This window comes from Cuculus canorus, chromosome 1 (assembly GCF_017976375.1).
Source record: "Cuculus canorus isolate bCucCan1 chromosome 1, bCucCan1.pri, whole genome shotgun sequence".
In the NCBI taxonomy this organism is placed as follows: domain Eukaryota; kingdom Metazoa; phylum Chordata; class Aves; order Cuculiformes; family Cuculidae; genus Cuculus; species Cuculus canorus.
The window spans coordinates 41,077,269-41,221,447 of record NC_071401.1 but is presented as its reverse complement, the minus strand read 5'-3'; the positions used below and the strand labels follow the sequence as shown (position 1 = coordinate 41,221,447).

At 35.5% G+C, this 144,179-nt stretch overlaps 1 long non-coding RNA gene across 1 annotated transcript; it reads right to left on the bottom strand.

The window, feature by feature from the left end:
* Positions 1-43,623: 43,623 nt before the first annotated feature.
* On the bottom strand, positions 43,624-89,225 carry LOC128850985 (uncharacterized). Its single transcript, XR_008448264.1, has 3 exons — positions 89,115-89,225; positions 85,560-85,654; positions 43,624-43,936 (listed from the first exon to the last, which is right to left on the bottom strand). It is a non-coding gene; the product is annotated as an uncharacterized LOC128850985 (long non-coding RNA).
* Positions 89,226-144,179: the final 54,954 nt, after the last annotated feature.

Sequence of the window (144,179 nt, the reverse complement as noted above, 5' to 3'; positions counted from 1 at the left end):
TTTTTGCATTGGTTTGGACTTAGGAAGAGCTAATATGTTCTCTGTCTGATGGCATTTTGCCATTTCTTAAATACATTTTCCACAAGGTGCCACCATCTAGTCCAGCCTCCAGCTTAAACTAGGATTATCACCAATACTCTATGATATCCGACCGTTGTCTGGCTCCAAGGGTGGAAGTGTCTCGAGTGCTGTATGTAACCTGCTGCACTAAGTTAATTGAGAAAATCCTTTCCCAGTCACCTGGGCCTTGGCCTGAAACTTCCAGTCTTCCTGCGCAATGGAGGGAATTTCCCTGACTTCCAAATATTTATTTCTGATAAAAATTAGCTCTCCTCATTGCCTTTTCCCTCCCTCCTGGTTAATTCCAGAGACATAGTCCTAATACTTATCTTCACAGCTTTGTTTTAAAGAATATAGATTGTGTAACAGCTTCTGCGGCCCAAATTGCTGTCTTTAAGCGCCACTTGTCACAATACCTTCCCTGATTGTGAGCAGTGGCTCAGAAGGAACACTGTCCCTGATGGTCTTTCCAGTCCCTGCGTTGCAAAGTTGTCATGCACATGGTTTAGAGACTTCCTGGAGAAAAGTGTGTGCTTTTCTCTGCAAGATGCCACAGGTCAGTAACAGTTTAGGATAGCTGCTTTGGACATTCGGCTGCTGCAATCTAGAATGTAAGAGAATTTAATAATGAGGATGTCAGTCAGTCGTAACAAACAAGCAACCTCATAGCCAGAAAACGAATACTTCTGCACAGTTGTTTGTTTGAACAGACTATTAAGCAACTATGCTTTTAGAGCAATTAGTTCTGATTTTGTTACAGAACAAAATAATGCCATTCAAAACTTTAAAAATTTCTAAACTTTCTCTCTTGAAAAGCAATTTAATGAAGGGTTGATACATGTGGTGTCTCTAAAGGATTAAATTGGCATTCAGATAAGAAAAACATTTTCAGTTCCTAGAAAAGCAGTTCAATATAAAAACAGACACTAATTTTACTGGTGCCATAAAATTTTGTAAATGGTAAAGGCCACCGTTGAACTTAGTGCTATTTTTCCAGATTCGAGCATAAATCTAGGAATCACACTGGATTCATATTATTATAAAGTTTGTTATAACTTAAATAATTGGAAAAAAACTATTAAAAAAATGTTAATGTCTGGAACTTTTGAAAAATATATTCAAAAGCAGTTCCTCCCAGGGAAAGTATCATCCCTGGATTGCTGCCAAGGTCAGTTCCAGTTTGGATTATCTGCTGTGCATGTGCCTGAAATTGAGTGTAGCCTTGTGCAGGGGTTGCTCTAACACGCACACTACTCTGCTCAAAAAAGAATGATTAGTCTGGAATCTGTGATCTTTGCTCTCAGAGTTCATCTGTGCATTGCTGAGTTGTGCACCTAACTGGGGCACATTTTTTGACTGAGACATACTATTTGTTGAGTTTTCCATTAAGTATTGGATAATAATTATGTAGAAAGAATTCTTTATATGAACAATTTGTATAGATATCTGGAAAACTGAGAGAAAGGTAAAAAAGTTGCCACTCAGGTTGCAAGACAAGTATTGTCTAAACATTCAGTGGCATTAAGACACAGAGAGTTCTGGTAATTCCTGAAAACGTTACCCTAAATAAGCCTACACCATGGTGCATATGACAATATATTCTGTTTGATTTGACTCCATGTGAATGAGTTTTGGCATGGAAACGATTAACCATACCAGGGCAGCTCTTAGTGTGAAGACCACATTAAAGTAACTACAATACTTGTGCACCCACCTCTAATCTTCAAGTTGTCACACTATAGTGAGTCAGGAGTACTAACACCCTCTGTGGTACTGCAGGGCATATGATAGATGTAAGTATTCAAGTAATCTCTGAAACTACTCCTGTAGTAAGTAAATGATTCACATTTTATATTTTAGCAAATAAAAATGATCCTTTTACAATTCTAACTCTAAGCATATTTGCATGAAGAGCAGGGTAGTGGACTTTAGAAAGTAACTGATGTTTTAGAAGAAAGTAAAATTGCATAACGGGAAAATATCATCAAGGATGTTCCATTTCAAATATCCTTCTTCATTCCTTAATAATTATTGTAAGGCAATTTGGGATTTACAGTGATAAAGTTGTGTTGTTTATTTTAAAAAATTTTCTTTATCTTTATAAAAGATGGGGAGTGAGATGATACATACATATATATTTTTCAGTAATAATTTAAAAATAAATAAATAGGTATGGAGGAGTCATTCATTAGTTGGTTTCCTTTTTGGGTTAATCACAATATTATCAATAATATATCAGAAATTGTGATTTTAGAGAAGAAATAATTCTGTACAAAATATTGTCGTGATAAATGCCTGCGCTTTCTCTTTTGAGTAGAGGAATATGCTCAGTAGGCATGGGTAGTGACATTCCCTGAAAGATAGTTGAAATTGATTGCTTTACTTTGGAAGAAGTGGAGAATCTTTCCTTACTTTCCTGCCAAAAGCAAAATTTGTAAGTATCTTCATATTGACGCGTTTGGGGTATATTCAGACCTTGCTTAAATGGACCTAAAAAAGGAGTTAGGTTAATGTAATGAATAAACTGAAGGTAGTTGTTGAATTAATGAGGTAGTTGTAAATTAATTAGCTCAGTAGTTAGACCATTTAAACTGGCTCTGAATTTAGACAATTTTGTTTAAAGAAATCTTAGAAATAAATTGAGTTCAAAATAAAAAGGCAAAATTACAAAACCAAGAATGTTAATAAATAAATAAATAAACAAATAAACAAACAAATAAACTTAACTTTGATGATAATAGATACCTATGGCAAGGGCAACATGTTTTCTTAATGATTGTCTTACTGGCATTGATTTTTGTTTAAGGATATCCTTTTTTTTTTCTTTTTTCTTTTTTAATTAGGGTTATTTATTTTCCACTCTCCATATTCTGCACGTTATCATTTCCACGATGAATCTGCTTGAGCTGATTCAGGATGTTTCTGAACGTAGTTAAAACATTCATTTTAAAAACAGGAGAGTAAAACTTTGTCTTTTACCCATTCAAAATGTTCCTTTGCCTTTTAACAAACCAAAGCAAATGTTTAAAGTAGGATATGTACATTCCCTCAGAGGGAAACAACAAAAAAGAACAACAGAAACTGAAGCACAAAGGAGAAAAACAATTTATGAATACATGCAAGAGCTTTTCCTTCTCGAAGTAAAATTCACAATATTTAAATGTGCCTTTCAGCATTAGTAGTAGACTAATTCCATTATCATATTTTATTAACCAGATCTTTTGTTCTATGTAGTTATACACTGTGTTTCCATGCTGTGTATTTTTTTTCCTGTGACCTAATTTGCGTAAAAGGAAACTCTTATAACTCCCGTGTTGTAATGAATAAAATGTTAATGAAGAACTACAGAGAAATCCCTTTTGCATTAGTTCCTTATTCCCAGGAACATCATCATAAATTTGTTTGCCTGGTTTTGACAATGGTAGTGATGTTCAAGCTGTGGAGAAGCAATAGTTACACTAAATGGTTCTGATGGAAAAGTTAAAGATATTCAAGGCACTGTCATCAGGGATGGACTATGGGAAGTTATCTTTTGGAAGAAGAACTGGATGGGTTTGGCCACAATCCAAGTATTTTTTTTAAAACATTTATTATCTGCATTGATAACTGCACTATGCGATGCTTGTTCAGAAAATGTAAGTTAAAAAAAGTGTTGTGACGAAAAGGTTTTTTTTTCAGTACTGCATATTGATTATATAGTTCAGTATTTTCTGTCAATGATACTATGGTAGAAGTATTAAATTTAAAGAATATAAATCACAGTATGTTTGCAGTGATTATAGAATACTTTTTAGTAACTGTATCATATTTAAGTCATTATAACTTACCAGGTGCTGTTAGCGTTTACAAACGTTAAGACTAGGTGGAATGTTAAATCATATAGAATGATGGAATTCCACTTAAATAATTCAGCTTTTATTGAGAAACAAAATATACACTAGTTATAAATTTTATTCTGACTAATCTGTCAGTATTTGTACAGATCTGAAAATATGAATGTTCATTATGAATTATATTAATTTACGGCCCCACTGTCTGACACTTCTGGATTTGCTTCAGAAAACTTTGCAACAGAAGCATACTCCAGTCCTAAGGCACTCATATCCCTAAATGTCATAGAATTTGTCATTTATTCTTCCCTGTAGATTAACAAACTCATTTTAGCACCAAGGTGTTCTTTCTTTAGAAAGATCTGACTTACAAATCATGTCACTTGCATTGCCAATATAATCATAAAAATACATTTGCAATTGTCTTATCACATTTTAAGATTGTCTTATTTGTAAACAATTAATCCTTCTGGTTTTCCAGGGCGGAGAATTATGGGCATTAAGATTAACATCTCAGACATATAAAAAAGCTTCTATCAGAAAAACTGGGTATAAAGCTCTATTGGTTGTTGTACAGTAACATTTAATGTTCCTTGTCTTAGTCTGTGCTAGATGAGAAGTGCTTTAAACATAATAAGCACAATAAGTGACAAAATAGATCAGCTTCCATGCAGCTGTTTGCCTGCTTCTGTTCTTCGTAGTACAGCATGACTTCAGTGGGTCATGGGTTTGCTTACTCAGCACAAGTGACTGATCCTGCTCCCGTAAAATAACATTGCTGTCTCTCTTCAGGAAAAATGGTGGGAAATTTTCAGTTTTTACTTATGTTCATGAATCTTTCTTTTCAATATGTGAGAATGAAACAATAAGTACACATCACGTCAGATGTGAAATGCAAATATATTTAAAATTTATAGTAAATTAAATATTAAAGTAATGATATTATTGTTATGCTCTCATACGTACTTTTAGCTACAGATGTTTTTAGAAGCAAATGATATTGCATGTTTTCTCACATTTTTCTGACAAATTCTTTCCTTAGATTGGAATCATAATACGTATAAAACAGGTGTTACAGGAAAATATGTAAAAAGAATTCTCTTCGTCTGCGTCTGAAATCCAAACACTCTTATTGATTCAGTGTCTGTTAAAAAGCCTGTGCTGGATCAAGAGAAATGTTCATAACACCAGTAAAGGAGAGTGGGTTTGACTGTGATGATATATATCCAAACTCTGTTTGTCAAGTCCTACCACTCCTCCTATAGGTCCTTAGATATTGACTTAATAAAAGTGCTTAGACTTCTTAGACTAATATGTTTGAATAAAAAATAATTCAGATTCTTAACTAATGATTTACATTGAGGTCAGCAAAAATAAGAAAGCTGCAAATGTAAAAATGGATTGATGCTTCGTCGCAGCAAAACTTACAGTCCTAAAGGCCTTAACTACCCTTTTTCTGTTTAAAATCATCCTAAAGACCCCAAGCACTGAAAAGCACTTCAGAAGCCTCCTGGGTTTTCTGTTGTGCTTCAGTTTATTCCCTGTTGATCTTCAGAGCTCAATATCTTGAGTTCAGCACTTGTTTCTTTTCCCTGCCTCATAGACTCAGCTTGAAAGATGTGTGTCAGAATGTGAGTTTGCCTTCCATGAAGTCAAGCAGCAATTTCTGTCAGTAATTTTCTATTGGAATATTCACTTGGATCTGGGGATTTACAGGTCCAATTAACTTCTTTATTTGGGGGATTCAGACCTTTACTTTGTGCCTCCGTAGGGATTGCCCTGTGTCCAGGCTGCTCTGGAATAGCTGACAGTTTAGCCATAAAGACAAAATGAAAGATTTTTTTAATTAAATATAAGAAGTCTGAAGGGGAAGAAGGATATTTTTTGTGTTGTGATCTAGTTTTCAAAAGCTGCAATGCAGCCGAGACTAGTAGTTCATGGTGTTTTGAGTACAGGTGGATTAAAACTTTCAGACCATTTTTTTAATTATCCATATTAATCCATGTTTGTTAAACAGGGAGAAAGGAGAGGAATGTCAAACGTGTCTACAACTTCTTGTGTTCTGATTGTGCTGGGGTCAGATGTGCAAAGGGAATTTCTACTTGGACATTAGGAAAAAAATTCTTCAGTGAGAGGATTGTTGGTTGCTAGAACAAGCCCCTCAAGGAAGTGATCATGGCACCAAGCCTATCAAAGTTCAAGAAGTGTGTGGGTGATGTTCTTAGTCATACGATTTAGTTTTAGGTAGTCCTGTGAGGAACAAGGAGTTGGACATTATGATCTTTATGGCTCCCTTCCAACTTGAGATGTGCTATGATTCTATGTTTCTATGATTCTACTACCCTATTCTGTAGCTGAAAAAAAGTAATACTGAATGCATAGAATTTTAGTTGGACTGATGTTATTGCTATGAAATAACTGAAGTGATGATACAGTAGTATTTTATTTGAAAAAGGGAAAAAACACAGTTAGTTTTCTTCATTTGAGTGAGCTAGAATAAACCTTCCATAATCTGAGACTTCACCTCCTTTTTCTGCTGTTGTGAGTACTGCCCATATACCTTACAGTGATAGAGATGCATCAACACATATTAAAAAAAGAAATAAATTACAATAGCATAAATTTATTTCTGATTAAATACAATGAAAGTACAGATAGTGCAATTGTGTGGAATGCTAATAGTTTTTTATCTATTCTGAAGTGACAGCAAAATATCATCATTATAGATATTTAAGCTGACAAATATATATTCATCAATGGAAAAGGAAATAATGATTAATAAGGAGTCATAAGACAGCATGGAAGATATAGTGAAGGGTTAGAAGTGATCGTTTTGTTACTGCTTTCTTTTTTGCCCTTAGAGGCATCAAAGCACATAAAGCCATTTATAAATTCTTCTGAAAATCATTTGGTACTTTGCTTCCATTCACCACTATTAGAAGAGTGTGTTAATTCTGATGGCTAAAATCTTTACCTAACTTTCAAAATAGCCTTGTGTGGTGGGTTGACCCTGGTTGCACATCAGCTGCCCACCAAGCTGCTCTATCATTACCCCATCTCGACTGGATAGGGGAGAGAAAAAATATAAAGAAAAGTTCATGGTTTGTAGTAAGGGCGCTGAGAGTCAATTCACCAATTACCACCATGGAAAAACGATCTTGACTCAAGGAAATTTATTTAATTTATTATCTATCAAATCAGAGTAGGATAACAAGAGAGAAACCCAGATGTCAAATCACCTTCCCCTCACTCTTTCCTTCTTTCTGGGCTCAACTTCTGTCTAAATTTTCACTACCTTCTTATGCCCCTGAGCAGCACAGGGGGACAAGGAATGGAAATTGTGGTCAATTCATCACAGTTTGTTACTGCTGTTCTTTCCTCCTCACTCTCTTCCCCTGCTCCAGCATGGGGTCCCTTCCACAGAAGACAGTCCTCTATTAATTTCTCCAATGTGAGTTCTTTGTACAGGTTACCATTCTTCACAAAGTACTCCAGCATGGGCTCTATCCTTGAGATGCAGTCCTTTAGGAACAGACTGCTCTGGTGTGGGTCCTCCACTGGGTCACAACTCCTGCCAGCAAAACTACTCCTGAATGGACTTCTCTCTTTCTATGGGTCATAGGTCCTGTCAGGAACCTGCTCTAGCACAGGCTCTCCACAGGGTCATAGCCTACTCTGGGGACATCTACCTGGTACAGCATGGGGTCCTCTGTGGGCTGACGATGGTTAAGTTCTCCACTGTTAACCTCCATGGGCTGCAGAGAAATCTCTGCTCCAGCACCTGGAGCACCTTCTCCCCATCTTTCTTCACTGACTTTGCTGTCTGCAGAGTTGTTTGTCTCACAAATTCTTACTCCTTTCTCCCAACTGCTGCTGTGCAAAAGGGTTTTCTTCCTACATTCTTAAATATGTTATTACGGAGGCTCTACCATCGTCACTGATGGGTTCAGCCTTGGCCGGTGGCAGGTCTGTCTTAGAGCCAGCTGGCATTGACTCTTGGACATAGGCAAAGGTTCTGCGGCTCCACTGCTACTAAAACTCTGCCATGCAAGCCCAAGACACCTTGTTTAAAATTCATGCATATTCACTAATTCTTGTGGTAACAACAGACTTTATCTTAAACAACTTCTCTCTCCCTCATTTTTGTGTCCATCTCTGTTAGCTTGCTTATATAAATTAGCGTATATATTTTTCTTTATCCAATTCATTATAATACACAAGCCAAACTTGGCATTTTTTTTGTAGTAGGTTTTTAGTTGGGCCAATTATAAATCAATTAATTTGCTTTTAGAGGAAAATTATATAAGTACTTAAGGGTCAAATAAGTATTCCAGACGAATCCTTGCTAGCATCATATATGGATAAATTATACTCTGTCTTTATTGGAAAGTGCTTTATTTTCAGCATCCTAATTTTAGTTAATACAACAAGATCTGTATGGTTATGTCTCGAGCATTAAAAATATCTACTTCAAGAAATTAATCCTTTTGTCCAGACTAAGGATTCAGGTCTAATCCATTCTAGACTGGATTTGGTGTGCCTGGGTAGAACACTCTTTAACATGCAGTGTATGTCTATTCATTTTTTTTATCTGTTGGGGGAGAGTGGCATAGTTTTAAAACTCAAATATAACATGGGGTGAGCTGAATTTGGTGATTTTATTCGGTTCCAGAGAAGAGTCTCTGGTGTTAGTTGAAAATATTTTTGCTCTTCCCTGTTCAGACTCTCACCTCTTTTTGAGACAAGATAACTATTTTATGCCAAATCATAAGCAATGCATTTTGTGATGCAGGTGAGCTTTATCGGCTGATGAACTTGCTGCTTATAGCAGTCATTCTTGCTATTAGTCTCTAAGTACTTTTAACACTTATTCCATTTCTTTTACTCCAATCTGATTTGTCATTATTTCTTGCCATATAATATTCTGATCCTATATCAGCAATATTTCCCAGCTTTATATCATTGACACATTTCATTAGGAAGCTCTTAGTTTATATTCCAATGAAATGTATGTCAAAGTATACGTCAGCCTATCTGCACCTTGGTATTTTAAAAGCTCATCACAGGGAGGATGTTCTGTTTCAAATGCTGTGCTGTCTCCTGTAGTACTTTGGGCTTGAAAATGTGACAGAGCCTCACAGGGACATTTACTGAGCTGGAATGTGTCCAGGTAGATTTGGCACAGTTACATACCCACCTTCAACATCATCAGTTAATCCTTTAATTCCATACTGCTCATCACTGTCACTTCTGTAAGCTGAGGTAATGCATTTGTCTTTGCGATATACTTAAGTTCTAAATAATTTCTCTGTGAGGTGACCACCTTTTTTGATTTCTTGCGTTTTGTTGTGCAATATTGGTTTGTTTTTTTCTTACAGAGGTTTAATTCAGTTTGCCTTTTAGTAATTCTTTTTATCCTTTTATATCTTGACTTCTGAAAAGATACATTCTTTGAAATCAGTTCTGTTTTCTATTCTTTGTAAGCTGTTCAAGGAGCCTTTAAATTTCCTTTCAAAGATGTTTTATCGTATGGTTATATCTAAAAACCTTGTCTGCAAAATTTTTCTCATGGTTTGGAGCTATCATCTCCTTTAAATCTTTTGCTGTTTTGCCTAGCTGATTTATAGTCCTCCAAGTTACTCTATCATTTTTGGAAATTAAGGTATTAATTATAGTTCTGAACTTATTCAATTTTGTTAGCAAAACTAATACCTGACTAACTACGAATACAAGATTTTATGGCTAGTTTTTCAAAATACCATCAATATGTGTTGGCTTAGTGATTACTGAAGAAATGATGGTTATCATCTCCAAATTATTTGAACCCTACTGCTGCTCATAACATGTATTCTACTTCTCACTTCAGACTTTCACTGTTCATTATACCATTAACATTTACATCTAGCTCAATACCTTTACATTTATTGCTTCCTGACATGGACGGGGATTTTTGATAGATGTGTTTCAGTTCTGCCTAATATTTCACCAACCTTTTGGTTTCACTATAACCAAGATGCTTCTGCTCATTTTGCTGCAATAATGTTTAAATAACAAGTATAGGAAAGATAGTGAAATGGATGTGAGCAGTAAGGCTGATATTTATGTTTAGAATTTGTAAATTTTATTCCTCTCTCTGAAAATGTGTTTAGTATCCTAGTTGTCTTCTTCATTTTACATTAACGTGCTATTGTTTTCCTACTTTTTTATCTGAGAAGAAATAAAATAAGCTTCTTCCTCATGAAAGCTTTTCAACTATAAGAACTTCCATGGAACTGTTATAGGATTTACTTTCTTTTTAACAGAAACTTTACTTTCAAAACCATCTGTGTGTTAGTTTAACCTTGGTACATATGCTTAGCTAGAGGCTAAGCATAGAAAAGTTCACTGTTAAATGACTCTTATTAATCAGTTTTAAATCTGATGAATAATAGTTTACAACCTCTTTGACATACTGTAGGGTCTGCAGCAAGTTTGGCCTAATGGTTTCACTTAATAAACACCTGATTAGCATTGTCTAACAGGTTTGGATTGCATGAAAAGAGTAAAATGGTCACATTCTGCCTAGTTAATTCCTCATTAGCAGCCTTATATTCACTGTGTCTGACAGACTGTATACCAGCTTTGACACAAGGTGACCTCTTGCATGGGCTCCGTTCATCACCTTCAGTCTGTCATAAATAGTGTTAGTATAAATGTCAATATGAATGTGCCATCACCAGAGATTTTTAAGAATTAGAATCCATCTAGTATCCTAAAGGTTATTTTTTTCAACTTTATCATTACAGACATAATGAAATTGCATTCAGTAACAGGTAAAAGTGTAAGGAGATAAAGCTGCTGTGAAATGTCTGGGTGGAGCCTTTTATTTAATGGATGATGTAAAAAGCTTAAAGTTTGAGGTATAAATATCATTTCAGAAAATAGGGAAAACGTATCCTAGCTTAAAAACACTTTGTACTTAAATTTTAAACAAATGTGAAAATATTTATTCAGTTAAAAGCTTTGGGGAAATCTTCACTACCATAATTTGGATAAATGTATTTTTAAAGTGTATTCCTTTTTTTTTTTTTTTAAACATGATTAGTGTTTGACAGCTCGTTCACTTTATTTCCTGCCAATGGAGGTTATCCAGAAGCTAATCACATCCAGTTCTGGTATGGAGACAAGAGGACAATTTTAACTTAAATGAGTGGAGAAGTAAAGCTATTCTCCAACATGAACTTATCTTAACTTCTTCCCTCCATGTAACAAAGCATAATATGATATCAGGAAGTGCAGTGGTCATAGAAGATTAGTTACCACCATGGGGCACACGTTATATCTCAAGGTATGAATTCAATTCTATGAATTGAAAGTCCTGTGAATATGGTGAATGAGAAAAGACCAGTACTGACTAAAAATTCTATCACACTTGATAAATTATTTCTGAACTAAATGTATGTGTTTCCAGAAATGTGGTGGTAGAATATACAGGTCAGCCTATTCTGCCTGCAGTGCAAAGCCCAACAGTTACGGTCAGTTCCTACAGAGATTTTTGTCAGCTGTTAAATTGGAAAAGACACAGTGTTCATCAGAAAAATCTGGTGGCAAAAGCGAACGCACAGGAAGTGGAAGAATGAGTTCTGAGATCTTCTTGGTCATCAAGCCCAGTCCCCAGAGGACACCCTTGCTGTCCATCTCATGGTGGTCTACTTTGCTGTCTTGAACAAGTGGAGACAACAAAGAGGGAACGAACAAAAGGAAAGTCGGTGTCTAAAATAGGGTGATGGAAGAGAGTCCTCTCAGAATTGGGGAAGGGGGGTGGTGGGGTGGAAAAAGCAATACAATTGAAAAGTCTAAATCAACATTTACTTACTCAAATATTCAGTTCCTCTGAATTCAATATTTTCATTCCTTCTTTAGATATATTCAGACTTTTATCCAAGAACACATTCAAACATATGTTCCTCTGTCTCATCTTTCTCAAATGTCTGCGAAGAAATATAGAACAGCTTTACATAAAATAGAATGGGGAAAAAATATCCCCAGTGCAGGAAGTGAAGATGAACACCATATCATCTTATAGGGATTTCCCTATGTTCTTTGAGGTACTGCGTGCTCCAGAAAAAAAAACCCTGGAGATTCAACACATATGATCATGCTGTCGAGACTTAGAATACACAATTTTATTTCAAAATAGTGATTGTTTCAGCCCCGAGGAATCTCAGTATCATCAATAATCTTCAGGAATTTAGTCTAACTAAGGAAGACAATGTCAAGAATGGTCACTAAATCCTGCTTATCTCTGTCCACATGATTATTTAAATTAATTTGATGGAGATTAATTATCTCAGTAAGGTGGATATCATGCCCAGTATGAATGATGAGTCCGCACAGCACTTTAACTTCAAGTTCATATTATTTCCTTTTGTTTTAATTATCCATACTATACCAGAAATACCGATGATTTCCTACTGGTAGGTCTAATATCAGAGTCAATACGTAAAAAAATAAAGAATCAGTTTTCACAAAAGATTTTGAAACAACACTTACCTAAGAATAATCACTGCTAGAACATATGCAATAGGGTAAGTCACTCAATTTAAATCTGGAATACAAATTTAAGTATGAGATATTGTCTTGGATGTCTGTTTTTTGATGCCACTTAAATTCCTACTTACACAGACAGAATTATAAGACAGGAAAATAAGTCCATTTATATGGAATCTAATTATTCTTCACAGTGCTGACCTTATAAATTAGCAATTACATGTGAGATTTATTACTATTTAGCAATTACTATGGAATGACCCAAAAACTCAAACAGAAATTCCTATAAATACTGTAAAAAATTCAGAACAAAATAATATGGGGCACCCAGGCATGTGTACCTTTAGAAGTACTTCTGAAGAAAACTTTCCTGCAGTGCTAGCAAGAATACAAAGAAAGTTGCTGTGCCTACAGAAACATTATTGTCGAACAAGCCTTATACTTTAAGCAATTGTTTCTGACAGGTCATAGTAATATAGAAAAGTCACTTGAGGCATAAGTTCATTTAGTCGTGTCCAGTTTATACACATCAAACAAGAAGCTGACCTACAAAAACTACATTTCAATAGAGCTTTGCTGATTTCTACTGGCTGAGGACCGGACTTGTGATTTTTAAAGCTGGTTTGTGATTATGTTTAGAAGTGACAGGGGTTAACTCAATGATGTAATTTTAAGGGCAAAGATTTGATTGGTCTATTAAAAAATTTGCATATTAAGGAGATGTGTTATTTGTCATAATTACTTTATCAGCTATCATAAACAGTGGAATCAAATGTCCTTTTTCATATACCATCTTACTGCTAATAAAGATATGAGGCTCACAATGCACTGTTGTTTGGACGGAGATGGAGCAATAGATTCTCATCATACTATCTCAGTATACCACCTATGCAAGTTGGTAAAAGAAGGTGATTCTATGCTCATCACCAAGAATTCACACTTGCTTAGAACCTAAACATTCGATTCAATGTTATTTTTATGGAACTGCTATGATTTTAGAAATTTTCAAGATACTTTTCTAATACCCCCAAAAAATCAGATGAAAAGCAATAAAAAGTAGTTTCCAAAAATGTAGGAATTTTAATATATATAGTATTAATATAATGCAGTATAATATTAAAAATCAATATATAATTTACAGTTTGTCATTTTAGTCTTGTGTTATATGTTTCTATTTCCCTTGTTCCCACACCAGTGGAGAAGACTAACTAAAAAAAAAAAAAGAACAAAGCATATATTCAGCCTAGGGTAAGAAGTTTCAAAATTATTTTGGAATGAATTTGGGAAGTTATTTTATTTTTTCATACTCTACATTTTCATGTTCTGCTAATCAATATGAGAAATTGCCATCATATTATTATACCTGCAAATAATTATATTCACAAGGAACTGTCACTACAAATGATAATATTTGCATAACTGATTAAATTATATGTATCTACACTAACAAGTCATGCAGATAGCAACGTTTTGCATTTACACTAAGACTAAATTGTACAATTTGTTCTGGGAATGCAGCTGCTTTTCTTATACTGAAGGGTATTTAAATATCTAGATACAGACAAATGTAAATCTTAAAATCATCTGCTAAAGTAAAATACAAAACCTTGACTATGGTCTAAAACTTACATCACTGACTGTTAATTGTATGAGGCAGAAAGACTTAAATTAACCTTTTTTTGTAAACTTCTTTAATATGATTTTCCTACAAAATATGATCATAAAGTTGTGTAATTTATAGTTAATAATATATGTCATTTGGATAATAATATTTTCTCTGATATATTTAAATGTGAATTTTGTACCCATATTTTATTTCTTAATATAAATTAATATAAATTATCTCGATAGAGCGGAATAATGCAAAACTAACTAAAATCTTTTATCCTGACACATTTAAGAATCAGATTTACATTGTTCATACATTTTGGCTTTCCTGAGATTCAGCTGCTGTATGTAAACATATTAATAAAAAGGGAAATCATAACAGTCTGTTATTTCTTCAATTCAGTGTGAACAGAATGGAGAGAATTTTTTAACAAATAGTGATGTGAACAAGATCACTGATATGAAGACTTTTTTTTCTTAACATTCCTGCTAAAAACTAAGTAGGAAAAAAACTTACGTAAAAAAAAAAAAATATTAACTCATTTTTTCCTCCTAACATTCCTTTACAACATTATTTTCATATTTTCATTAGCACATGTAGTTAAATTTATGTCCAGTCATTCCAGATTAGCCAAGGTACAAGTCTCTTGCATGCGCCTAGCTGTGTCATACTTTCTTCTTTTACATATCCACAGGGTATTCTTTTATGAGTTTTGAGTTTGAGTCTTGCTTTTCATTTCAGATTATTGGTTTGGTGTTGGTTTTTTTTAGTGTTGTTCTCTACTTATTTGAAGTTCCTCAAGTTTCTCTTAAAACTTCTTGCTTAAACCATATTCTTTAAACGCGGTATCTAACTAAACAGTAAGAATAGTTGCTGTTATAGCACCTATCAAAGACACTTTTAAGAGCATTTTTATTTCTTAATTACTTTTTTTGCTTATGTCTCAATGTTCTGTTAGAGTACAAGAATTAATTTGGTTTGTAAAATGCACAGTATTTTAAGTAGAATCATAGTATGCTTTGTTTTGGAAGGGACATTAAAGATCATCCAGTCCCAAGCCCCCCGTCATTAGCAGGGACACCTCCCACTGTACCATGCTGCCCAAGGTCCCATCCAACCTGTCCTTGAACACTCCCAGGGAGGGGCCATCGAAAACTTCTCTGGCCAACCTGTTCCAGTGTCTCGTCACCCTCGTCATGAAGAATTTCTTCCTAACGTCTAATCTAAATCTTCCCCCTTCCAATTTAAAGCCATTCCCCCTTGTCCTACACTACATTTCCTTGTAAAAAGTCCCTCCCCAGCTTTCCTGTAGGCCTTCCTTCAGGTATTGCAAAGCCACCCTAAGGTCCCTTTGGAGCCTTCTCTTCTCCAGGCTGAGCAACCCAAACTTTCTCAACCTGTCCTCATAGCAGAGGTGCTCCAGCCATCTGATCATCTTTGTCGCACTCCTCTGGACCCATTCCAACAGTTCTGTATCCTTCTTATTTTGAGGATTCCTCTACTGGATGGTTACCCTATCGTGGAATGCCACTAGGGTGGTCAGACAGGATTTTCCTTGGTGAAGCCATTCTGGTTGTCTTGAATCACCTCTATGTCCTCCACGTGCTTTAGCATAACTTCTAGGAGGATCTGTTCCATGATCTTCCCAGGCACAGAGGTGACGTTGACAGGTTGGTAGTTCCCAGGGTTGTCTTTTCTACCCTTTATAAATGGCAACAATTTTGCCCTTCTTCCAGTCACCACGGACATCTTCTGACTGCCGTGACTTTTCAAAGAGCTTTACACCCCTGATTCCCTTCTTGTTGTCCATTGACCCAGAAGGGGTGAGGAGAGCATTTGCAGTGAAGACTGAGGAAAAAATGTTGTTGCTTCCCTCAGCTTTCTCCTTGTCTGTTGACAGGAGGTCACCATTTTCATTCATCACTGGGAGTACAGTTTCTTTAACCTTCCTTTTCTGGTAGACAAACCTGTAGAAGCCATTCTTGTTACTCTTCACCTCCCTTGCCAAGTTCAGGTACAGCTGTGCCTCGACCTTCCTGATCCCATTCCTACACAACCAGGCAGCATACCTGTACTCTTCCTAGGTTACATGTCCGTGCCTGCATTGCCTGTACAGTTCCTTCTTGCTCTTCAGGGTGACCAGCAGGTCTCCACTCAGCCACACCGACTTCTTCACTCCACTGCCTGATGTCCTACATCTTTGGACTGAATGCTCTTGTGCTTTATAGAAAGCATCCTTAAATATTTGCCAAATGTGTTCGGCTCCCTTATCTCCAAGGACCGTATCACAACGGGTCATACTGACTAGCTTCTTGAACAGATGGAAGTTTGCTTTCCTGAAATTTAGGGTCCTGACTATAGTCCTTGCCTGTCATATATCCCTCAAGACCTTGAATGCTGCCAGTGCAGGATCACTGCAGCCCCAGCAGCTTCCAGTCTTGATGTCACTGATGAGCTCACTTGCACTGATGATCGTCGGGTCCAGTATCGCATCTCCTCAGGTAGAGGTGTCTATTACCTGGGTTAAGAAATTATCTTTGACACACTCTAAGAGTCCTCTGGATTGCTTACCAAGTAAATGGTAATCGTCCTGATGTTAAACTTCAACAACAGAATTATACATATCAATCTAGTGCTTAAAGAAAATATGAAATGCTGGTTTTACAAAATTTATGTCTTGTCAATTCCTAAGTAACAGCAGTAACTTACAGAGCAGAAATTCATTTTGAAGGTGTTAAAAACTTTTAGCCTTTTAATTTCCACATAGTACCATTATCATTGATTCATCAGTTTTGCTATAAATTATGGAATAAAATATGAAATATAATCAACATTTTAAGAAAGAGTATTCAAGTTCTTTTTGATACGATATCTTTTTTTTACCATGAAGTCTATAGTCATCCATCTTGAACCCAAAACATGTAGAAAGACATAGGTGGAAGTATATTAAATCTGACAAATGACCTCCCATGTGCAAAGGAGGAAATAAAGATTCATTCTTCGTGTTTGTGAGATCATTTTGATGAAGGGAAGGCTAATTGAGGATGACATATATTCTAAATCTAATTCAAATCAGCATCTTTACATGAAGACTCATCACATTTCCAATGGTACGCCTTACCATAAAACAGCTTAGTAAAGACATTCTGAATTCGATTCTGTATTTTTTTTTTAAATTCTTCATCAGAACTGACATTTTATTGGTAATGAGTTTTCAATCTTAGTATTAGTACAAACAAGATACTTGTGGTATTTCACATCTCTTACAAGAAATATTTCTCCTTAATATAATTAAATTTCTTTGTACTTTACAGGATTTCTTTCTGTAAAACAAATAATCTTGAAATCATTATAATGTTTAGCTATAATTTTTTTCTCTGGTGTTCAAGAAAAAATCATTTTTAAGAACAAATGCTATTATTATTTCTTTAAAAAGTGAGAAAGTTATATTAAGAACTTCAAAAAATCTTCTTTTCACTTCACTGTAAACTTAACTCTAGCTTAATAGTTCCGCTCCATCAGAAGACTCACATCTTCTTGTGCTATTAGTTTTGCTTTGTTAATGCTACAGATTATAGCTTGTGGATGTAATACATAGTATGAAAATTCATGACCGTTTCTCACAGAAAGATGAAATTGTATTTTGAAGACATTTATGAAATTATGATATAAAACTGTGTAACTTTGGAAGTGAGGGAGCAGGGAACAGGACAGAACATTTAGGAGATTTGCTACCACATGTATGGGTAATACTTCTCAACCTTTTTAATTAAATTTGCATGCAAGCATTTTTATGCAAGTAAGGGTGGTGTAAATATAGCTGAAAATAAGATACTTTTATTTATAATACTTAATTTTCACTCACAGAATGATCATTCAGCCTTCTCTCCACCATTAAAACAATGAAAATAACATTGGGTTTCTCTAGCATTGCACTGTTTTAGAGGTAGCCGACTACCTAAATATGGAAATTTTGCTATACTACTTGTGGAGTCTATTTCCTTGAAAATTCTAGCACTTTAAAACTGTTCGATAAATCTACCACTCATACACAGACAATAAAGCAGATAATAGAGCTTAGAAGCTTTGTCTTACCATTTCAGGCACTGCTCAGCACCACAGAAGAAGTACTACCTAAATATTAAAGGAAGATTGTTTTTCATGGACTCTTTAGCATTATGAGAGTTATATGTGACTGTAGCATTTCCAAAAGTATTCAGGAAAAAAAGACAAAATAGGAATGGGACAGACAAAAATAAAATAAAAAAATAAATAGGCAGTTATGCCTACACTTTGTCACCTGAGAATGATGACTCCAATGGGGCTGTTGCACAGAAAAAGGGACAACCAACCTTAGAGAAGCAAGAATATCCTCAAGCAAGAACTGGGAAGACTCCAGGAAGACGAGGGATTGTTGAAATATGGTATTGTAGGTTTGCTTGTGAAAAGATGAGGTCCATCTGATGGACGCATAGTAATTGCTATCAGATATTACTTCACACTGAAATCCTAATTCTATATATGTTATACGCCACAGGGAACATGTGAAGATCTGAGATGAAGATTTTGGAGCTGCAGCTAATTTTATTTTCTTTTTCACCTTTATTTGTTGTCTTATGGAGAGGTACTCAGCAGGAAATTAATTAATTAAATGAAATGAACTTTTATTTCCTGAAAATGGTAACAGAGCACAGATATATGTAAGTCAGATATGCATATCTAAAAAGAAGAAGACTTTTTTCCATATATGAACAGTAGCATTTGCTTAATAATCCTATTACTTGACTCCTGGATCTCATCTTGGCTTAGCCTCTGCAGTGCGCTTCCACTCATGCTGAACAAATTAAATGGAAAGAAATACCACTTAGTGGGTATTCATCTAACAACATGAAGAAATTTCAAATTACACCAGGGTAGTTCATTTGTGTAGATATTTTCCTATATAATCACTTACAACTTTTGTCACCTTCTCAATCTATTAATAGCAGCTTTGGATAAAAGTAGAGCAAAAGGACCAATATAACATATAACTTGGGCTCTGTTTCTTCTAATAACTGTATTCTTCCTTTAAGGCTTCATTTATTTTTGACAGAAACATTTATGTGGAATAATTACATCAAAAGGCAGGTGGTATACAGTGCTGTGTTTGGAAAGTAAAGAGCATTGTTTACTTGCTACCTAGAACATTTCCTGGGTTTAATAAAAACTTGTATCAACAGGCATCAGTATTAAATCTTTGTAATTTATTATTTAATTCAGGTATCATTGTAAACACAGCTTAACTAGCTAATACACGGAAACAATTCAAGCATAACTCCATAGCTAAGAGGTTAATCTAGAGATCATCACCCACATGAATTAAGATATTCCTGGACATTTTCAGTCAGGTTAGTTGTTGCTGTATTCTAGGATTCTAGTATCCTAAATGCAATAAAAAAGAACATAAATGTATAAACTAGCTGATCTAATACTCTGGATTTTTTATATAATGAAAAAATGCATATGTTTACCTGTAGAACAATAATTGAATTTATACAATGAAAATTAGCATCTTTATATACAAGTATATTAGAGAAGTGGTTTATTTTGGAACTTCAAAATAAAAAATAAGCAAATAAATAAAAGAATAAAAAGTGTTCAATATACCGCCCTGTTTCCCTCCAATGTTTTTTCCACAATATTCTATGTGCTTTTGTTGTCGTAATGGTAGGTAAAATCAGTAAAATGTTGAAACAAAGAATCTTCCCAAAAGATTCTAGTGGTAAGTAATCTGCCTGTTTTCAAATGTAGAAGGAATCAAAAAGGGAAGACCTTCTTACATTCACCTGAACAAAATATTAGCAACAAAATTCAATCTTAATGTAAGCAAGAAAATTTCCGTTTAGACTGACTTCATGTGAGACATGGCAGTACAAGAAGTAATTCCATATCTCCTGCACAATGTCATTAAGAGTATAGGAAGGAGTCAGGGAATGTAGAAAGGAGGAAATATTAACTGCTTCTTGAATTCTATCTGTAAAGCAGAAAACCAGAAATGTCATTTATGCAATTGAAATTTCTTCATCAATAACATTCCACTAGATTTACATACTACATATGAGTTCTCAGAAGAATGTTCAACACTGTCGAAAAGAAAAAAAAAGTTTAATAAATTAGTAAAATTTTAAAAAAAATATTTTTAAAATACAAAGTAAAATTTTATGGCTTTACTAGAGCCATCTGTGAAATCAGGATAATTAATGTCTGGTTTTTGCTGATATCTCAGTTTGAAAGACAATTTCTTGGTATTCAAATGGTCTCTTTGCCAAAGCACTAGTTTCTGGGTTAGGTACATTTTTAAGATACATTTTCTCACTACAGAGCAAATGAAACAAATCTGTTTCATTTATAAAAAGAAAAATGTTCCTTGCTACTTCCCAGTACGGCCCTTCCCCCTGTGATTTTTTCATATGTTAAAACCCTTTCTTGACATGTGTCATCATTTGCTTGGAAATGAACTTTGAGATCATCAAGTCCGACCGTACATGTCCACTACTCAACCATATCCCTGAGTATCTAATTTACCTGTCTTGTAAATATCTCCAAGTATAGTGACACAATTGCTTCCCTGTGAAGCCTGTTCCAGTGCCCAATGACCCTTTTGGTGAAGAAATTTTTCCTTGAACCTCTACTGGCACAACTTGAAGACATTTCCTCTCATTCTTTCATTAGTTACTTCGGAGAAGACAACACCCACCTCACTATAACCTCCTTTCAGGTAGCTATAGACAGTGATAAGGTCCTCCCTCAGCCTCCTTAGCTCTAGGCTAAACCACCCCAGCTCCCTCAGTCACCTCTCATAAGACTTGTTCTCCAGCCCCTTCACCATTTTCTTTGCTCTTCTCTGGATATGCTCAAACACCTTGATGTCCTTCTTGTATCAGGAGCCCCAAACTGAACACAGTATTTGAGCTATGCCCTCACCTATGCCACCCCTTCTCTGGTCCTGCTGGCCACACTGTTTATGACACAGGCCAAGATGCCATTGGCTTTCTTGGCCACTTGAGCACACTGCTGACTCATATTCAGTCCTTCTCTGCCAGGCAGCTTTCTAGCCACTCTTCCCCAAGCCTGTAGCACTGCTTGGGGTTATTGTGTCCCAAGTGTAGGACTTGGCACTTGGCCACGTTGAACCTCCTTCCGTTGGTCTCAGACCATCCATCAAGCCTACTAAGATTCCTCTGTAGAGCCTCCCTACCCTGAAGCAGATTGACACTTCCACCCAGCTTAGTATCATCTGTAAAATTTATTGAGGGTACATTCAATCCCTTAATCTAGATAATTGATAAAGATATTGAACAGAACTGGACACAGCACTGAGCCCTAGGGAACAACACTTGTGACTATCCTCCAGCTGGATTTACCTCCTTGTACCATGACTGGGCTCAGCCATCTCACCAGTTTTTATCCAGCAGAGGGTATGCTTGTCCCAACAACAGTCAACAGCAGCCAATTTCTTAAGTAGAATACTATGAGAAATGGTGTCAAAGGTTTTAATAAAATCCAGCTATGCTACATTCATAGCCATGTTGTCTGATCATGTGGTTGTCTTGCATGTGATGTGTGATAACACTCAAGATGACCTGCTCCATGACATTCTCTGGCATGAAGGTCAAACTGACAAGCCTGTAGTTTCCCAGATGATCCGTTGGTCCCTTCTTGCAAATGGGTGTAACCTTCAGTCAAATGGAACTTCCCCAGTCAACCAGGACTGCCAGTAGATGATGGAAAGGGGTTTGGCAAGCACCTCTGCCAGCTCCCTTAATACCCTTTTGTGGATCCCGTCCAACCCCATAGACCCCAACCCTCAGATGCCTGCCCCTTCTTCCAAAGTGTAATGAGTTTGGCAGGAGCTGGATATACAGCTCTGACTCTTGAAGCCAACCCAGGGAGTAATGCTTTAACTCATAGATACTCATAGCTTGCTGCATGAGGAATAATATAACTTATAAAACCCTATCTGTGCTTAGCGAGAAGGTAGTTTAGTCAAATTTCAGGAGATATTCTAATTTCCCCTGCAATGAAATATTAGGACAACTGTTTACAATTTAGCCACATCTAGCCTATTCTTTTCATAGTTTTCTTAGTCTCTTTCTTTACCTTTTGCTATTTTTAACTCTTGGTTTCCTTAATATTGTGCTACATTTATTTTTCACATCACTGCAAATAGAAATAATGCAGCTGAGAAGTGTTCTTTGAAAGCTCTTGTTTTTCTGACACCTAAATGTACAGGATTTTGTTTCAATTTTGTTACCTTTTCCTCCAAAAGTATGGATGCCCATGGTAAAGGCAAATATTGAAGGATTTGAAACTAATATTGCATAGTCACAATGAGATACAGGACGGATATATGACAAAGCATCATGGTTTAGCCCCAGCTCAACTGATTTCAGCAGCTAAAACTGAGCAGTTAATCTCCCAGTTCTCTTCCCGCCTGTCCCCAGTGAAAGGGGAAAGAGAAATGAGCAGAAGAGACTTATGGTTTAAAAATGAAAATTGCAGTTTTAATGAAATAATAATAACAATAATAATGAAAATAATAAGAAAATAATAAAATAGATACAAACATATGAAATCATGCCCTCACCCCTCAATGAATATACACCACCGCAAATGCTGCAGAACAGACACAAAGAAAAGGGTCCAAGGCTATGAGGGAACTGGGCTCAGGAACTGGATTCAGGACCGCATGGATCTGGAATTGGGGGCAAACAGACAGATACGTTCCTTACCGGATATTGGTCATTGAAGAAGTGAGCAAGACCTTTGTGATCTCTTGGTTTTATACTGACTGTGACTTATATGGGATGGAATACTTTGTTGGTCAGTTTAGGGCCACTTGTCCTGTCCACCGCAGCTTGCATGTAAGGCCTTTTTTTTGCCTCTTTGACTTAAGACATTTCACTAGCTTGAGGTTACTATAATCAATGGCCTTTCTACATCCCAGTGCCCCATGTTATCACTTCTGTGCAGAAACACTGTGTGAAAAACATGCAGTTAACTTCAGAAAATAGAGTTTCTTAGATGAGGCTTAGTCGAAGTAAAAATACTAATTCTACTTTAGCTTAAATCACAACACAATGTTAAGAATTAATTATTTTCTTGAAACTCATGCATTGCTGTATTTTTGAGAACTTTATTCATATTTCAAGTCTTTAGAACTAGGCTCAAAGATGCCAATAGTAAAGACTATAAAATGTAGGAAATAAAATTAGTAATGAAGTGTTTACCTAGCAATACAGTACATTTTTTTCCACCTGCAATCTAACAGAGCTGTTCTGAATAAAAAATAAATAGTTTTCATACTTCAAATATGCTTTTGCATGTGTGTGTGTAGCATTCCTCTTTTCTTCCACATGCTTGCCACCTACACGTCTGTCAGCATGCTCCAGGCAGAATTAAACCATAGGTCTTTCTTTAAATTGAACTCACAAACACATAAATGTGTTTTAATGTGATGCTTCACACAACATAAAAAAGGGTTATAACTAGTTCCTCCCATACAGACTGAAACAATATGAAAGAAATGGATTGCAGCAGTATAGAAGTGTTGCTATACTTCAGATGTGTGCGTTTCTTGCCGTAAGATTTTTGACTCCCACAGTTGTTACACAACATCAGGGCATTTAATGTCTTTCATCATTTTCTCATAGCTTTTGGTTTCATTACCCTCTCTCCACTTCTCTTTGGTCATTTTCTCATTAAAAACATCATTGAGCAAGTTTGTTATGCTCTTTCTGTAGTCTCACCCTTCTTTGCTTTTTATTATTTTTTTAGAAAGTGGGCAAAACACCAAAAAGCAAAAGCACAGAATTTTAGGTTGCATGAGTACAAATATTTTGCAGGTTTGCTTGTATTGTAGGAACAGCATTAATGAATGCCTGCTTCCTTTTTGCTGTTTTCTTTGGAGATTATGAGAAGATCGTGTGTACTTGACATCAGCTTTATCTGTTTGCACAAGATTAGAAACATATTAAGAAGGCTTGCAATATCAGGGAAAAAAATATGTTTCACATATTAATAGCATAGTATTTTATGTAGATAACAGAATGCTTCATTAAAATAAATTTTATTGAGTAATAGTTTTCATAGAATCATAGAACCATAGAATCATAGAATTACTTGAGTTGGTAGGGACTCACAGGAATCATTGATTCCAACTGCTGTTCCTGCATAGGACAACCCCAACACTCACATCATTTGTCTGAGGGCTTTGTCCAAATGCTTCTGGAATATTGTCAGGCTTGGTGCCATGACCACTTCCCTGGGGAGATGCTCCAGTGCTCCACCCACCCCCACTCACTGAGGCACCAGTATGGCACCATGTAGACAACAAGCTGGGTTCTGTTGCATGGAAAATGAGGCAAGGCACTGATGTCCAGTGACAGATTCTTGCTTGTGCTGTTTTGACCATATCTATTTTAATTTTCCAAAAGTATTCCATTTTTAAATTCCATGAAATGTCTTCCTGAATAAAAGAACTTATTATAGCACACTACAGCTGTATAGATCTAATAAAGTACTGAAGCACCACGTCCATTCTGTTTTGAACAAGATGGATAATTTTTTAAGCTACTACTTCTTTAAGTACAATTTTATCATAACTATTTATATTGTAGTGGCATTTAAAATGTGCTATGCACTGTGTAAACAATAAAACATTCACTTCTTATTTAATAACATACTCCGCCATCATTTCATGTGCAGGCCAGATCAATTGCAGTATATATTTTCACAGTACTATAGGGAATTATGTTACAGTATGCAAAGTGCTAATTTCCTAACATTGTAATTAAAGTTTCTGAGTGACAAACTTTGGAAATTAGATGTAAGTCTCCAGTGTTTAAGAATGTCTGAATCATTTGCCATCATGCTTGAGTACCTTTTCTCCTCAAAGTATTCACTAAACTAACTTGCGGGGCAAGGGAGGGAGGGAAATTACTTGCTTATATTTCTTGGCTTTTCCTTTGGTGACTTAGAAATCACACGTCTCAAAGGAAAAAACATCTGCTGCCCTCTCCTAAATTCTCTTGAAGGTAGAATGTCTACATGTGTTTTGAAGATGGAAAGAATTAGGAAAGAGCACTTTGAGAACAGGAAGTTTTTTTGACCTTTCTTTTCCTCCAAAATATTCATGAAAATCTTGCCAGCTACATTATTCCTAAGGTTTTTAAGGATTTTGGAATTTTAAAGTTGAATTTAAATGCCTTGAAAATGAATTTATTTATCTGGTCCGAACAGTTTTCAGTGTGATGAAGAGTTGAAGATTCCAGACAATCTTCTCTTTTTTTTTCTTTCTTTTTATCTTTCTTTTTTCTTTCTTTTTCTCTTTCTTTTTTTTTATTTCTTTTCATGTCAGATCCATAAGAACTAATAAGATGTTACATTACAAATATTGTTTGAAACCAGAATATTTATACTTACTCACAACAGAATTTTTGAACTTGATGACAATTTTATCAAAACTGTATTCTCAAAGGACAATTCAGATAATGTTCAAGGCCTCTCTATATAAAATGGTGACTGTCAGAAAAACATTATTTAGATGTCAATCAGCTAGGTCAGTTTTCTGATATCTAGGATATGCAGTGTGCTGACTAGGAAAGAAAATACTTTGTGTTAGTACTTTAGTACTTTTTATTCATGTAGGAAGTAAATTATCTTTGCACACTCCTGTTGTCATAGGCTTCAAAAATATTTATATTCTAGAACGAAAATATGGGCTGTAATTTTTGCAGTAGTATTACAAGCAAGAATTATTATTGCTAATACAGAGCTCTTCTATGTACTAAAAAGAGGTCAGAATATCTAGCATCTGTTTATAGACAGCAAAATTTATATCTGACTTGCAATGATTTATAAGGGTTAGAGGAAGAAGCTTCAGCAGCTGAACCTCCGTATGGCGATCCTGGCCAGGGTCCTGCTACTTAGGAGGCTATATGGTTTCTTTTGCAAAGCCATAGCAAATCCAAAATTCTTTTCTGTTTTAATAGTGCCTTAGACTTCAGCGTATGAAATATGTGTCACAATAAAAAGCTCTCTTAGGGAACCGAATTGCAAAAGAGAGATGTACTCAACCTCCAGGAACCAATAACCCAGAAGCTTTCTTGGAACTGATGATACCGAAGTGCAAACTTTCAGGACTACTTCTGTAAAGCAGAATCTTTAATCTTGTTTTCCTAAGTATTTTTCTTCATTAGAAATATGTTACGAATAGAGGCTATCCTGATACCAGACAAGCGTTATGTTTCACATTTTTATTGATTTATAGATTTTTCTTTTTTCTGAGTATAGACTGTCTTTAATGCTCTTAAAGATAAAAAGGGATGGGGAAAACGTTTCTTTACTGCTCTGTTCTTTTTTTTATGCCTGTTGTTTGAAGGAAGGAACTCAGAATACTGAATAAGGCACATACTTTAAAGAGACACTCTGATTTCCAGACTAAAAACTAGGTGTATATATACTCAGATGGACTTTCACCTCATTCTAACTTAGGTCAGCTCATTGTTATCCAGAAATGCTTTTAAGAGATAGGAGAATACCTAACTGCTTACCTGGGACAGATGTCCCTACAGTTTATGTTGGAAAGGAATATTTGCATGCATTTATCCTAGCTCACTAATTTTCTTCAAGTTTCTCTCTCTTTCTCCCATAAATTATACCTCCATTTCAGATATTAACCCCCCTCTCATCTCATTTCAACTCAAAACAATTATTCTTAAATTATATTTACTTTGAATGTTTTGCTTCTGAAGAAGATTTTGAGTACTCAGAACTTCTTCAAAGCTTCCGAAGAAGGTCTTGTGTACACCAAGTTTATAAAAATTTCTAGATCTGCTACTCCAAAAAGACTGATTGTCCCTACAAAATCTTGGTTCATTTGATATAATAAAATATATGGTAGGAACATAAAGAATAATGAATGATCATACTAATACTACCATCCAGCCTAGTGACTTGTTTCTAACAGTATGCAAAAGGATAACTAAGGAAGACAAACAGATTAAAACTATGAATAATGCTCTTCCTGAGGAGTAAACAAGCACATGTATAGTCTCCAATTTCACCGTCCTCAGCTATTGGCAGAAAATGAAACCCAAGTATTTTAAGAGTTAACATTTATTTTACCAGCATGAAAATAAAAAACTTAGATTTGAGGCATCATAAAGTTTTGGGATTATTTATAATAAATCATCAATAGCCTTAGGACTTTCCATGAAAATGCAAGAAACAAACATCAGACATTTATAATCTTTTCCCCGTTAAAGCCCTGGAACAACCTCTTAAACCTTTCTTAATCTTTAAAATCTCCTGGTAAGATTATCTCTGCTTGTTAGATGAATAATTCTCATGGTGTTTTACCTGAAGACAGTTGTATTGCCTAAGTGCTTTAACATTTAGCTTAATTTACAGTAAGTGTTCTATAAATTAAATTTCTTGATGTGCTTTTATCTGTTGTGAAGTTTTTGTCTTTCACATACTACTTATTTCTGATCTGGCTAAGAGAAAACTCATAATTTTCTCATAACACTAAGTTATATGAGGTTGGAATTTTGAGTCATAGCTCTTTCTTATGTTTCACATGGAGGAATTACATCGAGGTGAAAAGCTATGTTAAGTTACAAAACAGTAATGGTTTCAATTTAAAATACTTTCCTGTTTCATTACTTTTTACTCTTCAATGGATCTACAGAAGACTGGAAATGAAGTTGTAGAAACTGAGTGTTAACTTTATATATCATGATTTAGGATCTTGCCACATTTCCCTAAAGACCATCTGTATGAGAAAAAAACCCTAACAAATTAAAACCATACAGGCTGTACAATAAAATACATATATTTCATATTAAACAGTGGTTTTCACGAAAAGAATTTTCTTTTTTTCATTAGAGACTCTTATTTTGATCTTTTGGGACCTTATGAATGTGTTTTGTATGTTGTCATTCACTGCATTGTCATTCTGTCACTTGAAATACACAGCCAAGTGGTGTGTAACAGGTCTAATGCTACATTCATTTTCAAACATGTAACAGGAAAATACACGCTGATTACAAGATTAAGCAGTTGATGTTTCTGATTGGGTATAAAGTCCTAAATTATTCTAAATTCTACATAAGCAAAACCTAAAAGGAGTTTATTATCTTTCTGATTTTTTATTTTTATTTTTCATCAGAAATATGCAACGATGATTAATCTGAATTTGACATAAGCACAGGTTATCTTCTCTATTTTTTAAAAGAGAAAAATGCTATTTCTTTTCATGAGGCAGATATCTTAAATACAATACTTCCATCCTTGTCAATGTTTGTACAATACTTATACACAAATACAAAATGCATGTGCTTTGGATTACATATGCTAATTATTATTATTTTAGGTTTTGCTTTTAAACAACAAGAATTAAAAATACAGTCACATTGAGTAATAAAGTTTTAAATAAATAAAAAGAAAATACATCGTCATGAATGAACTAACAGAAAAAAAAGATTTTTTATATTTTTCTCTATATTTTCCCATACCAAGTATTACTTGTATTTTTTTTTTTATTTCAGGATTTGTCTTGACTCTTTTTAAGTCATCTTTTTGATTAATTTAATTCTTTGAGAAGAGTAACCCTAAACCCAAACCAACAAAGCATGTCCTTTCACAGAAAATGTCAACTTTATCCTATTTTTTAATATGTTACCAAAGCATTATTAATTATTTTTATATTGAATCACATCTAGAATGCCACAGAGTTTGCTGTGATCTTGCTGTTCCTCCAAGAATTGCTGCTGCACCAGCTGCAATTCAGAGACAGATTTTTGGCTAGGTTTTCATTTGTCCTAAATTCAGAAATCTCCAGTTAGACATTAGTATGTGAGCTCTTCCTTCTATCTGCTTTCCATATAGCTGCGTGCAGAGTAACCAGTCCAGTTCATCTTTTTGCTAGGATAGGCATTTGTAATAGGAACGTTAAAAATAAAAGAGCTTACAAGTCTCTATAGGCTGTGTATGAGAAGAAGACAGTTCAGTCATATATAAGTATTTAAAGATAGCTGAGAAGAATTCTGCTCTTGCTACTCCAGTGACAGGTCTATATAAGATCAAGGTTGTCTGAAATGAATTATTATTTGGGTAGTTTAGATAGGGTAGGTTCCCAGACAACATGGTGCAGATAGTTGAAGGAGTAGCACATCTATTTAAAGAGAGGGATTTTTATCCAGAATCCTGATTTTTCTGCTTTTTCCATTATATTAAATGAATATGTAAACAGCATTTATAATAGCTCAGGACTGAACCTAGGACTAAGCCAACAACTAAATCACAGTGAAATAACAAAGACAAGTTACATGCATTGGGAGGAAAAGTAAGATCAATGACACACTCCATTGAAGAGAAAGACAATTAAGATAAATCATATGTTATGCTATTTAGCATATTTTCAACAAAATATATTATACACAAACTTACATACTTTTTTTTCATTCTTTGACAGTTTGTGACTGAGTGCTTTGTAAAGCCACAAACACTGTTGGCACAGATCCTTTGGATCTCCCCTGGGTTATTCTTTTTTTTTTTTATCACATTGCTACTAAAGCTCTCACACTAAAATGCTGAATATGTAACTTGTTTCTAATTAGATACCCTCTGTTTGCAAAATCTGCGACCAAAAAAAAAGTGTTTTTCTAAATCTAATCTGGATAAAGGCAACTCATTATGAGTAGCATGTGATATGTCTAAAGGTTCTATCAAACAAAGGGAGGTGTTTTCATGCATTCCCCTGGAGCCTTGCTACCCGCATAGTAATTTTAAATTTGAAATATATTATCATTTAAAGAGCCTGAAAGATGTAAAGAATTAATTCTGTCTACTAAAGTCAACAAATAATTATGAGTGCAGGATTAGATTGATAGATTAGTGGCATGGTAAATTAAAAGTAAAACAGGAAGGGATATATTAAATCAATCTAGCTACTTTGAAATTCTTTATTAATTAACTCTATTTGGGGATTTTAAAAGCTTGATACTGATGACACAGCCTCACTGTCTGTGGGGATCCAAGTTTAAGAGATTTAGAAATACAGCTTTTTTTCCCATTAATATGTGCGCTCTCTAGCCTTTTGAATACTATGGGTGTGCCTTCTATAACTTTTCGCTTTGATCAGGAGTGCACTTCTGAAAAGAATCTTACACTCAGAGGTCTGGGACAAACCACGATATTGTGTCACCCTAAGTAATTGTCTTCCTTTTGGATGAAAGTAAACCAAGAGGAGAATACTAGAAACTAATATGATACAATCCAAATACTAGTAGGTGTTTGAGAGGCTATCCTAGAGCTAATTGGAAGCAAACCCTTCCAAGATGTGTACAGTGTGGATATCATGTCCTCAGCTTGGTCTGTTTTGCTTAGTGAGTACATTCTTGTTTTGCCACACTGCTAGCTAACTAAATATAGCTCATGCTCCTGACACTGGGGGACCTCAGGGAATCAGGGATGAATCCAGGGCCCTGCTCCTGTGTGCTGATGACCTCTGCACTCCTTGTGGCCAGAGCAGTACTTCAGTTTAGGTGTTTTTCCGTAAAATTTATTTCAGTATTTAAATGCCATTTAGTGCACCAGAACAGAAAGTACGTAGTATGGAGCCATGCTTGGTATTGCTGATCAGGACTTGTAGAAGAATGGCAAGGGCAAAGACCAGTAGGAGGAAGAAGCTTTACCCAAAATTTGAGGTGCCCTTTCAGAGCTGCTTCACCACTCAGCAGACTGAAGAGGAAGCACTCGTTTCTCTCAGGAGACACTGGAGCCGAGTAAGGCAGCTCAATCTGGTCCCCAGAACACAACCAGTGCAACTAAGGAAAGGCAATGGGTGATAGTAGTGGGTGATTCTCTTCTGAGATGTACGGAGGCATCAATTTGCCAAACTGACCGTCTCTCCAGAGAGGTGTGCTGCTTACCAAGAACTTGAGAAGGAAGTCACAGACAGGCTACCAAGCATTGCACTGCCCACTGACTACTATCCACTGCTGTTGCTTCACGTGGGCACCAGTGATATAGCCAAGAGCAGTCTGAGGGGTATCAAGAAGGATTACAGAGCCCTGGAAGAAGCAATAAGAAACTCTGGACTGCAGTCTTCAGCACATGAAGGACACTAATGTGATAGAGCGAGTGCAGAGGAGAAGCGTAAAGATGATCAGAGGGCTGGAGCACCTCACATATGAGGACAGTCTGAGAGAGGTGGTCTTGTTTAGTGTAATGAAGAGAAGGCTCTGGGGAGATGTAGCATCCTTGCAGTACTTAAAAGGGAGTCTTTATTAGAGTGTAGGGATAGAACAAGGGATAAGGATTTTAAACTGCAAGAGGGGAGATTAAGATGACATATTAAGAAGAGATTTTTTACTGAGGGTGGTGAGGCAATGGAACAGGTTGCCCAGAGAAGTGGTGGATGTACCGTCCCTAGTGGTGTTCAAGGTCAGGTTAGATGAGGCTTTAAGTAACGTGATCCAGTGTAAGGTGTCCCTGCCAATGACAGGGGAGATGGAACTGGATGATCTTTAAGGTCCCTTCCAACCCAAACCGTTCTATGATTCTATGATGACTTCATACAGTTTCGTGGTTGTCTAGTTCCCTTTGCATACTGGTGCTGTTGAATGCATCTGCACTGCCTCTTTTTTATTTTTATTTTGACTGAAACAATGGGGAACTTCCTCTCCTAACCACAACCGCAAACATACTGATCTTGGCCCCATATTTTTTTTGTTTTATGAGTTGTGAACCTGTGAGAGAAACAAAACTGTATCCATAACTTTGATTTTTAGGCTACTACGTACTTTTATACATTCACTTTATGAATAAGCTGTGGGACTGACAGAGCAGTCTCTCATTTTGCTCAGTCTGATGGAAGCTTTATTCATTCCCATGACATACTGTTGGCAGCTGCTAAAAGAGACATTATCACTTTGCCCTTTAGTAGTTTGAGGTAAACTGGAGCTATGGTATGGTGTGGATTAGCAAAATATGTGGGATGAAATACAGCACTGCTCAACAAAAGGCTTTCTTCTAAACTCTTGGATGCTGGAAAAAGACTGTGACAAAGAGAGGGTGCGCCTGAAAGGGTTGCTGAACGCTTGAGTGGCAGCTCTCTGTATGACAAGTCTTGGGAGATTGGGTACTTAAATCTTAATTACAAAAAACAATCATCATCAGGTATTAAAACCCTATAGGGAAATTGAAAGACTCAGAGAAGAGAATCCCAATAGTGGAGAACTGCTCTACGCAAATTTAATTGACTCACATTATACAAATAAACCTGATAAATTAAAAAAAATATCTCTACAAAATTGTTGAGTGATTCTTCTATAGACCAGATGCCGTGAAAAAGACAGGGGGTGGGATTTTCAACATGAAGAAACTCACTGACTGCTTAATGAAGAGCCAAATGTCACAGCCGACCAACTTTTTAATAAAAATTTGTAATGCAGCTGAAAGCAGAAAATCTTTTATATCACTAAATGTCAAGCATTTGTAAAACATACATTGATAAAATTACATGTTATTTAGGGTTTGTCATGCTTCTGTGATGCAAACATGTAATAAGAAAAATTTTAAAGAAAATACATTGTTGGAAATGAACGTATTTAAAAATGAAAAAGTGCTTTCTTGTAAAGGTATAATAAGAAGAATAAGTTATACTCCAGTTCCTTGGAACTGGAGAAGACTTGCAGTCACTGTCAATGATGTATTTTGTGGTAGAGGTGAGCAGGACTCTAAAGCTGGACTCGATTTGGAGGAAATGATTTTCTAGTTAAATAGCAGCCAGTTTTAGTTTTTTCCAGAAACAGTAAGATAGTTCTGTCACACTCAATTAACTGTATAATTAACAATGCTAATTTTTTTCTTTCATATTTACTAACCATATCTATTATTGTACATGTCTGACCTAGCAGGAAAAGTTTAAAGACTAACAACATTGAAAGTTCTGCTTTCAGTGTACTGCATTTCTTCTGAACTTTCTTTATAAAGCCTATTGACAACACCAATAGCCATAGTGACAAAAACACAGTTGCCCACTTATTTATCGTCTTTAAAGAGAAAAAAATTCTAAACAAATTTCTACTGTAAGCACAGGTATGGCACTGCATCCTTCACATGCATCAAACCACACTTGAAGTCTATGTTTTCTCTAGTGGAAGACTATTAAGTGACTTCTTAGACTGTCCTGACATTTCTGCTGTGATCCACAGCTTCAGCTTTTTTTGTCTGAGCATGATGTAAACTGGACTAGCAATGATGAAATTTATAAACAAAAGAAAACTTTCTTTGCAAATCTTCCCCTAAAAACTTAGTTGAACACAGTTCTGAGGACTATAAACAGCTGGAAGCCGGAATAAGTACTTGAGTATAGAAATCTTGTAGGCTGGCTTTGAAATTAAAAAAATATAGCATGGAAATAGACTTTCAGACTTTTCTATTGTATCAGATTTAATAAAGTCATTTTAGAAGTCGATCTGTCTCTAGAGATTTTTTTTTTGCTCTTTCCCCAAACAGAAGAAATTTAGATCAGAAGCTACTAATCTACTAGGTGACTAATATTTGGACACCTAGAGGGAGGAATGATGAATGACTAATAAAAGAACTTGGAAATACTCAGTATGTAATGTGTGCCATGCTTCTTTTGAAAAATTGGCTGCTGTATTTTCCCTATCCTTTTATGTAGATCACAGGCTTCAGGAACATATGACTTCAGTTGTACGTTCCCTGTGCCTAACATTCCTTTTAAATTCATTGGGAACTCAAATTGTGCAATCTGTCAGTTCAAATCATCTCTTCTCTGGGAGTAGAAAAAAAGCCCCCATCTGAATATGGGGTAAAATACTGCACTATCAGTCCAATTGGATGGCTGTTCTTGTCTCTAAGATTTAGCTTGTTTAAGATAGCTATAAGGCTTGTAAATATAATAACAAAAAAGAAAAAAACCACCTTATCCTCTGTTTGGCTAAAGCAAAATAAATTATTCACAAGCTGCATGTAAATATGTAGAATTTTAAGCCATTCTCACCTACTATTGCTCAAATGAAAAAGCAACAAAAAAAAATCAAAGTAATTTACACCGGAAAAAAATTAATAAATGAAGATGCTGAGATTAGAGCCTGGAAAACTACAGTTTTTAGAAGGCCATCCACTGACAAAAATTCTGTTAAATGTCTGGAGTTTCACTCATCAGGGCATCTGTAACAATACATACTGACTGTTTACTTGAAATTCTAATGAACATGAAATGTATTAAAAAGTATGCTTTGCCAAAGTTTGTAAACAGTGGACTAAGTTTTGAAGAAAGTATAAACAAAGTCCCTGTCTTTTGTTGGTGCACTTTGTTCTCTTTTTTTGCAAAATGCAGAAGTAATTCTTGTGTGGCAGTAACTGCCTAACTTTTTTAGGAGTATAATCTTTCCTCATAAGTCTTTCTTTAAATATACTTATGTGAAATTTTTGGAAACAACCCATATTTTTTTGTTAAATAAATAATTTTATTTTTTCTCATGAAATTATTAGGAATTGGACAGTCACTTTAGACATAGTTACTTTCTGCAAAACTGTCCCACCAACTTTTAAAGATGTCTTATTCTCTGTCGGTGCAAAGATAGCTCTGTAGTATTACTGGATGAAAGCCATGTGAGAATGCATAAGTGACATTTCTCTGAAAAACACATAAGCACAGGTTTATGACGCTGCTATGTTTTCCTTACTCCTAAAAGTGCTGCCCTGATAAATATAGTCACGTGAATGTTCTCTTGCCTTTTCAAATCACAGTATCTCTCTATGCAGCCAACCACGTTAAAGATTCTTAATGATCTAATTAAAAATTACCTCATTTAAGGGAATTCCTGATGCGATTCATATAAGAAACAGAAAATCAAAGTTTTGATCTTGCTGAGTTGATTACATAAGCATTGAAGTTGCTCAGAGGAGTACATACTACAGAAATATGGCTAAGTCACCCCATTGTTACCTTCTTACAGTTCTGCCTGAGCCTGCTAAGAGAGGATTAAAATATAAGAACAGTCCACAGTGTGCTGTCACCGTTAGCCGGGCTGCATAAGGCGCCTTCAAACTAATAATAAACAGCTGTGCTAAGCACTAAGACCTCATAGCTCTGCCCCTTTGCTACCCTGCTTGATAGCATTTTTAATGGAAATCTGCCATCATGAAGTTCAGTTTCGGTGTGATCTAAATAATCTGCAGGGGGTTGTTAATTTAGAGGATTTTTTGCAATACAAAGTCAAAATATGATGCTTTGATCAAGCCAAAATGCTTCATTTTGACAGTTCCATTTTTTTAAATTTCATAATGGTGATGTATGTGTACATTATGTTTGATATTATGTTCCAAGAATCTAATACTGGTAATACTAATATAATATTAGAATTTCATCCAAGATATAAAATTTTGTGAATTAAAGTGATAATATTGAAAATAACTTCTTAAATGACTCAAACTAAAAAAAAAATGTTGAGTTTCACTTTCGAAAAAATGTTGCTCATCTGAACTAGAAGAAAATTGGATGGAAAAATTACAATTACAATATTACAATTTTGCACAGAATGGAAAGTTATAGTTTTTGATTCCTGCTAATCTTGTATAAAGCAGGATACTTCAATACTTTGTTCAATCACCTTCTAGCCTGATTGAGAAACATCTCAATTAAATTGAAAAATTCTACTACTGTTACAGAGTCTGGTGCGGCCATTCAACAGAATAGGGAAGATTATGATACAGAGAATCTTGCAGTATGTAGGAACGGGGCATGCTGAAAAATCTGGACAAACGCCAAGATGGAAATACCGATGCAAAGAACAGGAATATCATGTGAAGAATCCGTTTACAGCTACTTGCAAAGCTTCATTTCCTCTGTGGTTAGAATGGATAACAATACTCTAACATTACCTCAGCTCTGAACTCACCCAGGAGGAAGAATGCCTTTTACTGATTCATTGTTAATGTAGTTGATAGCTGATTCTAATTCAAACGTGGTTTTCAGTTTTGAAACAAAATGATAAAATGTTCCAAAGTGACTTTGAAAGAAAAAGGGAAATTTGTTCTGTCATTGGATTTCCTTTCTTAGAGCCTTTTTATCTACAAGGATTATCAGGAAAGGTTTCTGTTCTGTGAATTTTTATTATTATTTTATTTGTTTGTTTGTTAACCCTAAAGGGTTTTCCAGGGGTGGGCAGAGACAGATTGTTTAAAAAAAAAACTGTCTGTGGTCATAATTAAGTATTGTGCCTGCAGATGAGATTAATACAAGAACAATTTATTTTAATAATGGATGGTGGAGGAAAACTTGAGTAGAAATACTGTGTAGGAAAACCTGAGAAGGTTAAAATAAATATGAAAATGGGTAGTGTTAAAGTTTCTGATAGAGGACTGAGACACTGAATCTTTTAACATTAGTGAAGTAGAAGAAGTTTAAAAATAATTGGGTAAATATGTCTTGGGGTAAAAGGTATCATCTTAGAACTGAGTCAAATGTAGTAGTGATGTGGAGAGTAGTGGTTTACACAGTGTCAGTTTACCAATAAAACATTATTTAATACAGGAAAATAACCTAATTGGCATAGATATGACATTTTATGAGTGTGCAAATTCTAAAGTGGATATAATGCACTTCGCTTGAGACTATGGGGCTGTAGTCTTGTCAGTTTTTTAGTCCCTGAAGTTTGTAAAAATGGTTTAAGAAGAATAGTGCACTGCATATCTGGGAGCTCAAGTTTCATTCAATTGTGACTCGAATATTGTGACAATTGTTTTTAACTGGAAGTAAACTAGAAGGATCATGTTTCTACAGATAATCCTGCATCTCTGCTAAATGTTGAACTAATGTATTTTGGGCTTTTTTCCTAACAACTTTATTGATTAGCCATTTTGTACCCATTAATTATTGTATTCATAGAACCATAGAAAGGTTTGGGTTGGAAGGGACCTTAAAGATCATCCAGTTCCAAGCCTCCTGCCATTGTCAGGGACATCTTATACTGGATCACATTGCTCAACGCCTCTTCCAACCTGACCTTGAATACCTCTAGGGGTGGGGCATCCACGGTTTCTCAGAACAACCTGTTCCATTGCCTCACCATCTTCAGCAAAATATTTCTTTCTAACATGTACTTTAATCTCCTTTCTTTCTGCTTAGAGCTGCTACATCTCATCCTGTCACTGCACTCCCCCCTTTTTCTTTTCATCCCCAATGTATTAAGCACTTGAAAAAAAAAAAAAACAAACCAACCCCAAATCACATACAATGTTTGTGCACATTTTCAGGCTGATATTAGTTTAGAAGAACAGGTTAATGAAGAAAGAATTTGAAATCAAATGGGGAAGACAACATTAGTTGCAAGTAAGTTGTGATTGAATGTGATCTCTGCTTTAAAGGACTTCAAAGTCTTTTGAAATATTAAGTTCTGTGAATGAAGAAGACACTGTGGATCAGGTATTCAAGCTGATCACAAACCTGTCTAGAATGTAAAAAGGAAAGAAAGTGCTCTTGGTGGATTGTTATGTAAGTTCAAGTAATTTTGTAGTGAAGTAAATGTTATAGGAACTTACTAGTAGAAAATTTCCCTACATATTATGAAAAATAAACAAGGAGTGAGCTGAATTAACAAGTGTAAAACAGTGCCCTAGAAAGTGATCGTTCTGTTTCAGCAATCTGAAAGGAAAGCACTGTGTTTTCCAAAGTGTGGCATTACCTACAGACTACTGCTTTAGTCAGTTATGTCCTTACATACTATAAATACAGATTAATATGCTCAGATGAGCACACTTATGAAGCCAAATGTTGGGCATTCAGCAGTTTTGAAATATGTTATTTCATTATATTCAGGCTGAGAAGCTTACTGTTTGTCTATTAGGTAGTCTTAAATGCAAACTTCACTTTGTTCTTGGTGAATTTGAACTAATACTGTTAGTATTTGAATGTTTTGGGCACTGCTTTATACGTTCCATGTGAATCACCCTTGCAGTTTTTAGAAACAGAAAGAAGGAGTTCTTTCCCATAGCAAACAATGCCTCTTTACAATTTATTTCTATTCAGTTATTTGATATATTCATCAAAATCAAGATCCAGTGAGAATTTCTGGCCATTAGATATTTTACTTGTCATTTATTATTTTAAATATTAATTCAGATATTTCTTTTCACATTTAACATATTTTTTTCTCAGGCGTTCAAAGCTATAGTATGTTCAAGAGCAAAAAGAAAGCAAATAGTTTTTAAGAAAGGGAATTATATTACTAAGGCAATGTATCTTTATTGAATATAAAAGCACCAGGTTTTGAATCTTTTAACAACACCAAATAGACTCATTTCTAAAAGTAGTTTAGCCAAACTATATCTTAGTATAACGATGCAAAATGCACTGAGAGAAGGGAGCATTACAGGCCAAATGGATTGGCTTAAACATTTTCGACACATGCCACAAGTTCACATAATCAGCCTGAGGCAGAGGAAAACTTAAAAGCAAGTCTGGTAGTGTTTCTTACAAATATTCTTTGAATTTTATTACTTGTCTCCCACATGAGGCGTAATAGTTTCAATGTTCTAATTAGTACTTGTGTATATTGCTATTACTTTGTCTCTTTAATCACATTATTAAGTCTGTTATGGAGATTCCTTATAGCATCACACTTTATAATAGTGTTTCTAATTTGAATATGTCCTTTTTTATGTTGTCTGAATCTGAAACATCATAAACTCTTTTTATGGGTCCTTTGATAGTAGTCACTTTCCTGTTTTATGCGTGATTAGATCATACAGTACTAAGTAATAAAGAAACTTCCTGAAGTTTGAAGTTTTAGTACCAGAAAACATTTCAACATCCTCAGGCATTTTTTTCCCTCTCTGACAATAGGTCAAACAAATATATCCATTTGTCCATATTAGAGTACTGAACAGGAAATATGTAAGAAACAAAGTACTTTTGTTAAATTGTAATAGATTTTATACAATTACAGAAAATGATTTTCAGTCCACTTTCAAACAAGATATATATTAGGAAATAGTCTAAAAACACAAAAGAATTCTGATAATTTTTACAAACTGAAAATACAGATGCATATAATTATAAACATAAATTTAATCTGTAAGATTAATACATTTGTAAATACATCTCTCACTCATCATTTCAGAAGAGAAAAACATGTTCTTAATTTCAGGAGAAAATAGTTCACTTTTAAAGGGCTTCATTAGAGTATCTCTACTTAGACGGATGGTGAATCTGAATAAAACCCAGGAAATTATGTGAGAATTTATAATAAGTTCAGATATTAATACATTTCGTAAAACATTAATGCAATTGTGCAGATTAGAAAATGTATAAGGAATGCACAAATGACAGAAGGATTGAAATGATCTGAAAAGCTTCATAGGAATCAACAATTGTAAAATACAGTAATTCTGGTTTGCATAAGAACACACAGCTTTTAACAAAACTTAAGGAAAAATGCCCCACTTGGTGTCCTCACTTGAAGCCTCTGAAGTGGTTTCCATCTGCAGTGGGGTTTGGATCAGAACCTAAGTGTCAATAGCCTTCAAAAAGACTGTATTATCAGCTCTTGTAAGCTTCGTTTGGCTTGGGAACTCAAGGAAATTAGTGCAATTGGAAGAACAGCATATGTGAAGAAGGATTTATCAGTGAAGATTAAAACATCAGAAACAGCTGTTTCTGAACAAATGAGGAAGGCTGGGAGTAGATGCAAGAATTTAAACATTCTGACAATAATCTGAAAATTAGAAGAGTATTAGCTTAGCTCAAAACTAAGATTTGATTACAGAAAAATAATGGAAAATTAAGGAAAAAATCCCCTCTATTTGATCTTCTACACTTTGTAGTTTCCTTACCAAGTGAAGTAGAAGTTTTCTATTCCTTACAAGCAGTTTGCAAACATGCACAAAAATCCCTTTTCCAACACAGATTTGAGTACTAATTATTGGTAATTGGTATTACATATATAAATGACTTTGTGTTATTTAGTGTAAAAATTATGTCTGTTAAAACTCCATGTCTTAAAATTTCTAGTGGAACTTCATAACTGCAACTTCATTGTCTGGTAGCATTTTCGTTAATGTAGTTTTTGTCTTGTTTTGGTTGAGTTTTTTTTCTCAGTAACATCACAATGAAATCCAGGTGTCAGCAATGTGTTTTTTTCCGGGGTTCAAACTTAGTGTAAAACTCATTGCTTCCACCACATTGTCTCACAAAATATTTTTTTGCCCTGCCAGGAAAAAAAAAATGAAAATACATTCTATCCTTAACAGTGCTATGGAAATGCTGGCATTTTCAAGCATTCTTTGGGGAATATTCTCAGCTTTTTTTTTTTTTTTTCCTAAAATAAAAAAGCTTGGAAAACAAAAGAGGGTAAAACAGAGGAAGAACTCTTCTGAGGTTTCCTTTCTCTCTTTTTACCTCGTTTTTGAATGGTTTCTGAGAAAAATCACTTATATGTTAAAATGAGACAGTCTCCTGATTTTCTGTGTTTATTGGAAACCTGGAGTTTCATCTGGAAAGTTTCAGATCAGTATTTTTGTTGAAGTGAATATGTACAATATATATTTGCTCTTATTCCAATGTAGAAGCTTCAGCAATGCCAAAAAGTATCCAAATGTGAGGAAAAACCCTATCCTGAGATACCACCTAGAAAAACTACAGAATTAAATGTAATCCTTATGCATTTTCTAATGTGTGTTTGGGAGAAAGAAGCATTTTTATGACAGCCCGCAAAGTGAAATTCATTCACACTTTCTGTTCTTTGTGTTGTAGTATACTCGGTTGATAAATGTTAACTTTAAAGTTTCAAGAAATCTGAGAATTAAAACTCAAATTATTTATATGAAATTTTAAATTTCTCTTAATACTGTCATTGTCATTGGATGGACACTAAGTGTGGGCAGTTTTAGTCTAATTCCTCAATATATAAACAGCACCATAACAATTGTTGGTAGTAGTCACTTTTTGGGTATTCTCAGTAAAGAGAACTAGTGAATAAATAGAGAATAACTTATTTGGAAGCCTAAGCCCTCAAACTAATAATTAGACAGTCTCAGCTACAATATACTTACATATAACTTGAAAAAGAGCCTATCTATCTCATCTATTTATACTGTAAATTTTCTTACTGTAATCGCATGTGGAATGCTTTCATTTATATGCACAACAAAAGTAATTGAGCAAATTGCATCACTGTTCAAAAATTTTAACTGCATTACCAGGGTAAGGCACTTCATGATGTTACTTTGAAAAATAAGTATGACAGAAGTGTGAAAAAGCTCTTCAGTTTAGAAATTTTCTCTGACTGTGCACAGTTCATATTGAAGAGAAATATATTTACCTGTTTCACATAGCTTTAGAATCTTTCTCAGCTATTGCTGTGTTTGTACAAAGCACAAAATTCTGATAAACTCTGAAGACCGTAGCATCTATTGTAACTCAACAGCAGAAGCAGAAAGTTTAATATATGCATTAACAATCAGAAGTAAGAACATGTTACACATAATGAGAAAATAAAGTATTTTTCAGTTTGTTCATAGGGGAAAAAAAAAGAATAAAGTGGCGCTATGCTTGCTTTAATGTGTAGCAGCTAAAAGGAAGGCTTCTGCTAAGACAAACTGACAACGTTGTGGCAATAAAGTTACCTATAATGATGTTTCTCCCCACCCCAAGCATTAAAATAGTCATGGTAATAAGGTACGGCTTTATGCTGAGTATTTAAGATCTGTCTGCCTTCACATTGCAAATTAAGGTTAACTCAATAGGAAGTGACTTTATCTAAAAGACTGCAGTGGAAGAGAAATAGAAATCAGATTGAAAAAAAGAGAAAAAAAAGAGCTGTTTCAATAGTTTAAAATATTCTGGTTCCAGTAAGTTAGTACTGGATTAAAGCAAGTGTGAAAAAACAAAGCTATCTAAGAAGATATTTAGATAAAGGTGTTAGAGAATAAATTCAGGTGATGATTTAGCTCCAAAGTAAAACCCCCTATATTTGATAACAGATAGACGTCTAAGCTCCTCTGACAGAAGTGAAGATCGAGGTTTCAATTCACTAATTTAGACACAGACATCCAATCACAGCTCAGATGTGATAGTCATGCCTCACCTAAACCAGTGTATTCAACTTTTCTTCAAGTATTTTCTTGATTTACATTAGGTAGATGATGTTATGAGATCTAGGCATGCATAAAAATATTTGATAGGCATGAGGAATCAGATGAAATGCAGCATTCCTTTAGTAAGCCTGCAACAAATCATACCAACTGGACATAGAGACATCACTGGGAGAGGAAAATAGTAAAGGAGCAGATCAATTTGATATAATATCCCTTTTTCATTCAGATGATTAGTTTTGTTAGGTTGGGATCTTCTGTCTTTTGAGGTTCTTTTTTTGTCACCCAATCCTTTGTTTCAACCTCCACCAAAGTGTAAATTCTGGTTAAGGAATGCAATTAGGAAAAATAGAACTGGAGATAAGTGTTTGCTGTAGCTAGTATTCAGCAGAGATAGGAATCAAAGTGTCAGAAATCCCACACAATGAAAGATCTAGACAATGACCAGACAAAAAACCATCAAAGGAAAGCAAAGAAAGGAAGAAATTGGAGCACCTCTTCCAAAAGTAATCTATACTTCAAGAATAACGTTGAGCTTGTAAGCTGTAATCAAAATTATACAAAGACTGTGCTTGCACTCATAGTAAGCCTGTTTTCACACTGGATTCAACTGGCATGTCGGATAGCAGCAGAAAAAAAAGCTCTGAAGGGTGGCCTTATTAAACCGTTCATGTTAACTGAAATGTACCTTTGGTGTGACATAATGTAATGGTTCTTCTATCATTATGTTCTACTGACATCTGCACTTTTTTGTCTTCAAGAAGCAGATGGACTTGCCTGCAGTACATGAGCTGAATAACTGATAAAGTAGATTGCACAGTAATTTCATATAAAAAAGAATTAGCAATCTGGAAAAGCAGCTGAGTCTGGCAGAGAATTTAGGTCCTAGAAACTGCAACAGTGATAAAACTTCTAATTTCAAATTTATAAAACTTCGGAAGGTGAAAGGGTATTTGTATGAATTTCACTTTTATACAAACTGCACTTACTTCCTTAGGTTAAAAGTGTATCTTAGATTTAAATTTAAATATACTTTCAAACTTTTTTAAACTGCTCTCAGCGGAACTAGAAGGAAGCTAAGTTGTCTGCTTGCTGGAGCTGTTACTCATAGTGTTCTAATAAGTCCTTTGATCGCTATTAAGTAGTATTAAAATATTTCTCAGTCAGTTTCATAGTTTCTTTTCTTTCTGGTTCATTGCATCAAAAAGAAGGCTTTTGGAGGGTCATTTTGCCTGTTTACCTGCAGAAATGAGTTAGCGAGGTGAATCAATTTGTAACAATCAGGTTTTGCATTTAATCAAATGTCCTTTCTCCCACATATCACAGAGGTAAATTATGATAGTGTTTGGAATTGGAAAATTATATTTTTCTTATTACTTTGGTTTGCTAGAGCCTATGTAAGCATTATATAAGTTTAGTATTAGCACAGAAGCTGATGCCTCAAAAAAAATTAGTTAAAGAGGAAACTGTGAAGTCTCAGGCTGGAGCAGGAGCAGGCTGGAAAGAGTAAAGCCTTTGCAAGCAGCTGGTGAGAGTAGAAATCAGGAAGTAAATATTGGGCTAGAAGAACAGCAAACAAGACCTTGTGCAGCCGTTTTACCGTGGCCATAGCCTAAATTTGAACACTATCGTAGATATCCAGTTTGAAGTCTCAGGGAAGTTGCTCCTTCAGTGAGGTGACTGTGGTCTGACGAATTTATCGGGCAGTAGAAGACCAGAAGTAACTCCTTTGGCTCTATAGGTGAAACAAATGAAGAAACAGTGAATGTGCCTGGAATAGTTATACTTTCTTGAGATGAGTAACAGATGGTGACATCTTTCTTTATGCCCTAAATTACATTCAAGATACCAAACTTGCATGTATTGGGAAAAAAAATCATACAAAAATAATTTTAAAAGATTAATGGCAAGCTTTAACCTAGATCTTGACATAATTTAATGGATAATGGGACTGGATTAATCTCACCTTACCAAGAACAATTGTTAAAGTAAACTGTTAAACCAGCTTACACAAGCTGTACTCTAAAGGTGTTTCTGGGTTTTCTTTGAGCACACAAATACCTTCCTGAAAAACTTACTCTGTCTACTACGGGAGTAAGAGAAGCTGCTTTATTTACCAAACCCAATTGGAATTAGAGATCTCTTACTCTATACCTCATCAAATAGAAAAATACTTTTAAAGATTTCAAAATACCTCTTCTAATTCTCTGCTTGCAATCAGCATTTTGCTATATTGAGCATAAATTGCAATCATTTATTTGGTAGTGTTTGACATTAGGAAAGAATTAAAAACATAAATAACAGAAAATATTCACTGTTTCTCACATAACAAACATGAATTCTAGATTCTATTTCAATTTAGCTATCATAGCTCCCAGGTCAGTTTGTCTTTTTATCCTGGATTCATTGTATCTAGAGAATGGATCTGTTGCCTTACTCCTTTTAGACCAAATATTTATAATTTTATTTAAGTAAGCAAAAGCCCCACTTTTATTAAGGAGCTGATATTTAACTGCAGCAGAGAATGAAAGCACAGCTCAGAAGCAAAGTGGCTGTGGGATAGCATTTGTTTCTTGGAAATTTGCATAGTCTGGAATGAACTCAACAGCTACTTCTTTTTTGACTGCAGAAACAGCATTCAGCATTGATTGTCTTGTTGGCAACTCTGCTTGAGAATAGAGAGTGGTGGGGGATGGCTGTCATACTGTTGTTACTGACAGCTGAACTATGTCACCTGTGTACCTCTTTTTCCCTCTGGCAACAGAAATATCTGCAAGTAACTCAGTGGAGACAGGGGTCAGTAGAAGGCATCAGAAGTGCAGGTATACCTCCCGGATAAAAGCCTTCCAAATTTATTTAGTAGACATGCCTACTACTAGTTAATGAAACTGTGGCATTATCATTTCCTGAAGAGCAAATGGTCACTTTGTTATTATAAAGCAAAATGCATAGGACTCATTTATCATTATAGTTTATGCTGTTAAATTGGATTTATCTAATCTTTAGGCTTCACAACGCCTCTTTGGCTACAGAATAAGTCAGCAAGAGAGCCAAGATATAGAAGCCCAATGCATGGGCCAGACCTTGGGACATTCTAGAAACAGTGGCTCTTTTGCAAGTATTTCTTCATTACATCAGCCATGATTTGGCCATGAGGATTTATTTATATAGATTTTGTTTGTGTGTTCACTTTATTGAACATGTAAAACATTGGATTAATCCATAACAGGGCTAAATTATTAGAACATGAGCTAGCCACAGAGGTTAATGAAAATATAATTAGTACTGCTTGTGCTACATGCAGTTGAAAAGAGGGTCATAAATCCTATTAATCCTTCTTAGTTCAGGAATTATTGACCTGAAAGACCATAATGGGTACAGTCTATAGTGTCAGTAACGTTGAAGTGCAAGCAGATGATATTATACCGATCTTCATTCATTTGATTGAATGATTCCCCCATTAACTATGGGAAGGGGAAAGCTGAAGCAGTTTTGCATCATCATGATGAAGAAGCATAAACAAAGGAAGTGGTGAACAGTGGATGCTTAGTATTCATTCTGTAGTGCCATACATGTGGTATCTAAATAAGTATGTAGCCAAATATCATGCACATTACACAGACAGGCATTCATAGTTAAGATATTTTATGGAGTTCTACAGCATAATTTAAAAATAGTGATACCTTTATAATAACTTGTCTCTTCAAAGAAGAAAGAAGTAAAACAACAAACACAAACCCCAGTAATCCGTATCATGATGTATGAGTCTGCTAGGTATACCTAAAGACATTTGCCATACCTAGTTATTGGATTAGAAGTGGAATAAAAGTACAGCTTAGCTAAAAATGTTCCAAATAAAATAGTTGTAACTAAAAATAAAAATATTTTTAAAAGACTCCAATACACAAGCAACATGACTGTGTCTTTAGTTGAAGTACACACGAATTAATAGTTAAATGTATTAGTGCTTACAAGCTTCCTGCATACCTAGTTTACACCTATTTCTGAGTACTCATTGAGAATTTTCTCCTGTAGAGTTCAATACCACTTAAACTGAGAAAGCTAGTAAAGGTTTATCTAGGTATTACAGTAGTGACTCTCAGGAATTATTTTAGTAACAAGTAAGTGTAACTGAAAATAATTTTTTTGAGTTCATACTCTTTTTTAAAAGTGTGACAGGCAGCAGCAAGTTTCTGTAGTTCATTCCTGAACACAAGAAAAATAATGATATCATGAAGCAATGGCCCCCTTTTAATTTCCTTTCCTGTTTCAGAAGCTTCCAGATTTGCTTGGGCGGACTTTTCCAGCTATTTTATGCAATTTATGAAACTTCATTCCATTCCTAGAACCAGACAGGTGTCTCATAATTCCCTAAAACATCAGCTAGGTTATTAAGAAAAATACCAAAAATTATGAAGGTGTTAATGGATTTACAGGAGTTAATGTCAAGAATTGCATTAGAAACACAGCCAACTAATACATTGAAACAGTAGGGTAGATTTGTGCCTTTCGGGGTATTTGCTTGTTGTGGTCAGCCCTAGGGAGAAGTAAATAGTGTATAAAATTGCCCCTATGAAATTGAATAAAGGTTAAATATATCCCCAGATAGTAGTAAAGTGTTAAGTTAAAAGTTAATGCTTTGCTGTATGGCACTACTCAGTAGGACAAGAGCAATCCTGTGGTATGACAAACTGTGCCAAGATGCAGCACTGCACACGTTAAAAACTACTGGCTTGGAATCAATACTGACATAACAAATAATTATCTTTCACTTGCAGATCATGGGAAATTGATATAATAAGTAAGACAAATTCATCCATTCCTTTCCATACCTGCATCCTCACTGCAGATGGGAATGTACATTCCAGTAAACCAAAGAGTAATTTTTCTGTCTGATTTAAAATCAACCTCACAGAATTTATTTTCTTATGAACTATGTGTTTTATCTTTCTCTTATGGTAAGCAACATACATGACTTTATTCTAGCAGGCATTCTGCTCACAGAGTCTCGGTTGACCAGATAGGAACAAAAGTTTTACATGATAGCATCCTTGCAGTGCCTGAAGAGGGCCTTCAGGAAAGCTGGGGAGGGACTTTTTACAAGGAGATGTAGTGTAGGACAAGGGAGAATGGCTTTAAATTGGAGGGGTGAAGATTTAGATTAGATATTAGGAAGAAATTCTTCACGATGAGGGTGGTTAGACACTGGAACAGATTGGCCAGGGGAGTTATGGATACTCCCCCCTTGGAAGTATTGCAGACTAGTTGGATGGGGCCTTGAACAGCCTGGTGTAGTGGGAGGTGTCCCCGCCCATGGCAGGGGAGTTGGAACTGGATGATCTTTGAAGTCTCTTCTAACCCAAACCATTCTATGATTCTATGATTTGTTATATGAAAATCACACTGGTAAGACAGAGAGAAAGGAAAGCTGTGAACGTGGCAGAACCTGGCAAAATGATTGTCAAATGGAAAACTTTAGTCAAAACTAAATTAAACTAGTTCCTATCATAAAAAGCAGTGTGAGCTTTAACATAAGACAAACAAGTATGTGGTATTTTATTAAAATTCTAATAGAATTAGATGCATTTAATTACTTTTTTTAAAGTTATTTTCCTATTTTTCATTCTAATTCTAATAGTGAAGTCATGAAAATGATTTTCTAAAAGGGAATTGAATATTCAGTATCTCTGTTATTTTATCTTTTCTTCCACAAATGATAACAATACTTTTCATACCTCTGTTATAAACTTATGATTTTTATACTGCCTAGATAATAGTCTTAAAATAAAAAAGGAATTATTTAATTCCTTCAGAATTGAAATTTAAGCATGAGCGAGTCTCTAAAATTTTGAAGAGAAGTTTAATGATCTTATTAAATTATCTTTGCCCCAAATAGATCCTAGGTGAGTTTACAATATTTCACTTTGTTAGAGAACAGTTTCAATAGATAATAAAACATAATTAACTCTTAACAAAAAATTATCCTAAGAACCATTTTCCAATACAGGTGGATTAAAATTTCTGAAAAAAATTGTCTTCACAAAATAGAAGGTGGGTGTCATTCTTAAATCTAGCAAGGTTTGAATGTCAGTATAATTTTTTTTTTCCCCTAAAATATCAACATAGTCACCCTGTTCCAGTACCTGGTTTTAGAAGTTTGGAAGAACACTAACTTCTCCATATTCTTTTGTACTGTGGGATCAAATTCTGTGTCAGAATTTGTGGCCTATATTCTACATGCTCTGTTAATTCACAATATTTCCATTCCTACTCATTTTTATCTCTCCATCTAAATGCGCATATTGCTCTAGCTTATACCACAAATGTTTACCAATGCACAACTACTCAGCTTCAACATTTGCTCAATTTTTTATGGTTCAGTCAAATTTTGCAAAAAGCACATATCAGTGTTAAACTCTGGACCCAACTTTTTCTCCTGACTAATATTTACAGTTATTCCAGAGCTCTGAGGTGAATTTACTACTTATAAGGCATCTCCATTACCAACCACATCCTACAAGTGGGATTTCTTGTCATCTTTACACCTGGAATTCTGTCAAAATGTTGAGTCACCACTGATGAGTCAATAGTAAGTTTCTTCTTACAAACATAACACAGAAGAGGCAACTGTGAACAAAGACAAACACAGCAGTGCATGGAAACTGCCATATACAATGCCCAAACAGCTAAATACAGAATTCTATTATTTCCCTGTTCTCATTAAAGGAACTTTCAGTTCTCTGAGCTGGGAGGATGGTGAGGAAACAACTGGTAACTGACATTGCGCTTTGCTGTGGATTTATTTTCAGTCTGGGTTTTTTCCTTGTTTTTTTTTTTTTGTTTGGTTTGGTTTTGTTTTTTCTTCCTTATTTTAAATCAAATTGATTGCAAAGCAAATACCCATTCTGAAAGAAATCTTGAAATTGATATGTGGGGTGGTAATATTCATTTACATACGCAGACACACATACATATGCAAGTGTGGTATATATAGACGTGAAATAAATGTTTTTACATATGAGATATATGTAATGACAAGTTACAACACCCTGGTTTCTTATTGCTAAAAGACTCTGTGAAGGTTGATTATGATATGCTTTGTGTAATCCACATATTTCTTATAATATCTCTATGTTAGATAAAGACAGACAATAATTGAGAGCAGAGGAGAAGTATTAATATTCTTTGGTTAAACTTAATGTTTCAGTGGCTGTAAGCGGGGCTGCAAGTTACACCCTAAACATATTTTGTTCTTGGTCTTTACTAAATACCTGAGCAGGCAATTTTGGGTTTTGTAGTTTATATACAGTTGTCTCTACAGTGTTGGATAAAAGTTTACCCAGACTGTGTGGAATTCTCAAAAGACTTATCAGCAGATTCTGCAGTTACTTCTATCTCAATACATTATTCAAAATTTTTGGAAAGGAGCTTAGATTCTTTGCAAATAGAAATGAGATGTCGTTTCATTAAAACAAGCTAGTGGATTACTGAAGCAGCATTTTGTAGGCAAAGTTTGAGACTTTTTTCATGTTATTAGAAATTATAGTCGAATATCTAGAGTAACTTTTCAATTATGATAAGGTGACTTCCTGCATCCTTTTCACAATTTATTGAAATACTACAGATCTAAGTCATAGAAATTTCATCCAAATGGAAATATTTCCAGAAAGTGGAAAGGAATGCGGACTGTGCTCTGAGCATGTGAAATGGAGGCCTAAACCCTAAATATATTGAAGTTTTCAGGTTTAACTCCAGGTAATACTAGAAAATACATGTCTATATACAGTAGACATAATTCAGAATAAGGCAGAATAATTTTATTGACCCCATTCTCATAATATTCCATTCAATTATCTTTCTCTTTTTTTTTTTTTTCCTGACAGTCTCCTACTCTTTCTTTAACTATCCAAACTATGCTACTCATTATTACTGGCAAGCACTAGCTGTATTTTGGCCTTCCAAACAAAATCGTTATAACTAAAGCCATGACATGAGCTGATGCTAATGGCTGATTGCACCCAAGGTTGCAAGGAACGCAGGACAGAGGTAGATACTACTTAGTAGATACTATCAATATCTAGATATTGATCCTTCTCATCCGAGCTGATTTAATACATCAATGTTTGGGCTCTGCAGAGAGAACAGACTGTAAATTTTTGGTGTTAGGATGAGGTTTGTCTTGAAGCACAGACTATACGTGATGGAAACTCGAGACTTTGGCATTTTCTTGTGCTCCGGCAGGCTGTTTTTCATTTTAAGGATCAATTGCACTACAATTTTTGTTAGTAAAAAATGCTCCCATTTTTCCTAGTATCTTATTTATCTTACACACCAGACTTTTTATCTGCCTGCTATTAAATAATTACGTCATCTGGCTTTTATCTTCTAATTCCAGAGATAAAAAGAAAGCACTTGTTCACTTTGAATTTTAAGCAAACTTTCATCCTCATGTGGATGAGGGAAAGGCTGTGGATATCGTGTACTTAGACTGTAGTAAAGCCTTTGACACTCCCACAGCGTTCTGCTAGAGAAGGTGGCAGCTTATGGCTTAGACAGTTGTACTCGCTGGATGGCCAAGCCCAGAGGATTGTGATGAACAGAGTTAAATCCAGTTGGTCACCAGTCACAGTGTTCCCCAGGGCCTAGTTGTGTGGCTAGTCTGGTTTAATATCTTTATCAATTATCTGTATCAACATATATGATTACTGAAAAAGAATGAGATACTTGAAAAATCAAACTATACTTGAAGAGGTAAATTCTGTTAGAATTAAGAATACATCTTTTAATTTAGCCTTTGATTCACCTGGGATTTGAAAAGTAATGTCACAGGTTTGTGTATGTGGTGGGATGAGTTTTCATGTTTACTCTCTACAACTACCTGAAAGGAGGTTGTGGAGAGGAGGGAGCTGGCCTCTTCTCCCAGGTGACAGGGGACAGGACAAGAGGGAATGGCCTGAAGCTCCGTCAGGGGAGGTTCAGGTTGGAGATCAGAAAAAAATTCTTCACAGTAAGAGTCATTGGGTACTGGAACAGGCTGCCCAGGGAGGTGGTCGAGTCGCCTTCCCTGGAGGTGTTTAAGGAACGGGTGGATGAAGTGCTTAGGGACATGGTTTAGGGAGTGTTAGGAATGGTTGGACTCGATGATCCAATGGGTCCTTTCCAACCTTGTGATTCTGTGATTCTGTGATTCATAGGACCTGGCATGAACAAAGTTTAGAGAAGACCACTGCAAGATTCAGTATGCTGATGTAGAATGAACTGCAATTTAGAGCAGTAGCAAGGTCATGAAGGGTTATTTGTCAGTCTTCCCTAATGAGCTGCTCAGCCTTTTCAGCATTCATGTGTGTTGTTGCTGACACAGGTCTCCCAGATCATGGTTTGTCATCACTAGTTTCACCTGACTTGAAATGTTTCAACTATCTGTACACATTTCTCAGTTTCATGGCTTCAACCTTGTAGTTTGCATATTCTTATAAGTCTCTTTACTGCCTGAACTTTCACTTTGTAAAATTTCTTTCCTTACACATTACTGTATATGGTGCCAGCACCACCTCTTACAGTGTTCATTTCACCAGCACTGAAACATCTACTTAAAATCCCTTAAAAGCTAAGAAGATATGGACACAGAATTGCAAAAATAAAATCACTCTAAATGTATAGAGAATATACTTTTTTTCCTCATTTTAAAGTTAAAAGGCTTATGACACTCAAGAAATTCTAATAGATCTGTTAGTAATTTGTGGTAATAATAGACCTACTATTTACGAATGTCTGAAAAATCTGTTAATTTCTGAATTTCTGTATCCTTCAGCTGCAATGATGATAGCTGAAAAACCATATAAACTATACATTTGGCATCTTGTGTTCTTTTTCTCAGCCTTTGGTCTTGGATATAGTCAGAGAAATGACTGAGCTAAGTGACCCATGACTAGCCTTGGTGGAGCTGTTGCATATTTACTATGTATTTATAGATCTATTTTATGGAAATTGACCTTCACAACCTCTCTGAATTAAAATTAGTATGAAAAAGAAACACATGCGAAGTTGTTAGATAGCTTTCTTGTGTAGGGGAGAGAATCAAGAGGTTCTTAGAAACCAAGTAAAAGAAAGTAAGAAAAATAGTGTTATCAGAAGCAGATTAACTGAAATGAAACAGATAAACAAAAAAAAAGCCAAAGTAAATAAATAAATACATACATAAACAAAACCAACCAAAAGTACCTTAACTGCTGGATGAGAAGAAAAAATTGAAGACAAAGAATTCTGGATCTTGGTTTGTTTCAAATTTGCGCTTAAAAAGACAGGAAGAGATAGAGAGGGAAGAAAATATCTAAGGGGTGCTGAAGATGTTCAGAGGAGCTGGTGTTAGATATACACCTCAGCTCATATGTGTCCTTTTTTTTGTTCTTTGCTGTTGGTGGTATATATGAAGACAAACATAATTTATCATTATTAGTGAAAGTGGAACAGATTTTGTATTTCCCTGGTGAAATGCATTATTGATTAAAAAAAAAAAGTAAAATAGAAAATAACTTAAATCCCAATATTCTTCATCCAACTCCAGCTCTTAAAATCCAAGGAACTAGAAATGCAGATATTGATATATGCTTTCATGACTGTATACTGGTTTTATTTGTATACATCCTTTAATAGTATAAACCAAATGCATTTTACTTGATAAGTTTTTTATGCAGTTCTTACAACACATTTTTCTACCACATGTTGTAACATTTGTGTGAAAAAAAATTCCCATCTTTATGTTTGAAATTTATGGGAACACAATTAAAATGAGAGGGGTCCAAAGGTATCAAGATAATTACATTTTTCTAATCTTACTAAACAAGATAAATTACCTGCAGGCCCTCTTATAAAAGATGAAATCTTCATAATAAGTGAATTAATCAAGCAGCAGCTTGCTACTGCACATGCATTTATAACAGAAATGATTCAAAGACTTATTTTATGGGGAAATTAATGGAAACAGGCTTTTCATTCTTCTGCACCAATTGAAAACCTCAGCAACCAGCTGCCCACTTGTCAAGAAAACAGAAAGAAGCTGGAAACAAAGATAAATAAAAACACCTTTTTCCTGGCACTTTTGAAGAGAAAAAGCAGCTCTCATTTACAGCAGCCATCTGTTTGTTATTTAATATGGGTGAATTACATGCTGTAATGAGTTTGTTTCTGCATCACTCAGTGCAGTGGAACACAAGTTCACTCTCATAATGTGCAGCAGTTTTTAAAAGCTAATCATTTAATTGGACACAATAGTCAATGACAAATGGAGATGTAAAAACTCAGCCAGCTGTAGAGTGAATATGTAATCATTGTGAAATCATATTATTTTACATGCATGAAGACTCTTTAATAGTAGCTGATGTCGGTCAGCACTACACAGGCTCTGAAGAATGGAAGAAGCATGATGAAAAGCAGCATTTCAAACCCATTCTTAATATAATGGGCTATATTCAGGCAGACGTTGTATCTGCCATTAGGTTTAGGTACTTTATCGTATCCAAATTATCTAGTAGCCTTTCCCAATTTTTGTTTACATTTGCTTTCAACATTTATGGTTCAGTAGGCATGATCTACAGTTTGTTGGGAGTCATCCGATTAGTTTCTGTTCCTGCTGCCTCACAGTTCCCACTGACTTGCTCCTTGTTTTATTTACAATGCTAAGTTAAAATAAACAGACAAAAGTGGAAGGAGTGAATCTCAGGTACAAAAATGGATTCAGGGAATCTAAACTTTGGCTTAGGTAGTTTTTATCCTGTAATAAGAGATTTATCTGTTTTCCAAACTTCATAAGGAAATAAATACATTTGCTAATGTGTTTTTCTTTAGACATTTCACAGATTCAGCCTGTCTATGATCTTAAGACAGTTTCAACAGAATAAAGCCCTTTTCTGGAACCGTGGAAAACAGCTTACTCATTCTAAAAACGTCCACCCAGGAAATAAGATAAAGAGAAATGCACTGCAAATTGGTAAAGCTTTTCAAATATAATCACTGGGAAGGAAATGTCACACAGTTCCTAGTGGATGACTAAAATCCAGGTAAGGATAGTAAATTATGAAGTACTTTCTATTACAATAGTTGGAACTAATGATCAGAAGAACAAAACGTGAAACTTATAATGCACAGAGGATGGAAGGCATGACCATTTGTGCAGAGCAAACACCAGTCAGAGTAAAAATGTCCAAAGTAAAGCTGACTCCATGGTAAGCTCCCATGTGAATGACTGTCCTTTTTTTTTCAAAAGACAATAAGGAGAAATTTTTTAATTACTACAGGCAGGCTGAACATTCACATGGCTTCTCCACTTGTTGCAAGCTGGCACAGCGCTACATGGCTTCTGGTGCCCCTAAGGTTCCATCTCTTCTCTTTCTCTAAACCTTTAATCCCCAGTAGCAGCAGTAATCTAAATATAACACTCTTGGTGGTGAGTGGAGGACAAAAATATGTTGTACGTGTATAGAAGGAATAGAAGGTTGAAGTTTAATCATGGGAGAATAAAGGAGAAAAGTAACTGCATGAAAAGAAGGTGAAGGAAAAGGCTTTTTTTTGCATAGTACAGTCTCAAAGGTGGTGTCAAACCTCAGGTCTAAATCTGTAGTTTTTATGTGGGACCACAACTTTAGAAAGTATGACTATCATATTAATAAGAACAAAATGACCAATTTTAGAAAACCAAATTAAATTACTTATTTTTTTTTCTATTAGACTACAAATTTTGAGGAAAAATATAATAAAAATGTAAAGAAATCCACATGATTGTGTAATATTTTGTTTTCTTCAAGAGAAATAAAGCAGCACAATGTCATGTGATTTGAAGTCCTCACCGCATCTACATGGATGACACCAAATTAATCTGTGTATAGCTTCGGAACATTTACTGCAGGGTTAAAATGCACAAAATGGACATACATGTTCAGCGAACGCTTCATTTCAGGAAAATACAACACTGATCACAGCAGAAAAATTCTCAGTAGGAGTGGTAAAAGCAGTTTTACTAGGATTACCCATTTTAATTATAAGGGATATTTCTTATTGAAGAAATAATAAGGAATCAGTGTTCAAGTATGAGACTAAATGGCAAGCTATCTCTACATGATAAATAACTGTAAATGATGGCAGATATTTCTGAATCATATCTTTTATTGACAGAACATCAATGCAACTGAAAGTACGTGATTTTTCAAACACAACTGGTAGTGCTAAGACTGTGTATCTTTTAGGTCATAAGAAAACTGTTTATCATTGTACCCTTATTGTGGTTTGCTCAGATAATCACTTAAATCTGCTAAAACAATGGCATTGGTAAATCGAAAATTTATTTAAACTGATTCATATAGACTGTATCAGAATAATTTGTTGAATTTATTTCTGAGAATTTCACACTGAAGAAAATTTAACTTGCTTTCCTATGGCAAGTTAAAAATTATATCTATTAATTTCCCCATTTCTTTTAAAGTCCTTTAAAATCACAGTATATATGTTAGACAATTTTACTTTTGACCTTTCCATTTTTGTATTTTCCTCTCTCATTTTTCTGTCACTTCTATATGTACAAAGACTCAGTAATAAAGTGTTTTATTCCCATAAGCTTCCTGCTACTGTGAGCTATCACATTTGATATCAAAGAATGTAAAAATGGAGGTAATCTCCCTTGAAGTACTTCCTGAGAGTGTGAAGATGTACAAACTCCTTGTAAACTTGAAAAAGCTGAGCACCAATGAGACTCAAGTAATTCAACAATCTCCATCATAAACCTAAATAGGTGCTCTTGAGGCAGTATAAAGCATTAAGATTTCCTCACAAATCCTGATGGAAATCTTGCACATTAACAGTATAGATTCATCCACCATTTGATCATACACATTTTGAAATGAGTCGCTTTGATTCTGAAGAGATAAAGTCTATTTATTTATATTTTAGAACAATCACTTCATTTAGAACACAGCACTGTGACTCCCAGTCACTTCCTGAAGTTACTTGTAGGTAGTACAGCGGACAGAAAAGTACAGTCTAAGCCATGCATAGATGTTTCTGAGCATCTGCCTCTATTGAAACTGACTTGAATCTACCAATACCCAAGTAAAGAGAATTTTACTTTCTGCATCTGTTACTTGACCTTAGCAGACATACATGGGGAAGATGATAAGACTACAAAGAGGTACAAAAACTATCCCTTTTGTGTAGCTTCAGATATGGGTCAATGGTGGGTAACATGACCTCTGCATGAATGTTGAATGAAACCATTGTCCTGTTGGGTGCCATTCAATGCAGTTCTAAGAAGTGGTGAGCTTTTTGCTCACCACTTTTGCTGATAGTTTTTCACAATAATGTTTAACTGACTTGATTTATACTTAAGTTAGAAAGATCTTTAAAACTTAAAACCTTAAAACAACACATTTTTAAAATGTTTGAGCATACACTTCTTTTCTTGAGCATCATCAACATTTACAGGCAAATCTTTATCTCATGTTTCTCACAATCCAGAAAGAGTAAAAAAATGCAGGCTGTAAGTCACACCAAATTCAATCTTTTTTTTTGTTATAAAAAAAAAACCAAAAAAATTTGGCTTACAGTCAAATTCTAAACACCTCTTGGCTACAGGAAAAAAAATAGAAAAGGAGAAAAATTGAAAAAAACTCAAAGAAAAGGTTTTTTTCACTTCCGGAACAAATACTGGCCACAGAAGAAGATAATACTTTTCAGATAATTACAGGCTTATGTTACATCTAGTCTATCACATATGAGGTTTAAAAATAAATGTATTCACTTGTGATATTGTTCTAATGGCATTTAGTTAGTAGATATTAGATAATAAAAGAAGGGCTATTTGACAAAGAGATATTACAGTGACAATGTAGTCCTGCTCATGTTGAGGTTTCCACCTACAGGTGAAGGAAAAATCTCATTTCCTTTCAATGGAATATTTGAAAGTATCACATAATTCATCACCTCTTAGTAATTCTTGCTTCTAACTTGAAAGCTATACAAAGATTCATGATTTTTTTCCTGATATGATTGTTTACACAAACTTTGTATTATGTATCTATCTTCTGAAATAATTTTACTAGATTTTATATAGCAATAGCTTTCATCAAGTGTTTCCAAGATCTTATTTCAAATATTTTATTATCCTGGGATTGTTGCCTTGACATTGCTTTATTAGTTCTTGCTCATGGATCAGAACTTTTTATGCGAAGTTTTTCTTCTCAAAATCATATGAGTTTTCAGCATTATCTCTTGCTTTTTTAAATGTTTGTAGGAGGCTTTTATATAAGCTGTAGACTGGGCTTTGAAAGCTGCATAGAGGATATTTATAAGAACAGTGAAACAGAATAATTGACTAACTACTTCTCAAAACGCTATTTTTAAGCAGAGCTGAGTGCCCAATGTGTTTAGACATTATTGTGGTTTAACCCAGCAGGCAGCTAAACATCACATAGATGCTCATTCACCCCCTCATCACCCCACCTGCAACGGTGGGATGGGGGACAGAAGCAAAGGACAAAACAACCTTAATATTTGTGGGTTGAGATAAAATCAGTTTAATAGAACAGTGAAAGAAGAGAAAATAATAATAATAATGATACGAATATGCAAAACAAGTGATACAGAGTGTAATTGCTCACCAACACCAAATGACCAATGCCCAGCACATTCCCATGCAGCAATCCCCTTCCCCAGATAACTGCCCCCCAGTTATTATTAAGTGTGATGACATATGGAAAGGAATATCCCATTGTCAGTTTGGGTCAGCTGTGCTGCCTATGTTCCCTCCCAGCTTCTTGTGCACCTGCTGTCTGTGGGAAGCTGAAAAGTCCCTAACTTAGTATAAGCATTACTTAGCGACAACTGAAAACATCATTATGTCATCAACACTATTCTCATATTAAATCCATAACACAGTACTATACCAGCTAATAGGGAGAAAATTCATCTATCCCAGCCAAAACCAGGACAGACATCTTCCTAAATCAAGCTACAATTATGTTCAAATATATTTTTGAAAACCCAGGCCCTGGGTTATTGGCTCTGATGATGAGTGGTTTGACAGGGATAGACAAAAGACAAGTTGTCTATGGTTTTAGATTTCAAGGAATTAGAAATTAAAAATACCAAGTGGACTCACAGCTGTCCACTATGCATTTTATGCCACACTTTCATGTGTTTGCCTTTTATGGTAAGAAAAGTGACATTAGATAACATTCATATAAATCTAACATCGGAATTATGATAAGGCACTTGAAATTTACAAGAAGTCTGTACAGAATGTTGCTAGTAGACTCAACTGCATAGGACAAGTTAAGGCCAAAACCAAACTACTAGGGATAAGCTTACATAGCTCATTCCTTGTAAACTGAACAGTTTTGGGTTTACTTTTTGTTACCACATAGAAAGAATAAAACAAATTGAAAGAGTCGACCAAATCAAAGAAAAGCACAAATTAATACACTGGGAAGAGAAAGACAAAACAGATGTATTAGCAACGTAGCTTGAAAAGATGAAAATATCTGTTTGTTACTTGAATATTGAACAATGTTTCACCCTAGGCAGTTTAACCATGCACCCAAGTATTGGAAATTATCCACTGTGTTCTTTTTAAGAACTTCTGAAACATAATTCTTCTGACCAAATCTGGTCATTGGCAACAGAGATGCTGGCATCACAACCAGTTTCCTTTTATAGACAGTGAGTGATTAGTACTCATCATTACTATTTGCTCTTTAAGAACTGCCCAAATATTCCAGTTTAAAAAATGGGGTCTTTTAAACTCAATGCTATAGATATAAATGAGATAATCCCTCTTCCTGAGTGCCTGAAAGCTACTTAAACAGCTCCTAAAATAAGAAAAGAAGGAGAGGCAATTCTGATTTTTTTTTTTTATTAGTATAAAACTGCTACTGAAACTGAAAGCTTTAGCAATGGAGTCATACCTCTGAAAATGGGCACTGTCTCATCTCTTCCAAGATCCATTGAGGTAGCTTTTATCCAACCAAAGGTGGGTGTTTAAACTCCAGGTCTTCTTTTTGTAGTCAGTGAAGAAGAACATAAACTTCTAAAGAGATTTATCTAAAGCTAATGCAAACATCTAAAATGTGTCAGCTGAATTGATCCCTAAAATGGCTGTTTCTGCTGTCTATAAAACCAGCTTAGGCTAACTTAGAGTCATGTGTGTCCCCTGTAGATGTCAAAAGTAGTATTAGAGAAATTCACATCATAGAAATTATGCACCCTGTTTTTAAGCGTTGTGGCAGTGTTAAAAGCATTCAACAAAATGTGACAAACAAGTGCAGTTCTTTCCCTATTCAGTGCAGACTGAAATTCAAGTAAAAGCAGCATGTTGACTGTCAGGCTAGAAGAAAGGTTAGTTGAATTAAATGTAAGGAATATTGTCCACTTTCCTTTCACAAGGTACTTGTCCATATCCACTCTATGAAAGGCAAGGAGATAGAGCAAGCAAGCTTTCTAACTTGGTGAGGAGGACATTCATGGTAGGATGATCAGAAATCTGGGTCTTGATCTGAAAATCCTATCATAGTTCTAACATTGTTTACATATTTTACCCAGTGACGCCTGGAATGCAAAATACGTTGCCAGTTTCTTTACAGATCTGGGCCTTACAGCCAAAACCAGAACAAGATATGACAGGTTAATCTCAATAGGAGAATGACAGAGACAGTGATGGGAATCTAAACTTCTGTAGCCTCCAAGGATTTATTGTGTTATTTTTTTTTTTTTAATAAGAGGAAGTGAGATAATGATGAATCACCGACAGGACACTTCCCAAGAAAGACCATTGCTTCTTAAGAATTGTTTGAGAAAGAAAAACCCCAGTAGAGGTTTATGTGTGTATTAAAATATGTATCATGTTATATTACAGTTGATGTTACTGCACATTATGAATCTGTAAAAAAACAGAGCAAGGCTGTTCTAGATGTGTCAGCAGTAATGTTTTATGGTATTTGAACTGACATTTTGCAGGCACAATGGAGTCAATTAGATTAGCTATTTCAGTGTCTGTTGAAAATTGTAAACATCTCCCCAAAATGTGCTCTATATATTGTACATTATGTGACATAATGTTACCTTATAAACTCTGTTAAAATACCAAACAAAAATGATCCTCTGTTTCAGCACCAGTGTGTGTCGCCTATAAACTTTCACGCCACCTGCATGATTCTGACAGCAGAATTCATAATGACATAGACTATGCCTAATCTAGGGTAAATCTTTTACTCCCTTCTAGTGGGATCTTTATCAGCAATGACCCAGAATGACAACTAATCATTGAAACAAAAAGCTCATATACAGAAACTGAAATGTTCAGCAAGTCTGTCCTCCTCCCACTTGATGGGTATGCCTCTGTTCTCAAAATGTTTCCAACTGAATGTTTGGACACATTATGAATACATCTCACACAGATGCAGAGAAAAAGGAGGCATTGTATTTCCATTTTCTGTCTTCATCTTTCATTCCTAGAATTACATGGACAGATTCTTAGCTAGTGTGGGTCTCTACAGCCCTATGAAGTCCTCTGTGAAGCATCTTCCTCACTATTATCTTCTCAGATGAATGCTATTTGCAGAGAGGTTTTGCATCGCAATTATTTTTTAGCAGAATATTTTTTTTCATAAACGAGAATGCTGTACAGATACATCTAGTTGTGTTCTTGCCTGTCTTGACAATGCATCTCTTATAAAACACTTTCACTGCTGTAGCACAAAAATATCATGAGGTTACATCACAGTGTTTTATTTCAACATTGTTAATACCTCTGATCTTTGCCTCCAAATAGTGTTCATCTATTATGAATTTGGTTTAGGATCTTTATCTTTTAGTGTATTGTGAAAATGTCCTGAATTACATTGTAATGATCTGTTTTCTATAATTGTATATTGTAGGTGACAATGTGACTGACCCCAACTGAAAGTACATAAATGAAGAACCATATACCAGCTGTCCTTCAGTGCCAGTATAATGAACCTTAAAACACAGAGAACAACAAGGACTGGCAAATGTTATATTTCCCCTTGGGTAAGTAATTCTGGAGGGGTTGAAAGGACACGCATAAGGGACATACGGAACCTCAATTCTGCCTTCTATGAATGACAGGCCAAATAGAGCATTCTACAAAAGGGGAGATAAGCCATGTATTATAACAGGCGGCAGTAAAATGACTTCCCCCCTACAGCAAATGGAAAGCAAAAAAAATAATTACAACTGTCTGTCCCTGGGCTTCTCCTAGGACAGGACTAAGTTTAAAAACTTGGCTTCGCTTTATAGGAGTAGCATTTGTAATCTGTTTCAGCTGCTTTGCCTTTGGAATGAATTTAACTTTGCTGATGGAAATAGGATGTCCTAAATTCTGTTTGACTAATGTGACGTCTATAAACAGTGGAGGATGCTTGTCTTAATACTTGCTTAAAACAACTACAAATTAAGTAATGCAAATAAACAAAGGAAGAGAATAAACATGTTAATATAATACAGAAGTCAAAGAAAAGCAAGAATAACAAATGAAAAGGCAAGGAGCAGATGTGCCGATCTACTCAAATTTACAATGGCACTTGAAAGTATGGGCTGAATTCTGGCTATTTCATGTCTCTAGATATAATGGAGAGATGATATGGACTACAGTAACTTTTGGGGTTTATCTCACATATACGAGTGCCTCATAACTCGTTAGTACCAGAAGCCATAAAGAGTTATGTCACACTTCTCTTGCATAGCCTCCAAAGCTTGTTATGCACTAAAGGCCATGAGCATTATCATTAAACCAGTGCTTTTTCAGTCTTAGAGATTCATATGTACATTTTGAGATTTTTTCTTATACTTCACCAGTGATGAATGAAAACTAGAAATGAATAGGAGAATATAAGGCTGATGCACCTACTGCTCTCATAATAGCCAAGAAAGTACTTATTTTTCCTCTTCTTAATTTAATTAAAACAAGGACAAAGAAACTCCAGAAATTTACAAGACCTATTCTTAGAATAACACGACTTTCAAAATACAAAGTAACTGCAGGGTCTCAGTGGCTTTCGTAAGACCTGGATGGTTGTCTGTAATTAAGAAATATTCTTAACTCATTCAGCAGCCTGAATTTATAATTCAGGAACACTGAAATCTAAACTCCTTCAGTCTTAGTGTACTCTAACTATGGGTGGATTTTTTTTATTTTTTTTTATTATGGCTATAATATTTTTTCAGCCTATATTTGAAGTCAGACTGACATATTATGGAAGTTTTTATACAAAATTAACACTGTACCTTTAAAAAATAGCAAAACTTGATTTTAGAATTCTTATAAGGAAGCAGGGTTGACTGTTTTCATCAGCACTCACTGTACACTGCTGTACATATTTATCTACATCAGCTAATTGCTAACGAATAACATCAGTAGAATAATTCATGATTTACAAATTAGTAAATGAAAAAGAATCATGACCGGTAATTTCTGCTTTTCTAAGGCCCTACGGAAGCAACCAGAATTTCTCCTTACCACAACTACAAATATTTCAGTACCTTGGAAAATAAAGCCAAAGCTTACATGCAATTGTACTGTTAGTTATTATTCCTGTTGTTTTACTGTTGTGATGGAGGAGAGTCTATTAGATTGTGATTTTAGATGGCGTAGCCTAGTTATCCTGTGTAGATTTTGTTGCTAGTTCAGTAGTATAATTCAGAAAAATGAGAAGTGCCAATTTATATAACTAAAGCAGTAAAAAACCTCTTTAGCACTTAAATAATCATTCTTCTGTTCTTTGAAATTTCCTGCCCTTCTCATTTTTATTATATTCGTGGTTGTGGTCATTTGTCCTACATTTCAAAGGGCAAGAGCTTATGATTGGTTTCTTGCAATGTTAAGAAGTACATTTCAAAAGAAGTACATGATTAAAAAAAAAAATATTGACACAGGAATAAAGAAGTTACATTTCAGCCCTTTATCTGAAGAAGAAATACATACCTAGACAGGACAATGCATATCTTAGAAATAAGGCTTGTACTTAGTAGGGTGCCTTGCTCAGGGTTCACACAGATAATCTAATGAAGTTAAAACTCTTACTCAACTAGTTCCACTTAATCAATAAAAAATGTTCCCTTAAGAGTTGCAAAATGTTATTGTGAATGTACACAGTGTAGATGTAACTTAAACAGGTGCCTCCTGCATTAATTAGAATTTAATACTCAAAAAGTTTATGTTCAAAGAACAAGATTCGCATGTAAATCTTAGTATTTTTAAGTAATCTGTAGCAATAAGTAAAACAAATTAATTCAGGTGACTGCTGCAACCTTTATTCTGCCACACAGGCTGTATGCATTATAGTGTTGCAACCATATCCACTGAAACTTATCCTAAAGAATAAGCTTATAAGGTAGATTTCAGACTGATTGACTAGGTCCTAGGTGACCCCTAGCTTTTAAGTGTTTGATTCTCAAACTTTAAGGTATTTTTTCTTAATATAATTTCTCTTTTTTTTTAGTAAAAAAAAAAAGAAACAAACACATCAGTGTTTTATCACACAATTCTCTCCCACAATTACTTGATTAGTGACAGTCTTGGGCACTGCCCTCCTAGCCCTTCACCATGAATTCCTTGAACTAAATATGTTGATTGCTAAGGGCAGAGTTGTTATGGCCTGTGAATTAGAGAGGGATCATGTAACAAGTCAAAAAGGTGACAATCACAGAGAGTCTAAACAAGGACAAATATTATTTATTAAATCAGGTGCCAAATATGGGCTGTGAGGAAACTTCAGAGAGAGCTTCCTCAGCTTGATATTCTTTTACGTGGTCAACTCCAAGCAAATGGAAGTTGTAATGATAATGTAATAATTTTTCACTCAAATGAATTAGTGCTTTCCCTGATGGAGAAAAAGAGTCCTGAGATTAGAAATACACTGTGTGTGCCATGTCTGACCACAGATGTAAGTAGAGAAACAATAAGAAATAAAACTGGGCTTGCTATGTGTTCTTGGCTCATAAGAATCCTTCAGGTTTTTATAGGTGGATAATAAACTGGTTGGATGTTCGTATTCAAAGAGTAGTGATTGATGTCTCAAAGTCCAGATGGAGATCTGTGATAAGTGGTGTCCCTTAGGGGGCTGTACTGGGACTGGTGCTGTTTAATATCTTCATCAATTATATAGACAGTGAGATTGAGTGCACCCTCAGCAAGTTTGTAGAAGACACCAAGCTGAGTGATGCAATTGCCACACAGAAAGGACAGGATGTCATCCAGGGGCACCTGGACAGGCTGGAGAATTGGGCCGTGAGAACCTTATGAGGTTCAACAAGGCCAATTGCAAGGTCCTGCACCTGGGTTGGGGCAATCCCCAATTTCAAAACAGGTTTGGGGATGATGTGGTAGAGAGCAGCCCTGCAGAGAAGGACTTGGGAGTGCTGGTTGATGAGAAGCTTGACATGAGCTGGCAATGTGCACTCGCAGGCCAGAAGGCCAACTGTATCTTGGGCTGCATCAAAAGAAGTGGGGCCAGCATGTAGAGGGAAGTGATTCTGCCCTTCTATTCCTCTCTTGTGAGACCTCATCTAAAGTATCATGTCCAGTTCTGGAATATCCAACGTAAGAAGGATATGGAGCTGTTGGAACGGGTCCAGAGGAGGGCTACAAAGATAACTAGGGGGCTGGAGCTCCTCCCATATGAGGACAAGCTGAGAGAATTTGGGTTCAGCCTGGAGAAGAGAAGGCTCCGAGGAGATGTTATAGTGACCTTCCAGTACCTGAAAGGGGGCCTGCAGGAAAGCTGGAGAGGGGCTATTCGTAAAGGCTTGTGGGGATAGGATGAGTGGCAATGAGTACAAACTGGAGAATGGCAGATTTAGCCTAGACATTAGGAAGAATTTCTTCATCATGAGAGCGGTGAGACACTGGAACAGGTTGCCAAGGGAAGTTGTGGACGCCCCATCCATGGAGGTATTCAAGCCAGGCTGGATGGGGCCTTGGGCAGCCTGGTCTAGTGGGACGTGTCCCTGCCCATGCCAGGGGTGTTGGAACTAGATGATCTTTAAGGTTCCTTCCAATCCAAACTATTGTCTGATTCTATGATTCTAAGTTGTTCTTTTTCTACCACAAAACTAGTGAAGTTCCATCCTGCAGGCCACAACACTAATATGACAGGTTTATACTGTGAAACCACAATAAAATGATCAAAAAAAGTGGTCTACTCTAATCCGGATCTGGGTTGCATTATCAGTTTTTGTAACCTTGTAGGGAAGTAGATTTCAGAAAAGATTCTGTAGGGAAAGAAAAATAATTAGTAAAGTCAGTAACTGGAAGAGTATCCAGCATGCTGCTCTCACAAGTCAACAGATAGACTAGCTTAATTCATAGTAGTAAGTGATATGAGTTATTAGCGTCAACAAGAATATTTTTGCAAGAATCTTCTACAAGTTTTGTACAACATAATCTAAAGAAATTGAGATGAGAAAATAAAGTGCATGCTCACAGTTCATAGCTATATGTATTGATAAGCCAGGAATGGGGAGCAGCAGATAAAACAACAGCCCTTAGGAACCTGGAAAATCCTACTAGAATTTATAGGACCGACCAGACTAATGGTTTTGATTACAATACCATGTTTTGGAAAAATTTAAGAGGATTTTTATTCACATGTAAATAAACTTAACTGTGGATAAGTATGTGAAAAAAAAGTCAAAGAATGGTGAAATAGGTACTTGTAGGTGTGCGCACTCTCCTGTTGACTGACACTTTCCAAGAAGAATTACAACTCTTTTCATTCAGAGTAAGTATAAAACAAACATTTGAATATATAAAAGTTAGTTTAATCTAGTTTATATTTATATTTAGTATTTTTTTCTCCTAGAAACATTTTTTTTCACCTTTTATGTTAAAAAATGGACCTAAGTCAGTCTACCTATCCTATCTATATTATTGTTATTTCTCTTACACAAGACATGAACTCAAGTAATATAATTTTCATAGAGTTACAAAACTTGGGTCATCTTGCTGGGTGAGCAGAGATATATATATAGACATACAAAGCTTGCCAAACCTGCGAGCCATGATGAAGGAGCTTAATTAAAGTTCATGGACAAATTAAAAGTGAGAAAAAAATAGAGCAGCAAGAAAGACATTAATTAAGAAAACCTGAATCTTGAAAAGAGCAGACCCAAGGGTATCAGTACAGTATTAAGTAACAGCAGGGGTGACCATCAGGCAGAAGATAAAATGGAGTAATATGGGGTAAGAGAGCAAGCTGTCCAGTTGTAAAGTTGTTATAAAGTCTACTGAAGTATGGCTTAAAAGTAGCACCGAAGAGCTCCAACTGAGTTGTCTGGGAAAAGCTATCCTTCATCTATGTCAAAGAAAAGTCCCTTGAAAGTATCTCCTGTTTGATTTTTGGTTGGATTTGCCACAACAGTAGTATGTTCTTATATGCCTTTTCTTAGGCTTTTGAATCCGTTTAATAAATAAAAGACAAGGTGTATATTTAATGTAAAAACAAATTAAAGAGTACTCTGTTACAGTGAAGAAAATAGATTTCTGGTACTTTAATATTCTGGTCTTCACAAAAGCTACTCTGATTTTTGTTTTCCAGATTTCCTACAATTTTTTACAAACATTTGGAGATTTTCTCATTTCTTTGTGGGTTAGTGAAGGTTTTTTTTCTGCTCACCCCACTTGCTCACCCCTTTGCCAGGTTCATGAGCACCTGATCTGAGTGCATTGGTCTGTAACTGTGTATATAATCTGCAGATGGTCACCATAGTTTCTCTCTAGAGGAGAAAAAGGTACTTCTAGAGATTGGTTCATTTAATTTTCCTGTGTACATATTTCTGTCTGTAATAGGTAGTTCATTAGAGATGTTTACACTGTGCCTGATGTTCGTTGAGAGGAATCTCATGCTGTTTCATGCTAATGGAAATCTGATGAAAATTCAATGTTTCAAGCAATTAATATTAACAACTTTTATCACAACTATATCTGTCATTCAGCTCTGTGGTGACCGCAGCTGTAGCAAGGCTGTGGTAAAGGCAAAGTAGGCAGTGGATCAGAGACCATTTTGTAGCCCGTATTAATTTCCTGCCCTGACAACAACTGCTTTGTTTATGCACCGAGATGGCTACAATTTAATGGATTGTCTAGAAATTTTCAGAAATCACATGAAATACTTACATATTATTTATCAAATCAGGAGTAGAATGCAACTTTAATTGTGGTACTTTTAATAAGCAGTTTGATTTTAGAGAACTAATCCTGGATCTAGTTAAAATTAATTGTTAGGCTGGTTTCTGTAAAAATGAGAATGAGCATGTGTCACTTGTTTCTTTTCCTCACATTTTTCCATGAGAAAGATAGGATTGGAGAAGATGGCAAATATCTCACAGTACCAGCTATAGTCTATTAAATAGACTTTTTTTTCTCCTTCATTTTTCCCTATTATCTGATTCCGCTTTCACTTTTCTTCATTTCTAGGAATAAATATGAAACATAGAGAAAGAGTAATTAAAATTATTAAAAAAGCGCAACTTTAAAGAAATGAAAATAAATTAGAAAAGTCTGCTTCTTTTTTTTTTTAAATATGTTGGATTTATTGCCATTATGTTCAGCCTGTGGTTATCACATAAACCAGCTTCATATCACAGTTCTGAAACAAATGAAGATTGAGCTACTGTGGTGATGTAAACATAATATTCTTATCGGATTTTCAGGATATGCAAGTACCTACCTTAATGTGATATTCAACATTTTACTTCATTGTGTAGCTAAAATAAACAGTGTCCTTGTAGATCTAAGAGGACTTACTTGTTGGAGTTTTATTTTCTCATGTACAGCACACGAAACAATCTCTGATTTTTTGAAGGTCATGTGATATTTATACTAAATAGGTATAAATACAGGTGATTTCTTTTGCTTATTGTTTCTAAAAGTGTTCCCCTACTCACTTAAATCCAATATTTATTTTAACCTTGAGTTTCTTAAGATTTGAAGTAAGAAGCTTCAAAGTGTTTTAAAGATCACAACCTTTTGAAATCTTACTCATTTGAATGCAAGTGCCTTACAAGCTCAAACAGTGTTGGTTGTTCTCATTGAAGTTTATAATGCCTTAGATATTCAAATCAGCTTTACGCCTTCCATTTGTTATGCAAATTTGTAAACTTTATATATCACGTGGTTTATTTGCATTAATACAGCTTTCACTAACAGGACTTACAGGAATAGATGTATACTCTAAAGATGTACATTTTTAGTACCTTGAATTATCATTAAAACATAAATATAGTGTGTATTGCTCTGCTCTAATCAGACTCATTTTTATTTGGTTGTTGAAAGCCCTTTTACATTCCATTCTGTGTCTGGAGGTCTGTGTATAAAACTGATTCAGAAAAAACCCAAAGTGAAGACACCTGCTGGCTTACAATACAAATACTGAAATATCTTAGAGCCTGCTGAAAGGAGAATTGGAACAATATGTCATTACTGAAGGCTCACTTGCAAGTTCTAATGTATTATAATGAAAACAGTATGACAAACCTAATGAGACAGTGAAGATTTGGGTAATTGTTCCTACAATGTATGGTAACTTTTCCAGCCGTTATTGGCAAACATAAAACCTAATGAGATTTTATTAATTTAAATGCAGTACATCTGCAAAACATTTCCTTAGTTGCAGTCCCCTCTGATAATCTTCCTTCTCACATGTACTTGATCCTTTTAAGTTAATTGTTCTGCATAGTATACTTTCATAAAAAAAAAAATACAAAGCACTTACCATAAATGTGCATTAACCCATTTTGCCAGGCTTACTTTTTGTGCGTTCACTTTCATACTGGTTAAATAGACTACAACTTCTTTCCTCTCTGTGAAAATGTATATAACAAAACTCGTATATTTACTTGGAATTTGATTAAGGCAGCATCTTCTCATAGAGCCCAGTTTTTGTCACTGCTCTTCACATTACTCTTCCAGGAGTCCTATGAAAGCAGTTCACATTTTGGAAGAGTAATATTTACTGTGACTGAATAAGGTCAATACAGTCATACTTTAGAATTCAGTTATTTTTTCTGTACAAGCTTGTTGATAACTAAAACATACATCATGTTTATTGTCTGGCTTTACTTGCTCAGCTTAATAAAGAAGTTTTAATGAAGATTTCATAAATAATCTACCATCTGATGTAAAGTTTAATTGTGTACTTAACATTTCTAAGTCTAATCAAGCATGAAAACATCAATAACTAAATTTTGCTATTATTATTTCTTTGAATAACTAGTGATTAAACTCCACTATGAAACTGTAATATTCATCAGGTTTTTCCATTGAAATGTTGATCTTGGATCATTCTGAAAGTTTTGGCTTCAGAATTCTTGCATATCCTCATAGCAAATTCATCAGCAGCTCAAGTTTAATGTGTCTGGAAGAGAGGTCTTATTCTTTCTTTCCAGATCTCTCTTCTGCCCTGTTTTAGCCATCAAAATGTTTCAGGTCCAGAAACTAATTGTTATCTTTGATCTGAACCACTTTCCAGATATTTATATTTGGCCTATCTATGATATTCTGCATGTCAGTTCTGAGCCAAGACCATTTTTGTGCAGCCATATGTCTGAATTCATTTGTTAAGTAGTCAGATAAACTTTCTTTTGCTGTAAACATCTGTAAACCTGAATTGCTGCCTCCCTGGAAATTTCTTCAATTAGAACTACACAAGGCATCAGAGAATCTGTACTACCCTTACTATACAGAAACAACCACTACGGATGACACTGCTCTTTGGTGGTTTTTTTTTTTTTGTTTGTTTTGTTGGTCATTTTGGGGGAGTTTAGTGTTGTGGTTTTGGGTTTTTCTTTTTTTTTTTTTTTCTGGGGGGGACAGGTGTGTGCAGTTTCTTTTTTTGTATATATATATTTCAAGCATCTTTTAAATGATTTTGGGTTTGCACTTTCCTTAGGGTAGAAACTGTCTTCCTGCCTCATGTTTGTGTTCTGTGTGTACTTAAGTGATATAGGTGAGTGCATCTGTCATAAATAACTGTGGCAGGTATATATATAGGCTACTTATCCTATACTCTATACTTAATGGAAAGGGATAAGCATCACATAAGAGAGGCATCTAGGAAAGATCAGATGAATTGCCTTCTGAAGAACTATTTCTCTCCATTATCTATAAATGAAGACAATGGTAGCTAGCTTAGATTTTTATGTCACATTCCAGATATGTATTTTTCAGGTGTGATGAATCCCAAACATAACATTACAAAAATCTTCGCTTTATTCCTTCTCTTTGTAATTCTATACAATTTGGCTTTTTTGAAATCTAAGAGATATCTTTCAAATAAATTAATCTTTCTTGAAAAATGTGTAAAACACTGTCTGTAATTATTTTCATGAGAAACAGATATATACAAATGTGTTGCCCTTGCTGTAATGACTGATTTGTTACTCAGTCACTCAGAATCACATGCACTCCAGACAGTGCTGATTTCAGCTTCATTTTCTCCATTGTATTTAGTGTTGTATCTTTTTTAAGTTACAATGTCATAAAAGGATGACAAGAAAAGTCTTGACTTTGCAGTCTTGGATGAAAGAGCATTTCTGGATGAAGTACCCATAACACACTGCCAAATCATGGCACAAAAAGCAATAGAGCTGTCATGAAGTTCAAAAATTATATTGTCTGTGCTACAATAACTGGGAAGAGATCATATTCACTTTTCCCTTGAGTTTTGCAAGTCATTTTGGATTTACAGTGCAGCTTTTTATTACAGTTTGTAAAACTTTTAGGGAATGTAGTCATCTTTATCAATTATTCTTGCACTTGGTCAGATAGTCCTGTACTACAATGTCACAAAACCTGCTAGAATTAATTAAATAATTTCTCTTAATTATGCATCATACTCTTTCATGCCCTTGACACACATTCTAAGAGACAGGACACAAGACAGGACTCAGTCAAAGTGAGCTGCACACTTAGAAAGCACACAATACCTGGATCTCCAGCACCTGCTTCTAACAGGAGACATCTTTCCTGTAGCCTAAATCTTTTTGGAATCATACCTGCACAAAGCAACACTCTGATCTGAACTCTTCACTCATTTGATGAAAATATGGAAAGTAAACTCTACTGCTTTGGCTAATTGACGCTTTCTGTTAGCTTATATGAAAAATCAAGATTTCTAAAGAACATCTGACTTCCCTAAGTAAGAATAATTCAAACTCTGCAGTTCGAATTGGGTGTATCTGGGGATACAACAAAGGGTGAAATTAGGAAGTGTCTCTCTGCCTGTGTTACTAGTCATAACGGCTAAGGAATATACAGACTAGGAATTTACTGCTATCGTGAACTTCCCAATAAAGATGAGAACATCTGAAGGCAGATACAGCATTATATAAACAATCTGAACCAGTTTTGCAATGGCATGTCAATGTGTTTTTTTTTTTTTTGCTGATACCAACTATTTTTCAATTTCTTTCCATTCCTATGTTTGGATGTTAAGTTAAAATGCTGAATGTTTTTGCAAGAATTATTTTTACGTCAATAAGTTTATGTTATTATGATTATTCTTAGTTCTAGCAGCACTGAAAAGACAGCTTTAGAATTAAAGCTTCAGTAAAATTTCTAAGCAGAGCTTTCCAGCAAAGTGTTCTGGAAATCTCAATATGTAACCTTGCACAATTTGTATGACTGCATACAGCCGAAAAGGGATGAAAAGAGCGTCTGCCTTTATTAAGGCCCTGTGGGCTAATTGTAGACTAAAGTATATGAAATAACCAATAGGGGGGAAAAAAAGAAAGATAGCCAGGACAACAGCCAATGGAGACTTAAATCAGGAACTGGCAGCCTTCTTTTTACCCACAAGATGGCATAAAATAAGAAAGGTTTTGGAGGACTGCCAGGGAAAGGGAGCTCTGAGCTTAGTAGAAGCATGATGGTTTTCATTTTTCTCAAAAAATTCTCCCATAGATTCACAAGATTTCCCTGCTATATTCTGTTTGATTCTGATTCTGATTGTTATGATTACCACTACTACTACTACAGAAAAGAAAGTAGTTATAAATCACACTTGAAATGTTTCATTCCCCAAACCTGAGAGAAGTGAAAACAGGGGAGTTTCCAAAGAAAAGGGATTCTTGTTGGAATCTATAGAAAATATTTTTTACTCCTCACCTCCATAGAATATAGCTAGTTTCTGTTGGGAAACGCCGCTAGAGGTCTCAAAGCAAGATCAAATTCATTTTTAGGTCAGATTTCTTAAGGCCTTCTTCCCCCATACACAACTCTCATTTCTGCTTTTATTTTTGAATAAAACACCCATCCTTCCCTTCACCTGAGAGATTAATTTTACTTTCCTATTCTTTTTTTTCCTGTGCGTTGGCTATACTCACTATTGTGTAACATTTAGTATTTTGATAAAAGTGAACTTACACATGCTTTTGCATGACTGAGGCATCTGGCTAACACTGGTCCTAGTCTTCATGCAGCCCCTCTTCACTGTACTCTTCATGACTGCAAACATGAGCTCCAGTCTGTTTTAAACTCAGAAATTTTTGAACCAAGGAAATCATGACAGTCTAGTAGCAGGTGCTCTGTAATGTCCCATACCTAGGTATAGTCTAGACGTGAACAGCCAGTCTTATTTTTCCTCTCTATAAGCCATGCATATCCAGGAGCCCAGCAAGTGAGAACTGTTCTCTGCTCTCCTTGTGCAGGTTAGGCTACAGATGGCCATTGCCTGACTTCAACTATTTGCACCTAAAAGTAGTAAAAGTAGTCTCGGTGGCAATCAATTAGTAGAGAGACTGCAGGTGAGATGATCTTAAGTGCACGATAAAGGCAATTTGTCATTAAGCTCTTTAATTCATCACGTAATATCACTATCACTTAGATAATGCGTATGTGATAATATATCTCTTAGTGTAACCTTAGTTTAAACACTAGGAACACAGCGATTTTACTGCACTCTGATTTTTGACTGTATTTGTAGTAAAGGATCAGATGTATTTAATACCTCACTTCTGTTTTCTTTGTACCTTCCTTCCAAGATTTTAGTAAGCATTTTTCCTAAGATACTAGGTCATTTGGTTCTTATAAAATCCTCATTTGTGTTCATGACATGTTATAAACTACTGAATACAGAGGACTGTATATTTTCTCCAATCCACACAAAATTTTGATTGCTATATGTAAGCCTTTCTGTGTATGCCTATTCTGTCTCAACATGATTAAAGTATGTATGTATATTTTACAGTGTGTTGTAGTACCAACCAAGCCTGATTTACTTTTTATGCAAAATCCCCATCGGCAAAACCTGTAAAACACAGGCTTGCCTCTACATACCATATATTATTTTTCAACATGTGAAATTTTGTAGCTCTTGTTACTTAAAAATCTTACCTTTATTACAAAGTAATAAATGTCCGTACTTAACAGAAAAGACCTACTAAATCAGGAGCAGATGATCACATGATATAACAAAGACTTCAAAAGCAAAACAATTTTCTGTCCATTTACTATGAGACATGTCATACCTAATTCACATGCTGTTTTTATAGTACTAGAATAATGTGCAATAAATTCATAGATTAAACACCACTCTATTCCAGAATAATTAATCAAAAATGACAGCCAATTGATTTCTTGTTTTTAAATGAGAATTTACTTATTTTTAATTAATTTTAATAGTCTTCATGAGGTGACATGAAAGTCATAGGTTTAGAGAAAGCTTATTTGCAAAGCTAGTGTATTTTTCAACATAAATACAGAGACATGACTGATTTTGACTGCCTAGAATGATGCAAGAAAATCATCAAGTTTAAATTTTCAGCCAGCAATTGTACCAATAAAATTAGAGGACTTGTCAAGAAGTCTCATTTTTAAAAGTTTGCTAACATTTTCCTGTTGACTACAACTTCTTAACTTCAGTTGCCATATTTCTTTTGAATGAAGTAGTGAATGCCTGCAACAGCATGAAGAAAAAATAGATTAAAATCTCCCTTGGGTCCTATGATTGTAGAACTCAGGTACTATAACTAGCGAGAAACAGATGGCTCCACAGAACAGAAGCATTTTTAAATAAACATTAATACAAGTTGGGATAAAATTCTTATTAGGAATGCAGTTTTAATCATGTTAACTGTTGTTGACATTGGTACTTAAAACTGTTTCATAAATCCTAATGGAAAGAAAAAATCTAATTAATGCAAGATATGATGAATGTATGCCATTAACTGTATTATTTACAGTAAATAGTCATCTCCTGAAAAAATGAGCATTATTTTGGTTTCATGAAACATAGTCTATAAATATTTTTAATTGCTTTCATGATATTTTCAGTCTGCTTGTTACTAATGTCTAGTCATTTACTTGTTCTAAACTATGTTTGCTGATTTATATGTCATACTAACCTCAAGTATCTTCTGTAAGGAACACTGTGATTCTTTGGCTATGTAATCATAAGTGTTTAATTGACCATTAAAAAAGGCAGCTATTTCTTTATAGTCAACTTGACTAGACACAGACAATCAGAATTTGGTTTTATTATTATATTTTAATAACTATACTATAATACCAGAGTATAGTACTAGAAGGGATGTCATTGGAGCACCACCCAGAAGGTCAGCTTTGAAATAAAATTTCAGTCTGCTATTTCCTCTGGTGAGCAGCTTTGTTATGTATTCACAAACAGCATGAGAAATGTGTTAATCAGCCTCTCTTCATAGGCTATGAAACGGATTATAGTTTGGAGAATACATTTCTCCTTAGATGTTTTTTTTTCTTCATCCCATGAGAAATACAGAAATATCAGCTAACCTGTGTGTATCCTTGATATGATACTTGAATTCCCGAGTACTATTTTCAAACCTGTATTTCAGTCTATATATATGCAATAGAAAAATGACAAATAGCAAAAAAGTCCAGATTTACATGTTTAATAAATAAATGTATTTAATAAAAACACATAAATTCATTGTTCTGAAGTTCAGAGTTAGACAATAAGTAACTGAATTCCACCCTCTCAATGGAAGATATTGATGTATTTATGTATTTCATTTCTCTCCATTTAATTCCTGTCACACCTTTCCATACGCCATCAATTCATAGGGTGTTTTGTTCTATATTGAGTTATATATTATTGAATTCAGAGAACACCCGTGACATTAACAAGGATGGTATTAATTTCTATAAGCAATTAATTTCAGAATCCAACACTTAAGAGAGTTCCTTCCAAGATACTTCCATCCTGAATGGAAGATTGTTTGATTTTGCATGATCTTTCATTTTGCCTGACTTCAGCGTAGCTACATTCTTAGGTTTGGAAAGTTTAGTCACCTGGGTTGTCAACTTATCCATGAGTTTGGAATTGCAAAATAGTCAACACAGATACTAACTCAGAGCTGTGGGTTTTGAAATACCAGAAAGCCTGGAAGCCAGTGTGCCAAACTGAAAAAGATAATTAGATACTTCAGCTTTAGAGAATCATCGTCATCTGGCAGACTCATCTTGCCAGGAAGTTCTTTCACTTCTGCTGACACAAGTCCTATTCATCTGAGTAAATGCTGATGTCCACATATAGATGTCCAAATCTCAGCTAATCATGTTAGATACCTTTATATTTAAAAGATACCTTTAGGGCATGGTTCACCTCATCCTAGAGTAGACATATACTTTCAATCAGATAAATTAGGCTCTTGAAGTACTTATTGCTCTCCGTTGACTAGAAAGTGACCCTGTAATGACTAGCCCAAATCTAAAAGTCTGCATGGTAGCTGTCTACATTTAGGTGAGATCAATTTCTTCCCAAGGATGGCTTTCAGCCGCCTCATCATAGTGCCATGTGAGACATCTTATGTTTGCTGAGACACCACATCATGCTGTCAGATATGAAAAAGGATAACCTGAAAAATGACATTAGGTAACCTATATTTAAGCAAATGAATTTCTCAAATTTCACTTTGTAAAATCTTTTCAGTTCACCTGTTCCCGTGTAATTTAAGACTTATGAAACTGATTCCCACCTCAGATCCCAGAAAATATTTCAAGCAATTTAGTTTACAAGACCCCTTAGGCATCATTGTTACACGAGGTTTAAATCTGGGTTTCAAGCTCTTCCCACAATTCACTCCACAAAGCCTACACCCAAGATGAATGAATCACCCATGTAAACAAGCATTCATCATGGAGCTGAATAAAGGGAACTCAAAAAGTTTGCGTTAGTATAAAGGTGTTCCCAGATATGACTGTGAGAATCCATGTTACAGGGCCAATTTTTGTATCTGTCCTGAAAGTTACTATGAATTTCATTATATTCCAGTAAAGTAGAAAAACTTTGTCTTTCACATGATCACATCCTATTTTTTTCACAACAGATTACTTGTAGAAACAGAAAGATGATCTCACAGACCAAACAAAAAAATACCACTCTGCTGAAGTGGATCCTTTAATCCTCTGTATTTCACGTCTTCTGATTGATAAAGGTAAAATAATTTATATAAATATTTTAATGGTTTACCACTAATTATGTAATCACTCTTTGGAGATTGCTGGATTTCTGAGTTGGGGTTTGTCTTACTTGCAGATGTATAAAAGTCCTAGAATATTGACTGAGGCTATAGGAAACACTCTTTAAACATGTAATGCCCTACATGATGCTCAAAGCCTGACATTTCAGATAAAAAACTCAGAAAAAGTAAATATTTTAATTTTTTATCTCTTCTTCAAGTTTTGTTCACATGGTGTGAAAGCAAACATACTAATATTTTGAAAGTGCCATCAATACAACCTTGCAGAAAAGATTAAGTGATAATTTATAACAATGTCTTCAGAGCAAAATGTGCAGTATGAAATTCCTAGGGCCTAGAACCACACTTTGAATGGTGTAGAGAAAGAAAATATTGAGTAGGTGCTAATAGATGAATGCCATCTGTTATCTGCATTAAATAAGGAAAGGCTCAATTGAAAGGTAGTATATGGTAGCATAATTAGGGTATATTGCAAGTTATGTATATGACAGAAAGAGAAAAGATTTAAGGTATGGTAGGCTCTCACTGCTGGCATTCTTTGCTTTTTAAGTGTTCAGCTTCACAATATAAATACTGTGCTGCTAACAAAATCTTTGTGTGTAATGACATAGACATAGGTGTCTGTCTTTGATGTGAAGTAACGATATGAATGACAATCATCTTGTTGAATATTCTACAGATTCATTTGGTGATATTAGAAACTACTGCTATTGGATTTATTTGAAATAGGAAAGATGTATTGCTAGGAAAAGCCATGATCTCAGTATGATTTTGTATATGTATATACTATACATATATATAATACGTACATATATATAATAATTTTATATTTTCCATATAATTATATATTATTACAATCAATATACATTTAAAATCATTATTTGTCTTCCTTTCTAACAAAGTTATACTTTTAAACTTTGAGTTATATTATGACACTTTTGTTTATGATTGTCATATTTCACTTGAAACCAGCAAAATGTCAGTGGAACTATATGATTCTTCTAAACTTCAATGTCTATTTTTACTCAACTTAAATATTGACAACTAGATATTCAATTTTAGATGTTTACAAAATAAAATCAAATCTGATTCAGTACAATAATCAGCTAGGAAATTAATTACATCCTTCATATCTGGAATTACCTTGAAAATAATAAAGAGTAAAACACATATATTTTCTTTTGCCAGCATATTCTTATAATATGATAATATAGTAAAGCATATTTCATAACAACATAGCATAATATAATGTGCCACATATCTATACATTTTTTATCTAGAATGACAATACATTAAGTGACTGTCAAACTGGAAAGTAGTCAGCCATTTATTGCCTAACTGACAGTACTTCCTCGTGAATTTTCCATTTCTACCACTGCAGGAGGTCGAGTTACACGACTTTAAACTATGACAACACTCCATATTTAAAAATGAATTAATTATCTGCTAGTTGTAGCAGAGATTCCACCTCTTTTTTTCATCGTTTTTAATTAAATCTATTACTTTATGGTAGGTATTTGAATAGACTGTGAATTTTAGAAAGACTTTTGTCTAACATTTCACACAGGTTTGAGCCTCTTTTGCTCAAGTAAAAAAGATTTGAGTTTTTTTCTGTTTGTTTTGTCATTGCCGTATTTTACATTTAATTACAAATATTAGATTAGAAAATCAAGTTGTAGTTCGCTAAGCTGCAGTCAGCTGTGTACATAGTTTTTGCCACAATACCTGTTATATTTAGCATTTTACAAAATGACATCCGTTTCCTGCATTTTACAGGATAATTAAAGCTACTAGGAAAGAAACTATCTTCAGACATTTTTCACAATAATTTGGGGATGTGGTGATAAGACCGTCTCTGAGGCTTTTTACCCTCATCATTTGCTGCACTATTGAGAGCCAATTGTAAAAGTGATCACATCAAGGTAGAGAAAATATAAGATAATTTAAAGAGATCAATCAGCTTCAGTAGACACAAATACATAAGTTGGAATGGGAAAACCGTAGGGGTATAAACCACTAACAAACTGCTGTAATCTGATAATATCAGGAAATATCTTTTCTCCCAACAGACAAGAGAGATGATTATTTTAAATATTTTCTATGGACTAAAAGGGAAAATTTTATATAAAAATGCTCATACAAAGTTTTCATCTGTTTCCTAAAGAGCTTTGACCCAACAATACTGACACAGAATATATACATGTTTTCTGAGGTCAGCCATAGCTGTGAGAACATGTAACATACTTTTGCTTTACATGTATGTAAAAGAGCTTTCTTTTCTTATTGTCCCCACACACTACAATCTAGCAAGGTGCATTCTTGACTTGGTTTTTTTTTTTTCAGTGACTCGCTCAGAAACATTTTTAGAAAAGCTGTGTTACAATGACAAGATATTTTAAAAATTTACACGGTAAGTCAAATGTCAGATTGAATCTTCAATAGTAATACAATGGAAAAAGGTGGGGTGAATTTTAATTGTTTCAGTAAGTTCTCACAGGTCACTTTTGCAAATAATAAGTATTTCCAAATATGTGTCTTGATTTATAATAGAAAGAACAACTCTAGAAAAATATGAAAATCAAGTTTCTACTTAGACTATTGTTAGAGCTCACTCAAACCTAATGTGAAGCAAAGGGGAATGGTGTGATTATCTGTCCCTTTCATACATCCTGACTCCAGTAAGAAACTTCTGGAACAGTTCAGCTCTGCCAGCCCAAAACACTACAAAATTCTGTGGAAAATAGGTATGGAGAAACGGAGCAGCAAATGGCTGAGTTATTTAGTTTCTACTCCTAAGAACACATTTTTTGCTAAGGAGAAAGTAGTGAATGGAAGTACTTGAAAATACATGATTTTTCCTCCTTCTACCTCATGGCTATATTGGTATATTTATTTTGGAACATCATGAGCCCATCTGTACAAATGCAAAAGTTGTTTCTCCTTTTCATCATAGAATTAAACATACGATAGAAGGCGAAAGGAAAAAAGAAAAAAGTGTTTCCTAGAAACTTTTTTTTCAAAGCTTTCTATTTAGCAGAGCTGAAAAGTTAAGTATAATTTTAATTTAGGATATATTCATTCAACAGCTTTTAAATAAATAGTTAATCTGCTGTCTATTTGCTATGACACTGGAGTTTCCCTGCCTAAGAGGAGGCACACATTTGAGTATATTTACTAATTAATTATTTATGGTGAATGAACAATGAGTGTTATCCTTTGAAATATTTTTTCTGTTCCTCAGAAAAAAATAAGGAATAAAGGAAAGCAGGAGCAGAATTCCAGAAGTATCATTCCTTGCATGTCTGTACTTATTCTTAGTCCTTACACTGCTGCTAATGACCAAGGCTTGGAAAAGGAAATTGGGATACATGCACATTTATTTTGATTCACCATATGCATTATATTTTTATGAGACAATACTAAAATCTGAACTTTATACTGTCATGTCTTTTACAGTATTGAGATGCACTGTAGATTTCACTTCAATATCTTTACTTGAATTTGTTTTTATCAAAAAGTACCAAATATTGCAAAATCTAATTCAGTACAAAACATCAGGAAACATAATAAAACCAGTAGTTTTCGTGCAAATCACTTGATTTGTATTAGAAAAAAAGCAAGGGAAATGAGCTGTTGTCTCATCTTAGATGTACAATATCTCCTCACAAAAGACATACTATCAAATTTTTTAAAGGCGTGACATATCACAGGGCCATTTTGGAGAGTACAAGAGAAAATCCTCTGCTGATATGCACTCATATTATTTCTTTGTAATGGATGTTAATTTGCAACAAAATGTATAACTTTGCAAACATACAGGCCGGCTGATGCAGATTTGTTTTGTTACTGTTGCCCTACATTTTTGAGAATTCCCAATCCCAATAGAATTTTCTGCTTCATTCTGTTCTAAATGGTGAATAAAATGTTTTGTGTCATCAGATGAAGAAAGCAAACACTCATAATTCATGCTGTGGACTTTTCAACACAGTATAGAAAGTCCATACTGATTAACTGTTCACATTAATGAATTAGTCACTAATAGCTTCTATAAATTTATAGTAGGTGTATATAGAATATATAAAATAGGTTATGTGTCACTTGCGATGTTTCATATCAAACATGAAATGAAGTGAGGCAACAAAGCTAGGCCATGAGAGTCAAGAGGAAAATATTTTCTGGCAATCTGTTTTTTGAGCTACGAGATTAAGATTACAATTTTAATGAAATATTGAAGGATCTTCAAGTCATTTTTGGACAATGGAGAGTTAAAAATGAGCATGGTTTTTGCATTTTTTTTTTTAAATTCTATATACATCTCAGGGTGACAGATATGCTTATATTCTGCAGAAATGTGCTTCTGACTGACAGGAGCCTTGAAACGTTGTTTATGTGTTTAGCTCTGCATATCAAGGACATGATTTAGAAGGAAGCCATCATGTTAACACCGTTAATAGCATTTTCACCAACATTTATAATCCTACACTGAATAAGACTGTTTACTTCTAAAACAGACTATGCAGTGTTTCCACACCTGAGTCGCTACTTTTTCATATGTTAAAAAAAGTTAAAAGTTGCTTGTTAAAACAGTGAACCCCAAGTAAATAGATACATTAATTGATTGGAGTTTTGCATTGTAAACATGAGGCATATATTTTTGTTGTTGTTGTCATTGCCAGAAATCCTGCTTGCATTTTCTATTATTAAAAGGAATGTCAAGACAGAGGAAAGTGTGTTCCTGCTGTCACAGGGTATATGCTTAGACTACATCTGAACATTGTTTTTCAGGGAGAAGTGTTCAATGATTTGATCACCTGTCAGACATATCTCTGTGAAATGTCTTGCAGAGCCTTCAGTTCTCTTTCTCTTACCATCTGTGAAGCAAAAGAACAAAGCCCCCTTCCCTATAAGCTATGTTGGCATAGAAAAAAATCACAGGCATACATTTGGGGCTTTTGTTGTCCAGGTGGAATTCTTGTTTCTGCCACAGAAACATACAAAGTCAGTATCACAGGGGTTTTTTTTACTGTTTGTTTGCAAGACAATATTTAGTAATATACTTCTGTAATCTGTCATACATCTCTCTGGTTTTATTTTTCTTTCTCAGAGTTTCCAGAATTCCTTGCACAGCCATGCCACCGCAATACCATATAATGCATGTTTCTGTTATGTAATGTTTTACATTAAATGACAAAAGTTGGAACACCCTAACAGTTCTTAAAAGAATGATTATCAGTTGACTTTATTGAATTGTTATTGCAGAAGAATAGGATTTTGCATTTTGAAACTAACAATGACACCGATTCATGCTTAGTCAAGATATAATAGGCCACTGTTACTCATTCTGCTGCTCCATGCACTTGCATCATAACACAGCTATTCCAACGTCCTAGCCAGAAGAGCATTTAGACTGTACCCTCTTACAGCTTACAAAGATCTTTCATGTTCTTTCTAGCAAGTGAAAAGAAGTATATAACTGTGTTTTTCCAACTAATTGAAAATTCTATGAAGTAGTAAAACTTGCACTTGCTCTGGTAGGACTAAAGGGTATCTTCTTACTTTTCTAGAAGTAATTAATGATAATGAGAGTTTTCAGTAATAATTGTGCTTAATATAATGTTCATCTGTATAACCAAGTATCTATGGAAATCTGAAAGTGATAGGTAACACATGCAATCAACTTTTATTTAGTATTTTACGCTTTTAGACAAATACCTAGCAAATGCATTCCTCCAAATACAAACTTTCACTATCTGACTGTTAATACCTAAAAATTTATTTCAGACTAGAACGTTATTTCCTTTGGAACACCATTAATTTTCTCACTTTCAGGATTGTAAGCCAAATTTCAATTTTTGCTCTGAATCAGGCAAAAGAAAGGAACACAGATGCTTCCCAGGAAATTAACCAAGTTGGTGGGTAAAAAATAACAAGAACTTTTTGCTGAAATTCTTCCATACAATGCCTGAAATCATAACCATTTTCTGAAGACTTTAGTGACTATTCCATAGGGGAGACCACTTGATCATTAAGAGCTTTCACAAGAGACAGTGGGTCTTTTCAGAACTTTGACCAGTCTGTACAAGGTAAGTTGATGCTTTTAAGTGTCAGGAGGTAAATACAGCTAGAAAAGAAGGTGGAGGCACTGAAGTGTTTGTTTTGTTTTATTTTTTCGGTCAAGGGAAAGCAACTATCATGGAGATTCCAGTGGCTCCAGGGTTAGGCCTCAGGTGGAAGATTGTTCTTTGACTACTATTTGGGTGCCTTATTGCCTTTCTGGCATTAGCCACAGACATGTAGATATTTAAGTTACACCAGCTAAATTTTAAAATTAGGACTGCTCTGAGTTATGTCTTTTAAGAGAAGTTTCTGTGGAATTCTCTCAGGTATTAGCAAGGGACATTACACCAAAGACCAAGACAGAGGCCTGCACATCCTGAATGCAGAAACCTTTACAAATTTCAAATGTAAAATCAATATTCAAAAAGGATTCTCTTTATTTAAATAGACTTATTAGAAATTTAAAGCAGATGAAGATGGTTTCAGTGAAATGAATAAATAATTAAAGCAAATCTGTATAGTTGTCAAAAACTCCATATTAAGAATCAAGAGAAGGTAGACAGCCTCCTGACAGATCTGTTCCTTTTTCATAGCTAAAGGTAAAGTTATTGTTTTATGCTTGATATTCTTTTCAAGTTTACCTGATCAAACCACAAACTAAAAAATGCTGCCAGGTAACTTACACTGGTAATAATCATAACCTTTAATCACAGATAAAAGAATGATACAATGCTGTTTATTTTTTAAAAATGTGGGCTTGGTGTAAGAAGGAAGTTATCATGTTTTAAGCAATTTTAAACGTTGATTTGACTGTGAAATACAATAACAGATTGCACTTTGCAAACTGGTCACTAGCGGTGCATTGTCATCAAGACTAGACAATAATCCCTGAGTGTTGTATGACTATTGTTAATAACGCATCTGGTTAGTTAAAAGCTGGCAACGACTCAAATATTTAAGAGGGTTGCTACTCTAAAACATATATTTTTTTTTAACATTCAAGACCTTATTTTTTAAAGGCTTTTGCCACAGAAATAGATACATGGGGATACGATTCTGTTTTGAAAAGTGTGTAGGTCGTTGACCTAGGAAATACTTGCAGCTGGTTCTTTGAAAGGTACCTGAGGGAATCAAGGTAGTCAGCTTCCCCATAAGAAGTCTGAGTTCTCTGTAGAGAATCAACACACTACTCAGTCATCCTCAAGCAGTGATGAAATTGCATGGATTCAGATTCTGTGGGTTAGAGATCTTGGCAAGAGGTACTCTTCAAGCACTGTGCTTGTTGGGTACTAATATACCATTAAGCAGTGCACATTCATCCATAGCAGAAGTATTCCTTCAGATCTGGCCTTGATAGGTTAAGACCATGGAGAGTCACAAAGATGATCAAAGGGCTGGAGAACCTGCTTTATGAGGAAAGACTGAAAGATTTAAGTTTTTTCTCCCCAGAGAAGAGACAGCACAGGGGGGACCTCACCACTGTATTCCAGTACTTATAGGGTAGCCACAAAGAAGATGGTATCTCTCTCCACATGGAATCACATGGAGAAGGCAAGATACAACTGGTACAAGTTGCATTTGGAAGTTTCATCTCAATACAAGAAAAAAATTTTTGATAGTGAGAACAATCAGTTACTAGAACAACCTCCACAGGTTGTGTGCTCTGAAGCATTTTGTGGATAGTATTTCTTAAGATGAGAAGAAAATATTTGTATAGCTTTTCTGTATTTAATATATTTTCATAGAATCATAGAACTATAAGATCTCCTCAGAGCCTTCTTTTCTCCAGACTGAATAACTCTCTCAGCCCAACTCTCTAAGCCTGTCCTCACATGGGAGGCGCTCCAGACCTCTGATCGTCTTTGTAGCACTCCTCTGGACCCATTCTAACTCTTCCATATCCTTCTTATGTTGAGGATTCCAGAACTGGACACAATACTCTAGATGAGGTCTCACAAGAGAGGAATAGAGGGGCAGAATCACTTCCCTTGACCTGCTGGCCACACTTCTTTTGATGCAGCCCAGGATATGGTTGGCCTTCTGGGCTGTGAGGCCCCATTGCTCGCTCATGTCGAGCTTCTTATCCACCAGCACCCCCAAGTCCTTCTCTGCAGGGCTGTTCTCAATCACATCATCCCCCAACTTGACAGCACTGGTCTCAGTATGGATCTGTGAGGGACACCGCTGGTCATGGATCTCCATCTGGACATCAAGCCATTGACCACTACTCTCAGAATATGACCATCCAACCAGTTTCTTATCCACAGTACTGTCCACCCATCAAATCTATATCTCTTCAATTTAGAGAGAAGGATGTTGTGGGGGACGTGTCAAAGGCTTTACAGAAGTCCAGATAGATCACATCCTTGGTTTACCCATGTCCACTGCTGCGGTAACCCTGTCACAGGAAGTCACTAAGTTGGTCAGACAGGACTTGCCCCTGGTGAAGCCATGCTGGCTGCCATTTATCACCTCCCTGCCCTCCATGTGCTTCTAGGAGGATCTGTTCCATGATCTTCCCAGGCACAAAGGTGAGGCTGACAGGTTGGTAGTCCCCAGGGTCAGCTTTTCTACCATTTTTAAAAATGGGGACAACATTACCCTTCTTCCATTCATCAGGGACTTCTCATGATTGCCATGACTTCTCAAATATCATGGAGGTACTTACAGACTGAATAGTTGTGGACAACTAAAAGCAGTGTTTTAGGCAATCCCAGCAAATGATGAGCTATTGGAATTGTATGTGATCTTCAAGAAAGAGTAGAAGGGATTTTTGCATTACTCACCCAAGACAGTTGACTGATAGAGAGTTGACATTAAATTTCTTGACTTGATCATTTCTATAGCAGATATCAACAAGACAAAAGAAGGATTTAATAATCTGGAAATGAATTAAATAAGAAATGAAAAAGAAAATAATTGTAATTGATAATTAAAGCCTCATAGTCAGCATAGGTAAACAAAATACATTCTGAGTTTTATTCTACCTCAAATGTGAACTCCAGTCTTTGACTTTCAGATTTTCGGTGATCCAGAAGATACTCTACTGTGTATTTTCTCTACATTCCTTATACTTAGTCTATATGTAAATTAATAAGAAAGGACTTTTTAATTTTTTTTAAAAAAGCACCCTCCCCTAAAATCCTACCAAAAATTTAAAAATATATACATACTTTTACAGAAGCATGCACAGTTATCATTCTGCAATAATGTAAAATGACAGCTTATTTAGCTTTTTATTCAATTATTGCCCAGAAATCTATTCTAATCACTGCTCAGGTGTAGTGGAAAGGCTCAGAGAAAACTTCTTCTTCTTTGTATCTTTTCATGTTGGTACTACATGCTGCTTATCAGTAAGCATGTCAAAAGTCGAAGTACATCATCATCCACAGAGTCTTCTTTTCATTCATCGTCAGAAAGATGTTGATTCTGCTTGCCAGGGCGTCAAATTACCAGCTTCTCTATTGCTATGCCTTTTTTCTTCTCCCTCCTCAGTTTTCTGCTCCAGTAATACAATATTTGGAAATTAAATATTGCTGTTACATTACGAATCAGCTGAAGTAATAGTAAAGTTGCAAAACTGACAGTCTCCATTTTTAAAATCTTGGCTTCCAGCTTTATGGGTAATCATAAAGAATTTATAACTGGCTACAAGAACTGAAAGAGGTATTCCATACTTATCCTGCAATATTTAAGATGAACCTATTTAAAAATAATAATAGAAATGCTTAATTATATGTCATCACAACAGATATATAAGAACAAATTGAATATTTATTATTAATTAGCTCTGATTTTTATGACAGCTATTGAAAGACATATAATGATAATTTTGTGCTAATATTATACAAGAAAATCATGACAAAACAATGAAAGGATGTTTGAAGAGGCAATGTAACCTTCCTCTTGTATGTCATAAATGGAATGGGAAAGACAAAAACCTTCTGATTTATTCCTTGGGAAAATGGCTTTGCAATTACGAACAGTTCATCTAAGAAATTTTTTATTTATCTTTAAATACAAAAATATTATTTACTTAGAGGTTTTGTATGCATATAGATGCATATAAATATATATAAATATATATATAACTTATATGTATTTTTTATATATCCATACATTTGCCTTGTTTAAATAGCTATCAATTATTAATTCCTTTAATTTTTAACTGAATGTGATACGTATTTCAGTCCCATATATAGTAGTAATAGAGGTAAAATAATTTTTAGTTTTCCGGACCTGAAAGAATGCAAAATGAAATTTAAAAAATAGATTTAAGTTAAATTAACAAATGCGAATTTGCTGACTTTCATAAGTCTGACTTCATGGGATTTTATTCATAAATTACAGTTAAGGAGAGTTCTGCTTGACTCCGGAGTTCACCTGAAAGACTTGTGGACATTGATGAGTCTTCCATATATAAAAACAGTCTAGTGCTGCATGCATTCAGTTATGGAGAAAAACAAATATTCAGAACAACAGGATTTCTGAGAGCTAAAAATCTTTTTCATAATTGAAGGAGATTTAAAAAATACTGGCACTGGAATATCTTTACAAACTTTGAAATCTCATTGACCTCACTTACTGAGAAAGAAGGTGATACATACTCAATCTGGCAAAGAAAAATAAGAAAATAAAATAGAAATTCTCAAAAACCCATGCAGTAGTAATGCTAGTTTTGTTTTATGCTTTCATCCTCTACTACACTCCAGTATTTGATTTTTTTTTTATTATTGGCAGAGTTTTCAGGTTAATCTTCATGACAAATACAATGAGTAAACATCAGTCAAAGATGTTTGTGACACTGAAGTTCTAATCTGTTTTTCTGAAGAAAAAATATTTATGTAAAGCTCATTCTTGGAATCAATCTTCATTCATACCTGTGCAATAGAAAGATTCATAAAGCACTTTTTTCTTTCTCTTGCAAAATCAAATCTATCATAGTATATTGATAAATATACTCAGATACACTTTCCCAATGCAACTGGATATTTTGTTCCAAAATGTAATTTCAAAACTCATCGATAACTCCATTAAAAAGAATATTACATTCAATTGGAGCCAAAAAGAAGCGTGGACAGCATGAATGGAGAGAAACGGTGGATTAATAATGTGACATTTCACTCCTTTTTCAAAACTGACTAAAGCAATGCTTGCATAAGACATATGGCTACAATTCACTTTAATAAAAAATATTACATTTTTTGCACTCCATTTGCAAAGGCATCGCATTCTGATGTAATTATCTCCTCTTCCTTTGATGGTTCAAGAATGCGTTTTCTTGTACTAGAGAGGAACTACATTCTTTGCAAATGGGTTCACAAACAAATCACATGGAAGTGTCCATAAATTACTGAGGACCAGACAATTTTAAGAATGTAAATCCTTCCTCCTATGAAATGATTACACAATAATTAGGAAGGAACCAGCGGAGAGTCCTAAAGACACAGTTTGTTATTTGACTTAAAACACATTTTCTGGATTTTTTGTTTGCTTGTTTGTTTAAATACTCCTTTTTGAGTAGGTATTCAAAACTTCTTGCAATGCTAATTCATAAATTATGGGGCCACTAGGTGACATTGTTCACGTGCATTTTTGCAAGTAAATAAATTTTCTGTTTCTTCCCGAGTAAACAAAAAAACTCCACCCAAGTATTGTGAATATAAATCTGTTTTCTTGCTTGTTTTTCATAGAGAATTTTATAATTTTTTTTAATTGTAGGCAAAACGACTCAAAAGATACTTGCTTAGACAGTATCATGTTTATTACACTGACAAGAGGTAGAACATTGGTGTCTTCTGTTATGACCTAAGAAACAGAAAATTGAGATGGAAAAGTGACTATTGCAGATAGGTTTTGCATGATTAGTATGTTAGGGAAACTGATTTATTCCCTATCTGTGTGTCTGGTATAAAAGCCTCCATTTTGTAGGCAAGTTGTAAAGTTCATTGGTACATAGACATGGACATCATACCACAGCTTTTAGCTCTACTATACGTTTTCAAAAGGCAATGGCCTCCTGAACAAAAGCAGACAGTAGATTTCATCATATAAGTACAAGGAAAATTAATTGCATTTTACATGTGCATGAAATCAGTAATCCATTAGTAGATAGTGAAAACAAACATTTAGAATTTAGCAACTTGTTTCTGAGTTACACCGCTATACATGCAAATATAATGATAAATTATTAACCCTGTATAAACGAAATGTTATAAAATGTTAAGTTTTATCAGGAAATGTCAGAATATATATGTTGCAATTCCGTTTAGAAAATCATAATAATTAATAATACAAGATTAGCATTTCATTTACATAGAAGAGAACTAAAAAGTACTTACTATGAAATGAAGTTCTGTATTTCATTTTAATTTCAAAATGAAGATAAATACAAAACCAAAAGCCTTCTCACATTGTTAATGTCCATAAATAGATGGACCTTGAACTAGTAAGTTCTTTGACAGGAAACACCTTTATCAGCAATTTCCCTTAACATTGAATCTGAAATAAAAGTCATCAAAGGTTTATTGTTTCTTTCTTTTTTTCTCCATTAATTTAAATTGTTTGGCTGCCAAGCTGTAGGATCAGCATGCTAAAATCCAGTAGGACAGGAAGATGAATTAAACAATACACAAGTTAAACAGACCCATTGTGCTGAGTCAGTTCTGACTCAGAAGGAACAGTACTGATTCATCAGAATTACAGTGTGCGATATTATAGGAAGGTTCTCATTTTAAAAATTGACAAAATTCAACCTTGTAAGAATTTAAGACATGACAAGATCAAAGGACAAGGTAATGTTGTCTCAAGTCAAGAGAAATGACTATATATTAATATTAACTGAGAAAAGCAAACAATCTATAAAAGTTGGAAACATTTTTAGAACATCATAGAGATTTGGAATAGTTGATATCAGAAAATCTAACCATCAAGGATGTGACTAATTTCTTGGAGTACACATGGCAGAAATTTTTAAGTAATTATATCCCAGTTTCAGAATATGATAGTAAACTCCAGTGTTTTTTCTTCTATTCTGCTTAGTGTTTTTCAGGACTTGTTGCTGTTGTTTCACTGGTAGACATACATAACACAGATCTGCATATATACATGTGCATGTGCTCTCCCCCCTCTCTCTCACACGCACACATATACACACACAGAGAAAGTTATCTACAGTCTCCAGATATTGATGGGTTAGCATTAGGGAAAATAAAAATTGATGCAACATTTGTCAAATACATTTACCCTCAGATAGTTCCAGATAACTACAACAAAATAGTTCACAGTGTCCACTATCAAGACACTCCCACACACATCAGAAGAAATGTTTTGTTCACATTCTTAAGTAAAGTAGAGTGAAAAATCTGTTGCAGAAGGTAGAGACAGATCAGGAAAGAAGAAACCAAAAGGAAACAGATTCCTTAAGAAAATTTAAGCAGTGAAGGATGATAGTGAAATAAACTTTGGATAAAGAAGAAGAAAGAGGAGATCAGGAATATTTTAAGTCTGGAAGAAGGGAAAGACTACAAGACCACCTAGTATCAAAATAAATCAAGAAGAAGTGACATATGTTCTATAATTCTCAGTTGCACAAGAGAAGTTCATACGAAACGTTTTCCTTTATAATTGACCAGCTAGCTTGCCCTGTAGTGCTTTAGCATCTTTTGCTACTGAAACTTTCTCTTTCCCACTTGTGGACTTAGAGTGTTGAATATTTGACATAGTAAGTGTTGTCAAGCCAGAGTAAGACAGTGCAGTAGCTGGCTGACTGCCCAGAAGTAGAAAAATAATAGTAAAATCTTGCAAACAGGACAGGAAGATAAGTTAAACAAGAAACAAATCATCTGGTTTTTGGCACATATTCAACTTAGCAAACTGGGAAATTACAGATGGAAACAGAAAAAAAAAAAAAGAAGAAAGTTATCTAAAAAAGAAAAGAAAATATGCAGTCAGATGATTTTGCAATATTCATCATTCCATCAATCCTTGGATAGCAGGTACGGCATGTGACATAAAATAAACTAATGAAAATTTATCCCTTCAAACTAGAAATTCCTGAGATAACTAATCTAGGAAGACATTATCAAATACATACATACTAAGGGAACCTACTGAGGGAGAAAGAGAAGTCAATTTGATTTCATGTTGATTGAGCAGCAAAAGAAGAAAAAGAGCTATGGCAACTCAAAAAACATAATTGTAAAAGCTTTTTTAACAAGTTGTGTAAATAAATGAAACATTTGGAATATTTTTTTTTTCTGGACGACAGTGTGGAGATTGATGTTCATATGTATTGGAAAGCTAGAAAAAATAATCTCATTTTGTCTATTCCTGTTGCCTTCCTGACTTTTTCCCTTTCATGTAAGTTTGTGTACTATTTTCGTTTCACATCTACTTGATTAGAAGCTACTTTGTACATCTAAAGGTCTCTTATATCAAGATTTAAAACTTCTTTGTTCAAACTTTTACCCTCATTGTATCTTATCTGACTATTCTAGAAGCCCAAGGCATAAATATGGACTGTTACAGCTCTGGGAGGCATTTCCTTGATGCAGGGCTGGTGTAGGACCAAAGCACATATTAATAGCCTAATAGTCAAATATAGGAGTGTGGCAGAACCAGTGTGTTGGCAACAAAAATGCTCTTAATCCATAATCTGTGATGCTGCTGTGAATGTCATCAATACAGATTTGATAGCTGAAAGAAATAGATTAAGACATTTACAATTTGTTCTATTGGGCACGAACAATAGAAGAATGTCACTTATTTTCTCCCCAGGTTGTTAACTTTCATGTAAAGATATCATCCAAAAGCCACATATACCTGACCCAACAACACCATACATATATACTGGATTATTCAGGCTAGGGCTGCATGAAGACCACTTACATAAATACACTTAATGTTTACTAGGTAAACTTATCCATGTCATAATTTTTAAAGGATTAAAGACAAAAAAAGATATTTTAAGCAGTTAAAATCCTGTATGTATGAATGACTAATTACCAGTGAGTGCATATGGTCCAGAACTTAGGTTTGTGTGATTTTTTCTGTTCTTGCTTGTGATATTAATAATCTTTATGCCAATGCTTCGATTTCTTAATCTCAAAGATTTTTGGTATCTACTTTTGTATATATACAGACTGCAGCAAGCTGCTGCTCAAATACTGCTATGAATAAAATAATTTTAATCAAAAGTTATTCAAACACCTGACAATTTATTGAAAAACTCCATCTGTGTCTGAAATTTGTGATTAAATTAAATCATGCATATTGTAACTTTATAGCCTCCTGTGCTGTGAGGTGTATATTATCTGATTAGACGTACAACGAGCCAGTATAGCATAAGAAGGGCCATTTGTATTGTTTCCTAAATTGCTTAACAGCTACCATAAATTGTGAAAACAGTTCCTCTTTTTTATCTGTTTTTTAATTAAAAGAGAATATTCTCCAAGATCACCACCAACTTCAGAGAAAGGCATTTCTGAAACACTTGCAGAATCTTGGCATATGTTTTGATTCTTCTCTGTCTAGTTACATTAGACTGTGTAATAGGGTGAAGGTTTTACCTACTATCACACTCAGGAGATTAAGCACAATATGGTCCTTCCATATGGTATTTGTGCCTAATACCATACCTATCTTTATCTCTGCATAGCTTATAGCAAGACATCATCTCATGCCAAGCTGTCTCATTATCCTTTGCAACTGTCCTGGTGATGTTTATTGGGTTTCTTGTGGTGAGAAAAGTCTGCTTTCTTGTTGGTCATGGTTATTTGTTGCTTTCTTCTCTCAATTGGTCCTTTTTCTGACTGGATATTGGATAGAGTGGTGGCTTCTGTTCCATTACTTTTTTTGCCTCTCATTCTTCCACCATCTTTGACTGACTGAACCGTCCACTACTTCTATCTCTCTCTTTCTCTCCCTCCTCTCCCCTCACCATGAAAGACAATATTAATAATATCTCTCTATCTCAAAAGAGATATTATTTTTTTTTCATCCTTACCAGATTAAGGAAAATATTCTAAACCCTCCTGCAGCAGTAATGTTAGTTTACTTTGGACTAACAACCCAATACATGGTGTAACGTCTTTTAATTTGTGAAATTCAGCTTTTAAAATGTTTCAACTGAATCGAACTGTAGAATAATAATTTGAAATCCTGCTCAACATGTACATATTTTAATTTCTTTCTAATTGTGATGCGTTTTGAAACTCACTTATGTCCTGTTCGCTAATATCGTTTAGGATGCACTTTGTTAGCATTCTGTCATCTCATTTAACAAGGAGCATAAATGTGAATGAACACAAGGAGCCATTGATATTAGTAATGATTATTGTTACTCAAAATGCCTTTAGGTGTTTTGAATAAGATATTTAATGGTTCCTTGATAGACATAAAAATCCAATATTTAATTGAAATATGGTTTTCTGAATTACTATATTGCAGAAGGAAATATCTCCACTCCATTGGCTTAAGGTATTTTTACTTTGCACTACTAATCTTACATAAAAAAGATTATTTTACACATCATTGCAATCTTTATATAAAACTGAATAGACTTCCTTTCAGTGCTGCTTGCAGCTATCATTTAGGAGTAATAACGGAGTGGGTTTAAAAGAGAATATCCCATCATACAGTATCTATCCAGTAATTTTCCTCCTCTCTCATGTCTTAAGAAGGATTTTCTTTTTCAATTGACTGTTTCAACTATGAGAATTCAAACTTAAATTTCTCTTACTCAGTTTAGTTTCATGACACAAAATCAGAGTTATTCATGATTCTGTTCAGCAACATAGTCATTTTATGATTTTTTTCCTAGCTCTGATGCATTTTTAATAGTGATATCAATACAAAGAGATTGAAAGTAAGACAAAAGAACAGGGGAGTGAAAGTCAAATGTGAAATCAATATAACAGATCCTCACAGAGTACTTAAATAGAAGACAGATCTCTCTGTAATTAAAGAAACCATTGTGACTCCACTTTTTCACAATTCTTGATTTTGTGTTTTGTTATATTATTTAAAAATTAAAAAAGGAATATATGCCTAGTCCTGCTCTAAGATGATCAAACTATGGCAGGTCTCTTCCTTGAAAGCATTTCTATTACTACAGTGGGACAATCTAGATTAATTAGCTACTGTTATTTATTACAGTTAAGTTATACATAAATTTAGGTTGCTCAGAATATAACCATATATTTAAGAGCAGGGAAAAAGTATCACAGAGGTATCATATTTAAAAATCACATTCATACTTTGTTGATCACCTCAGTAGATCAGAAATTCCACCACTTACTTAGAAAGTATGTTTGGAACATGCAGGTGTGAGTAAATTTGTAAAAGTAGTAATTAAGCTATAATGGAAAAATTTTAAGATTTAGACTCCCTTTATGTCACTATTTTGTGGTCTAATTATCATCTTTTTCCCCAAGTAATATGCAGGTAAATATTCGACTGATATATGCAGACTTAAAAAAAAAAGGGGAGGGGTGGTTAGCTCATTAGAAACATTTAAGAGTAGTGACACATGTTTAGAATGCATGCTATTTTGGATTAACATAAGAGGCAAATCCAGGATACCCTTTCCTAACTACAGGGAAAAATCACCTTGTTCCATCCAACAGCTTTAAAGACCATTTGTACCAAGTGTACATTCATTAATTGCCCTCAAAATTTGTTCTAGCTGTAGGTATTGGCAACTACATCATTGTAGGTATATTCTCTTTTTCTCATCCTTCACAGCATATGAATGCTATACATATGAACATAATGGAAGACAAGGCTAGATTTGCATGTACCATGACTTTGTTTTTTCTTAGTATAGAACATATTTTTGTAATAGAATCATAGAAAAACAAGATTGAAGGAGAACTCTGAAGTAATCTAGTCCAGACTCCTGCTCAGAGGACGGTAAACCTTGAAGTTAAATTGGGCTGTTAAGGGTTTTGTCCAGCTGAATTGTGACTGTCTCTAAGAACAGAGACCGTCTATGTGTGCAACTTGCTCCAGTGCTTAACCACTCTCGCTGTGAAGCTTTTTCCCCCTTATACCTGAACCCGTGGCTGTAGCCTCTTGTCATTCCTCTGTGTCTCTCTGAGAGGGCAGTGACTTTGTACGCTATCACTGAAATAAAGATCCATCTTTGCCTTCCCTTCTCAGCTGTCCAAACTATGAAATCCATTTATCATAGCCTCTCTTCGTATGTTACTATTTTGTGCCTCAATTTTCTCCATGGCATTTTGCTGGATTTGCTTCAGTATTTTGTATTATTCCTCTCTTGTCTATTCATGAAGTGCAAGTTAGAAGGTTTATTAATGCTTTCTTTTATACACTCAGCTTCAAAATGGCAGTGAGAAAGAACATTCAGCTTACCAATGTAAATAAGAGAGTAACGAACTTTCACATCTATGTCCCCTTCACCCCATAACGGCATGCATGTGCACAAACAGACACAAACATGAACAAATCCATTGGATCAGTTTCAGTTCCTTTCATGGAGCATTAGGTAGAGAAATTTGACAACTTTTGATACGGACTGTTTTGGGGGAGGAAGGAATATTCATCTGTTTAGATTTCCATTTTTCTCTGACAGTAAATGAAGACTAATTTGTTCTCAAGCGAAACTCGGTATTTTGATCAATTTGCTGCAGTTACTCTGTTTTCTCTGCCAGACTCATTGAGATAATATATTTCAATATTTAAAGTAGAGGCAACACTTTGCATCATCTACTTAGTCTGACATATTTACTTGCTGATGTAACTTCTGTACGAAAATATGCAGTAACAAAAGGTTACATAACTGCTGTTGTGGGATCTGCTGAGAATTTATGAAGCTGAGTGCTACAATTAAAAAAAAAAAGCATAAAGCAAAAGTTTAAATAGTAACCACTCATTCCATAACTGAAGATCAAGCAAATTTTCTATATAGGAACCCTGTCTAGCTGGCCAAAGAGGTGACTTCCAATCTTGTATAAATAAAATGTACAACAGAACTGTTATAGACAATAAAAGTAATATTTAAAAGTTTTTCTTCCACCTCTACAGGAGTTTTGTTTTGCACTTCATGAGTCCAACAGCCAGAAATTTAGATTTAATCCATCCCTCATGAGGCAGAGCAGAAGCCAGGCTTTCTATCTGGGCTATTATGCATGGTAGTATATGCAGCATTTGCCAGAAACTAAAAAGGTCTTCTGTCATGAAAAGTTCTCATCAGAAAGCCTTGGAAACATTACATCTGTGGGCACTTTGTGTTTTCATCACAGTTTCAAATTAATTAGTGAGACTACTTCAAAAGCTTTAATCTAGGCTATGGAATTAAGAAACATGCATTAGACATTTCCTGTTTGCATTTCTATATTGCTTCTTTAAAGACTTCTCTTACTTTCATCGAAGACTGTTGAGGTCCTTAATGTACAGTATTGATAGAGTAATAAAAATAGCAAATTATGTTTCTGGCTGTGTGTCAACTTCATTAAATTCTCAGTCATATCAAAAACAATATAGAGGACAAAGGAAAAGCAGCTTTATTCAAGCTTAATCGGGATCGTAACTGAAATGTAATGAGAAATAACCAGTATGTTCCTTTTCCACTAAACAACTGCCCCCATGTATTGCTTCCTGAGTCACGTCAATATGCTGTGCTTCCCTTTTCCTAGATGCATATTGAAATCATGACTGACAACAGTCTGCTTCTTAGGAGTTTAGCGGTCTAAATGTTTACATTTCTGAAATTAAGCAATACATTTCCCATGTCAATTATAATAACACGAGATCAAATACTTTGAGGCATCAAACACTATATCCCTAAAAAAGTTTTAATACTGAACTTGTCCAACACTGCAAACAGCATCTGCAAGTATGGCTTTCTCTATCTAGAGATCATTTTGAAGTATGAAATTATGAGAACAACAGAAAAAAAGAAATATTTCAAATGACAGAGCCTAATGTATAACCATATATCAGCCCAGGCTAATATTCAGAGGCAATATTTAACTTTCAGTAGAGATTTCAGCTGAGACATTCCTGCAGTAGTGGCTGTAAATATTAAATGAAGAAAACAAAAGCGTTTTGCATAGATAGGAAATGCAGGAGAAATGATAGTGTGACATTAACACTTCAGAAATGTCTGAATAGAAATCTGCTCACTGTAGATAGGTGCTCTGGTTATAAAAGTATATCTCTTTTTAATTCTCAGCAGTCACATATTATTTATTTTAATGCTTATGAGCCATGCATAAGTATAAAAATTACACTTTTCTAATGAAAGCATTCAAGAAATAGGGCTGATATTGAGTAAGGTTTATGAAAGGGCTTTGTCAGCTGATTCTTAAAATGCTATCCGTAGTCTGAACTCAGATGTCATGGTTTCTTCACAATATGTTATGTTTCATAAAGACATCTAGAAAAATCAAAATATTGAATAAACAACAGCCTAAATTGTCCAGGAGGTAACACAGAGGATAACATGCATCCTTCAAGCTTGATAACATGAACTGTATGAAGCTATTTTACTCCTTATGGATTTGACAGCCCGATATTCCTTCTAGTATAGGTAAACTCTTTCTATCAAAATTTTATATGTTTCATTCTTCTAGAACAGCACTTCTTACCCTCGAAACTCTACATCTAAAATTTTGGAAAACTTTTTAAAATTCTTTAGGGGGTTCAAAATTTCCAAAATATTAAGAACATCCGCCATTCTTAACAAAAAATGGAGAGTGCTCAGACCTTGATTCTGTGATGCCGTAATTTTCATCTCATTAGATTCATTCGGTAAGGGAAAGAACCTGTGTGGCTATAGGTTAAAACAATTCCTTTAGAAGCTGCTTTCCAAATCCATCTCTACTCCATATTTAGAATATTAAAGGTAAGGGGGAAAAATGCCTTAAGAGTTGTGGGGTTTTGTTTTGTTTGTATTTGGGTTTTTTAATCCTTTAAGGTACTTAAGACATATTCAATATCTCTGGCCTGCTATGGCTTAAGTGTAAGAAATGCATTCAACTGTTTGAATATGTCCAGAAAACTGTATAGCTATACTTTGCTCATACCAGGGTTTGTTTTTTGAGTGTCACAGGTCCAAATTCTCAGTCACAGAGACTGGGAAACTCATCAATGTGTGCCACTTTTAAATCTTTTTTAAAAAGTGGAGGAGATCATATTTCCTTAAGTCTCATCCTGACAGGCAATTAGAATATACTTAATGACGGTACCTAAATACAAGAACTTGGAATAATTTCTGCATTCTATAATTATATGAAGTATATTCTTCTGTTGCATTTTGTAAAAAACTTAGCCTCTTTGTGAGTTATGTGGCAGCTGAGTAGGGATTTTAACCAGTCTTGTGCATTTAAACCTTCCTTCCAATCTTGCTCTTTATAGACAATTCCTTCTAGTTTAGCTTAGTATGTTTTTGTTTAATGCTAATTACTATAATGATATTGCAGTAGTGGTATAAAAAAAGGGTTTGCACTTAAATTATATTAAATTATATTTTAAGGCATTAAAAATGCATTATTTCTATCAAAATGTTTTATCTTTTTTTATGACTGGAAAGAAAGGTGAGTGAAAAGAACCAGTTAATTGGCTCATTAAAAGATAGTTTCTCTCCCATATCTAAGGTAAGAGACACAAAAGGCATGCAGTCACTATGTGGAGAATAGACTAGAAAGATTTAAGAAAGCTATCTGCATGGAGTGAAAAGATCCACAGGAGAACAAGTGCAGAGGTGTGAGCGAGATCAGGACTTCACACAGCTTCAAAGCTGGAAGAGAGGTTAAATTTCATGCACTAAACAAGCAGACACAAATCTACAAGAGTGTTAGTCACAAGGACTGAAACTGTGAGAGAGGAAGACTACCTACTGTATCTGAAACGAGAAAACTGAACAGCAGACAGAAGGTTTTCTTGTAATTGGAATAAGAGTGAACTGATATTTAGGGGTGGGAAGAAAGGACCAACTACATGAAAATATAAGCTAAATTCTATATAAAACAAAAGATTACACAGTGAGAGGGAAAAGCAGGAGTTGCACGTCTGTTTAAAGAGAATTAGAGAATGTAGATCCAGAATCTGAAGAAAAAGACAGTGAGAATAATTTACTATGACTGAAAAAAAGTCAAGCAGTGGCTTTGATTTCCTGAGGATATATTCTAGCTAATTTTGGTAATTAAACTTTATTTGGTGAATAAAGATTATTAGAAAACTAAAAAAATTCAGATTTTGAAGAACAATTTCACAGCCCTTATATCACTTCCTCTGTCTCTCTCTGGTTAACATTTATTATCATTTCTAGTGCACTACTGCAGCATCCCTTTCTAGAGGAAAAGAGGAAGTTTTGTAGACTCATATACTACTCACTCTCTCTTTTTAAAATAACATGTTGGAGTGACAAGACTTATAGGCTTATTACCAAATGGATAAATATTTTGACTAGGTGAATCACAGTGGGAAGATGGAATTAACAGAAAGCAAAATGGGCCTGGGCTACTAGCATTTAAAATGAGTAATCTCATAAGAAAATTCCTAAACCAAAAAGTGGAAAAACATTACCTCTACCAGAACCTGCAATTTAGAACAATAGTCATTATTATCCAATAGAGAATATAACTTCATTGCAGCAAGTAGCACAGAATCGAATACATTGAAATTCCATATTATAGGAGCAGTATTAAAAATTTGCTATTAACTATGTAGGCAAAATGGTGCTACTAATGATGAAACTTTGAGAGAAATTATGGACTATGAAGACAAAATGAACACTATGGATGAGAAACTGTTATTATCTCCTGTACTAGGTTTGGCTGAGCTGGTGTTAATTTTCTTTACAGTAGCCTGTATGGTACCATCTTTTAGACTTATGATTACAACAGTGTTGATAATACACCAATGTTGTAGCTACTGCTGAAAAGCTTTGGCACGGCATCAAGGCTTACCTTATTCCTCACTCTGTTCCCTGCAGTGAGTAGTCTAGGGGTGGAGTAGACAGATGGAAGACAAGACAGCTGGGACAAATTTACCAAAGGGTTATTCCATGCCATATATAACATCATGCTCAGCAACAAAAATATGATGCAGGTTTTCCAAAGTAGTCATTGCTTGGAGACTGTTAGGGCTCTAGTTTGCTGATGGTAGGTGCATTGCCTTTGCATTATTTATTCGGGTTTTTTCTTCTCCCCCTACCCCTTTCCACCACTTAATAAATAGTCTTCATCTAGACCTATGAGTTTTTCTGGTTTTTACTGTTCCGATTCTCTCCCTCACCCTATGACAGAACCGAGCAAGTGGCTGATGGGTGCTTAGTAGCTCTTCAGGGTCAACCCACCGTATTCCCATAGAAGCTGAATAAATTTTACACAGCGAGATACATAACAAAATACAGAAATGAAAGCTTTGTTCCATAGATTAAGCAACTCTTATTTATAACTGACCTGTACACAAGACAGGTCATCTAGAGGGACTCGGACAAGCTGGAAAATTTGGTTTCTGAAAACCTCATGAGGTCAAAAAGGCAAAGTGCAAGGGCCTGCACCTGGGCTGGGGCAACACTCAGTATCAATACTGGCTGGGGGATGAAGAGACCGAGAGCAGCCCTGCAGAGAAGGACCTAGAGGCTGTGGTGGATGAAAAGCTGGACATGTGCTGGCAATGTGCGCTTGCAGCCCAGAAGGCCAACTGTATCCTGGGCTGCATCAAAAGAAGTGTGGTCAGCAGGTCAAGGGAGGTGACTCTGCCCCTCTACTCTGCTCTGGTGAGACTATACCTGCAGTACTGTGTCCAGCTCTGGAATCCTTAGCACAGGAGGGACATGGACTTGTTGGAGCAGGTCCAGAAGATAGCAACAAAAATTATTAAAGGCCTGGAATGCCTCCCTTGTGAAGAGAAACTGAGAGAGTTGGGTTTGTTCAGCTTGGAGAAAACTCCAAGAATACCTTACTGCTACCTTTGAATACTTGAAGAGTGCTTATAAGAAAGATGGTGACAAACTTTTTAGCAGGGCTTGTAACAATATGACAAGAGGTAATGCTTTTAAACTAAAACAAGTTTAGACTAGGTATTAGGAAGAAATTTTTCACCCTGACAGTGGTGAAACACTGGAACATGTTGCTTAGAGAGGTAGTAGATGCCCCATTACTGGAAACATTAAAGGTCAGGTTAGATGTGGCTCCGAGCAACCTGATCTAGTTGAAGTTGTCCCTGCTCACTGCAGGGGATTGGACTAGGTAACCTGTAAAGGTCCCTTCCAATTCAAACCATTCTATGATTATATGATTCATTAACAAAATGCAAATATAATGCATTGGTCACATTCATTGTTCTTGACTTTACTTGAAAGCCTGACTTGATAATATATGATGTTTAAAAAAATAAAACCAAAAATTAAAGGGACGATAGAAGAATCATCAAGCTTATTCAAAGACAAAGTGAGAAAAAAAAATATGGAGATTAATATTCTGTTGTAGAAAAATGTGGATGTGAAGGTTTTTTGTAGGAGTTGTTGTGCTTCTAGTGAATACATCCTGGTGACTTCATTACATTTGAATACTGTTGGAGTGTTTTCTTGTTAATATGATTTTTTTTTTTTTTAAGGCGTTACTTAATTTACTTTTTTATTCTTTTAGTACCTCCAATCTGTGAGTAGCTCTGGAAGATGTTAGATCCTTCTTGGCAGTTTTAGACACCATGACTTAAGCCTTGCTGGGGCAAGAATAATGTTTTTCACACCAGAACACTGAGTTGGCTACAAAATAAATTGACCTCATCTTTTCAGCCAGAGAATATGCTGGGATTGTGTGAGGTTTTCCTGATTTTGAACAAGGCACTGGTGAAATTTCATCTGCAGCACTCCATAGAGTTTCAGTTCTAAAGAAAGAGGAAGACAAACTAAAGCAGCTTCAGAGGAAGGACAAGCAGAGTGGAAACTGCCTTTGTCAGCATCTATTAATGAACACTCTTGCAGGAAATATGCTGCATTAGCTGAAAACCACTTGGCCTTACAGCAATTCTTATCTTAATAAGATACAAAAGATATGTCCGTATTTCGGCATATTTCGGTTAGATTTAGATTGAATTTTAACCATTGCAGCAAAGAATTTAATGCAACATACGAGCTCAGGGGAGCTGATGGAATATCTGAACAACTGCCCCACCTTGAATTTTAAGTTCCGTAGTGTCTATGATGTAAACATGGAGTATAACAGCCTAAAAAACACCACTCTGAAAAATACATGACAGTTTTCTCTGGAAAATACTAGACAATGAAGAATTCTATTGCAACAAATACATTTACATCAATTAAGAATACATTTAAGGTAGGGAAAAAAAAAAAAGCTTTATTTCTGATTAAAAGAGAATTGTAGAACTGCTTTCTCGTGAAAATTATGGGGAAAAGAAAAGCTAATCAATTCTAAGACGGAATTCAACATGCTTAGTAGAAGTATTTTTTAAGAGGTGAGGATGGATTGCCATATGATGATAAACTGCATTACCCAGGAGGTCCCTTGCAGTCCTAAGCACATATTTTAGACAGAATTAACTTCCAAGTAATTATTAAAATGCATTCCAATGACAGTTCACCTATTCACACAGTTTAAGATAGCCTAGTCTGGGTTTTATGTAAGATTTAAAAGCATCTTGTGTGCCCAGGTAAGATTGAGATTTTAAAGAGGTTCTCATTATTTTTCTCCAAAGCATGCTGTGAATGAATGAAAGTAACTGTTATCTGGATATTATCATGATATTGTTTGAAAAGCTACATCATATATTTAATTGTGGCCCCTATCTAGCTGGTTAAAGTACTCACTGCATTTTTTCAGTCAAGTCATAATTTGTGCAAGAGACGAGTGACTTGGGCTGGGGTTTTATTTCGGTATTCTCAAATTATTAAGAAAGAGATCACTCATTGACTCATTGAAATGATAGGCATAAAATAACTAGCATGTAGCTAGCTGCATAGCTTTGAAATAGAAACACTGCTGAAGTGATTGGTGAATTGATTTTGCCATTTACTATGGGTTTCCAGCAAACATTTCATAGATTTGATGTGTAGCACTGACCCGTATAAAGACTATAAGCTTTGTCCTGGATGTTTATCTCAGATACATTTTTTTTCTCATCATTTTAGAATTCCAAAACAGGATGATGCATCATCACATATAAAGACCGGTGGTGTCAAATTCATCTCAATACAGGCAGATAAGCATTGTTGTAGACAGGTTTTGAGTATGCATCTGTGGTAAATTTGCATTCAAATGACCAGCTATGGCATTAATTTGAGTCTCTTGTTCCTGCAATTCTGAAAAGCTGGGGCATGAACATCACAGTGTTTTTGTGAGGTCAGAAAGTATTGTCTTAGGAAAGGGTAAACTGAGACATAGCATTTTAATATATTTCTCCAAGTTCTTTGAATCCATGACAGAAAGCAATAAAGTGTAATGATTAATTCTTGAAGCCCCTATTTCATAGTGGTTAATGCCAAAAGGGATCACTAAGTCTACCCTGACCTCTTATCTGTCAGAAACCACTACATTTTACTCAGCGGTGTTCATGTTGGGCTCTGCAATTTGTTTTAGGATAACATATTTCATTGTTCAGAAAACAAATTGTTATATAGTACTTGAAGGAGCAGGGGACAATGAAACTACACCCACGCTAACAAATTAAACTGCTCCTGATCACCAACCCCAAAGCGTTGTTGCCTACCCCTGTCAAATTGTTAGAATGGTTAGAAGCCCGGGGTTTACTCTACGACACTTAGCAACCTCTTATATATTTCTCAAACATTACCTGGGAGTTTCAACAGCGAGGGATCATAGAATAATAGAATCATAGAATCATAGAATGGTTTGAGTTGGAAGGGACCTTAAAGATCATACAATTCCACCCCCCTGCCCTGCAGGGACACCTCCCACTATATCAGGCTGCTCAAAGCCCCATCCAACCTAGCCTTCAAGACTTCCAGGGACATCCACATCTTCCCTGTGCCAATGGCTCACCACCCTCCTAGCGAAGAATTTCCTGCTTATGTCTAGTCTAAATCTTTCACTCTCCAATTTATAGCCATTCCACCTTGTACTATCACTACAAGTCTTTGTAAAAAGTTCTTCCCCAGCTTTCTTTTATACCCCATTTATGTACTGGAAGGTTGCTATATGATCTCCTCAGAGCCTTCTCTTCTCCAGACTGAACAACTCTCTCAGCCCAACTCTCTCAGCCTGTGTTTATATGGGAGGTGATCCAGCCCACTGATCATCCTTGTAACCCTCCTGTGGACTCATTCCGACAGTTCCATATCCTTCTAACTTTGAGGATTTCAGAAATGGACACAATACTCCGGGTGGGGTCCCACAAGAGCAGAATAGAGGGGCAGAATCCCCTCCCTCGACCTGCTGACCATGCTACTTTTGATGCAGCCCAGGATACAGTTGGCCTTCTGGGCTGCGAGCACTCATTGCCGGCTCATGTCAAGCTTCTCATCAACCAGCACACCCAAGTCCTGCTGTGCAGGGCTGCTCTCAATCACATCATCCTCCATCCTGTACTGAAAATGGGGATTGCCCCAACCCAGGTGTAGGACCTTGCAGGTGGCCTTGTTGAACCTCATGATATTCATACAGGCCCACTTCTCCAGCTTGTCCAGGTCCCTCTGGATGACATCCCGTCCTTCCGATGTGGCAACTGCACCACTCAGCTTGGTGTCATCTGCAAACTTGCTGAAAGTGCACTTGATCTCACTGTCAATATCATTGATCAAGACATTAAACAACACTGGTCACAGTACGGATCCCTGAGGGACACCACTCGTCACGGATCTCCATCTGGACATCAAGCCTTTGAGCACTACTCTCAGAATACAACCATCCAATCAGTTTCTTATCGACTGACCAGTCCACCCATTTAATCCATCTCTCTCCAATTTAGAGAGAAGGATGTTGTGGAGGACCATGGAGGCTTTACAGAAGTCCTGAAAGATCACATCTATTGGTTCTCCCTTGTTCAGTGCTGTGGCTACCGCATTATAGGAAGCCACTAGGCTGGTCAGGCAGGACTTCCCCTGGTGAAGCCGTGCCGGCTGCCATTAATCACCTACCTGTCCTCCATGTGCTTTAGCATAGCTTCTAGGGAGATCTGTTGCATGATCCTCTCAGGCACAGAGGTGAGGCTGACAGGTCGGTAGCTCCCAAGGTCATCTTTTCTACTGTTTTTAAAAATGGGCACAGGGTTTCCTTTCATCCAGTCACCAGGGACTTCTCCTGACTGCCATGACTTTTCAAATATCATTGAGAGTGTCTTGGCAACCACATCAGCCAATTCCCTCAGGAGTCTGGGATGCATCTCATCAGGTCCCATGGATTTATATATGTTTAGGTTCCTCAGATGGTCACAAATCTAATCCTTCCCTACAGTGGGAGGGGCTCTATGCCCCTGGTCACCTTCTTGTTGTCCATTGACACAGGAAGGGTGAGGAGAGCAGTTGTTGGTGAAGACTGAGGCAAAAATATTATTGAGTACCTCTGCTTCTCTTTGTCTTTTTACACAAAGTCACCATTTTCATCCGTCAATGGGGGTATGCTTTCTTTAACCTTCCTTTTCTGACTGACATACCTATACAAGCTCTTCTTGTTAGTCTTCACTACTCTGGCCAAACTCAGCCCCAGCTGCGCTTTGGCTTTCCTGACCTCATCCTTATGCAACGGGGCAGTGTCCCCATACTCTTCCCAGGTTCCCTGTCCCTGCTTGCACTTCACGTGCAGTTCCCTCACTCATCAGCAGGAGGCAATTCGCCTATGGCCACTCTGTACCAGTGGAGAAGAGAGTTCAATACTGTGGATTTGGACCAATCTGCATGCCAGAGGCTGGTCCCGGGCATGTTTATTCACGTAGCATATGCATAACATCTTTTATACTGCCTAAATGCAAGGAAATTGATTAAGTAGCCTAAATGATCCTACTAAGTACAAGTTGTCCTTGCAGTATCAGGAAGAAAAAAACCTGCAGGTTGCTGTTTTACTTTCCCATATCAAATGTGATGATTGGCATACACATGTACCCACACACAAATCACATCAAAAAAACTTATTTGTAGAGAACAACATTGATTGACCCTTTGTCTTGCTGTTGTCCATTTGTGGTTGTTCCAAGGCAGTCAGCATAATCCCTAAATCTGTGAATACATCAACAGGAGATCCTATGAGGGAACAAAAGTATATATAGAAAAAAGCTCTGATGAATGAGATGTGATTAGAAACTCTATCATCATATAAGGCTGAAAAAAAGTTTCAGTTTAAAGCAATTTAAAGTTATTTTTCTATGTGGAAGACAACAGGTATAACTAGAACAGATTATCATTTTGGCTCGGTATAGCCATCAACACACAGAATGCTTGGAGTTTAGCTTTAAATTTTGTTATATTTTTTTAAGAAGTTGATCTTAAACAGGCCCCAAGAAGCACCTGTCACCTGGTAAACTGTTACAGTATTTAATAGGTTTACCATGAAGAACTTTCAGTATAAGACTGAATTTGTCTATACCCACCAATTAAATAGGTACCTTTTTTTCCTAAAAAACTGTTTCCTGTCTCAGTCTATGCATGAGTGCATATGTAATACTTCTTTCCTTTAACATGTTTTTTCTTTTAGATCTCCCACCACAAAGCAATGATTTATTTATATGAACTTCATTTATATTTGAAACAGCAGTTAAAACACAGGTCCAGCTGCTCTAGCTATGTGTTTTGGCTTAGGGAAGAGAAACCATGTACCATTTGGAAGAAGTTAGTTCAGAACTTCATGAGCAACAGCAATTTCTGCACCTTTAGAAAATATCTGTTATGATTGTGCCCCCTTTTAAGTTAAACAGATGTCCTCTTTTCGAAGTCTATAAACTCACTATTTTTTAGTTCATGTTTCTTCAACTTTTTTAATAATTTAAAGTATTTTAACACAATGTTGCTTCTTTAAACAATGAGATTTAGACTGAAGATATGTGTCCAAACAGAAACAGTGGACCTGTAACTATAAGGACAATAAATTAAAGTCTGGGATGTACCTAATAACCGAAGACGTGTAATGTATGTATCCCATATAAACAGATTGCCTTATATACTATTCCTTCTTCAACATGCACATAAAAGAATCTCTCTTCTATAGTTAATCTTCCCAGAAAGACAATCGTGTCTTGTGAAAGGAAACAGAGCAAGGAGTAGACAATGGGTTTGTGCTTTCATTCAGAGAAATGTGCGAAACAGTAATAAGAAGGACTGGCCTGCTCTGCAGAAGCAAATCATCGACAGTTACTTTGCTGTCTACCTGTGTCACCTCTCCAACGACTACCACTAGGGCTACACTTTCTGTTTGACCTGAGGGTCTCACTCAGAGAAAAATTAACTGAGTATAAAATTGAAGCAAACAAATAAAGAAAAATGCCCCTCTGTCTGTGTGCCAGATGTCAGATCCCTCATTTCTCTCTTTAATACTTCTTTCATTACTGTTAATCTAGGCCTTTAAGAAGACTGCTATATTTTGTGAAATTTGGGGGCATTTAGCTTACAGAAAAAGAATTCTTCTCCTGCATGTCTGCTTTAACGTCAGACTTGAATGGATTCTCTTGTGCCACAATAGCTGTTGCTGTCTTGCTCAAAAATTCCCACCTGAGCATTCAGTGGACCTATGAGACCCTCAGCAATACAAACTGACATGTATTAAAAAAAAATTCACTAGAATTTTCTTTTCTTTTTTCTTTTTTCTTTTTTATTTTTTTCTTTTTTATTTTTTCTTTTTTCTTTTTTCTTTTTTTTCTTTTTTCTTTTTTTCTTTTTTCTTTTTTCTTTTTTTCTTTGTTTCTTTTTTTTTTTAACTTTCTTTTCTCTACCCTTTCAGATGTGTATGTTTCTGTATAAAAAAAATAAAGGAATACTGGGCAAAGTAATAACCAATACAAAAAATTATTATCTGCAAGTTGTCAATGCTCAGTGGAATCCATACACATTTTATCTATAGTGAGATTTGACATTTATACTAATGCAAATAATAAAAGTCAATCGGGGATGAACTCTATTCTCTTTATGAGGGCTGAAACTTTTCCAGCCCAGCTGAAGTGCATTTACACCAATGCAATGCCGCATGGGCAATAAGAAGGAGGACTTGGAAGCTGTTGTAGGGCAAGGAGACTACGATGTCATTGCCATCATGGAAACGTGGTGGGATGACTCATATAACTGGACTTGGGGTATAATTGGGGGGTATAAACTCTTCAGGCGGGACAGAAAGGGTAGGAGAGAAGGTGGTGTAGCCCTTTATGTTAGAGAGTGATCAAAGAACCTAAAGCCTTTCTCCTCACACCAGGCTCGGAGCCAGGCATTAATCAACTGTTTGTCTTTGACCTTCTGATTTTCATTCCTTAGCGTTGGAATGGAGCTAAACACTACTTGTGCCCCAGAGCCCTCCAACGTTCTCCCTAGAGTCCTAAAGTCTCTCTTAATGGTTTTCAGCTTTCTGCACTGTAAGTCATCATTGCCTATTTGAAATACTACTAGAGGGTAGTAATCCATCTCTTTCACCAATAGTTTTCTGGTAGCATCCTTCACTAATGCCCCCAGTAAGCAGCAGACCTCCCTGTGGAGTGGGTCCGGTCTGCAGATGGGTCCCTCCATTCCTTTTAGAAGGGAATCCCCTAAGACGATCACTCTCCTCTTCTTATTTACTGAGGATGTTTTTATGGTCCTCGGAGGATGGTGCAGCCTAGGGAATGTTTCTAGGCTGAGGGAGCCATCTTCTTCATCCTTAGGGATGGGTTCCACCTGCAGTGCTTCATATTTATTCCTCAACGGGATCTGGGATTTGTTGTCTGCTCTGGGCAGGAACATGCTGCCATTCTCCATCTCTTGTTCCCCCAACCTCGCAATTTGCAGGTGGGAGTTGCTCAGCTGCACTGACTCCGGCAGCCTGCTGAGTTTGTGAGAAGGTGCTGCTTCAGTGATCTATCTCCCTCTCACATTCTTTTATGGTCCTTAGTTTACTCACGTCCTCCCTCAGCTCTGCCACCATGCGAAGAAGTTCCCCCATGCGAGCATATCTTCCGCAAGTGGAGCCAATGCCAGAGGCGTGAGCTGGTGTGGGAGGGGGGCACTGCCTACAGCCCAGAGTTACATACTAACATTGATAACATGAATCCAGACTGGGAAAGTAAAATCTTCGTAACATAGTTCTTTTGTTTTTACATGTATGTGTTACTCCTACTCTAACTAGTCCCTGATTTCAATCAGTCTCTTAGATCCTGGCACATCAGACAGAATTCTAATATCGTTCACCCCCACTGAGTACAGATACAGGTCTGAAGAGATCATCTATGCAGATCTTTTGTCTATATTTAATTATGGCTTTCAGAGACAACCAAATAATCATTTATTCATATGTGTTGATTGTTTTGGGTTTTTTTAAACATTCAAGTCTCTTGGAACAACTCTAAAGCAGGTGAGCAAAATATTATTTTGCTAACTTTAACAGTAATTGTAAATTAATCAAGGGTTTAGATACTCTGGTGAAGAATAAATAGGAAAGTGAGTCTGCCTGTGAATAAAAATAATTGTATGACAGTGAGGACAAGCCCACAGATTGTATGTGAGACTAAATGGATTATTTTTTGACAGAAAGGAAAAAATGTTAATTCTTCTAGTTATTGTGATTAATCTGCACTTATTCAGAGAGGTAAATAACAATAACATTTCTTACTGATACATTATGTTACTGAAATGATTAGGACACTGCTCTATAACATTTATCTGCATAAATTTACAACTAGCCCCAAAAAAGAGGAGTTTGTTTTTAGGTATTTGGAATTGTTTTACAAATATTTAACTGTATTTACATATGAAATTATATTAAATATAATTACTAGCGTTTTTTTGTTTATCTAACAATATTCTGCTGCCATGTAATGAATTTTCCTTTTATTTGTTTGGAAACATACAGCAATGCAAGAAAACTTTAACTTTGTAGTCAAGCTACTTTGAGATTCAACTAAAATGATCATATGGATGAAGACAGAACTAGTTTAGAAATTTTATTAGTCTAAAAATTTCCCTAAGTAGAAACATGAAAATGAAAGGCATCTATCACTTTGACATGTTATTTCATTTCGGTTTAGTTCATAAAAAAGCATGCTAATTCTAAGTTAAATTTAAAAAAAAAAAATCTAACAAACCCCAGCAAACCCCAAATAAATGTGTGAAAGGAAAGAAAAGTACTGTCCCAAATTTACAAATGTTGTATTTAATTGATTTTCCTGAAATTTACTACTTTAAGAGTCCAGTAATTTCTGTTGAGAAGTAGGACAAAGCATGGGGCTTTTTATAAAACCAAAAGGAATTAAACATGGACAGAAGAGAAATATCCTTTAAATATTTTTTTAAGTATATTCAAGGTGTCGTGTAAAATCAAATCCATCAAAAGGAATATCATATATCCTGAAATTAAATGGGATCATTTTAATGCCTAATGCTTTGTCTGAGAGTGCCCTGAACAATTCATCTCTATGAAGATTTGACTACTTAATACCATGAGTACCAGGAAGACAGAACTGTTTCTGCTTGAGTGTATTTCAGGTAAGATAAGGAATTTTTGTCATCTATAAAGCATTTGAGTGACCTAATAGTTATTCCTGTTTTATTTTATCTCTTTGATGTTGTTGGTTTGGTATTTTTGCCAAGATTTTTCACTCAAGGAACAAGTTCCTAAAACTGTATAGGATACCTGCACAAAACAAAATATTAACAACGTATAAATACGTGAAATTTGCTTATTATTGTATCAGTTTTTCTGTGTAGTTTTGATTCAAAGTCTGCCAAATTCAAAGGAAAAAAATCTAATAATCTTCAAGTAAATTTGGGAGAATGTTTATATGTGATTGCAGCAGGTTGCCTCTTGTCACCCACCATTAGCTGTGAATCATGCCTGCTGTTAACATCAGACATCTGAGACTCACATTCTATTATAAACCAAAGGGAAAAAAATATTCCAAGTTTCTTCAAAGCAGTAGAACTTCCTTGTGCTGATTATTTTCCCACAGAAAAATTATCTAAATTTTTGCAGCCTTACCTGAAGAATTTAATAGCTCCCTCTTAGAACACATAATTTTCAGAAATGCCAAGAAATATCGTAATATAATAAATCCCTTACAAAGAATGTCTTTATCCATGTTTAACACTGGTTACTGAATTATCAGTGGAAGAATATTTTGCCATGTGAACATACACTATATTTTCCTTAGGTCTTGATCATTAAACCAAAATTGACTAGATGTTAGCAGGTAGCATATTAGTTAAGATACATATGCAACTGGCAATTTTGAGTGGCTGGATCAAGTTACCCAAACTAATGTGCCTTGGAAAAGCTGATTTTTCAGAGTAAATATTCAAAATTTCCTCAAAAAAAAAAAATTTCAATGGTGTATGCAGCTAAGCCCCCACTGTTACCCTCTTACAGTGCCTGCTTTTCAGACAATACTTAGTAAGAGACTATATAGAGTTATGGAGACATTATTACGTTCCTTATCCTAGAAAAGGAAAAGAAGCTATATGGAAAGGTATTTAATGGCTCAATTTTATTTATAAGGAATTTATTTTAATTGTTCTAGTGCAAGCAATACATGATTAAAGCTTTGATTAAGAAGGAATATTTCAATTAATCTAATCTATGCACACTATGCAGTATCTGATCTCTAGGGAATAAAGCTCTTTTGATAATAGTTAAAGGTAAAATTTCAAAGTAGTGCGAAGATGCTTTACTCCTGTTGATGTTGACAAGAGTTGCCTGACCAAAGTCAGGCACACTATGTTCAAAATTCACCCTAAGAAACTAGACTTCAGAAATATTACTGAGGTCTTAAGATGTCCTGGTGTAAAACAATGTGTTTTGGTACAGTCACTACACTGTATGTAGAGTATTTTGTGTCTTAAAGCATCACTTTAAAACACGATTCCAGGGGGAAGGCGAGGGGGCATAGGTTAAGGTTTACTCTATATATAGAAACACAAAACCTTTTAACAGATAGACATACACACACACAGAGTGTGGTGGAGGCATCCACAAAACAGACAACCAGGCACTCAAAATGAAGATTTACTCCAACCAAAATTACCTAGTACTCCAACAAACCGAAGTTATCAACAAGTCGAGATATCAGGCAGGAATATTACTACACATTTGACTTAAGAAGTCTTAAGTGTTGCAAACAATCCTTCAGAAAGATGTCTCAAAATGTACATAATCAGTCACCTACAGATTAGAGCTCTCAGTCCCAGAGATGTTACCTTGTGAAGCATCTCGATCCAAGGGAAGAGTCCTTGACTGCAGAACCGTTCGTCCAAGGAGGACCAACTCAAATGAGGTCAGGCTCCCTTTATACCCTAGATGAGTCTGATCTGTCATCAGTTCTACTTGGGTGGGGGCCACGTCTTCCAAGAACTGCATGTTTGGTAACAATTTCCACAAGTGTGTGAAAAAGGTGAGGTAAGCACGTGGGGAAAAACGGGTAATCAGGTTTCAAGAAGAAAAAGCCCCAGTCTTTGTCTGGTCTTTGTCAAGACAGGTGCATTTGTCACACAGATGTGTAAATTCCAATTAAATTAAGATAGACTAATAGACATATGAATCTTCGTATATCTATTAGTTGAGCTAGGCACAATATCCACACATATATCAGCATAATTCCAGACTTTTACTTAGGCCTTGAAATTTTGGCTGGACTCTCTGTGCAATGTGCCCATTAATAATGATACAACTACATGTATCCAGTCTTGTTCATATAAGTTATCAAACTGAGCAGAAACTACCCGCACCTGGACTTCCAGACTTCTTTTATTATTATTATGATCTAGTAAATAGATTCTTCTGCCACTGTTTCCTTTGGAACCCCGGTTACACACTCATAGGCTACTGAAGGTACAGTGAAACTTCGAAACTACTTTCAGGTCTCCCTTAACATCTGGTTTTGTTAATATCTTTTCCAGACCAACATGCATGGGCCAAAGGATGTTGCCTTTAATGAAATGACTGCTCACTATAGCAAAAGATCTGTAAAAAGTAAGAATACCATAACAAAATGTTACTTCTATAAGTTTATTGCCAGGCTGCTCCTTCTCTGGGAAAAACAGGCATAGATATTTATCTCAAATACCATAAAATAAAGAATTTAATTTTCCCAGGGCACCAGCCCAACCTTACTTTCATTGTTGTTGTTCTTTTTTTTTCTCTCTAGCCGCTTGGGGCTCAGTTCAGCCATCCAGTCATCGAGTGCTATTTGCAGTGAACAAGGGTTTCCAGTCAGGCTCTCACCTCGGTTCAGAAGAGAAGTCTTCTGCAACTCCACAATGTCACACCTACCCACCCCAGGACTTCCTTAGCCCTGTAGTACCTGAAATTGCACCAGATGCATATATGAAGCTAAATAAAAAGGCAACAAATCCATACGTTACTGACATTAGTGAGAGTGAATCTTGTTCACTACCAGACTTTTAATGTGAGTATTCCTAAAAGTTATGAAACTCAATTGGTTTCTTTTTACTTTTTCCTAAAGAAAAGTTAATTATAATAAGCTTTATTCTTAATGGTTGAGCGTTTGGTTTTTGGTTTTGTTGTTGGATTTCTTTTCAATTTTAATAGACTTGCGATTTTTCCAGAACTATGAAGCTACTTCTAATAAAAGTCCAATAACTCCTGTTTCAGCTTTTGATGAGCAGCCAAGACCCTCTGTGATTCTGAGACTTCATGTTTTTCCAGCAGGCTGTAGTGTGTAATACAAATATGTAGAGATTCTGATTGTAGAAATAATTCATTACAGTGAAAGGAAGGTAGGAACAAAAGAACAAGTAACATAATTACTGGACGCTGAAAAAGAAATAAGATTTCTAGAGGGAAAACCCATATAAAGTCATTATGTTTTTTTAAGATTAATATCGTAATGCTTATAATTCATTGTAATTCTAACTTAAAATTAAGTGTCTAAAATGTGAAAAATATGTGAAAAGTTAAAAAATACTAGAAAAAATAAAATATTTTCATCTAATGAACAGAATTGTTCCTTGTTGAAATAGATGGAAGTCAAAGGGAAACAAAAGTTCTGTTGATATTATTAGAAAAACTAAATTATATTGCATGTCACATGATAAAAATTAAAAAGTATAAAATGAGAGAAATGTAGAGAAAGAAAGAAGAAGGAAGCAGTGTAGATGTAAAAGTTCATGTAAGAATGAATATAGACAGAAAAGTGTTGAAATTTTTGTAGACACCTAAGATAAAAATAGCTAAAATATATGATAAAGATTAAGCAATAGAAAGGCGTAAGGAGCTGGATGTTTTAACAGCTATGTCATCTCTTATTTTATGTGACCAAATATTATTCTAAATACTTATTTTATTAACTGATATGTCCTTCATTGTTTTTCTAATTGTTTTACTTTTTTATCTTTGCATCACTTGCTTTCCTCTTGCCCTAATTGTTCATTTCTACTCTGCAACTTGTTTTCGCTGTTCATTGCCTTTTTATTGCAGTCCCATATTCATCCTCTTCCTACCAACTCAGTGATCATTCTGGAAATGACTTTACTGGAATCTTTCTATTATTTAGGAAAATAGAAACAGATCAGGAGTATTTAAAATTATGTGAAGAAAGCAATATATAATATTAAAATAAAAAAGAGCCTTGGCCAAGATTGACTAGACTAGCACTGAGTAGGCTAGAAGAGAACAGAGCAGAACAGAATAGAATATTTCAGTTGGAAGGGACCTACAATGGTCATCTACTCCTACTGCCTGACCAATTGAAGATTAACTAAATATTAAAGTATGTAATTAAGGGCATTGTTCAAATGTCTCTTAAGCACTGACAGACTTGGGAGACTGACTACCTCTCTAGGAAGCCTTTTCCAGTGTTTGAACAGCCTTTCATTAAAGAATTGTTTCCTAATATCCGGTCTAAACCTCTCTTGGTGAAGTTTTGGACCATTCCCATGCATCTTATCAGTAGATACCAGGGAGAAAAGATCAGCACCATCATCTCCGCTTCACCTCCTCAGGAAGCTTTGGAGAGAAATGAAGTCACTCCTTAGCCTCCTTTTCTCCAAACTAGACAATCTCTAAGTCCTTAGCGGTTCCTATGTCTCCTATAAGACATTTCTTCCAGCCTTTTCCACAGCTTTGTTGCCTTCTTTTGTACATATTCAAGTACCTTAACATCCTGTTTAAATTGTGGGGCCCAGAACTGCACACAATACCGCAGGTACTGAGGCTACGCTAATGCTGAATATAGTGGTATAATCAAATGCCTTGTCTGGCTGATTACAGTGTGTTTTATCTGCTCCAGGATGGCGGTTACTCTCTTGGCTGCCAGGACATACTGCTGACTCGTATTGTGCCTGCTGTTGACCAGCACTCCCAGATCCTTTTCCATAGGGCTGCTCTCCAGCAATTCCTTTCGCAGTTTATAATTGTGCACAAAGTTACTCCATCCTAGGTGCAGAATTCATCATTTGGACTTACTAAATTTCATCCCATTAATTACTGCCAGATGCTCCAATCTATCTAGATCACTTTGCAAGGCCTCTTGTCCCTCAAGAGAGTCAACAGCACTTCCCAGTTTGGTACCATCAGCAAACTTGCTAATGCATCCAACTCCTGCATCCAGATCACTGATAAGTATATTGAACAGAACCAGCCCTAGCATTGAAACCCGAGGAATGTAGTCACTGAGGAAGAGGGCTCCAGAGTGGATGATCATGCCAGGGGAGCCTTCCTGAAAGTGGCAAAACCATGCCCATAACCATGAAGGCATTTGTAAAGCGCAGTGAGAGAGCAAGCTGCCCAGCTCCCACCTCCAGTGTGTGTGAAACGAGCTCCTAAAGAGCCCGCACACTGTCCTGACTCATTGGGAGCAGCGTGAAGGGTGATGGAGCCAATGACCATGCCGTACAGGAGCCACCATTTGGGAGCACAAGAGACCAGGAGTGCAGAAAACAGGTGAGGACAAACAGGTGTGTGGCTCATCAGAAGGGCAGGGCAAGGCAGTTTGCACAGGCAGGGCAAGTAGGGAGGATGCAAGGATGGCACAGTCTCCAACCTGAGGAAGTGAGATCAGTCAGTGAGAGGGAGCCCAGCTATGGCATCCACCCAGCAGGAGGCTGCATCCTCTGCACCTGCCAGAAGGGATGCATCAGACCAGACTGAGCTCCCAGGATAACACTCAGATGTCAAGGTCTCTGGCTGCAGGGAGTACCACCAGCTTGCACTGAAAACAGAAGGCAGCAGAGGGAACAGTTGTGTAAGGTTGTAGCAGGTGGACTATGTCTGGGAGCTGCAAGAGGAAGCAGACAGCCTAAGAAACATCATAAATTCTGAGCAAGAGATAGACTTGTGTAACCCCACTCTGAGCTCTCTGAAATATGAACGGAGAGAACCATCAGTTGGATCTGGTTTTCTTCAGTATCTTTAACTGGATCTGGATGAAGGGATTGAATACACCCTTAGTAAATTAGCATATGACACCAAGATGAAGTGTCGATCTGCTTGAGGGTAAGGAGGATCTATAGAAGGATCTGAACAGGCTAGATGGATGGGCTGTGACCAAAAGTATGAGGTTTAATAAGGCCAAGTGCTGGGTCCTACACTTAGGACACAGCAACCCTGTGCAGCACTACAGGCTTAGGGAAGAGTGGCTAGAAAGCTGTCTGGCAGAGAAGGACCTGGGGATGTCGATTGGCAGCTGGCTGAATATGAGCCAGCAGTATGCCCAAGTGGACAAGGAGCCCAGTGGCATCTTAAACTGTATCAGAAAGACTGTGGCCAGCAGCATCAATAAATTGATTGTGCTCCTGTACTTGGCATTGGTGAGGCCACACCTTGAATACTGTGTTCGGTTTTGAGCCCCTCACTACAAGAATATTGAGGTGCTGGAGCATGTCCAGTGAAAGACAATGATGCTAGTGAAGGGTCTGGAGAATAAGCCTTATGAGGAGTAGCTGAGGTAACTGGGATTGTTTAGCCTGGAGAAAAGGAGGCTGAGGTGAGACCCTATCACTGTCTAGAACTACCTGAAGGGAGATTGTAGCAAGATTGGTGTTGGTCTCTTCTCCCAAGTAACAAATTATTCCAGGGGAGGTTCAGACATTAAGAAAAATTTCTTCACTGAAAAGGTTATCAGGCACTGGAACAGGCTGCCCAAGGAGAGTGTTGAGTCACCATCCACAGAGGTATTTAAAATTGAGTAGATGAGATGCTCAGGTACAGTTGGATTTGATGATATCAAAGGTCTTTTCCAACCTAATGATTCTATGATTCTATGATCTGACACAACACTTGCCAGTTTCAGCTTTTACTGAGCTTTGGTCTCTCATGTCTTCTCCCTGCATATATGAACCATAGTTTTGCAATGTTCCTGTGAACTCTGACCTCGCTTCTGGAGATCATACAATCTCCTTTTGCTTGTAAGACCCACAAGGTGTTCCCTGTTCAGCCTAGCTGGTCTTCTATTCTGCTTGCTTGACCTATGACACAGCAGAATTGCCTGCTTTGGTGGTTCTTAAAGACTGGCCACCATTCATGGACTTCTAAGCCCTCAAAAGCCCAGTCTCAGGATACTTTGCTAAATAGGTCTCTGAACAGCTTAAAATTTGCTCTCCTATAATGCAGAATAGAAACTCTGCTGTCTTTTTTCCTCATTACACTTAAAATTTTAAATTCAACCATTTCATGATGACTGTGGCAAGACAGCCATTGTGCCCAGGATCATGTTATTTGTAACACCTGTAAGGACAGCTTCAAATACTGATGCATTTATCATATATAAAATTTTATTTTCAGTGAGCTTCTGTGTAATTAAATGATTTTTAAACAAAATCTTTCCATTTCCTAGTAGTTTAACTTCTTCAACCTTTATGTATTTTAAAATGAAGATTTCTTGGACATTGCAACATATAAATTTTAGGTCTTATAGAGACATAATATAGTTATTCATTCCTATTCTGAAATCTAAAAATCCATTTTGTCCATTGTGTTTGGACAACAACTGCTGGTCTTGAAAAAAAATTCAATTAACATGGCAAATACACAAATATCAAAGTTTTAGAGTTCCCAGGAATTACATTTTTATTCTAAAATCTGGTGAGTTTTCTCACTGAGTGACATTATACCAATGACCCTGCAAGTGAATGAACATGATAGCTTTGTCCTTCATATTTTTGGTTTTACTACCTGTTTAGGTAATCAGTACACTCTGAGTGCTATTGCTAATATAAATTAAATCAGGTCAAAAACATAACAGCAGGAAAAAGAGATCAGTCAGTTACCAGATGAAAACCCAAGACACTGGGGCACCTTATGGTATGTGCAAACAATTCACTATACAATTTCTGGAGAGAGGAAACTGGCATACTGTTGAATACTGTTTTCCTTTGGGTAAAATTTTAATTAAAAAAGCAGCATGGATACAGGTTTTAGATCTTCACTATTCAGATAGCTGAGATAGCTGTTTGAATTTTAAAATCTTATACAGTATTTCATTAAGAGAAGACTTCTGTTATCTCAGCCTTAAAACTGCTTATAATACATTTGACCAGAATTTATGAATCAAGTGGAACCTGAAGTACAGCATAACTGAACTTAGGAAGCAATATTGAAAAGATGCTATGACTCCTTCTTGATCAAACTTTAAAAGAAAACATCTTTTTATATATGACGGATGAGAATAGGTTGCTCCTGTTACACACATCTGCTGGAATTCACAGGGACAAAAGGTGTCCAGAGCCCTGAAATTTTTCTGCCACTCACTTGAGTGTGGTCACATATATTTCTGTCTTACTGAGGAGATATGCAGTTAGATACTCCTCTATCCATACAGTTCTATCACACAATGGGAACGGAAAGAAAAGGTCACAGAGGGACCATGTGTCTGACCCTTAAGCTGTATTTCTACATAAGCAATTCTGCATGCCCTTTTACCACACTTCTGCTCTGCATTCAGGGATGATGACATCTGTATTCATAGAATACGTGTAAATAGTACTCCATCAAGATACGCCAAGGGTAAATGTTAGAAAAAAAGTATACATTTTCTGTAAAGATTGTTTTTCCTTTCTCAGTTTAGTGTGGTTACTAGAGGCATATGAGCACTTAATTGAGATCTTTTCAGTTTGTGAAGCATTATGCATTTGTGCAATGTGTATAAGCTTTGTTAGTTTTGATTGCTACAGCCTGGAGTTATAGAAGCTAGAAAGATTTTTTTCTGGTTTTTTTCCCTTTCTTTTCAAACAAAACATTACCTTTGGATATATGAAGATGTAACATCCGCTTAAAAAACACAGTAATGTAAACAAAAAGACTGGACTAGTCTCAGTGGTAAAGATCAAGTATTTTAAAAAGTCGATAGAAACAACAAGAGGTAATACAAGAAAAGAGCAAAGACTTTCCTTCCTTCTTCTAAGAGATGCTAAAAAGAAAACCAGAAATATCCATGAGGTGAGTATAAAGAAGAACATAACCTGAAAAAATTTACAACTTGCTGTGCTTCCCAAGTATTTTCTTTATATGAATTACACCCTTGGGAGGGATTTATTAACCCTGTTTTTGATGTTTAAGGCTTCTAATTCTGAACCAGTCATATATGCTACATTTCTAGTAGACAGAGACACAAAGATGTAAGTAAGAATGTTATTTCAATGTCTAAACCTGTGCTTAAATTTAGTCTTCTGAAAAAAAACCCTCTGAAACTCTGTGAGTATCTGAATTTGTGTCCCAGACATATTTTGACTCTGTGTTAGAATTAAGTCTTATCATGCATTATTCCTTTTTCTGCTCCTTACATTCCTGTATTTCTACTAATGATTGGACTTGATGATCTTAAAGGTCTTTTCCAACCTAAACGATTCTATGATTCTGTGTTTTTACAGAAAGCAGCATGAAATACATGAATGAGATGGGAACATATGAGGGCTAGGGCCTTCACATGTACATTCAATGGATTAAGATATCAAGATACCCACATTATTGCCATCAGCTGCACATCAACCACATGATATAAACATATCTGATAATATACTTCTGGACCTCTTTCCATTGATTGTAAAGTCATAGAATCATCGATCATCAAGTCCAATTGTAAACCTAACACTGCTAAGTCCAACACTAAAGTCATGTTTCTAAATAAGTGCTGCATCTGCATGTCTTTTAAATACTCCCACAGATGATGACTCAACCATTTCCATGGGCAGCCTGTTCCAATGCTTGATAATCCTTTCAGCCAATGTTTTTTTCCTAATACCCAATCTAAATCATCCCTGGTGCAAACTCAGGCGTTTCATGTTTTCCTGTGACTTGTTAGTTGGGAGAAGAGACCAACACCCACCTCACTACAGCCTCCTTTCAGTTAGTTGTAGACAGTGATAAGGTCTTCCCTCAGCCTCTTCTTCTCCAGACAAAATAACCCCTTTTCCCTTAGACGCTCCCCATATGTGTTGTTCTCTAGACCCTTCAACAGCTGTAACTCCATTCCTACTGGTTCAGATTCAGAGGTCTAAACATAGTTATCAAATACCTATTGAAATTCCCTAGGTATCTGTCCTGGTTGCCATATGCTACTTGAGAAAGACACATCTTTTATCACTTCTAAGTTTCATATGGCTGTTACAAGTCATCTGGAAACGTAAAATAGATATCTGATCTCTCATTATCATCAAGGAATATTAGGGATCTAGAGATCAGTTGCCCCATATAGATAACTAGTCTGGCTTGTGATCTTTATCGTATTGCCTGCTGAAAAAGATCATGGTGCAGACATAGGTTTCTCTCTGAAGAAGTTATGGTATATTATCGGCCATGTGGTATAGTATAGTCAAAGAATTTGGCTAAATATATGTTCTGGAATTTCTATCTGTCTAATGATAATAATAACAATATCATTCTCATAATGAAATATATTCTGTTTTAAAGAATGGCTTTGACAGAATTATTTATAACAAATAGCAATGCACACAATCTTCTCGTGCCACATGCCTCTCCCAACTGGTACATATAAGTAACTTGCAAGGCTGCATCTGAAATACATCTCTGCTAATAACAGTGAACAGTGCTTTTGTGGGATTGTAAAATGTTTAGTATGAGGAGATACAGATACCAAATAAAAGTAGATTTTAATTGTATTTTAGGAATGCTTTCTGATTATATTTCCTCACTATTACATAAATATAGTTTGCCAGTTAAGTATATGCATATAGAATACTTTACAGATATCCCTTGTTATTGTTTTGGGTAGTGCTGTTAACAAAAGCTTTTTCCACAATGGAAAGTGTACCTAGTCAGAACTTTGTCTTTTTATATAAATTATACACACACACATAAAGTAAGCATACAGATTTATGTTTTGTGTGACCCTTTTAACTCTCTGTACTTGCTGTTAAGTTGTATATTTTTCCATAGGAGCACTGTAACTCATAAGAATATGACTAACGTTGAAAACTCAGTTAAGTCTCAAAAATAGGCATTAGTTCTGAGGCCTGGCACTCCTTTTGGGAAATCAAAGTTTTTATTGCTAGATAAATTAGTGTTTCAAAAGTATGAATACAGATGCTGTTTGCAAATTTGTCACAATCTGTCTTCCAGCAGAAAGAATTTATACTGTATATAGTAATGGAAAACAGCAAAGTGCATATTTCACTAAATTGCAGCTGTGTATGGAAGATTTATATGGTTGTTTTGTGTCAGTGAAACATGTAGGTCTTAGAGTATTTCAGTTCAGTATTCCACACAGAACTGCAGTATTCTTATTTTAAAGTTATTTTACACTTTTTAATGGAATAAATAAAATACAGCATTTGCTGTAGAGAAAGCCATACATAATAACTATGTTTATCAATGTTTTACTGCAGAAGAAGACTGTGGTAAAAATCATGTTATTCTCACTACTGGCTAGAAAGACTATATCTGAGAAATTCCAGTCTGCAAGCTATTTTCATAATTCCTAAGTGTACACTCAATGTAGTATTAACTATTTTAGAGGATTTGTATATCATGCTAGATGGGCAACTCCAAAACAAATGCCCAAACTAAGTGACAAAGTCACAGTTTTATTTTTATTACAATCAAGTTCATTTAGAGATTGGATATTCTCAAATAATAGAAAGCTGCACCCAGATAACAAGATTCTTTTTGCTTGCATGCCTTCACATAATGGAGTCCTACTTTCTGTTTTCTTTTCTTTTTTTTTTTTTCCCCTACTGTCAATTCTCTTACAGCAACTAACCTTCAAAACAGGCACTAACATTTTTTGCTGTTGTGAAGTATTGGATCCAATTACTCCCAGCAACTAAAACCAGAGTTTATTTTAATAGGATCTGCAGTAAAACAAGGCATATAAAAATCAGATGCATAGGCAAAGAATTTTTCATCTTTAATCATTAAGCTACCAGTACAAATTGAGCCCTGCAGTTATTTCATTCCCAAAGGAGACCAGAGATTTAAAGAATTCAGAGGATTAAATATTTGTGTTTGAGTGAACATGCTAAGTGTTTTTGTCGTTGCAATCATTAAAACTGTATTTCAATACTTTATTTTTAATGCATAAAATGCACATTCTCTCTAAATGACAACTTGTAACTCTTCCTAGATATAGGGTGTTAAGAGCAACTGTATTATATTACCACCCTTCATGTAGATGCCCAGAGTGTGTGTGGTTTCTAATGTATTGTTACTCTTTGTTAATACAAGCAAAATAAATATAACACATTTTCTTCAGTAGTAAAAAGCTCCGTAATACAATCTGTAGTTTCCATGACAAAAAGGTATATTACTTGAGAAAAGTGTGTTCTTTCTCTGGAATACACAAACATCTGAGAATTAAAATAAGTTCTGTCTAAATAATTCAGAGTATTTGCCAAATGCCAATGACTGGGTAAGAACTAATTTCAAACAGAATTAGCACAAATGCAATGGGCTAAATGTAAACCCTATATATAGGTTTTAACATTTCTTCTGGAATAAATGCTTATTGATAATGCATGCCAAATAATTTTTTGATTCGTGCAGAATTAGAATATTTCCATATCCAACAAAGATGTGCCGGTGTCTAAAATAACTTACTGTCTCCTCAGATAGCTATAGAACCTAGTGGTCTGCTAATCTAATGTTTTAATTTTCATTAAAGCCCATTCTCTGCTTTCAAGATATCTTGTTCCTCATGAATGTTTCAGCTTCTAACGTAATTTACTACTGTGATTTTACACCTCTTTTTACATATAAAGTATGACAAGCCACAATTTTCGTGGTCTTGCTGGATCCTCCCTTTCCCCCCCCCCCGCTTTTGTTAAGACTATCGAGTTACAGAAGGTATTTAGGAAATACTTCCAAAAAAACGGAGCTACACATTTCAGTAGATTTCTGAGTGGGCTTTTAATGAATGACGATGAAGGATGAAAACGTACAGGAATTTTCTGAGTTTTGGCATTTGGGCTTTATTCAGAAGCCATCTAGGGATGGATTCATGACACAGGCTGTTGGGTTGTCACCTAGAAAACAACATATGCTATTTGTTTAACAATAATAAGTAAATTAAAGAAGATGTCACCCAGATTATATAGATCAACATTTCCTATGTTACATTGATATTTTATTCAAATTGTACTCCTGTATTTTTGCAATGAATTTAAAATTGAGACAAATAACTTCCTCTGTGTTTAAAAGACTTTGGTCTTTCTATTCTTTATTACTTATGCTACACGAATTTTATCTTGTTAGTAACATAAAGTAATTCTAATTCTCTTATATGCAACATTTTTACACAGCCTTTTCAACAGCCTGGCACATAGAACTGAACTATATTTAATGTCTTTATCTGAATAAGTGACTCTAGCTTTTTTCAGTAGCAATAATCCCATTTTAAAATATCCCTTTTACAATGGGAGAACTGAATAATACCCTAACAGTGCCAGTTCTGTTCGATGATTATAAAGGAAGCCAAGACATGTCAGAAATCCTATCCCAGTGATATTATGAACCTGAATGTTGTGTATAGACTATATTCAGAATTGCCTTGCCCCGATCCAGAAGGCTGCCTATTTTCAGCATTCTGTGTGCACTTCACTTGTTCAGTATTCCCAGTATTCACAGTCAGGGGTCTCCAATAATATTCAGTGGTTTGGACATGAGAACCCAAGACCTGACTAACAAAATCCTGGTGTGTTTTAAATTCCAATTCCTACACTGGAAATTAAAAACTGCTCTGGAAAATTTTTCCCTAGAAGTTCACACACTGCCATCTCAGCTATTGTCTAGGTATCATGGACAAGAATCCTTAATTAGCAGATCTCCTGAAAAACTTTAATAATACTCACCTTCACTGGTATCATCCTTGCATGAAGGAAATAGAACTGATAGGGTTATCCCAATTAACATGTATGAGTTTTGTATAAAGAAATCCGCATGGACTGGAACTTGTACACGTGTAGGAGGACAAGTGCAGGGTGTGCCTGAGAGAGAGAGAGAGGCTACAGATGGTGTTTGACTGTTGAACTGAGAATATGTATCTGTGATTTATCTCGAAGATGAGGTAAACAGCATATTAATTAAATTTGCAGATGATAACAAATTGGAATGTGTTACAAACAACAATGAGGAAAGGTATAAAACATAGTGACCTAGAAGGGGTTAGAAACATAAACAAGACTTTTAAAAGTGTTATATAGCCTTGAGAATGAAAACACAGATATTAAATAAAATAGAGATAACTGGGAAGCAAGAATATTAAGATGATTTAAAGAATGATAGTAGCCGTGGTGTGAACAGACCTCTCCTCTCCTCTCCTCTCCTCTCCTCTCCTCTCCTCTCCTCTCCTCTCCTCTCCTCTCCTCTCCTCTCCTCTCCTCTCCTCTCCTCTCCTCTCCTCTCCTCTCCTCTCCTCTCCTCTCCTCTCCTCTCCTCTCCTCTCCTCTCCTCTCTTTTTTTCCTGTTTGTTTTTCTACAGTTTTTGTTCTGTTTTACTTGACTGCATTAAAAGTGCAGTTTACTTCAAGTGTGGATTTGTATCACAGCCAGGGAGACACCACCTTACATTGTTCTCTCTCCAACCCAACAATCTACTGATACAGCTATGAAAATAAGAGTGACATTAATAAGACTACTTAAAAAAAAAAAGTTCTTTGTAGTATAAACGTAAGATTGGGTTGCTTCAACTGACTAATAACGATAAAGAAGTCACCAGAGCTGTATACAGCAAGAGGGGAATTCTAACACACGGACAACATAATCCAGGAACTCATAATGGATCCTGAATCTGATCATATAAACATAGCTTTAGGTCCCTTGTTTTGAGAAAAAAAACGGACACTTAAGAATGTCATCTTGTTGTTGCCTCACTGCCTGCCAACACCATCTCTGTTACACAGGAGAGGGATACCTTTCCTTCCATTTGGTCAAGCCAATATACATCTAATTAAACTCAGAGGAGTTGTTCTTAGTTTGTATTTATCTTTGAAGTTTGCTTTTAAAGAAAACAGAAAGGGTTGTAAAGCTTGTCTTTTCTTTTCCACCCATACTATTTAAGTATAACTTATCAAGTCCATCTACAAACACCATATTACCTTCTGTCATTGTGATTGCAATAATGCTGTGACTAAAAATGAGTGAATTCACCACAGTAATTTTATACCAAAACATCCAAAATATGAAAAGATATGTGTCATTGCATCAGCCCTCATCCAGAAAGTGAGAACTCAATCTTACCTATTCCACTGAGAGAAAGTGTTGGAGCCTATGATATCCATTTTGTCGTTAAGTATGCAAAACTGTTATGTAGGAACGCTTAAAAACATAATAATAAAATTAGAATAAGGACATGCAGTGGGACTGAAAGAGGAAATGAATGTGTAGTTTACAGGTAACGATTTTTTTTTTTTCCCCAGATGATCACCCAGAATTCTGTTATTATTTCAAGGATTGCTTTCAGTTCTTGTCGCATCTTTGGAGCATGGTGCATACACACAGAAGTCTGCAACTCCTCCAAGGTCCTCTGTACGTCTGCCTGCAAAAAGAATACTCTGAAAATCCCAAACAAATGGCTGTACAAATGACACCATGATACAAAGTAATATAACAAAACCTCAGAAAGAAACCCCAATATATTTTGCAGAGAATGGCAAATACTGAAAAAAAAAAAAAAAATCCCTGAATTATTGGCACATTTCTAAGACCAATATACTTAGGAAACATTTCTGAAGTACATTGACCCAGCCTCTTAAGTAAGTAGTAGAAATACATGTAACCATAGATTACAACATTTGGATTGCTTCCTAGCAAGAAGTAAGACAAAGATTTAGAATCCATTTTTATTGATTCTACTGCGGAATGCGTATTGAGTTTTTCCTGTCACACATACAGAGCTACTCCACTTGTAATTTAAGCATGTGAGCAGCCACATCAGGAGACCATGCTTTCATGTTCCATTTAAGGACACAAAAATTGAAGATTCTTGTTATGACTTTGTAGACATTTATTCTCCTTTACAGAAATAAAGATTTTGTGTTCATAATGGTGATGATTCAAAAGGTATGAGAAGTAGCCATCAACAAGAAGTGTGTTGTTAAAGAATGAATCTAGTAAAGTTTAAAGTTACGGACTGTCCTGATTTACCAATTTAATGTCATCATTATCGATTTCTAATTTCCATATACATATACAGATTTCTTTAATGATAAAACTTATGTCTCAAATAACAAACTCAACAAGGTTGTAAAGGCTGAAAAGTTTTATCTGAGAGACTGGGATTCTTTACTTGGTATCCCTGTACTATTACTGTGTTCTCTTCCCTTTAGTCTCATCATATTTTTCTCCCAAATGCATTTACCACTAGGCAATCCAGTTTTGGTTTGGGTATTCCAAGAATATCTCTGGTGAAAATTAAGCCTTGAGATTTCTATTGCCATGCAATATGCCCTTTCATTTTTGTGTGCATATGAAACTTGTTTTTGAACAGAGATAAAGTCTAAGAAAAGAAAGCAAAGATAAAGTTGCAGAGATATGTGACTAAACCCAAATCTTCTTTCCTAAATGATTATCAGTTTAAAGTAACTACGAGATAAGTGGTGAAAATCCAATCATTATCAGTAATTTATAATCACAGTCACAGCATCACTATCAGTCTTCAGAGTGAGAAGATTTAAAATTATTTTCTTTTAAGCAGTTAATGTCTCATGAGTTTTCCTCAGTGTTTGATAGCAACAATTTGCAAGAGAAATGTTTTCTCTTGTAATAGACAAATAGACAATAGATTTTTATCAGATGACAGCTTACAGAGTGATGAAAATAATAATAAAAAGGTTCTATAAATTGGATAAATCTCAAACATTTATTTTCTTTTTCTTTCAGTATCATTGACCATAGTAGAATGATTTGGTTTTGAGGAGCTTTAGCCTCATGGATGACACAAAATGTTGCTAGCTTTTTGGTTTGGTTTAATTTTTGGGGGTTTTTTATTACAAAAAATAAAAAAGAAAATTAAAATAAATTAAAAATCTGTGTACTTGGACCCTCTGCTGGTGGGGTCATCTATATTAACCGTGTTGATACATATTTGGTTGTGAGTTAAAGTAAAGGACTTTTCATTTCATATGTCTGCCCCAGCCTCTTACCAGAGGCTGCTGTCCCTATGGTAAGAACAGATGAATGAAAATCTAATTCTTAATCAAGGCTAATGTGTTAAAGAAACTTGAGTTCAGTATTAACTTACCTTAATGTGACTGGTTTATATATTCAAGAAAAGGCTGAAGGGCAATTCAGCTTTTCATGTTCTTTTGGTTACATCTTTCACAAGAGGGACAGGCAGCTAAGGGCTGAAGACAGATCCATCTGTTCTACCTTAACATGCTGCGTTTCTTTCTATCTGACACGAAGCCTGTTTTTGGAGAAAATCTACTTGCAGCTGATAGAGACAGAAGGTTACAACCCTTTCTTTTCTGGGTTAGAAAGTAAACTGAGAAATAAAAAAAATACAATCCCCAAAAACATACTCATACTGAAAAAGTATTAAACTGTGTTAACGGAGAAGTTGATAATGGAAAGACAGAGTCTACTGCAAGGACTTGAGCTGTAAAAAGGTTTAGTGTCTGATGAGTCTGTAAAATATGGTCAGTTCTCAGTTTGGCATCCCTACTTGATACCAGATATTAGATTCTTATTCTCCTATATAAACTGCACAGTAATATGCAGAAAAATGAGCTCCTTAAGCATGTGAAGGACCTTTTTAATAAAAATATTTATTTCTGAAAATAAAAGTCAGCCAATAAGGCATGGGAAGTTGTTCTGAGCTTTTGAGAAACGTAGTCTGAAATATTGTTCTTACTTCTACTCATATCAATCTCATTAAATGTTGACTGGTTCCATAGAAGCAGTCTTTACAGTATTCTAAATAAAACATACTGAACTGTCCAAGAATGAGAGAGAACTCTGAATAATTCCCTAGCTAGTGAAAATACATTTTCAATATTAAATTCTCAAATATAGCTCAGTGGAATTTCACCAATCTTTCCAAAATACTGTGTTGAGCAGGAGAACAAGCGTGAGAAATATCCTCCTGACAGGTAGTGAAATGAAAAGCATTTGAAAAATGCTGCTTAGAATGAAAATACTATTCCAGCCCTAACCACAACATCATATTGCCAGCTTTAGAGTCACTCGCTTCTTTCTGAATATCCCTCTGCCTTTGAATATACGTCTTTTATTACTCATTTAGCAGCCTTCTCAGGATGTTTGCTAAAAAATGAAGAGCAACAAGGACTTTAAACAACATATAAGTCACCTCAATATCACTTGGTTGTGGATTAAGCACAGAGGTCATTGGAAGTAAGATAAAATTTGACCTTCAGTATTTCAGTACACCTTCAGAAGACCAGAGCAATGTGAGCAAGCAGTCTCAGCCCATGTTAGGACAACAACTTGCAAGCAACAGGAAAAGACACCTGTGCCTCAGCTGCTCATGACTACTGTATTGGAGTAGCATGTATACTTTCAAAATGAATTTTGCTGTTATGATTTATGGATTTTATTAGTGTGTGAAACTGTGAATTGGGATAGCTGAAGAATGGAGGTAATGTATGTTGTTTTTTTTGGTGCTTTTTGTTGTTGTTAGCTTGGGGTAGCAATTTGAGTTTGTTGTTTGTGGTTTGGCTTTTTTTCTCTATCAGTCTGGCTGTATGTTTGCTTACAGAAAGCTAAGGACAAAAATATTGTGGGTTTGACAAGTTTGAAATGCTTTACCTATTCTCCTCATTCTACTGGCAGTAACTACCACCTTTGCGGCAGAAACATCAGAGAATGGACAGTGTATCCAAGTGTCATCCATTCCTGCTCCTGTTTTTTCATATATCCCCCATTCTCTGCCATTTCTGCTAATACGGTATGCATTTTTACATCTCTGCTGCCACGTTTAGGAATGTCCAAGAAACAGAAAAAACATTCATTGCCACAACTGCCAGAGCATAGCAATTTCCACCAGAAGTGTAAGTAAATATAGCTATAGAACTTTATTTTTTTTATTAAAGGATATATTTTGATTTGTTTTTAACACAATGAAATGATAACTATAGACAGCTGTTCTTCCCTTTCCTCCAAAGAAAAACTGTATCAACCTAAACCATTTGCAACTTCAAGTAATGTTCAGTTGATAACTGCAGTTAGGGGGAATTAAAAAAAAAAAAAAAAAGAGGAAAACAAAACTGAAAATCTGAAATCTTTGCCTGTGTCTTTTTGAAAGAAATATCTGAAAACTTCAACTAAGTTATCTTTCAGAATCACTACTTCTTAATTACTAGATGGAGGGTTGTTGAACAATTAGTAAATATCTTGTGTTTAACATAGTGGTTTCCCCTCCAGTTCCTAGTTTTAGATATCAAGAATTTAATCATATTATTTTTTCATATTTCTAGTTCGCCTCTGTGAACTCTTTGTTGACTTTCAATGCTATGGTATGTGACTATCGTGGCATCTCCTAATCCAGTACTCATGAAAATCTTCGGTAACGTTGTTGCTAGTCAAACAGCAATGGTGTGAGAAATACTTCCCTTACAGCCTGAGCAACTAATGCTTCTTACCCACACCCATGCACAGAACTTGATCTACAGTAGGGACTACATTTGCTTGAGAATACATTATTCGTTCTCTTATCTTTTGCCCTTTTTGTGGTTGTCACCTCAAAATCTTAAAAAAATAATATCAATAGGAAGCCTACCACCCAGAATGTACTATACATACATTTGTACACAACATATTCCTGTAGCTATTTTTAAGTACTTGAATAGAACATATTCCTGGAGTGTAATACAGTTTAATTTCTCTTTTTCTCTAATTTATCTTTCTGGGCTTCAGAACATACAGTAAATACTGCTCTTAATAATTGTACCCACACCTGCAGAAAACCGTGATAATCTGTTTGAATGATTATTCAAGACAGAGACCTTTTCTTTTGATTTGAAAGTTTGTGGTGGGTTAACCTTGGCTGGCTGCCAGATGCCACCAAGCCACTCTACTACTTCTTTGGCTGCAGATTCCTTCAGGGCACATTCACGTGCTCCAGCACTGGATCAGCTATGGCCTGCTGTGAGGACACTTGCTCTGACATGATCCTCCATGGGCTGTGGGGAAATTTCTGCTCCCGTACCTGGAGTAGCTCCTCCTTCTCCTTCTTCTCTCGCCTTGGTGTCCGCAGTCTGTTTTTCTCACATTCTCTCACTCCTCTTATTCTCAGGGACTGTGCAACATTTTTTCCCTTTCATAAAGTTGTTATCTTAGAAACATCACCAGTGCTGCTGAATGGCTCAGTTTTGGATGGTGGTGAGACCATTTTGGAGTCAGCTGAAACTAGCTCTGTCTGATATGGGGGCTGCTCCTGATCTCTCCTCACGGAAGCCACACTTGCAGTCATCCTGCTACCAGAAACCCCATATTAAGTCCCTTACTGTTACTCATCTTCTTATTTATTTTACCTTGATTAATACCAAATATCCTCTCTTGCAGTTTAAGATATGTAATAATATTTGTGTGTTTCTCTGACTCAGCAATTCCTTATTTCCTCTTTATTGGAATTGTCAATAAAATTGTCATATTACAATTACTGGCCAATGTGTTGTTAAGCAAATCTCATTGGACACCTTATTAGAAAAATTAAAAAAAAAAGAGAAAAAGGAAAACAAAAGAAAAAAGAAAAAAGAAAAAAGAAAAAAGGAAAAAGAAAAAAAGAAACAAAGAAAAAAGAAAGAAGGAAAAAAGAAAAAAGAAGGAAGAAAAAAAGAAAAAAGGAAAAGAAAAAAGGGAAAAGAAAAAAGGAAAAGAAAAAAGGGAAAAGAATAAAGAAAGAAGAAAGAAGAAGGAAGACAAAAGAAAAATGGTAATTTTGAGCTACAGAATTGGAAAAAAATAAAATGGAGGAAATTTTATTGCTTTATATCTTATTATTATTGAGAATGCAGTTTTGGTTGCTTGGGGACAGCTGTATGTCATGAAACTTTTGATACATTTTCCTATTTCTGTGGACTATGGTTTGCCAATGTGTCTTATCTGTTCTATAACAGCAGTCATCATTGGGAACAACTGAATACACACAATTCCTGATGTCAACCAATAAATAAATAATGAAATTTGTAATGAAAATGGAATAAGGCATTTACAATGTAACTGTATATCTTAAACCTGTGAGGTACATCACGTTACTTTGCCAGTTATTTGCAATCATTCTCAAATGGGAAAACAAACTAGTAGCAAAACCGAATCCCAGATGGATAATAACAACTCAATTTACATCCACACAATTCCACATATGCTTTCCCTGTCTAAGATATGGTCATATTGGCTCTTACTGCAGGAAAACAAACAAGCAAACAAAAACTCTCGGTGGGATGTTTATATAAGGGTGTGCTTTGTGTGTGATTCTTTCTGGAAGGAAAAATTACACTTACGACAAGTATTTGGAATGTAAATCTTAGGAACTTAGAAGGCCTAACTTCACCACACAAACTTCACCAAACCTAGGCGGCTATAAACTTCATCAACTTAGATACTCACACAAAGATTTGCTTAAAAGTTGCACTGTGTTATGTACTTAAGGTACAAGAGGAGAACACAGTGCCGAAACACATTTTGAATAACGTTAAAATGCATAGCTTCCTTAGAAACCCCATAGGAACAATGGTAAAGAATAGCTGATATTGCCTTTTTCCTTTTTCCAGTTTCTTCCTAAAAGCCTGAGATAAAAACTCAATTGAATAAAGAGCCTAGGACAAAAAAAATGAGTTGGAAATTACTAAAATGCCACATATGTCTGAGATTTATGACATGTCTGGAAGTTCTTTGTCCATACTAAAAATAAGCAACTAGTAATTCTGAGATTATCTTATTGGTCAATAAATGCAGGCATTTTCAGACACTGATGTATCTTCAGTGTCTTAAATAAGTCTCAACCTGGTGTGCATCAGTCTTTAGAAGTCCTAGTCTGTTTCAACTAACTATGGAGACAGCAAAGACAATTACCTTAAGCTAGTTGTTTCAGATAAAGTTAGTAAAATGAACATTTGCCTAAACAAGTATCTGTCCCAGCATTTAACAGAGAAACTAGAAGAACTTAGAGAAGAGCCGTGAGGTTCTAACAGGTGGCTAAGGAGACCCTCTCCGTCGAGTCATGAGGTTCAAAACGGACCCCCTTGTATCTATATAAGAAAGGTAGAGATGAAAAAAGAACTGTGAGATATGCATGTTCAGCCTATGCGTGAGCTGGATGCCAGACAGTATAGTGGGAATCTCAAATGTTACTGGGCACCTACTTTTAGTCAACCACCTTGGTGGGTTTTTCAGAGCAGTTAATGGTGCTTCCTTCAGCTGCACACTCTGCAGAGGTGTCTAATGCCAATTGAAACCCACAGAGTTGTCAAAGATATATGCTAAGGGCTGACAGGGCAAGCATACAGTGTCATCTGAGCTACCCTATGTTATTCTACCTGGATTTCCTTTTTTTTTTTAAAAAAAAAAGTTCTTTTGTCTAATACAGATAGCCTTAAATGTTTCAATTAACACTACTAGGCAGTATGCATTCAAATGACTCTATGGATCCTTTGAAACTCTTTGGCTTACAGTGGTCACCAGATTACATTGGACATATTGATATACCCTCCATTAGCTATTATAAGACCTTAAAATCTTGGCTTATAGCTAAACACCTACGACCAAACACCTAAATATTCGGATCAACAATCTGAAGCTGGATTTCAGCCTTGCAGATTGATTTGGTTAACAAAATGTAGACATATTATTTGAAATGTCATAGGTTATTGAAAATATTTATATACAATGACATTTCCATTTACAGATTGGATAGGATCTGCTAGAATGTCTCAAATGACAAAAAAATAGTCTCTGTTCCAGCAATTAAATTCAGACCTGAATGTTGAGCAACATAAGTCTTTCGACTTCTTTGTGGCTAGGATTTTACACGAGTTTGTAAGAAATTCTTAAATACTACTAAACTATAAAAGTGGTTTGGAAACATGTATGTAATAAGACTCCTTGCAACAATTTCCGCAGTAGTGGCCATTTTTACATTAATTTACCTTCAAAGATGTGTCTAAATAGACACTCAAAGCTTTACTAACATTCCATGCATTTCAACAGCTGAATTTGTTTTCTGTGTTATATTTGTATTATTAATAATTTAGAAGATCATTATTTTGTTTACCTTTGTTGTTGTTGTCATTAGAGTCTTTGTTGTGCATAAATGTTTTGGGGTAATTCGGTCTTTTGAGCATCATAAACAGTAACAAATGCTTTTTGATTCACTTACAAATTATAAGAGAAGAGCCATGAAATTTTCCTAACCTTTTCTGCAGCTCAATAAATCACAAACAGACAAGAAAGTTAAGCACTGCTTCAGTGGAAAATCAGCAGACAGATGTGGCACACATTCCCCTCAAAATAATTCAGAACCTGTTCCAATTTATCAAATGCCTACTTTATCTGTCAAAACAATGTCCTTTCTCAAATAAAGGGCATTGTTTCTGCAGCAAGAAAAAGGTTCTGATGTATTGTTATCTGCAAATGGATGGTGGAATAATGGAACAACAGGCAGCGTTTCAAGCTAAGAGATCAAAGGGCAGAATACATTACAATTCTTGTTAAAATAAATTAGGTTGAAATCATAATTTTACTAAAGATATTTGTGACCTTAAATAATTATTTGAATTTACAGATTAGCAGAAAAAATAAGAAAATCCCTTTCAATATATAAGCTGATATATTTCTATCCATTGTGAAAACTTCAGATTTCAAAAAACCTAAGATTTACAAAACTGGAAAGTACATTAGCTGGTACCTAGTGCTGATGTGACAATATCTTACATCTGCAGAGGAAATATTTTCAACTGTTTTATTAATTTTTAATGCATTTTTCATATACCTATCATACTACAAAACATTCATAAATTTCTAGATTAAGAATATTCATAAGCAAAATTTATTAACTTGAAATCTTCGAAGATAATGTCTTCTGAGAAAATTTTGATCTTTAAATGTCAGAAAATGTTTACGACATCAACTCACACTATTTAATCAAAGTCCTCCTTAAAATTATTCATACTTTCCAAATTCCACTAACAAAATCAAATCAAGAATTAAATCATTTTAAAGCCCTATCTTCTCTAGAATAAATTAGAAAACAAAAAAGTAAACTATTAGTAATTATCAAGTAATTAAAAAGCCAACATTTTTAAGTATTCAGCAAATCAGCACACTCAAACCTTGTTCTATTACCAAGTCAATGTAATGCTCAAACACTTTCTTTAACCTCAACATGTCAGATATTTATGATGATTCCTGCAGCCAGCTTGATCCTGAGCTGAACTGTGACAACTTTGCACTGATGTATCTGTCTCCTCCATGATTACATGAGGCTCTTTCTTTCTTATATTCTTCTATTTTTCAATTCTTTTTTATGTAACTGTGACCTCTGCCAGTTATTAGGTTTTCTTTTCCTTATGATACATTTTTAATATCACAGAGTCCTCTAAAAATAGATGATTGAATCAACTCCTTTAGAGAAATATTCATTTATGGTCAGCTAATGACAGTTTCACAAGTTAGCAAGATTTCTGTTTTTTTCTATAAACATATATCTCTACAAAAGGGTCTGAATCAGTCTATTAAAATAAACTCTATGATCAGGATTATCAGTAGAGTAAAAAAAAAGAGCATTTTTGCTAAATACCCTGTGCTAAATACCTACCTAGACTAAGCATCTTGAAATTTGGATAATTGTTAAAGCTCAGTTACGTCAGATCTTACTAAGCCGCGTAAGTAAATGTCAATATTTATAATAGTCCAGCCGAAGTCAATTAGTCTTTGTACAATGCAATACAACTGGTAAAGAATTCTAGAGTTGTTCTGATTTTATTAGACTAACTCAGAAAGGTTACTAATATCAAAACAAGATTTCACCAGTGTGAAAATGAGTAGAACCATGGAAAAATAATTGCATACCCAGCTGCACATCATCAATTCCTTGCTGGGACACACTTGTTATCATCACTGTGTGAGAGCACTCTCTGGTCTGTTGTAGGATAGCTTGAACAGTTTAATTAAGAAATTTGCAGAAATACAACTGATTTTGCCCGTGCTATATTAAGGAACACTCGCATGAACAATGCCACTGACTGAAAAGCTGCAGATTGACTGCCAGCTAGTGGGTAATGAGGAGAAACCGTGTGATGAGAATACCCACTTCAGTAGATTCCGGATGAGAAAGTGTTGTGTATTTAAGTCTCCAAGGTATGTAGGGTTAGGCTAGCACATACAGACAAAAATTTACTGAGAAATATCCAGAAACATTCTTTCACTGCTCTTTGCCACTGGAAGAGGTCAGAACAGCACTAGTTCACGTTAACTATGCAGTAGAACAGCGTTCAGGATAGTTTTGTCAGATTAATCCAACCAAATTGAAGCCAAAAAATAAAGAAAGAATCCTGCTAGCAGAGTAAATAAATAGTAATGTTCTGAGAGAGGGTTAGACAGAGATAGAAGCAGTCATCCGTCACTGTATAAGCATAGAGAAGAAAAACGGATTTCAAAGGTGACTCTAAAAAATTATGAATACACACATTTTTATTACTGCAATTTGTACTCATGAGAATGATGAAAAGTAAAAAGTGAGAAACTATACAAATGTCTTTTTAATTTAATTAAGGTATTCTGTAGCTATTGACAAAAGAAAATAGGCATTAAATAAAGATTGAGGAAATGAAATAAATTCAAAGGATGTGAAGATGAAATAGAAAATTTATCTGGAAAAAACAAACCTTTCTCTTCCAGCTTTTCTCAATCAAATTCAGCCACAAAACCTAAATTGAAATAGTTAATTAGGACCCAAGCCTAAATCTCTAGGCAACAAAAGTGCCAGCTGAAATTACTGAAGTTTTCAGATGTACAGATCATTAGGAATGGGATGATCCCTGCTCAGTGCAATTCATACAGAGGACCACAATCTCTTTTTAAAATCTGACTTTGAGTTGCTCTGGAAGTAATCTGGAAGAACACCCAGTTTGCATATCAGTCATAAATACTATCCAAAACTAAACTCAACAGATACATCACTGTGAATAGTTGGCAAAGAATCATAGAATCACCAGGTTGGAAAGGACCCACTGGATCATTGAGTCCAACCATTCCTAATACTCCCTTAACCCATGTCCCTAAGCAAATCTTTCAATTCCATAGTTTACCATAATTCTCTGCAGAGCTGCACCAGGAACTTTTCCTGAGTTATTTCTGATGCTGACCAAGCAAATTGGGAACTTGTTCACATCAGTCTCTACTACCTTGCCCACTATGTTCTAACTTCCCTCCATGCAACAAACATAAAAATGTGACTACAAATGAATGGATAATTCTGATGTGCTAGCACATTTCCCAAGGAAAAAAGGCATGATAAAATCCAAGAGGCTGGGAATTAAATGTTCCTGACTTATGACGTGCAAAATACCCCATATCAAGTTAAAATAGCCACAAAACCACTCCTGTCTGTGCAAGAGTTTCAGATTCATATTTCTATATGACATCTTGCAAAAGGAAATCGGACAGGATTTTTGTTTTGGTACTGTTTCCTTTATTTTAAACTATATCTTTGTTTTGCCTAAGAGCATTTTCTCACTAGTAGTTCAAAAACACAGTATACAAGAAACAAAGAAAAAGAGTTTTTAAATTAAACTCATCAAGATTATAGACAATGCTTACAATACTCCCATGTGAGAATGAATGCTTACAGAAAAAACAAGAGAGGAAAGAAAAGTTTGCCTTCTTAAGGAAGTTAAAGTGTTCAGGAAATGTTTTATTCACTGATAGCCAAAAAACAGGATCTTGCCTATTTTCAATATAAAGTAATGTAAGAATAAATACATTATATAGAGCTGATTTGACAAAGCTCTTCCTAACGGTAATAAAATTTCACAAGGTGGTCAAAACCCACATTGTTATCAACGCTTCCCACCAATACAATTCTGCTCAATTATCATTTTTGCTTTGAAAGCTAGATTCACTTCTGCAGAGGTGAAAGGAAAACGAAGCCATGTGTGTCACTTCTTTTTTTAAAAGAAAGTGGTTTGTGGTTCATATTTTCATCATCTTGTAACAGAAATTCATGAAAGATTAAGTATGAAACTGAACAGATATATCATGTCCTTATTTTCCACTTGATATTCACACATTGAACTCACAATAAGGGGAAGACAGCTTAATCTGACTTCTCTCTGAAATATTACTAGAAAAATATGAGGACCTGCATACAGTTACTAATTTAGGAGTTAACTATAACTAATACTTACGTGAACACTCACTCATATGAAATCTCGATCTTGTCTGCTAAGTAGCTTTATAAAGGATGATCACAAATGGAGTTCCTTTTCCATCTAGCATTTAGTTGAAAAAGACAAACTAACTAATTTCATTTAAATTTCAACAAATTATGTTGACTCTGGTAGTGTATAGTATCAAATTAAATTGCTACACACCATATTTTTCTCCAAAGGTAAAATTAATTGTGACATCGAGTAGGTACTCAAATATACAGTAAAAACGACAATTTTAAAAAGAAACATTTCATGCTTAATTAAAAAATGTTATGAATAGCTTCCCATTTGGAGTGATTTACTGTTCTTCATTTGATATATGCATAAAAACATGGAAATACAAACTATGGATCTTCCAGTCTAATAGTCAGCTTACAGTAGAGGTAACTTTGAATATCCCCTTGGAGATTTCGGCAATGATTTTCCACTCCATTACACCAATTTCATACTGGGGTAAGTCCATTGATGTCAATAGTGTTACATCAGCTTAAAAACAATATGACAGAACAGAAGATCAAGGTTATTCAAGCTCTTATTTATGGTTATGGAAAATTACACACGTCTGATGTACATGTACATAACAAGACTCTGTGTTGTTTTGTATTTGTTTGATAATGAAAATGTCCTTCTATACAAAAAGCAGAAAACTGAAGTTGAAACATAACAGGTATTTACCAGCTAAACATACATAGGTATAGACAGCAAATGCTGGTTATAAAATAACCATGCAGGATGACAGCTGCTCAGCTACACTAAAATTAAATGTGAGAAAAATTTGAATATACTGAATTTTCAGAAATGAAGAAGTCCTAGGAAACTACAAATCTACTGTGAATTATGTAGTATTTTAATTTTATTTGATGTTTCCAGAAATATAACCAGTCTCATTACTGAGAATTCCTGCATTGTGGTACTCTTGACACAACATCCACGAAGTTAAAATGCTGTCTTAACCAGAAAATTAACTACAAAGGCAAACTCATGTCAGGAACTTAAAATTGATCTAATTAGCTGAATCATCATAGTAGCTGAGAGAGTGCAGTCTGAATGCCTGGTTGCTTCCAATACATGGTAATGCCCAAATATATCACCTGAGTGCAAGCTGTTTAGACATCTTGTCTGTCCTGTATCAGATAATATCTGAACTTTCTGTGAAGAACCATGAAAGTGTCTGTAGAGGGGCATCAACTTCTCCCTTCTTCCAGACCTTATTGCCTCCCACAAGAACAAAAGGCATAGGTCTCACTTTCCCAGTCCATATTGCAAGTAAATGCATGCTGGAAGGACAGTAAGCCCTTAAGGACCTGCAGTTATGCTGCTAAAACTCTGCGATTAGCATACACAGACAAGCTATGTGGACAGGTAGCTGTTTTATCCTCAAGCAGACCTGACTATTACATGTTCATGGAATCCTGTGTTAACTCATTTGACTTTTTATTCATGTTACCTCTAGATTTTTTCTCTACTGTACTAAAACCTAGAAGTACTTTTGCTTATTTTGTATTTGTGTAACAGTTTTTGTCCAGGCAGCAAACTTCACATTTGTATTATTGATTTGCTTGCTTTATGCTTAAGACAGTTTATCTCATTTGCTTAAATACTTTTTAATTCTAAATCTCAAAACTCCTTATATACCTTTTCTCTACAGTTTGGTATAATTTATAGGGTAAGTCTCATTAGGAGTATCATAGAATCATAGAATAGTGAGGGTTGAAAGGGACCTTAAAGATCATCTAGTTCCAATCCCCTTGCCATGGTCAGGGTCATTCCACTAGATCAGGCTGCCCAAGGCCCCATCCAACCTGGCCTTGAACACCTCCAGGGATTGGGCATCAACAGCCTCCCTGGGCAGCCTGTTCCAGTGTCTCACCACTCTCATAGCAAAGAAATTCTTCCTAATGTCCAGTCTAAATCTGCCACTCTCCAGTTTATACCTGTTCCCTCTCAACCTGTCACCACAAGCCTTTACAAATAGCCCCTCTCCAGATTTTCTGTAAGCCCCCTTCAGATACTGGAAAGTCGCTATAAGATCTCATGGGAGGGATCTCTTCTCCAGACTGAATAACTCTCTCAGCCAACTCTCTCAGCCTGTCCTCACATGGGAGGTGCTCCAGATCTCTGATCATCTTTGTAGCCCTCCTCCGGACCCATTCCAACAGCTCCATATCCTTCTTACATTGACGATGCCAGAACTGGACACAGTATTCCAGATGAGGTCTCACAGGAGAGGAATAGAGGGGCAGAATCACTTCCCTCGACCTGCTGGCCACACTTCTTTTGATGCAGCCCAGGATACGGTTGGCCTTCTGGGCTGTGAGGTACATTGCCAGCTCATGTTTGAGCTTCTCATGGACCAACACCCCAAAGTCCTTCTCTGCAGGGCTGCTCTCAATCACATCATCCCCCATCACGTACTGAAAACACGCTTGGCCTTGTTGAACCTCATGAGGTTCTCACAGGCCCACTGCTCAAGTCTGTCCGGGTCCTTCTGGATGACATCCTATCCTTCCAGTGTGACAACTGCACCACTCAGCTTGGTGTCATCCACAAACTTGCTGAGGGTGCACTCAATCTCACAGTCAATATCGTTGATAAAGATATTGAACAACACCGGTCCCAGTACAGACCCCTGAGAGACACCACTCGTCACAGATCTCCATCTGGACTTTGAGCCATTGACCACTACTCTTTGAATATGACCATTCAACCAGTTTCTCATCCACCTTACTGTCCATCCATCAAATCCATAACTCTCCAATTTAGAGAGAAGGAACACTCTTGTGTTGGACTGTGTCGAAGACTTTACAGAAGTCTAAATAGACCACATCTGTTGGTTTACCAGTTTCCACTGCTGCAGTTACCCCATCATAGAAAGTCATCAAGTTGGTCAGACAGGACTTGCCCCTGGTGAAGCCATGCTGGCTGCCATTAATCACCTCCCCGTCCTCCATGTGCTTTACAATAGCTTCTAGGAGGATCTGTTCCATGATCTTCCCAGGCACAGAGGTGAGTCTGACAGGTCAGTAGTCCTCAGGGTTGTCTTTTCTATCCTTTTTAATAATGCACACAACGTTACCTTTCTTCCAGTCACCAGGAACTTCTCCTGACTGCCATGACTTTTCAGATATCGTAGAGAGTGTCTTGGCAACCACATCTGCCAATTCCCTCAGGACTCTTGGATGCATCTCATCAGGTCCCATAGACTTGTATATGTTTGGGTTCTTGAAGTGTTCGTGAACTAGATCCTCCTCTACTGTGGGAGGGAGTCTAGCCCCCTGGTCATCATCTTGCTGTCCCATGGCCCAGGAGGGGTGAGGAGAGCAGTTATCAGTGAAGACTGAGGCAAAAATGTTGTTGAGTACCTCAGCCTTATCCTCATCTATTGATACATGATCCCCATTTCCAGTCATCAGTGGGTGTACGTTCTCTTTGATCTTCCTCTTTTGATTGATGCACCTGTAAAAGCCCTTTTTGTTGGTCTTTACTTCCCTTGCCAAATTCAGCTCCAGCTGAGCCTTGGCCTTCCTGACTTCATCCCTACACAACTGGGCAGCATCTCTATACATGTCACAGGTTCTCTGTCCCTGCTCACACTGCCTGTGCAGTTTCTTCTTATTTTTTAGTTTAACCAGCAGGTCTTGACTCAGCCATGCCGGTTTCTTCCCTTTCCTGCCTGAATTTCTACATATGGGGACTGAGTGCTCTTGTGCTTTGTGGAAAGCTTCCTTAAATATTTTACAGCTCTGTTCCGCTCCCTTTTCTCAGAGGACCATGTCCCAGGGGCTCCTAGCGAGTAATTCCTTGAAGAGCTGGAAGTCTGCTTTCCTGAAATTTACTGTCCTTACTCCTCACCTGTCCCATATCCCTCTGGACCTTGAACTCCACCAGTGCATGATCACTGAAGCCCAGGCTGCCACTGATCCTAACGTCACTGATGAGGTCACTTGTATTGGTGACCGTGAGGTCCAGTATTGCTTCTCATCTCTAGAGGGTCTCTACCAGCTGGACTAAGAAATTATCTTTGATGCACTCCAGTATGCTTTATTTAACTGTCAAAAATCAGTAATGGAAATATGAGACAGACCTAGGTCACTCTCCTCATTTTTATCTCTCTCTCTCATTTTTCTGATACAATTGTGATCCTCTGATTAACACTTTGCTAGTAGTTTTCCAACTAGTAATATGCCTAGGCCATATTTGCCATAGCATGGAATCATGTCAACAGCGCAGAATGTGTGATATTCATTGCTTTTTACTTCTCACAAAGCCTGCTGTCTTGGAAAAGGAGAAATATTATGTTGTTTAAACATAATTATATTGATTGATTCTTGTCACCTTAATGTTGTGATGATTGTGTGTTTGTCTAGATTTTTGCTCAGTTGTTTTATTTATGTTATAGTTGTAACCAAGTGTTCATATCAGGCTCAGAATCTTATTATTACAAGGAATTGTGAATAAGGTTACTCTGTATAAATGCAGCAGTATCCACTGCAATATTATTAAACATATTTCCTCTGGAATATTTTGGAGAACAATAGGTGGTGTGACGTCTGGGAGTAATATACTTTTTTTTTTTTCTTTTTTTCAAGCACCACATTTCAGCACCTAAATTTAGGGGTTTACAGAGCAGAAATCTACTCCAAAAAAAGTAGTCTGTTTGCCTAAATATCCATATATATAATACCATCTGAAAGAGCAGAGTGAGGATATCATGCCTGACCTTTATCTTCAGAAGGGTATTTACTTCAAGTGTGTCTTGTGTTCTATCTGCCTGTCCCAGAAGTCCTGATGTATTTGAACATATCAAATTGCATCAGGTCCTAGGTATTCTATTTCATCTGAATACAATAGAGCTTGGACCTGTGAATCACACTTGGACAGCTATATTATAAATACCAAATTTCGGGGTTTTGGATCTACGCTTGAATCTCAAAAAAATTTCAGATTAAATTAACTAACTTATCAAAATTAAAACTTAAATGTTGTTAAAAAAAAACCCCAAACCCTAAACATAATGTCAAGAATGAGACAAAACTATAAGGAAGCACACCATGGACAATTTAAATATGAAGATACATATAGAAGTAAAAAAAAAATTGTTTTGAATTAGAACAGTAGAATGGATGATTCCCTCTTTCTTCTGTATAAAAAGGTAGGTTAAACTAGAAAAGATCCTCTGTCACATCTTTCCCCTTGTTACAGATTTCTTTCAGTATGAACTGAGTCACCTTCTGAAAACATTTGTCTTTCTTCTGTTATGTAGAATGAGTATAGCAAAATCTCTTAGACTAGCAACTAGCCTTCAGATGGCTACAGTTAGGTGATGTTAATACCATCACGTCTTTCTACAATGCCAATTGTTTGATAGAGTTTTAATCATCTTGTGCTTCAAATATTAAATCAGTTTCTTGCCATGAAGCAGTTTCCTTACTTCCTGATTTAGCTCATTGATGATTGCTTTTATGAGTGAAATGTTAACACTTAGCAAGCTGTCTCTAAAAGAAAAATTTATTCCATAGCTCTTTACAATCTCCAGAATATTGGAGGGATTTTATTATATTTTTTGCTTGTTTGGTTGTTGTTGGAAGTTTCTTTTTTGTTAAAAAAAATATTTTTCTCTTTGATCAGCTGGAGGTATTGGGAAAATGATGTTTTGTACAACATCGTTGAGTGAAGACAAGTTTCTACATGGTGCATTGACCTTGGCTAGTTGCCAGGAGCTCACCCAGGCTCTCCCTAGCACCCCTTTCTGAAGAAGACAGGGAAAAAATAATATGAAAGAGCTCATGGGTCGAGATGAACACAGGGAGATCACTCACCTATTAGTATCAGAGGCAAACCAGGTTTGGCTTGTGAAAAATGAATTTAATTTATTCTTAGCCAAAAAATAAAGTGCAATGGTGAAAGAAAAAAAAAACTTCCTCAAACACATTTTCCCCAAGACGCCACTACCTTGGCTGCTGGGCTTTGCCGTGCCTTGTGGTAGGTTGGTTGGGGCCATCTTGAACTGGCTGTGCCCAACACAGGACAGTCCCAGTCTCTCCTCACAGAGGCTCCCTCTGCAGCCACCTCTTTGCCAGCACCTGGGTACATGCACCCACATTTCCTATTAAACCCGGATTAATTTCTGTAGATAATATCACAGTTTACTTACAGATTAAAATATTTTTTCTCTAATTTTCACGTACTTTATTTTGGGTTTTAATAAATTATTCTCTCCCCAGACACTTACTTTTACCAAATATTATGTCTGCTTTCACTATTCCTTTCCTTTTATTTGTCCTTTTAAGCATTTAAAAAAATAAATGGGAAAAAAAAAGGAAACTTGAGGTGATAAGCCATAACTTGAGGTGATCAAGCCATTGATTTTCTTCAACTACAAAATAATAATAATAATAATAATAATAATAATAATAATAATAAAAAATCCTCAAATTACTGTTTTAACTTCACTAAGAAATTACACAATTTATGAAAGATTATCCCCTCCAAAAATATTATTTTCTTT